Genomic DNA, 116902 nt, shown 5'->3' with positions numbered 1-116902 from the left:
GGGGTGATATAAAGACAATAAATCTCTTATTTAAATTTTTTTGACGTTAAAATAGGATCCAAATCACTCCCATTTTAGGCCCACCACAGCGTGATGTAGGAGTGCAGTTTCCCAGCCCACCAAATTGATTGTCAAACACGTTGACATTAATATTTCTCTGTATAATCATATCAACTAGACAGGACGTGCACAAAAAACTTGGATTAAAAGATCTGTTCAGCTCTCTGCGATTATCAATCGTCATCAATGTGCTCAAGAAAAAGTTACAAGTTTGCAATAAATTACAGCGATTTTAACGTCTTTATTACAGCCGCGAGTCAGTACAATTATAAAACAGGACTGCTTCAGTCCTGGTTTGTGGATGTTAAATGAGATTTGTTTTGTACATTCATTCATTCATTTTCTTGTTGGCTTAGTCCCTTTATTAAAACGGGGTTGCCACAGCGGAATGAACCGCCAATTTATCCAGCAAGTTTTTTACGCAGCGGATGCCCTTCTAGCCGCAACCTATCTCTGGGAAACATCCACACACACACTCATACAGTACAGGCAATTTAGTCTACCCAATTCACCTGTACCACATGTCTTTGGACTGTGGGGAAAACCGGAGCACCCGGAGGAAACCAACGGAAAGGCAGGGAGAACATGCAAACTCCACACAGAAACGCTGGTGAGCCGAGGTTCGAACCAGCGACCATCTTGCTGTGAGGCGACAGCACTACCTACTGCGCCACTGCCTTGTCTGTTTTGTACATTAACATGGATATCTATACAGCATTGTATATTAACATGTATCCTGTCACATTTGCTGTGCAAAAACAGTGCAATGTTAAACGTGCACGCTGTGTGTGTTTGTAAAGACATAGTGTGTGACTCATCATTGCAACTCCACAACAAATATATCAAATAATCATTGGTAAAGTTCTTACTGTAGTATTTTTCAAAAAACGTTACATGAGATCTGCCTTCTTCTTGTCTGTCACTGTGCTGTTTATCTGACACTGCCCAGGCAGAGATTGAGGCACCCTTTTACAGGCATGTGGGAACAGTGGGGGAAAACTAGCGATAAAGGCACAGGCAACAAAAACAGCTACAGTGTATGCAGAGCAGACAATTCCAATATTCTGAAAGGTATAATAAATAATCTGGGGTGTTTTGAGCTAAAACTTTACAGACATATTCTGGAGACAAAAGACTTATCTTAAAAAAGGGGTAAAGTATGTGCCCTTTAAAGTAATTAATGAATTTTAATACCCTAAAATAAAAAAATAAAAAAAAAACAAGTAATATTTTCTTAGAACACAATGTTTGGTAATTTAGGAAAACAATAATTAAGACATTCACACAATTAATCTTTTTAAAAACGTACATTTTTTTTAAACATTACTTAACTTTTAAAGCAAATGGTAACAAGAAGTATTATATTTTATTTGATGCTGACAAAGTCAATTTATATTGAGATTAAAATTTTATAATGTAGATCAAAAAGTATCCATTATAAATCTCCACAATTTGAACATGTACATTTTTTTCTTCGCAAAAGTAGCAGAGAGTATACACAAATTTACATTTGTGTTCAGATTCTAAACATAAAAAATATAGTAGATCCATGCAGTCATTTAGTAAAATGTGAATTACAATGTAAAATAAATTACACACAATAATTTATTCATTCATTTTCTTTCAGCTTAGTCTCTCAGAGGTCGCCACAGCGGAATGAACCGCCAACTATTCCAGCATATGTTTTATGCAGTGGATGCCCTTCCAGGTCCAACACATTACTGGAAAACATCCATACACACTCATTCACCCATTCATACACTACAGCAAATTTAGTTTATTCAGCTCACTTATGCAGTAGCACATGTCTTTGGACTTGTAGGTAAAACCAGAGCACCTGCAGGAAACTCACACCAACACAGGGAGAACATGCAAAGTCCACAATGAAATGCCAATTGGCCCAGCAAGGGCTTGAATCAGCGACCTTATTGTCCTGTTGTGTGGTGACAGTGCTAACCACTAAGTCACTTTGCCACCTACAGCGAAAAAATGTTTCTGTTTAATGGCTTCTCTTTCCCTGTTTTCCAGTAAATTAGTATTCAGTGGTGCGCTTGTAAACCTCACACACATCTGCTAGATAATACTTGAGAGGAATGTAAGCACAGTTCTTAAAATTGACTGCATAATATGATGTATAATACACTGTTTAAATGCATCCACTACCTCTGTGGTGTGAGCAATGTTTGCACAATCCAGAGAAGTGCATATTAAGTTCAATTGACCATTTGTGATGGGTCACTCAATCCTATTTGTAAAAATTTCACACATTTTTCCTCTTTGTTTTCAAGTACAGCACAGAAAACTCAAGCATTGTATGTACAATGCATGGTGGAATAGGAAGAAGCCCAATGTTTACTGTGAAAAATGTTGGTTCCACACCAGTCCTTCATGTTGACCCAACCCAAATCAATAAAGTTAACTTATCTTAGCAACAATTTTTTTAATTTTTAAAAGATGTCTAGACATCTAAACATAGTCGTCTTGGCTAAAACAAGGCTAAATTTGGTCTGTCAGTAAAAATCTCATAGACGTCTAAGAAAAGACCAAAACTAGGCTAGTCATCAAATAAACAGAAATGAATGACTACACATATAAAGTCTGTCTAATTTGAAGACTAGTCTATTTTGGGCTATTGTTATACATCTAGATTTTCACTGACAACTCAAAATTAACCTTGTTTTAGTCAAGACATCTATTTATAGACATCTATTGGATATCTATTAAACATGAAGTTGCTCGGTGGTTATTTTTAACTCTCATATTCTCAACAGAAAAATCAATCCAGAATCTACAAGACTCTCGAAGCACCTGTTTGGAAATGAGAGGCTGTATTGACACCTGCCCGTTTACATGTGATCTGGGCACTCAGTGGGAAGGGCAATGTTTAGATAAAAAGCCCATGTCAGTCTCAGGATGCACTATGAGTGTTTAAGTCTCTGAGATCAGTTCCCCTCTGTGAGGTTGATTACAGAGGGCTATGCTCCCAACAGCTATCCCATAATCTCACAGCATGAACACAGGATTCGCACACATACGCACACACACTCATATGAGAGATACAAATCACAAGCATATGACTATAGTGCATGTGCATTTGAAAGTAAAATTATTAGCCTGTGAATTTTTGACATTGTATTAATTATTTCCCAAGTGCTTTAAAAAAAGATTTTTAACAACACATATTAAAACAGTGATTCTAATAACAAATTTATTTTGTCTTTCCTATGATGACAGTACATAATATTTTACTACAACCCCCAATCAGAAAAAGTTGTGACAGTATGGAAAACGCAAATACATAAAGAAAGTAATGCTTTCCAAATTTACTTTGACTTGTATTTCATTGCAGACAATATGAACACAAAAACTTCATGTTCTCTGGTCAGCTTCATTTTATTTGTAAATATACATCCTTTTCTCTCGATCAGACCTACAACCCATTCCAAAAAAGTTGGTACAGGTAAAATGGGCTAGTAATCAGGTAAATTGGTTAAATAATGATGTGATTTGAAACAGGTGATGTCAGCTGATTGTAATTATGATGTGCTACAAAAGCAGCATCCAAGAAAGGTCTAGTTCTTTAGGAGCAAAGATGGGCTGAGGATCGCCAGTTGCCAACAAATACTTGACAAAATGATTGAAATATTTAAAAACAATGTTCCTCAGAAAAGATAGGAAGACATTTGGATATTTCAGCTTCATATGTAAAGCACAAAAGCGCAAGCCTAAGTTGAACTACTCTGATCTCCGCTTCTTCAGCAGCACTGCATCAAGAATCATTATTCATCTATAAGCGATATCACCACATAGGCTCAGGGCTACTTTGACAAATCTTTGTCAAGTTGCACAAAACGGATGTTACATCCACAAATGCTAGTTAAAACTGTACTGTGCCAATAGGAAGCCCTATGTTAACAGTGTCCAGAAGCGCCATCAACTTCTCTGGGCTCTGAGGCATCTGGGATGGACCATCACACAGTGGAAATGTGTACTGTGGTCAGATTAGTCAGTTTTTCAGTTATTTTTGGGAGAAATGGAGAAAGTGTGCTCCAAACCAAAGAAGAAAAGGATCATCCAGGCTGTTGCCAGCAACAAGTCCAAAATCTAGGGTCTGTCGTAGTATGGGGTTGTGTCAGTGCCCTTGACAAAGGTAACTTACACTTCTGTAATGGCACCATTAATGCTGAAATGTACATTTTGGAGCACAATTTGATGCCTTCTTTTTGGGAAATACCCTAGTATATTTCAACAAGACAATGAAAAACAACATTCTGCACACATTACAAAGTCTTGGCTTTAGAGGAAGAGGATACAGGTACTTGACTGGGCTGCCTGCAGTCCTGAACTGTCTCTAATATAGAATGTGTGGTGCATTTTGAAGTGCAAAATGTGACAACTAAGATTTCAACAGGTTTTCTATAGGCACTACACTCACCGTAACTACCTACACTCACTTTATTAGGTACACCTGTCCAACTGCTCATTAGCGCAATTTCTAATCAGCCAATCACATGGCAGCAACTCAATGAATTTAGGCAAGGAGACATCTTCAAGACGATCTGCAGCAGTTCAAAATGAGCATCAGAATGGGGAAGAAAGGTGATTTAAGCATGGTTGTTGGTGCCAGACGTACTGGTCTGAGTATTTTAGAAACTGCTGATCTATTGAGATTTTCACGCACAACCATCAGGGTTTACAGAGAATGGTTTGAAAAAGAGCAAATATACAGTCAATGCAGTTCTGTGGGCACAAATGTCTTGTTGATACCAGAGGTCAGTGAAGAATGGCCAGAAGATTGGAAAAACATTGCCTGGTCTGATGAGTCTTGATTTCTGCTGCGACATTCATATAGTAGGGTCAGAATTTGGCATCAGCAACATGAAACCATGGATCCATCCTGCCTTGTATCAGCGGTTCATGCTAATGGTGTAATGGTGTGGGGGATATTTTCTTAGCACACTTTGGGCCCATTACTACCAAATGAGCATCGGGTCAACGTCACTTTTATTGCTGACCATGTCCATCCCTTTATGACCAAAGAGTACCCATCTTGTGATGGTTATTTCCAGCAAGATAATGCGCCGAGTCATAAAGCGTGAATCATCTCAGACTGGTTTCGTGAACATGACAATGAGTTCACTGTACTCAAATGGCCTCTGCAGTCAGCAGATCTCAATCCAATAGAGCACCTTTGTTTTTTCTGTTTGTTTGGAATGACCCCCCCCCCCCCCCCCCCCAGCAAAGACCAAGACCCTCTTTTTCCTGTATATTAATTTGCAAAGATTAATAATGAACCTTAAGAATCCTAATGTGCACTAACAAAGTGAATATTGTCAAATTAGTTTTAATGAGGACTTTTTCTCAGAATTTGTAACCTTAACCATGAGCATTAATGAAGGTGTTGCCTGCCTTAGCAAATTAACATTAACCAATTTACAGCACGCAGACTGTGAGTCTCATTATCGCATCATCTTGTGTCTGGTATGTTGAAAAGATTATCGATGGCAAACAGCAGTGTGCGTGGGGGATCCAGGTGGAGAACAAACAGAAACAGGAGGAGGCTAGAGAAGAAGTGTATTTATATCTAATGCTTAAATCAAATGATGGCGGGGTTATTTTTACAACACTGGAAGCCTTTTCTGAATCATCATATTTTTATTTAGGGAATGCAGGCTAAAATTTCTAAGTAATGCTTTTAAAACTGAACGTTGCAACAATGTTTTATTGTTTATTTAGCATATGTAATTAACTAATTGCTAGTAAATTGAACAATTATTACAAAGAAAAAGGCATGTTGTACCTGTAGGTAATAATCAGTTTAACAGCATTCATTGATTGATTTTAATTCGGCTTAGTCTCTGATTTGTCAGGGTTTACCACAGCAGAATGAAGGGCCAACTTATCCAGCATTTGTTTTATACAGTGGATGCCCTTCCAGCTAAAACCCAGTAAAACACCCATACACTCTCGCATTCAAACACCACTATGGCCAATTCAGTTAATTCAATTCACATTATATAGCGCTTGTCTTTGGACTGTAGGGGACACCGGAGCACCCGGAGGAAACCCACTCAAAACTCCACACAGAAATGCCAACTGGCCCAGCCGGGACTTGGACCAGCAATCTTTTTTGCTGTGAGGTGACAGTGCTAACCACTGAGTCATCGTGCCACCCAGTTTCACAAGATTGAAAATATATTTTTCCCAGTGTATCAAATCAGACACAAGCCCATATTATTCAGATGCACCTAACCAGTATACTGAGTACATTAATTTCCTATGTACTCCCCAAGGAAATCTGAAATCCTTTTATGAGCATGTGTGTGTGTGTTCCAAAAGACATATTTTATCTGTCCTGGTTAAATGTCGCAGATCGGATTGTAACATCTTTAATAAATCACATTAGAGGATCCGCATCTGAGAAACAGATACACAAACAGCACTGCAAGAACTCTCTTTCAAATTCAATCAGACCTCGTAGCCTGGAGTACATCTTTCTCACTGATTTGATGGTGCAAAACAAATGAATTACACACATACACATGCACACACACAGTCCACTACATAAATGTGAAATAACACCATATCTGTTATTGTGAGAACACAGACAGAAAAGTACATGCAAAAGCTGTCCGGTGAAATAAGATATTAGAGAGCTCAACAATATATGTCCAGTCAGTCCAACAGTCATGCCCACAAAAAAAAGAGAGCGATAGATAAAAAAAAAAAGTGCACGATAATAAAAAGTCAAACATATTAGGTGTCTGCATCAAACAAATTTTACAAAAGCCATTTTATAGACATGGAATACATATTAAAACATCTAATGTTTCAAGTACATTTGAAAAAATATGGGAATCAATGGGAATCAATAGATCAATCAATCTACCCTTCATTTTGCGCGTTCACGTTAAGAGGGAGGAGTGTCCAAATTCTTTTTAGCTTTAGGGCGTATGGCTAAGGGGAAGAGCTATGTACCCCTTGAAACTGAGATTTTTCAGGACCACACTTGAAATAAAGGAGTAAGAAATTTTCCCAGAATACAACAAACACAACGGCAGCGTAGCTGCACACAGAAGAAGATGCACAAATTAGTATTCTTTGTCATTATGAATATTTACAACGATTAATTAAAAACGGCGATCGTGTTTTCCTGTCAGTCCCACAACATACTTTCACATCTCTGTCAGAAAAGTCTAGTTCTGGGAATGACCTTTATACAGTGTCTGCTATAATGTTAATGTTGTTTTTGTGTCTTTACATACATGAATATGTCCAGGATGTAAATGCACAGTACAGTTAGGATCTTATTGCCACATTAGATTATTATGATAACATGATATATGCATTCAGTGAATTTCCTGAGAATAAATGTTGAATTGGGATTGGGCCATAGTATTAAATATTGTTACATTAAATGACATTTTACAAACAGCCATCATTTGTCTTTTTTTTTTTTTTTTTTGCTTATGAAAACAGAACAGTGCATTCTTTTATTACTATTTTTATTAAAACATGTTTATGTCACAAATTCTTTTTTATTGGTGTTTAACAATACTATACATATAGTATACAATACAACATAGGAACAATGACAGACTTACAGTCTTAGTCTTCTTATTTTTACACAATCCCTTCAAAATAAAATAAATACAATTTATTAATTATAAGCATACTGTATCCTTTGAGAGAAAATATATACTGTAAAAAATATATATATACAAAAAAACACATTTTTAAAAATAAAAATAAATTAATTACTTAAAAAAAATTGAGCAAGTGTACAATAAAAGAGTAAAAAAATAATGAAAAGTTCACGTTAAGGAGTGAATATTTTATCATTCCAGTAATTTACTGTGTATTAGAGCTAATATCAACTGAACAGGGTAAGCCTTTGATATAGTCTAAAACAGGGTTCCAGGTCTTGAAAAAAGATTTGATAGATCCAGGAAGTAAACATCTTAACTTCAAGTTTTATGCAGCTAAAGATTTCTCGGATCCATTTGTCATGTGATTGAGGAAGTGCCTGTTTTAAAAAGAATGCTCGTCTAGCTAAAACAGCAGAAAAAGCAATAACCTGGAGAAAAGCAACAGTCAAGTCAACTCTTTCTAAAATACAAAAAGAGGGGTTAGGGTCTAGATTTAAGTTAATAGCTTCATTAAGTGTGTCAAAAACACTGGGCTGGAAATTTTTCAATTGAGGGCAATTACAGAACATATGGAGATGGTTGATAGGAGATTGCTTACAGCAATGACAGGCATAATTTCTATTCATATATATATATATATATATATATATATATATATATATATATATATATATATATATATATATTTTTTTTTTTTTTTTTTTTTTTTTTTTGGTAATTTGGCATTGGTTAAATGAGCTCTATAGAGCACCTATAAGCCTGTTTCCACTGAGTGGTATGGTAAGGTATGATTTGGTACCTTTTCAAAAGGGTACCTAGCACAACAAAAGGGTACCAAAATCTGGAGCAAGTCACGCAGCCGAACACTATTGGTTTACAGAGATACTCCACTAGAATGTGCACAAGCCAGAAGAATGAAAACAAAGGAAGCATCATTATTAAACACACATAATAATATATACATATAATAATGAGGCATGGTCGACTCAAGCTCATCATCGTCTTAACGAACAGCCACAAAGCCAAGATGAAGAGGTGAAGATTAAAGATATAGGTGAGAGGTTTGCACTGACTGTGAGCTATTTTGCTTGCTGTTTTTGAACCCAAATAAGGATTACATGTATGCTGTGTGTAGTTTTTCTGTAACTGGTAACATGTAAGGCGTAAGGCGCTGTACTGTATGTGCTCATATATACTGCATTTATTTATTTTATATTATTGCAGACGTTACAGTAGGCTATTTTGCATGATCATTGATCTGCAGTTATAATCAAATCATGTTCATAGAAAGGTTAGTAATGAACATTTATACACAACTATTTATGTGTATAGCACCTGTTTTGTGAGAAGTGCTGCTCATTATGATATGTACTGTAAACGACCTGTACAGCTTTACTGTAGACATTTCTTTAGTGAGAATAACCTCAACCGAAACTTTGTCGTACACCATGCCCACAGCCCACCTAAGGTACCGTTCCTATCCTCTTTTGTCAGTGGAAACGCAAGCTTGATAAAGGTGACCCATACCAACCAGTACCGTACTGTACAACTCAGTGAAAACGGGCCATTACATTGCAGTAGGCCATGTAGGCCATATATAGGAGGAATGGGCCATCTTTAAAATATTTTCACAAACAAATTTTTCACATCACGTCATGATGATTTGCAAAAGCAACCTAAGAATTCAAGATATTAATATTGAAATGCATTCCAAATGCGTCTTAACAACGTTAAGCCTTAACAGGTTTTATTAACCGCATTTTTATATCTTTAATGCATAAATGTTCAGGTTTATGTAAAACTATTAAAATGATTCAATGTCTTACACACACAGACACGCACAGTCTGGAAGTAAATGGATCTAAAGAAATGGGTTTCTCTCTAAAGCCAAAAGGATTAACTTAATTAGTCCAGTCAGCAGCGTAACTATACGGCAGAGACATTACTTCTCGAGGTTCTACCACTCTCTGAACCTTAAGACTGAGTGTTTTTGGAAATCTTTCAGTATGAAGCCATTGGGCACTTGGGAGAATTGAAATGTCTGCCAGAAAGCTTTCTATTGAAATCTGATTAATGAGCGGTGCCGTAATGAGAGTGAGAAATACTGAAAAAGAGCTTTAGTCTCACACCTCTCTTCCTCAAAAACATTTTGTTCTCTTTGCCTAGCTTTTCCTCTATTGGTTTTTAATATTCTCCAGTTTCTCATTTTTATCATGCACCTTTTTGTCAAAATCTGAAGTTGTAGTCTAGATTTAGCTTTTAAAATTTGTCCTCTCTTCTCCTTTGCTGACAGCGACAGGACTGAGTGAATGGTGATGACAGCTTTGTGGCGTTATTCAAAAGATTTTGCATAAATCCACAAAAATAATTAAAGGAACAGTGAGAGAGAGAAAGAAAGAGAAGAGAAGAGAGAGAGAGAGAGAGAGAGAGAGATGTGCTTGTCTTTTTTAAACCTTTTCTGTTCTAGAACTATGAGCTGGCATTTCAGCATATCGCTTCTAAGGGTTTTCTGAGGTATTCTGTGAAATCTTAGCTCATGCGATGCTTTGACATTTCTCAACAGGTCATATTAAACCAAAGCAGCATCTACAGAACAGGAGCATCTTAATCTGGCGTTTTGATTTATTTCACTCATACAGAGAACACAATTTACGCATAAGCAAACACATGTGTATAAAATATGGTTGAAGTCAGAATAATTACTCCCACTTTGATTTAATTTTTGTCTTTTCATTTTTCCCAAATGATGTTTAACAGAACAAAGACATTTACTCTGCATGTCTGATAATATTTTTTCTTCTGGAGAAAGTCTTATTTGTTTTCTTTTGGCTGGAATAAAATCAGTATTACATTTTTTATTTACTGTTTAAGGTCAAAATTATTTGCCCCTTTAAGCTCTATATTTTTCAATATTCTACAGAACAAACCATCATTATACAATAACTTGCCTAATTCCCCTAACCTGCCTAGTTAACCTAGTTAAGCCTGTAAATGTCACTTTAAGCTGTATAGAAGTGTCTTGAAAAATATGCAGTAAAATATTATGTAACATCAGCATGGCAAAGATAAAAGAAATCCGTTATTAGAAATGAGCAGTGGTGGAAAGAGTATTGAAAAATCATACATAAGTAAAAGTACCATTACTTGCCTAAAAATGTAGTGCGAGTAGAGTAAAAGTATCTGTTGTAAATATTACTCAATGTAGGAGTAAAAAGTATCCCTTTCAAAAGTTCTTTACAGTAGTAAGTTTTATGCTGTAAAAAGCTGATGATTTACATGTAATTTGTTGATGTGTATAAACGTAACATTCTGTAGTGCAATTAGTTTAGTTTTTGCTCAGCAGGAACACAATGCCATAAGATGTTAATATTAGGTTAGGTTTAGGCTGTGATGTTGACCAAATTTCAGGTCTAGCCAGCATCTAAGGATGATCTTATTTTGATGTCTAATAACGACGTCAAATGATGTTGATATTTGGTTGATTTTAGGTTGTGTTGGAAAGGGACCAAAATCCAACTTCGAGTCAACATTTAAAACCAACATCACATTGACCTCAAATACTGACATTTATTTGTCAGGTACGGCAACCAAAATCCAACATCTGATCGACCTGATATTGGTAACATCCACACAACATCAAGCTGTAACAATATTAGATGTTGATTCTTGGTTAAATTTAGGTTGGATGTTAGACATTGATGTCAGCATGAAATTGTGTTTTGATGTCAACTTGATTTTCATTTCCAAACAAAATGCAACTACCACACAATGTTGGGGTATTTGAGGTACAACGTCAATCTGATGTCATGTTAAAGTCTTGCTAGATCTTTAAGGCCATTTCAGTCATCAAACTGTAAACCTCCTTTATCTTCTCATCAGTGACATGCATCTAAACAGTCTCTGGGTCATTGCATGTAAAGAATTTTGGACATCTGCTTGGACACTTTTAATGCTTCCAAACAGTTTGTCCATGTGTTGAGGTAGTTCATTATGATGCGATTTACCTGCTATGTATGATTTGATTGGGCAGGAATCACAGGACTGCTTTTTTTAATCCCCATAGACAAGAATAATAAAGTAGTGGAGTAAAAGTACTGATACAGCACTGAAAATGTACTTAAGGAAAAGTAAAAGTACACATTTGTAAAACGACTTAGTAAATTACAAATCCTGAGAAAAACTACTCAATTACAGTAATTTGAGTATTTGTAATTAGTTACTTTACACCACTGGAAATGAGTAATTAAAACTATTATGTTCAGAGGTGTGTTAAAAATCTTCTCTCCATTAAACAGAAAATGGGGAAAAATAAACAAGGGGGCTAATAATTCAGGGGGTCTTATAAATCTGACTTTAACTGTATACACCAGCAGAATTTTACTTTTTAACAATTTTTTTTTGCAATCATGCAACTGTTTACATGAAAACTACATAATTGATTTCTCAGGGGCACATTTTTTTTTTCACTTTTAAAAGAGCAATTTTATAATTTTCTTTTTTATCATGCTTTTTTAACTTCAGTCAATCAGTATATGGTTTTAATAGTGCAAATTAACACTTTCTTTTTTATTTTAGTTTTAGCTTACTTTAAGCACAAACAACAACAACAAACATTTTGCTGTACAAACCTAAAAGCAAATTATCAAATATAGACAGCAATGGATAAAACAACATAGAATGCATCCATATAGCACACAGCATCAACAATAAATAATAAGACACCAGATAGGTACAATAGGATTAATTTTATCCCAATTTAAAAGCTCTTTCTAGGAGGTTTAGTATAAACCTAAATTCTGCAAATGTTATAAAAACCTTTCACTTTGGCTAATAATCTCAGCTGGAAAAAACAAGATTTAACTACTGCATTTAGCTGTTTGTCAAATATACGGGCAGAATCCAGGATAAACCTAGATTTCTTACTCATGGTTTAATGCAGTCGGATAAATTGTCCAACACTTAATTCAGCTCTCCCGAGGCAGCTAGAGGTCCAAAAACAATTGCCTCAGTCTTCTTCTTATTGAGTTTTTAAAAAAGTAATGAAGAAAAAAAAAATTACATACAATAACATCTGAAATTGACAAAAACAATTGACTGGTCACCTGTGCAACTTTATGCAAGTCATATTTACAGATAAGTCCATGACCAATTTACACATGAGGTCATGAACACGGTCCATTTTTCCCAGAATTGCAAATATGAATTCATCCCTATTTTATTTTATTAAAAAAGTAAAAAAACAAAAATGCCATTTCGAAGATTTATATAACAGTCAGTATTCTGAACAATGTCCAGTTATTTATTTATTTTTGGAGGTTCAACTCTTTTCATTACTTTTCACAATTCACTTTAAATCCCAACAGCCTGAATAGTTTAGGTTTAAGCACCCTTATCTTGAATTTTTGGTGCATGTTTCTTCAATTTCAACCATCACCTGCCATTCAACATACACACAAACCCACGTCACAGATGTGGATGACTGTCTGAGGTAATATTTGAAGTCTGAAGCCCATTGTTATTGCTTGGTTTTATGTGTGTGTATATGATTTTATTATTCATATCTTTTGGACAGAAATAGCACAGACAATAGACAAGGGTGAAGTTTTTAAGGATGTGCAGAGCATCTGTGTTTATAATTGAAAAGACCACTTCTTAAAGTTTTTTTTTTAAAATGTGTTATGTAAACTATAAATGACATATCTCTACACCTGAAATAGAAATCTATTTTAATTTTAATGTATTTTATATAAAAAGGTGCCATGTGTTCAGATGTTTAAATTCATTTTTGGACAATACAATACAAATTATTTTAACTTCAGAAGAGATCAACATTTGTTGAAATAACCTAGATTATAAATCACAACAAATCAAAGCATAACTCTTCGTGAAAGTATTTTTATTTAAGTGGTAGAGAACTATAAACATAAGAAGAAATGTTATCTTATTATTCTACCCATAGTAAGGGTCAGACAGAATCTGCGGACATAATTTGCTAATTCTGCACAGAATAAAATAAAAATCTGTGGATTTATGCAGAATGGTTTTGGGAGTTTTTATAATAACTAAAATTTAATATATGAAATAAAAAATACTACCTTTTCAACTTTAATTTTAACTTGCAAATCCAATTGGAGTCACATATCTAGTAAACAAAGCAAGTCTCTTATATATCTACTAAAAGACAGAAAATATTACTTTACTGTATTGTAAATAAATCAAGTAAATATTTTCATATTAGTCAATGATATAACTAAAATCAATTTAGAAACTAAACAAATATAAATTTACACATAAGTAAATAAATAGACTCAATGATGGGCTAAACATCTGCAGATTTTTACACACACAGATTCTGTGTGGGTCTACCCATAATTAATAAATCCAGTAAATGCAGAAAAACTGGTCTTATAATTATTTCTATATCACACATTAATAGCCAAACACGTCGTTTGCAGATACATACATCAGTTTGCTAAATTTGATAGAAAATTTAATATGGCATAATAGACGTAGTGTATTTTATACTGTAAAAACCAAACTCAAATAGTAAACCTGTGGCACAATGAGCTATATACACGGTGTTTTTCAGCCAATGATGAACTTCCAGTGAAAGCTTTAAGTATTTTTAATTTCATAAGGCTTCTTTTACAGCATCAATGTTGTAATGTAAATCAAATATAATTAGTTAAATAGACTTAAGCATCCATTTGGTTGTTAAAGCAGAAAAAGAGACGAAACACTGTTTAAACGCAAGCACCGCCGTTAGCAGCAGGCTAGTGCAAAAACTCTATTGGGGAAAAAAAAAAACAGGGTAAAATTAATTTCCATATTTAAAGGCATGACACGGAAAAATTCAATTTTTTGCAGTGCTTCTTGTCCAGTCTGATACCCACTTTATATTTTATCTCAGCCAGGCAGTGATGATTTCTGTTTTTAAAGAAATCAGATCTTTAACGCGGTGATCTGTAAATGCTTTTGTAAGGGATGTCAACTCACAGGGAGCCCTGGTTGGCTGACTGAAATTAAAAGTCTGTGTTCATATACCATAGGTATGTGAAAATACCAATATGAAATTCATTCATTAATTTTCTTGTCGGCTTAGTCCCTTTATTAACCTGGGGTCACCACAGCGAAATGAACCGCCAACTTATCCAGCAAGTTTTTACGCAGCGGATGCCCTTCCAGCCAAAACCCATCCATGGGAAAGTGAAAATACCAAGTTATGTATAAATAAAAAGGTTTTGAATTATGAGGACACAGAGCATGTCCCCATAAACCACCTCAACATTGTATTACCTAGGTCATTCAGATAGCACTACAAATCTGCCCTATAAAACACCATAAAATACTCTGTGCACACACACATACACACAAAGCTGTAATACCGACGTCATACCCATGTTGCTCTACAAATTTGTCCTTGTAAAACAACACAAGACACACACCGAGGCACACAGACAGAAAAACTTTGTAAAATGTCCTTAAAAGAACTACAGGATACATGAAAGTGAAAAGGATGAACTTTTAAGCAGCTTCCCTGAGGGGGAGATAGTTTGAGACCCTTTTGACTTAAAAATCTTTACATAGCACAACACTGACCAGCCCAACTTGAACACACATCTGGTAGGATACTTAAAAAAGTGCTATTTCATTTATAGCTTTTATTGAGTGACCTTAGGAGGAGCAATACAAGACAGAAATAGCGCTTCAGTGCCTGTCGTATGTCCCGTTCATGCTCTGTGGAGCATGGCAAACCGGCAACCAAACAGATGAAATGCTCAAAATTAACCTTAAACAACAACAAAGCATCGGAATCATGAAGTTATATAGGAAAGGGCATAAAGAGCACATGGTTTTCACTTCTGCTCTTTATTTTGTTGTATCAAATAGAAGTCATGTTAACTTAAAGGTCAGAGCATCCGTAGTAATAAGGGTGGCGACCTTTCCTGAAGACGGTCAGATCTCCTGCACCACTGAATGCTCCCAGCACTTTCTCTATCAAATGCCACATTTTTCACTTTTGGCCAGAAAGTTAAACAGTTATTTTACAAATTGCTATGAAGAACTGTTAGACAGTGCTCAGAGTAATTGAGGACACCCCATTTTGAAAATGAATATTTGTATACATTTCTCAGTGAATGTAGGCAATGCATTTTGGTGCATTTAAACAAAACAGATTAATTAAAAATATATCTTTATTAAAATAATATTTTAGTCTTCAAACATATTTAGAAAGTGAAAGATAATACAATTAAATTCAAGCAAAATATTGCAAAACATATAATAATCTTCAATTTTTGTTTTTTTTGTTTTGCTTCTCTTGATTTTCCGTCTTTTTAAAAATTCCATGTAATATTTTTCTATAACATACATTTGGGTGTACTAGTTTTTGGACCATTATCGTAAGTTATTTTGTTAGATAAGCTCCAGATTTGGCTTCAGTACTGACTAATCTATATGCACATATAATATTGTGTAAAGAAATCAGATTTTCTGAATTTAAAAGAGTTTTTTGAGGGATGTACTTATTTATGCTGAGCTCTGTATACAACAGTTATTAAAGCGACTGGAGTCTAATACCTTTTGAATTACAAATTTAACTCATGTCAGTTTTTCCCTGGATTTCACACAAATTTAGAAGGCTGCGATAATGAGTAACAGTGATTTTTTACAGTCAAACAAATGCAATTAGATCACACCATTAGAGTTGCGTTTTAACTGGCCCAACGGAAATCTTTGTTTTTGTTGTCTGACTGCCATTTTAGTTAAACTGCCTTTTAAACATTAATTATGTCTCTGTGGTTTTAGAACAAAAGCAGAACCTTGGCCGACTGGCCAAGTACCACACTAAAAAGCTGAATTATTCTTTTTGTACTTATTCTTTTGTACAAAATAAAAAGTTGTTCCTTAATTAAGACCGACATCTGATTCCACTGCAGAAGTTTATAAGGATTTTTTTTTTTTTTTGCAACAGCAGCAGAGGTGGTAAAATATGTTTGAGGGTGTGTTTTCATTATTCTGTTTGTAGCCTTTTTAATTTTATTTATTTGTTAGTTTTTTTTAAGTGTATACTGTCAGATTCCTTTGAATCAATGTAAATCTGCTATAATAAGTAAAAAAAAAAAGCAAATCATCTCAGACTGGTTTCTTGAACATGACAATGAGTTTACTGTACTCAAATGGCCCCCAAAGTCACCAGATCTCAATCCAATAGAGCACCTTTGGGATTTGGTGAGCGGGAGATTCGCATCGTGGATGTGCAGACGACAAATCTCCAGCAACTGCGTAATGCTATCACGTCAATATGGAGAAAAACCTATGAGGAATATTATTAGTACTTGTTGACTCTATGCCATGAAAGATTAAGGCAGTTCTGAAGACAAAATTGGGTCCAACCCATTACAAGTAAGGTTTACCTAATAAAGTGGCCCGTGACTGTATATCTAGCTGTGTAAAAAGCCAGATAGAATTAGTTAAATTCTATGAGACTGGTTCACTATTCGGGTGCAGAATTGACACAGCTCTATACTAATTATAATTAATAATTAATAAGAAGCATTCAAAACACATTGGATTCATCGATGTAATATATACATCTCATTCTTATTTGTTTAATCTATGTTTAACTAAGAAATATCAATCACATAATGTTATTAGACATTTAGTTTAAAATATATAATACAAATGAATAAAAATTTTATATATGCATTACAATACATCTTATTTGTTATGCCTAAATATTTTTGAGAGTATAGGACTTGAGGATTCTGATTTCAGGTTAGCCAAAATATTCTGAAGGCCATATGTACAATGACATTATATATATAGCATTGTGGCTACTGTACTATTAAAAATGCTCAACTCAATATCTTTTGGCGTAGTTGCTGATTTATCAGGGGTAACCACATCAGAATGACCCACCAATTACTCTGGTTTTATGCACCGGATGCCCTTCCAGCCACAACCCAAAACTGGGAAATGACCATACACTCTCATTTACACACAAAACACACACAACAGCCAATTTAGTACATCCAATTTACCTATACGGCATATCTTGGATTGTGGGGGAAACCAGAGCACCGTTTCCACACAAACACAGACAGAAAACTCAACACGGACACAGGCAACAGTGCTAACCAATGAGCCACCATGCCGCCCAATAGTAAAAATGTTTTACAAAATAGCTGATCCATTTCAACAAATACACTTTTATTTAATATTTTATATATTTAATTATTATTATGAAAACACAGTAATTAAAAGAGAACCGCAACGAAGGCATGATTGCAACTAAAATGTCTGAAGGTTACAGCAGTTAAAATGAGTAGGGATTATAGAGACCCTCAAAGACATCACTAGTCTCTCACAACACATACTTTTAAGATATATAAAATCAGTAGACAGCTATTTTAAATTGTAACCATATTATAAACATTAGTGTTTTTACTTTATTTTTAATCAAACAAATGGTTAGCATAAGAGACTGCTTATAAATAAATGTAACTGAAAATTTTACTGACCACACACACCTTTGACAAAAGTAAATCTTATATTGATACAAATCTTACTGACACAAATAAGCAATCATAAAAGCAACATTTTCAATAGCAGAACGTTTCCCCAGCATGCGACTTTGGTCTGAGTGAACTTCTAAAATAGTGGTAGAAAATTCATTTACCTTAACTACTGAACCATACAGGTCACGGCAGGGAAGAATAACGTTAATAGAGGAGCGGGAGGTAGAGTTATTGAACAACATTTGAATGAAGTGAGGGGGAAAATGAAAGGTGACAGAGTTTTTTTTTTTTTTTGTAATTTTGAATATTTTTTCCGACGGACAGCCAGAGTATCTTCACATTCAAACATAGACTTGCAGGGCTCAAGAGTGCTGAAGCGACACATGAGTTCAGACAACAGCAATTAAAGGGATTCACACAGAAATTTAAACTCGGTCATCATTTACTCGTTTTCCACTCCTTACAAACCTGTAAATATTTGTTTCTTTATTGAACACAAAGGAAGATAATTTGAAAAATGTAGAAAACCAGTAGCCATTAAATTCCATGTGGTATAGTCAATGGTTATCCGTTTCCAGCATTCTTTAAAATATCTTCTTTGGTGTCTTATAAAGGTTGCTAATACTTGAGGGAAAGTAAATACAAAGTGAATTTAAATTTTTGTGTGAACTATTCTTTTAAGGTTCTGGTTAGAAACAATTAGTTAAGTTGCAGTTGGCAAACCCAGCAGACTTAAAGGTATATGTTCACCCCAAAATGAAAATGTCCTCAGTATTTATGCACCCTTAAGTGGTTTCAAATGAGCTTTTTTATATTCTAATAAACACAAAAGATGATATTTTAAAGAAAGCTGAAAACCTGTAAACATTGACCTCTATAGTATTTGTTGTTCCTTTTATGGAAGTCAATGTTACTAACATTTCTTAAAATATCTTCTTTTGTGTTTAACAGAAGAAACTCAAAGGTTTGAAACAAGTAAAGGGTCTTCATTTACTCACCCTTTACTTGCTTCAAACCTTTGAGTTTCTTCTGTTAAACACAAAAGAAGATAAGTCAATGATTACAGGTTTCTAACATTTTCCAAAATATATTCTTTTATGTTTAACAGAAGAAAGAAACTCAAAAAGGCTTGAAACAATTGAGTAAATGATTACAAATTTTTAATTATTGGATTCATTTTTAATGGCCAATTCATTAGGTGCATGTTAAACTTGGTATTAGATAAATTATTTAATTAATTCCAATATATTTAATATTTATATATGCATTCTTTTAAAGAAACCCAAAGTTAATGTTATACATGTATGTGCTTCTTGATACAATCACTTGCTCAACTCTAGCTTTCAATCAGTTGAATGGTTGAAATATGCCAGTAGCTGGAATATTGTGCTGAATATATGATCAATAGGATTTTACCAAACAAACTGTTTAAACAAATGATTAAAGACAATGAGTATGTTTACATGGACACCAATAATCCAACAATACTCTGATTTAGAGTCTACCATGTAAACAGTGATTTTTGATTAATTTAATCCGATTAAGGTCATAATCAAACCAAACAGAAATCAAAATGAAGACATGTGGAGTATGCTGATTTTAGTGCCATTATAAAAGTGCAGTACAGACATGAAAGCACCATAACCTAAACCATTACTGATGTGTAGGACTTTCAACACATTTTGCGACAGGATAGTCTATACACACACGGCTGTTTGACACTATTTCCTGCACCTACTTAGTCAGTGAAGGACCACAAACACCTGCATTGCAAAATGCGAATGTATTTTCCCATAAGGCGTGCGGCATCAAATTCCCAAAATAAATAACACTCTTCCAGCAGTTCATACCCGCATCCAATATGTTGTTTGTTATGGGGGCATGCATGAAATGCTCCTGAATGAAAGCAAAAGTGCCAAACTGCAGTTCAAGTCAACAAATTAAGAATGAAACCCAAAATTACATGAAACTCTGGAGGAAATGTGGATATCGTGGTGAAGCAATGATGTTAATCGAATCATGTGCTATAACATGTAAAATAGAATCATGAAAAGAACATTCACAAAGCAGCTCATGTCAACACCATAATCATATTATTGTCTTATTCAGATTAAGGCAAATAACTCAATTACTGATGTCCATGTAAACGTAGTCATTGTTTCATCATCTGTTTGTATGCCTGTATAAACACTGGCCTCGAAGGAATATTCTTTGAGCAACCAGAGTGGAACCTCTTTTGATTGTTCCTTCGCTGCAAGAACATTAAGGCTCAGAGTACTTTTGATCCTGACACTTGGTTAATACAATTAAGTAATCAGACAATCACATGGAAGCAATGTGCTGATGGTCAAAATGCAGCAGAATCTATCAAAAGTTTATAGAAAATGGTCCGAAAAAGATGGCATACACAAAAGTTTCAGATTTCTATAAAAAAATTGTACTTTCATAAACATTTCACATGCATTACCATTGCAATTAGAATCATTATGTACTTCCAAGACTGATATTATAGGCTGCTGGTGTGACGTGATAAAAGCACAGCATGTACATTCATCAGGCAATTTGACCAACTCTATACATGATAAAAGCATTATGCTTAGCCTGTAAATACAGTACACCATTTTCAGAATCAACTGGAACTATAGGGCAATGGAGGTGTGAAAAGTATGTAACAGCAGGTGCTAAATGCTTTTGGGGGAAAAAAACACAAGTATGTAAATGTGTCACTGCTGTTTCTGATGTGAGAGAATATTAAAAGCAACCTAAGCACCTTAGTAGCCTGTGACCAGCTGTCTCTGAGCTGAAGAAATGCTCACATATGCTATTATATAAATAAACAGAGGTCCACTTACCAACGATTTCAGCACAGCAAATGGAGCACACATTGCAAGATGTGTTTCACACTGAAGGCTTTGTTTTGCTGTGAAAACATTCGCTACATGTTCGTCCTTGACTGTTGCACCACATCTAGTGGACAATCACTAACTTTACAGAAAATGCCAGGCTCAACTGACTTAAAAAAATGAGCTGTTCTTTCAAATATGCAATTTTAATTTTATCCATCAGTGTTCTGCTGCTCTGTGTATGTTTTTAATTTTCTGTATAAACATGACAAATGCATGATTTTTAATCATGAATGCTATAATACTGTAAAGCATTTCTGTAAGTGAACAGAAATGCGAAACTTATCAGTAGGCCCACACGGAATCTGTTCATGCAGAAATCTGCAGATTTTTAGCCCACAATTCTATTACTTGTGTAAATGTGTGTTATTTTATATTTATTCAGTTTTTAAATTAATTTCATTAATATTATTGACTAATATGAAAATGTTAAAATGATTAATTTACAATACTGTTTGTAAAGTAATATTTTCCGTCTTTTGGTAGATATATTATATAAGAGACTTGCTTTGTTGACTGTATAAGTAGATCTAATTGATTTGCTTTGTAAACATTAGATACAAGTTAAAAAGGTAGTATTTTTACTTCATATATGAAGTTTTTGTTATGACACTCCTAAAATCCTTCCACATAAATCCACAGATTTTATTTTATAATTTTTTTTTACAAAATTCTGCACAGAAATAGCAAAAAATGTCAGCAGATATTGTCTGGCCCTACTTATCAGCAACTGATCACCTTTACACTGCTGTTAATACTCTTTTCAACAAGCAGATGTGATCGTACACACAAGGCCGCTGCATACCAAAATGGTGCCCTAAGCTAAATTTTACTGGGGTGCTCCCACCGAGAAACAAAACACACACCCACCCATATATATGTATACACACTGAATGTTATACTTAAACATTAAAATCTTTACACTATGAAATAAGTTTACATTCAAATAAACATGGCGTGTCTTCTGCAAGAACATTCCTAATTTCAAACATTTACAAAAGGTAAGAAATAAAACCCTCTCTGTACCTGTAAAGCTGGTAGATGGAATATTCTCAGTGCAGCATCCTGTGTCTGTATCTGTGCAGCTGCTGGGTTTCTCAGTGATGCCACCTTATCTTCCTTTGTGTCAAATTGCAGCACTGAACCTGAATGACATTGTCTATAAAAAATAAGACATTTCTTTTAAATAGCATATGGCTTATTAGTACAGTAATTTGACTAATTTTATACTATTGAGATTTTTCAGAAATATTAGTCAATTTGGTGACACTGTATTTTGATGGTCCATTTGAGAATTAGTAGACTGTCTGCTTAATATCTGTTGATACTGCTCCTTTAACAGACATTTAACTGACTATAAGAAACTGTGCAAGTACATGTCAACTTACACTAACCCTTACCTCAACCCTAACCCCAACCTAACATCTACCTATAAACTAATAAGAATTTATTGGCATGTAGATGCAATGTAACGTAAATTCAATAAATGGACCATTAAAATGAAGTGTGACCGTCAGTTTAGTTATATAGTAATTTACAAATAGGAAAACAGGACCTGTTAAAACACACCATTCCACAGATGTAAATACAGTGATAAAACGAAATTAGCTTGAAGAGCAGAAATAAAAAGTGTAGAAGATAACTGCACTGAAATATAATCAATAATACATAGTGAAATAAATGTCCAATGCATTTGTATGGTATGCAAACAGTATTGCACAAGTTAATAATCATATAATAATAACAGCTTGGTTTATTATGAATAGTCATAGTTCAAAACAATGCACGGCAGCAAAGCAATTATAGCTCATTACATAGACTGAATGTAAACACTTGTGATGACGTTAAAAGTTTATTAGCCTCAATAATTGACTTGAATAAACAAAAATATACTGTTATCAGGTTAACGCACATACCTTTTAGTGATGTATTGGATGTCTTGTATTTTCCCCCCTCAGCACTAGACAGCTGTTGTTTTCTCCTGGCATAGCAGCCGCAAAAACAAATGGGCCGGGCCACACATATGAAAGCAAATTCACGTTTTTGTTGTTTGTTATATATAAAAATGTTTGTGTTTGCAGTTTGTTATAATTATAATTTTTTTTGAACAACCAATATGGAGCCCTATGCAATCTGTGTACTCTGCGAATAGGGATCGGCAGTGGTGTATAAATTTAAATTTTTTGGGGGAAATGACATTATTTAACTGTAAATAAACTCTATTTTACTGTAAGACAGTTATGCAGTATGATACTGTATAGTTGCACTGTGGAAATTAGTATTTTACAGTAAAGATATACAATACTGTAAATACATAAAGCAAGATAAGTTGTGCTGTAAATACAGTACTTTTGCTGTAATTGATTTACAGTAAGTTACTGGCGAACTGCTGCCAGTAAGTTACAGTAGATTCTACAGGAAATTGTTAGCGGTGTCCAAGATGACAATTCACTTTCTTCGTTTGAAGACAGTTATTAAATTTCTAGTTCCAGTAATGACAATTAACAAATATGTCCAGGAGCCGGATACCAATTTTAAATTTTGCAAACTACCATAAAACACTTAATAGGAATGGTACGAAAATTACAGTCGGTAGAGATCAAACCTTCACCCTGGCATAAATAGGCCAAGAAGGCATTTATGATTGCACAGCGGAGCATCAATTTTTCTCACCGTCTGAACAAATTGGTTGGATTAAAGCAATCAGATACACAAAAGTGTAAATCTTGAGTGCGCATTCCTCTCACAGTCTCGCTACTTTGTCTCAAACCTATTTAAAGCGGATCTCCTGATGAGGCCAAGCAATTAGACTCATCCCTACAGGCTCTCCAATCTTCTGCCTCTCCTCAGCTCATGACAGAAAATAGAGCTGCACTCTGCCTGTTTATCATTTCAAATGATGTGGTAATTTTCTGCCCTAAATTATAGGTGCGGCGGATGATTATTCCGGCATTGTTTAGCAAGCCTGGATGCCTTGGATCAGGCTGATGCTTACATGCCTCCCTGCCGATTTCTGAACGCAGAGAAATAGGACTAAAAAAAAAAAAAAAAAAAAAAACAGAGGCTAGACTTTATGTGTCAGTGCGTCAATTAAGTGACTCAATCATATGACAGTGACAATGACTCAGATCATGGCAAAAATATTTAAAAAAAATAGTGACACATAGAATCACAGTCTGTCTCAAATGTTCAACTATACAGTGCCTGTAGTAATTCATCATACCCCTATGAAATTTTCACTTTATTTGTCATACAAATTCCCATGCCAAATAACATTTTTCTAATCTGTACCTTTAAACAACTTTATCCCGAAGGTCTTTTGAAAGCAGCGACCGGTGTAATAGGAGTAAAACAATAGATTTAAACAGGGTTTTCTGTAGGCACTATAAGCTCACCTTATCTACCTCCACTCACTTTATTAGGTACACCTGACCAACTGCTCGTTAAAGCAAATTTCTAATTAATGAGTCACATTGCAGCAACTCAATGCATTTAGGCATGTGGACATGGTCAAGATGATCTGTTGCAGCTCAAACTGAACATCAGAATGAGCAAGAAGGGTAATTAAAGTGACTCTGAACGTGGCATGGTTGTTGGTGCCAAAATGGGCTGGTCTGAGTATTTCAGAAACTGTTGATCTACTGGGATTTTCACACAAAACCATGCCTAGGGTTAACAGAGAATGGTGCGAAAAAGAGAAAATATCCAGTGAGCGGCAGTTCTGTGGCCACAAATACCTTGTTGATGCCAGAGGTCAGAGGAGAATGGCCAGACTGGTTCGAGCTAATAGGAAGGCAACAGTAACTCAAATAACCACTCACTACAACAGAGGTATGCAGAAGAGCATCTCTAATAGAACAATATGTCCAACCTTGAGGCAGATGGGCTACAGCAGCAAACCACACCGGGTGCCACTCCCATCAGCAAAGAACAGGAAACTGAGGCTACAATTCACACAGGCTCACCAAAATTGGACAATAGAAGAATAAAAAAAACATTACCTGGTCTGAGAAGTCTCGATTTCTGCTGCAACATTCGGATGATAGGGTCAGAATGTGGCATCAACAACATGAAAGAATGGATCCATCCTGCCTGGTATCAACGGTTCAGACTGGTAGTGGTGATGTAATAGTGTAGGAGATATATTCTTGACACACTTTTGGACACATTACTGTCAGTTGAGCATTGTCAACGTTGCAGCCAATCCGAGTATTGTTGCGGACCATGTCCATCTCTTTATGACCACAGTGCACCTATCTTCTGATGGCTACTTCGAAGAGAATAACACGCCATGTCATAAAGCAAGAATCATCTCAGACTGGTTTCTGACATAACATGACAATGAGTTCACTGTACTCAAATGGCCTCCACAGTCAGCAGATCACAACCCAATAGAGCTCCTTTGGGATGTGGTGGAACGGGAGATTCGCATCATGAATGTGCAGCATATCTAAAGCAACTGCGTGATGCTATCATGTCAATATGGACCAAAATCTCTGCTTAATACGGAAAATTAAGGCAGTTCTGAATGCAAAAGGGGACCCAACTCGGTACTAGTAAGGTGTACCTAATAAAGTGACCAGTAAGTGTATACTGTACATACACATTCAAATAGAAAAACTACTTAAATTCTCAGTTTCTCTAGATTTACAATTGATAGTTGTATGACATATTTTATTAAAACCTAAATTTTGTTTGTAAAAAATTAGTTTGTAAACTATAGATCACATTCAGTTCAAAAGGAAAATGACAATATTGTCATTTAGAGCAGTGATTCTCGACCACATTCCTGGAGGACACCAGCACTGAATGTTTTTGATGTCTCTTTTGTCTGTCACACCTATTATAGATCTTTCAGTCTCTGCTAACGAGTCGATGATCTGAATCAGGTGTGTTTGGTTAAGATGAGATGACATGGAAAATTTGCAGAGCTGGTGGTCCTCCAGCAACGTGGTTGAAAAACACTGATTTAGAAGACGTTATGGTTAATAAAAGTGCCATGTTTTCAGCTTTTTATATTTATATAAAAGTTTATATATTACATGTCAGTTCATATTCATTTTTAAACAACACAAGATCATTGTGCTCAATATGAAATCAATAATTGACAATTATTCTGACCAACTGTCACTTTCTGAAAATAAAATAAATAACCAAAATTACAACAATTTTATTTAAAAATTGGGAGAAATATAGTCACATCTCTATAAAATAAAACAAACATTAACATTTTACTCAAACCAACACCTATTAGAACACCTACCTAGAAATGGACCTTTTAAGTGCAAACAAAATACAACAATTTTTTAGACCTCATTCCTAATTTTTGCAATGACAAATCAGAAGTAAACAAGTGGCGGAAGCAGGACCGCACATGGATCTTACAGTATGTTTTATTTCTTCCTAATTCCTCGCACAGTAGGTTTTCGCTCCTCCATTTTGTCTTCCCCACATGCTCCCACACACCATCAAACCCGTGATTCATCATCGCAAGCATCCACCCTGTTCACATCCTGCCATTCAGTGCCAACAAAGAGATAGACCTGTTTCAAGTCCCTCACCCTTCCCCTTTTTCCTTTTATGCCATCTTAGATAAGGGCACCGGGCTGCGTGCTGCGATCGGCAAATTCAATTACCCGTCTGTTACATAAGCATTTGTTCAGTAATTCAAACGAATAGTCCTTTGGGTGTCATTAGGCATCTGGCGCACAGTTTTACTGACGTGGTAATGGAGAGTCTTTATCATGTGAGTGGCACATATTAATGGTTGGTGACAAGGTGATAAACAGAAACAAAAGAACGTTGACAAGTGGAAAAAACAACAACACACAACCCCATAAACTTTAACTTTGTGCTATATTTTTGTGTGTGAACAGTTTTATATCTTGAAAAGCAGAAAGTGGTTAGAAAGAAACAACAGTTTTGAATTCATATGCATAAAGGATTAAAGTAAACAGATAACCGTAGTTTAAATATACAGAAAAGACATCAGAGATGTGCGGTAGTGATTTCTGAACGTCTATTCTAAATCTAGCAGCACAAATGGGTTCAGTCTTCCATATATGAGCTTATGAAAACTGTCTATCATCGCTGTTAAAAGCAGCACTAGTGTTCTAGGATAATATATTATGTGCCATATATGATAAAAAAAAAAAGTACAAAAAAAAAAAAGAATTTAGCTAATAAAAAAATAGACAATAGTGTATGAAAAGTGCATTGATTAAAAGACAAACCCTAAAGATTATAAACACTGGTTTGATTAAAAATATATAAAATATATAATGAAACAAAAAATTCCTTCTGGCTCATTTGGCCATTCTTGTACGAAGACGTTTCTTGATAAGGTTTCCACTCTCTTTGTCCTCTGGATTTCGGCCAATAATCTACAAGGAAGTCAAATGTCAGCATGTCATTTCAGACTGAAATTCAGTGTACATTTTATAGTATTTTAAAGCACAATTTTGTTCAAATTTAGTCTGTGGTCAGTAGGAAAAAAATATAGCTTTATGATTAAGATGACAAATAAATAATTTTATTCTAAGCTTTTTATTTATCAAAGAAAACCTAATAGTCACAATTTCTACCATAATACTAAGCAGCACAACTTTTTTTTTTTTAATTTTGATAATAAAATTAGCATATGAGAATGATTTTTGCAGGATCATGTGAAACTGAAGACTGATTAATGATGCAAAAATTCAAATTCATCACAAAAAATACTGAAATGAATACATTTCAGAATAATTAAAAAATCTTTATAATAATAATAATAATAATTAGGGCTGCACAATATATCGTTTCAGCATCAATATCGCAATGTGATGAATTGCAATAGTGGCATCGTAGCATAGGCAATGTTGAGTTTGTATTATAATTCATCATTTGCACATGTTTTTGATGCATGTGATTGTGTAATGATTTTAAAAACATTCAGAAATTGCACTATTTGTGACCTTAACTACGATCATTTTTATAATTCAGTTGCAGTACTTGAATACTATTAGACTCAGAAAATAATAAAACACTTACAATTGTATCTTTTTCTTGATTGTGTTTATAGATTGTTATGAATGAAAATACTCACAATACATGCATATAGAGAAATGCATTGTGAGTAGCACAGACAACAATGAAAATTGTGTAGATTTATTTTATTTGAATTTATTTAAACAATTTTATAGCCTGTTTATTAGATTTTATGGAGATGAACTCCCACTGCAGAATCATCAATCATTATAAATTCCTTCCAAATCAAGATATGAAGTCATATGGTTAAATTGTATTCATATCGCAATATATAATTGCCCGAAAAAAAAAATTCACATTGCTAGATTTTTCCAATATAGTGCAACCCTAATAATAATAATAAATTCTTAAAGACCCCAAACTTATAGTTAGAGTTTACCACTGCTTGCCATTACCCGATGAGCCGGTATGTCCATTGGTGAGGAGATATCGGGTCTGTCATATTTCCGTTTATCACGTTTGGATTTTAGTTTTAGAGAAGGAGTCGACCCACCATCAGGGGATTTTCCACTCATCAATCCCATGATCCTCTTCGCTGTGACAGAAAGAATGTGATTGACAAATATGATGCCTGAGTATGATGAAGTCTTGAGAGAGAGTGAGTAATAATGGTGTAATATGTGTCATCCTGACCTTTACTCCCAAGAAAGGTGGGAGAGCTCTGAAGAAAATCTCCAATCTTCTGGAGCGTTTTGTCTTTTTTCCCTCTTTGGTTTGACTCCTGGGAATTTGGGGACTGAGAGGACGGAGAACAGAGTTCATCACTTGCTGTAATCACTCAGCACAGCTATGATCGGGATTAACAGCTCTCCCAATCACAGTCTCATGTGATGCAATGATGGTGAGGCAATTTCTCTTGATGAAATGCATTGATTAACCAGATTGAAAATGCATTGAAATGTATGCTCAAAAACCAGAATCAGAAAGTTTTTGCTGCTTTATTATTTTAATTTGGCCAATAAATGTTCCAGACTTGCATTCAAATTTGCATTTTTTTTTTTTTACCAAGAGTGTAAATGAAGCATTAACAGAGGCCAGAGATGGAGCACCCAAGGAAAACACAAGATATTCTCTATTTATATGAACAAATATTGACCTTCATTTCGCATTCCCCGATAACACAATGTTCTCAACCATAAAGACAGAGATAAACCTTTTGTGTTTTGAACAATTTTCATTAAAGCTCATTTTTAAGTGATAACCTGAATATTATTCCCACAAAGTCAAAAAAGTGAGCAGATTGAGCATCATACTTCATTGTGTTTTTGCTTTCTATGTAAAAATTACACCCATCTACCTATCTTAAATCACTACCTGCCCAAGCCAAAAATAATACAAAATTGGAAATTATAAACCGTGATGGGTATAAAACACTCTTCCCACAATAAAAATTAGTCTCATAATAATGATGCTAAAACTTATAGTAAAATCAGTGAAAGCAATGAGTAAATGTGCTACAGAAGCATGCTTAAGATACAGATTGATGCATGTATGAGCTGATTTACAAACTCATGACATTCACTTTCACTCTAAAAAGCATTTGAAATAACTTTTTTTGTGACCAAGCGCATATCCCAGAATAATGAAATCATGTAATAAAGACTAGGTCAGTAAGCATTGAATAATAAATGCACATATAACAGATAAATATACATAAAACAGATAATCCATATATTACAGCTATCCTTTTGTCATCATATTTTTCTTAATTTATTTGTCTGTCTTTTTAAATGTTTCTGTTTTGCTTTCTAGCATTCTTTTTTTGTGTAAAAAAAAACAAAAAAAAAAAACAAGGAAAAATAATAGCTTCCACTAAAGATACCGGATTTTTGTCTCTTAGTGGATACATGTGAATTATTTTCATTGATATCATTATCACAATAACTAGAACATTTTGTTATAGTGCATATATATGTGTATATAACTCCTCTCTAATTGTCAACAGTTATGATCAGTGCCTCACCATTTATATATACACAATTTCTTCCATTTTAAAACATTATATCTGACACCTTTTCAAGCAAGAATCTCAAATTCATTGGTCATTAGATTGAATACTTTACACACTTTAGTACTTCACACATACACTACCTGACAAAAGTCTTGTCGCCTATCCAAGTTTTAGGAACAACAAATAATAATTTGACTTCCAGTTGATATGAAAGGCAAAGGCCTCTAGATTATGCTTGTTTTACTAAAATAAATTATGATCATGCCTTGATTTTTTTAATTATTTAATTAGGACAGTAAGGTCTGACTTTGCTTTGACAAAAGTCTTGTCACTTAACAGAAATAATGTACAGTATAGAATATAAAGTCATGGGACAGTGGAAAAATAATTCATACCATGTATGACTCCCATAAGCTTGGAGTGCATTGGACTGTATTGCCTGCAGCTAGCTCTTTGCAACTCTCACATGGTCGCCCACTGAAGCTAAGCAGGGCTGCGCTCCAGGATAGGAGACCACATGGAAAAGCTAGGTTGTTGCCGGAAGTGGTGTTAGTGAGGCCAGAAGGGGGCACCCAACCTGCGGTCTGTGTGGGTCCTAATGTCTCAGTATAGTGATGGGGACTCTATACTGCTCAGTGAGCGCAGTCTTTCAGATGAGACGTTAAACCGAGGTCCTGGCTCTCTGTGGTCGTTAAAAATCCCAGGATTGTCCATCATGGCCTCCTAACCCTTCCCATATCATAATTGGTTTCATCACTCTGTCTCCTCTCCAACAATTAGCTGGTGTGTGGTCTGGCGCAAAATGGCTACCGTCGCATCATCCAGGTGGATGCTGCACACTGGTGGTGGATGATGAGATTCCCCCCTACGTGAAAAGTGCTTTGAGTGCCCAGAAAAGCGCTATATAAATGTAAGGAATTGTTATTATTATTATTCATACATAAATGCAATGACTCAAATAACATATGAATAAAGTCATCTGGAATGGCAAAGAAAGCGTTCTTGCAGGACTTCCAGAGTTCAACAAGATAATTTGCAATTATCTTCAATGCCTCCTCCATCTTACACCAGACATGCTCAATAATGCTCATATTTGGTAACTGGGTTGGCTAATCCTGGACCACCTTGACCTTCTTTACTATTAGGAACTTTGATGTGGAGGCTGAAGTATGAGGAGTGCTATCCTGCTGAAGAATTTGCTCTCTCCTGTGGTTTGTAATGTAATGGGCAGCACAAATGTCTTGATACCTCAGGTTGGATGTTGAGATCCACTCAGTAGATCTCTCACACACCCTCATACTGAATGTAACTCCAAACTATGGTTTTTCCTTCACCAAACTTGACTGATTTCTATGACAATCTTGGATCACCTTGGTTCCAATAGGTTTTCAGCCGTACTTGTGATGATTAAGATGCAGTTCAACAGAAGATTCATCTGAAAAATCTACCTTCTGCCACTTTTCCAAATGATCAACTAGAAGTCAAGTTATTATTTGTTGCTTTCACAACTGAGATCGATTACAAGACTTTAGTCAGGTAGTGTAGTGCTTCAATATGAATGTGGTCACTCACCTCTTCCCGATGAGGTGTTAGGTGAGGAGTCAATCTGCACCTTGTATTTCTGATGTTTTCACCTTCCACCGCATCCTAAGGAATAGCAAAGCACAAGAGTAAACAAGTGAATTGGTTTCCTTTAGACCTATTTTGCATGTTTTATGTCTGCGAAGCGTGAGCCAAAGCAACACCTATAACAGCAGGCTTTTGTTGTGCTTTCACACTTTTCAGCAATGTTTCTGGTGTGTAACCCAACTATGACTCAAAACAAGTCATTTGTAGCTAACAGGATGATATCTTTCTTGTAATGAAGCCTATTGTTTCATTTTATAAAACAGGTATTGGATATAGGCCATTAAAAAGAATGACAAATTTCACTAGTGTAAAATCTAATTTTCAAATGAATAAGCAAATAAGAATAGTTAGAATTAAGTATGAATGATGATGTGACACTAAAGACACTTGAAATTGTAATATTTTGACTGAACTTTTGAAAGTTAGCGTGGTCGTAAATATGAATATTGAAACATGTTTATGCTCAAATCACTGCAGGTGAAAGGTTCCTACAGTGCTCACCATAAATGAGCACACCCCGTTTTGAAAATTAGTATTTTTATCCATTTTTCAGTGATTTTAGGCTGTGTATTTAGGTGCATTTAAACAAAACAGATTTATTAAACAGATCTATTTATCAAGATAATATTGTAGTCACCAACCTTATTTAGAAATTAAAAGATAATACAATTAAATTCAAGCAAAATGTTGCAAAAAAAATTACAATCTACAAAATTACATGTTTTTTTATTTATTTTTACTTTTTTAAATTTTTCCTCTTATTAAAAAATGTTTTAATATTTTAATAACAAATTTTGGTGTACTAGTTTTTGGATCACTAATCACTAATGTATATGCAAAAATATAATATTGTATAGCTTCCCATTAGAAGTAGGTATTTAAAAGATAGATTTGTGTGTGTGGGGGGGGGGGGGGGGGGGGGTTGGGGGGGGGTAGGGGGTGCTTGTAAATGCTGAGCACTGTAAAATAACCTAAACAAAACATTTTTGTTCTTAACATGGGCACGAAAGGTAATATGTCCAGCTCACACTTCGCAGACAGTAAAACAGGCCTTCGTTGAATTTAATGCTTGGCTGTGATTGGTCAGATAAGATGTGATGATTGTTATGATGATCAATGGTGGGGTGGTTTAAAAACAAACTACCCAGTTCTAGTGGTTGATGAATCCTCTACTTGTGGTCAGATCAACAGGCAATCAAACATCACCTGCATTTACATTTATATGATCCCTAATTATTTGGTCAAGTCAAGGTTTTAGAACCGCCAAAATTATCTGCTCTTCTGTAAGGTAACATTATTTCTGCTCTATTGTAAGGTATATTTTAGGACAAAAGTTTTTTAGGAGATTATCTCCAGCAGAAAAGATAATCAAATATGCTGTTACCATTTAAAAAATGGTAATTCAACTCATGTTCTGTGAAGCAGTTCTGGAGAATGCAGTTCCAGCAGTCTTTTACTTAGACACAGATGCATTGTTTTGATGTGTCAACTGGGAACAGGTGTTTTTATGCTTAATAAGCATGGGAAAAAAATCTGCAAATAATTAAATATACAGGCTATCATGCAATTTTAAACCATGTCAAAGATGAATCGGATTTTACGCTGGGGGCATATAAACACTACATTGAGAATGATTTCAGTCTGACTGAAACAATAAATATCCACGTAAACATACCTTTATACTAAATGCATGTGGAAAACATACATGGTGACTCCCTAATTTAAACCTTTATAATCCTTATTGACTTAACACAAATTGGTTTCAGGTCGGCTAAAGAGAGTGGCGGGGAAATTTGTGACACTCAAAAGAGCACAAACCCCTGGGGATTAGTTGACAGATGTAGTGCCAAGAGTGTGCAGTGCATTAAAGCATCTTTAACAAGACAACACAGCATCTGCCCTATCCCTCTCAGTCTCTTTCACACACACACAAACAACTAATACATGAAAAAATAATTAAATCTGCAGAATAAATGAATGATTTAGTCTGAAAGCATTTTTAGTCGCTCTTCAGTGACTCATCAGTTTCAGCCGCTTTTTTTTCCCTCTCCGACCTGTCTCCGTTTTCCCTCCACCACCCCCTTTCTGTCGTTATCTTTCCCTCTAGACAACAAGATCGCATCTGTGACATTGCGTGTGACAGCCAATGCCATGCTCGTAACACCCGGCAGTCTAAACGGGGTGGACAGGGGCGGATCTCTGTCTGTCACACCTGTCACCTGCTGTTTCCAGCATCGGGAGGTGAGCTACTTTTGCCCCTCTCTGACTTGCAGGCTCGCATTAAAAGCAGACTAATTCTTTGACTCCAAGGAACCTGCCAAGTCGTTCACCGTTCAATCGCATCCGAGGGAGATGTGTGCGAAATCAAGACTGACGGCTTGTTCTGAAGTCAGGTGCTGGTGTTTTCATGCCATGAAATGGGAAGGTGTAATTACAACAATTCAGAAGTGTTGAGGGTGAACTTGTCACACAATGATTTCAGTTAATTGCATGTGAAAAGTCATTTTGTTAGTGAGTGATGAATTATGGGTCTTTTTTAAGTTTTATAGAGCATCATCCTCCAAAGCCTTTGCCTTTTATGCATCACGTAGAAACGAATGCTCTACTGCTGAGGGCACAGATGGTAGTATCACTATAATGGATCTTTAAAAACTATACAGCAAAACCCCCTCTATTTCAACACCCACCTTAATAGAAAGGTTGTTATTTCTTTGATGCATAAAAGGCTTAATGGGATAATAACTCCTAAGCTGCATTTCCACCATCAGGAACTCTAATCAAATGGTCTGGATAAAAATGTCACATAAATTTACTGCTAATACATCTACCGGTAGCTGCAAAGGGTTATGTTTCTGCACTTTTACACGTTATGTGCACTTTGTTCAAAGAAGTCTGGATTGGTTATGCGAGTTTAGATGCTAAAAATACTAAAAAAAAAAAAGGCTCCTACTGCATCAGCTTCAGAAAAAAAAAAAAAATCAGTGACAGGGTATATGCAGGAATCCTAAAAGTAATTTAAATACCTTTTTAAAACTTTTTAAAAGACCTTCTCAGAATATTTTAAGACCTCATCGCCTCTTCAAGTTCTACAAACCTTTCACTTAATAAACAATTGTTAATAAACAGTTGTAATTAAATAAATCAATTGAGCGCAACCATGCAACAGAACTCAGATAAGCTCGGAAGAAACAGAGCTTGAAAGAATAAATTATGCTGTTGTTTTTAGCGACAGGCTTCAGCCACTGTTTAAACTCGTCTCTCCAACTAGAAGAATGCAAACTTACATTTTCCTATTTTTCCACCTGTTTCGCTCTATGGTTTCGCTACATGTGGAGAGCATCACATCACCTTCCCGCATTAGTGACTTCATCCGAATGGAAGAGCTTGGCTGGACGTGGCCCCGCCTGAACCCAACATGTGGATCAAGCATGCGGTTGTTAATATTAGGAGGACAATAAATATATTTATGCTTTTTTGAAGTTAAACATTTTGGACACCACTTGAACTAAATTTAAGAACTTGTAAAAACGGACCTTCATTTTCTCATAATCAACTTTTAATACTTTTTAAGAACCCGTGAACACCCCGAGTAAAGAATTGTATTAACAAGAATTCTGTGCATCATGTATGGAACCGAAAAGTGTTTACGTAAATGTGTTTTAGAGTGTCTCTATGCTGTTTGCATAGTGCAAGAAAATCAGAGGCATGTTTTTAATCATTTGTGTAGCCAAATCGTCCTAATAAGCAAATAAGAACAAGTCTATAAGAAACTTAAATCCAAACGTATCATAATAGAATTAAATTAGCCACATACCAAAATCTTGCCTTCTTTATTAACTCTATAAACTGGATCTCTCAGACCCAAAGGCGACTAATAAGCATAGCTTAAAATAAGTGGGCCTGGGAATGTTTGAAGAGCATGCCTCCTGAAGCAGCCTTTCAAACACTTAAAGCAAAATAAAACTAGGTTAAATGATGGTTTAGTTATTTAAATATAATAACAATAATAATTTTCTAACCATAATGTGATGCTGGTCATTGTAATACTACTTTGGTGAAAGATAGCAGATTCAAAGTGTACCAAAATATTGCTGTGGTCATCTGTGTCAATTATTATGATTTTAGGACTGAGACATGTTCCATACATAAACAGAATGATAAAAACTTGGATTCATTCCCAGTTGTAAGAGTGTCTGTGGCCCACGTCATCATGAAAAAAGCCATTTGCAAACTTCACTATAAGAATATTCAACTAGAACAGGCCCATCAGTAAATGCCTGGATTGTAGAACTCAATCTGTTCCATCTATTCAGCACAGAGTCGCACCTGAATGCAAAGCTACATCCACTTTTAATGGAGAAATGGAGGCTAAAGCTTAACCTCTTCTGCATTTTTATTTATCCAAGTGGCAATGATTTTTAAAACTTTATTTCATTTTGGCCTTTACTTTTATTTAGTTAATGTTCATTTAAGAGGTTACACCTCTTTTACTGTCTAAATTCACTACTGTTCAAACAATCTTAAATTCAGCAACTAAGCATTGTGGAGAATAAGGAACATCTTTCAAAATCATTCTTACTGATCTTTGAACTGGATTTTATTCACAATATTTAACTAAAGGCTAACATCACATCTGGCATATGTGATGTCTGATGAAAAATTCTACACAGAAAGACTGGGAAAGTGCATTAAAGGTAACTACAATTTCTAGAAAGTTCTGTCCTTGCATTAGATTACATTATCACGGCTCTGAAAACATGTCTAAAAACAAACTGATTTCAAAGAGAAGGTCCAAATACGTATTGATTATTATGCTTAAAGAAAATGTTTTCAGCTAGAATCCCAACAGAATTGACCTTATTATTCTGCAATGCGGAAGTAAACTAAGTTTTGCGATTCAGTTACCTATAGGAGAAATGACTTGGAATAATAAATGTCGTCAAATTGTAGTCCACAGCCAACCTTGAAAACAAGGTCAAATTATATGCTCTACAAACAAATTTGTTCATGATACATAAAAATAATAATAATATTTAAAAAAATATCAGTTTGCAACATTATGCAGCATAAAAAGCCATTTTAATGTCTAAAAATCAATTCAATCAGAAGTCTCGAGCCAAAAAGACTCCAATGGCTGCGTCTGCTCGTACATGAATAGTAAGGTCAATATGAGCTTGGAGTGACATGAGGTTAAGATCCTGTATTGTGACTATTATGGATGTGCACACTGTAATATCAATGCTGAAACGATATATTGTGCAGCCCTATTTCCTAAGTTTTAATAGAATTCCTCCATCACAGAATTGCCCACATTGATTTGCTGTAGAGAAACAAATACAGAGAGGCCAAAAAAGATAATTAGATAATGTTTATACTTCCAATCTTCAGCTATGTAAGTTAACCCCAGGAAATTAACATGACCCTGAGTGTCTGGGCTGTAAATGTCTGGTTCCAGACTATTAGGAGTCCTGAAGGTGGAAGGGCTGCTGTTTTAGCATTCATCCGGAAAATGTACCTGTGGATTGGGCTCAGAGAAAGCTTTCTTTTTCACAGCGCTGCTCCTGGCTCCTTTCCTCTTCAAGCGAACAGAAATGGCATTAAAAATAGTTTTGTGCCATTCAATTACAAAACTCGAACAATTAGCAGTTTCAGAGCCTTGTGAAAGCGTGACTCTGTTGCCAGGGACAACCGGCGAGAGAAAGAGCACACAATTCTTTGACAATAAGAGAGCACTTATTCTGAGTGGAAAGCATTCTTTCAGTGAGCAGCATAACATCTTCACTGCGGTGTTTTGAGAGAACGGCATGACCTACACAGGCTAGAGACTCTTAAGTGCACAGCCACCCTTATAAAGTGTGATTTAATAAAACGTTTAACAATTTTGTTTAGTCAGCATTTATGTCTGATTTGTATTTGTGTGATCGTAATCCCTTTGTCTGAACAATTTAATTAAATTACCATGAGCAGGTTTCTAAAACAAACTATAAACCTACTGTGTATTCTATAGTTATTGTTACTGATTCCAAAACAAGCGTTTATGAGGTTAGATCGAGGCACGCTCAACCACAAGCACAGAAATATATTTTTACACACAGAACTAATTGCCTAATAGGACTTTCATTTCGCTGGCTGTGCACAATGAACACTGATCGTTAAGTGTAAGTGAGGAAAATTAGAACCTTGTTAATGACTAATTAGGACAATTTATAGAGCTGCTAGCTGTGCATAGTCAGCAGCAGATGGACCGCTGATTTTATGATGAATATCAATAATAATATTAATATATATATATATATATATATATATATATATATATATATAGAGAGAGAGAGAGAGAGAGAGAGAGAGAGATGGGTGTGTATATTTAAATCAGCTTAAAGGAGTGATTTTGAGAATTCAGATAACAAATATAATTGTCACATTTATACTCCTTAGTGTTGCTCTTGAAAGAAAATTAGTCTGCTTGACCCCACTCACAATGTTGCGTTGATGGTCATTTCCCAAAAGAGCTGAATTATGATAGAGAAGACATGCTCTGCAAAAACTGCTTTTCTTACTCAGATTTTTTGTATTGTTTCTAGTCCAAATTTCTAAAAATTCTTAAAATCAAGACGTTTTTTTTAGACGAGCAAAACATTTTGTCATGTTTTAGGAAATAATATGCCAAAATAAAGTGAGTTTTTTCTTAAAACAAGCAAAATAATGTGCTAATGGGGTAAGAAAAATAATCTTATGTCAAAAGAAAAAACAAGATTACTTTTCTTACCCCACTGGCACATTATTTTGCTTGTTTTAAGGAAAAACTCACTTAATAGAAGCATATTACTTCTGAAAACAAGACAAAAAATCTAAGTAAGTAAAGCAGTTTTTACAGTGTGTCAACAATTTGTAGTCACTGTATTGTTTAAGATGACCAAATGGTACAAACTTTAGAATGGGGATGGATGTGGACACAGAGAACCATCTCATACAACAGAATGTAGAAACGGCATTACAGAGAACATCCGTGTCAACAGCCAAGAAGCAACTTCATTACCAACTAGAGGCTGTAAATTAAAACTATATAAAATGTTTGAGTTTAAGAATGTTCAGGGTTCATTCTGATTCCGCTGAACCCAGGGTACTACTGTGCACTTTGAGACTGCTATGCTTAATAAACAGCTTCATTAAGATCTTCTACGTCCTCATCACCTTTTCTTCTTTTGTTTTTTTTAAGGAGAAACTTAAAAACATGCTCACACAAGTAATGGCAAATTAACTCTCTTGCGGAATACAGATATTTTAAAATATAATCCATTATTAATGAAGCTCCTGATTTTGACAGCTTATCTTTGTGCATGACACAATTAACAAATTGACATGCATTCACAAATCTATGTTTACACCAATGTGCCCTGATAAAATACTGTACGTGCATTCAAAATTAATATGAAACAAAGCCTATAAATCTCTCAAAATGTATCTATATAGTTTATGTACTGAGTTAAATATCTCAAGACCTCTGGTTGTCAGATGATTTTTAGAATGAATGTTGACAGATGAATGCAATAATCTGTAAATGATGAGCATAACAGGTGTCTACTTCAGAGAACAAAGTGTTTGATTAAATACAGTGGGAGAAAGTATTCAACACGTCACCATTTTTCTCAGAAAACATATTTTTAAAGGTGCTGTTGACTTGAATTTTTCACCAGATGTTGACTAGAATCAAAGAAATCTAAATATGAAAAGAACACAAATCTAATTAGTTTACAAATCAAGTTATACGTAATAAAATGAAATGACACATGAAAAAAATTTTGAACACATGAATAAAGGAAGATGTAAAAAGGAAGTGAAGAACCAGACAGCAGCTAAAATCTCTTAGTAGATCTTCAGCAACCATCTGCCCTTCATTGTGGTAAATTATTATTAGCTGCTTTAGTCCAACATCTACATTTACTGGGATTATGAAGATGAAACCAGTGTGGGCATTTCAGCAAGACAAAATACAAAATGAAACTGAAATGGTTTCAGAGAAAAACCATTAAAATCAAGCTGTAGAATAGCCCAGCCAATCACATTACTCAAATCCAAATAGAAAATACAAAATTAGTACAATATTTATTTCCTCCACTGTATTTATGTTACTTTTCTTAAAAAATTTAAATAAATTAAATAAAAATAAAGCTGGCATGCTAATGGTAATATAAACACATTGTTTTGCACAAAGACAATTGCCTAAATCAGGATTCATTAAATAATACAAATAGTTTAGTTTTTCACCAAACATGTCACATGTATTGATGCGCCAAGCTGTACTCCCAAGCCAAATCTTAGTGATTAGTATTGGGGCCAAAAAAGCATTTTTTACTCATCAGATCTCTAAAAATTAGGATCTAATATTCAGGATCTTTATTGTCGTTTTTAAAAAATTTAATGCTGGTCACTTCTCGCTCTCTTTCACTTGAACAAAAACTTCACTTTTTGTTGTATGAAAAAAAGGACAAAAAGCATATAGAGTAGTGACTTAATTTTTTAGGTCAAATATCAGTTTTATCTGCTATATAAACGGTTTAATAATATTCTACGCAATTTCAAATAGTTCTTGAGGCCAAGAAATAGCAAAGATTAGACATAATGCTAAAGTACAAGATAACTGAAGCCCATTCCAGTCACAGCACTCAATTCTGATTTGTGTGAACCCCGCTCTAAACCCCCTTCATGCGATTAATTTCTCACCTTGTCCATCTCGCCGCTCTTCCTCTTGCGTGTGGGTCTGGAGATTTTAACAGTGACAGCAGATTCTTCACCCTGACGCTTGAGAGCGAAGCGATCGGGCTGTAGAGGACTGAAGGAAATCTCCAGCTCAGGCCTTGGAAACCTAGACCGTCTGCCTGTTTCCGTGGAGATCTCTGATGAATCTAGCACCAGTGGACCGCTACCGGATGAGTTCTGCCATATGAACATTAATATCAACTTCAGTATTATTATCAATGGACTGAGAAATATGTGCATTTATTTAGAAGATGCTTTTAATAATAAAAAAACAAACAATCTCAGAGAGCTGCTGCAACTGTGAAGTACAACTGATTAGTGACCATTCATTTATTTAACAATGACAAATAAGATTCTCATAACTAAAATGTAAACAGAATAAAATAGCAAGACCAGCTTAACAGTTGGAATGACTGTTAAATGGCCAAAAATTAGCCTGAATTATATATCACTTGAAAAAATGTGCCGTTTTTAAGGTTCCAGACGTTAACATTTCCGACTTGGATATCTCTGGTACTGTTTCTTCCTATTTCTCTCACAGACTATTTTAAATTTCAATAATAGACTTTCGATTACCCACTGTCTCCCTGAAGCAAGGTGTCCCCCAGAGATCTATTCCCAGAACATTATTATTCATAATTTACATGTCTCTTGGTCAGACTTTACAACGCCATGGTCTAAATGATCAATATTACGCTAATCATGACATCCATTTATACTGTCTGTATCTGTACACCTGCTCTCCCTGCCCAAATTAACAAAATATTTGCTTGTGTGAGCAAAATAAAAGATTGGATTAATTTTAAAAATATCTGAAACTCAGCATGGACAAAACTGAGATCACTTGTACTAGTACTCACCAAGTGCTGTTAAAAATATGGGAGTACTTGATTTTTCTGTCATTACATCAGTGTTAAGTTACTGAAACTATTATCCATGCATTTGTTACATCACATTTTGTTTACTGTAATGCCCTCTTGGTTTACCAACCAGCTCTATCTCCTAATTATAACATTTAACTTTACTATTGTTTTCTTGTTGACTGTTCACTGGAAAGAGTTCTTGAGCATTGAAAAGAGACTATATAATAAAACTTTATCTTAATAGTATTATTATTAACACTATTTAATGGTTTATGTAAAACAATAAAAGAAATAAGCTACTTTTACAGCATTATGTTGTGGTTCAATAGTTGCTTAAGGAAATTTAGTACTAAAAACTGTTGTATTTCATAAAAGAAAATCAAATATTGTCTTACACTTTGGGCCATTTGTGCATTTTTGCTAAATAGAGTATTTTTTCCATAGAAAACAAGACATCTTATATATTCAATTTATTTGATTAGTAGTGTTTACATATATTTATGTATATACAAATATATATCAAGCATTTTAATTAAATTTATTCAAGTCAAAGCTAACATTAATTTATAATGAACAGCAGACAACTGTATATTAATCAAAATTAATTTAATTAAGTGTAATTGTTAGTTTGTAATATCATGAGTGATGATACTTTTTCCATGTGGTGTTTATTGTTACCAACATGGACTGTTTAAATTTAGGGCTTAGTTTATACCTGCTATAGATGTGTTTTTGCACGGAGAAAACAATAGAAAACACTAAATAATACAGTTATAAATTAGGTCTGGAAATAGTCAAAAGTAGATAAAATCAAAACATTTCAGATGTAGTTATAAATACATTAGACTGGAATGCCTTGGTGGTAAAAAAAAAAAGCCAATTTGAAGAAATGGATTAAAACACCAGGCTCTACTTATGATCCAGTTGGCCAAATTGCAACTAAATATCTGTTTAAACTTAGTCTAAAAGAGATGAATGTGTCAATTTGTATCAATTAGTGTCACAATGTACTCGTGTTTTACCTGACTGATGACAGATCCTCTGGTTCGGCTTTTGTGCTTGATTGTACTGCTGTTCAGAGGCTTCATATCAGAAAACTCCACTTCCATCGTCTAGCACAGCAATTAAGACACAGCCAATCATTCAATGTTCCTTACTCTACATCTAATTACCAGCTCAATTTAATTACACAGCTATGCCTAACAGAGACATATCACCACAAGCTGGCACAAATGCATATTGAGATAAATACAAATCAGACAGTGTGGAGATATATTAATGCACTAGTGCAAGTATTGCAAAGTTCTAACGCGCACTTTATATTCTATAAACAAGAATTATTCAATAGAAACCATATAAAAGCTCCTTTCTTAAACCTCTAGTTTATGAAAACCCAGGATTCAGCTTACCTTATCTGAGATGAGTTATATAAAATAGAAATAATGGTTTAAAGGACAAGGCCGGTCTTTTAAACAGAAAATTTAGAGTAAAGCCACTTCAAATTACATTTATGCTCTGTCGATAGTGATTATATTTGTGATGAACAGACTCTAATGACACATCAAAGGGAATAGATGAATTGGCAGTAATAAGACACATGTATGTCTGACCTGTGTAGTAGAGTTTCTGCGAATGCTGCTGTTTGTGGCACTGAGGCTGAGCTGCTCCTTCAGTTTCTGGATCTCAGCCTCTTTTACAGCCAGCTCTGCCTGCAGTGCCTCGGTCCTGCTGTCCTCACTGACCTCCTGACAGAGAGACAGAATGTTAAAATACTTTATAGAAGGGAAAACTTATTCAAGAATGAATTACAGAACAATTGGGCAAACAACGAGGTAGCTGTTAGTTTGACTTTGCATATTTCATGCATATTTTCAATAACAAAATTGTTGTTGTCATTAAAGGTATAGTCCACCCTAAAACTGAAATTTGCTCACCATTTACACTCCAAAAAAACAGTTTATTGTTTGTTCAAACTTCTTAAAATGAGCTGAAATAACACTGTTCTGGGGCATCAAGGTGGCGCAGTGGGTAACAAAATCATCTCATAGCAAGAAGGTCACTGGTTCAAGCCTCAGCTGGGTCAGTTGGCGTTTCTGTGTGGACTTTGCATGTTCTCCCCGTGATCGTGTGGGTTTCCTCCGGGTGCTCCGGTTTCCCAGACAGTCATGTGCTATAAGTGAATTGGGTAAGCTAAATTGTCAGTAGTGTAAATGAGTGTATGGATGTTTCCCAGTGATGGGCTGCTGCTGGAAGGGCTTCCGCTATGTAAAACATATGGTGGAAAATTTGGCTGTTCATTCTGCTGTGGTAACCCCTGATTAATAAAGGGACTAAGCCGAAAAGAAAATGAATGAATTAATGAACACTATTCAGGAGTTTTAATTGGGGGGACAACTTAATTTTTTATCTTCAATTAATTTAAATTTTTAAAAAAACTCAAATTCCTTTATGTTGTCCCAACACGAATGACCAATAGCCAAAAGCTTCAACAGTCAAACATTTATGAACTCAAACATTAACGAAGAAGAGTAAATGATGAAAGAAACTCAAATGTTTAAGAACTATTACTATTTTTGGGGCAACTATACCGAATAAAATGTAATCTTGAGACATACAGATAACTTGAGTGTTAAATAGGTTACTTATGCCACCGTTTTATTGCAATGTTTTTTTCAGTGGCCTCATTGAGCTTTAGTCATGCTAAAAATAACCTGTCATTTTTATTAGATTTGCTTGGCATCAAAAGAGTTGTATGGCTTTTTGATGTTCTGATAATTTGAATGATATTAAACTGTAGCAGTAAACAAATGTGAACTAGTTCGTAGCAGGAGTGTGGAATATCCATTGAAATCAAAACTAGTGTATTGACAATGCTAGCATAATTTAGTAATAGGTGACTTAAACAAACAAACAAACACAAATCTTGCGAGTTCAAAACATTCACTATGTTATGAAGCCTATTGGAATGAATGTATAATTATAACTACATTTCAAATATTATAATTTAAGTTATTAAATCCAAATATAAAGGCAAAAAAGAAATTAGATGACATCACTCTGAGATAGTTAATACTGAGAGAGCGACATTTTAGAAAGAATGTTACTTTTATTTCTGTTTTGAAAACAAAAATAGTTCAAAAAATGCTGTAGGATTACAATGTTTTCTCTAGAGTATTGAGTAAAACAATAATTCACTTATAAAGACTCACTCACTAATTTGGTTTCTAATTGATTTCCAGCATATCAGAATTAACCATGCTTTTATGTCGAGTCATTTTACCTAATTGACTAGTTGGATGGACAAGTTAATAGCAGACATAAAATACAGGTTGTAAAAAGGTTATTTTAATTGTAATGCACATGACATTAAAAACATTTCATGAAATTGTGTATATGATAAAATTCACGAATGATTTATTCCTTGAATAAAGCTGAAGTTTTACAACTCATTAGTATTCAACACAACAAGATCCTCAAACAAATATGCTGACTTAATAATCAACAAACATTTCCTATCATAATTAATCTAATTAGAAAATGGTTGTCCTTTTTCATAACTCTTCAACAAATAGAATCAATCAAAATAACAAAATTTATTAGACACAAGCTGCCACTTTAAAATCAAATACCTTTTTGGTAAGGCTTGACGATATAACCTAAAATCAAAACCACTACTGAGAACTTAACTACTGAGTGATTACTTTATTTTTAATTGAATTACTTATTTTACTTTAATATGCATTAACTTACCCAAATACTAAATTTGAGTTAGTATTTATATGCAGCGTGTCAATTTTCTGATGTATGAGAGACCCGCGTGCACTTTTTATTGCATATACAGATGAAGTCAGAATTATTATTCCCCCTTTTTATATTTTTTTCCCAATTTTTTATTATTTCCCAAATTATGTTTAGCAGAGCAAGAACATTTTCACAGTATTCCAGATAATATTTTTTTTTCTGGAGAAAGTCTTATTTGTTTTATTTCGGCAAGGATAAAAGCAGTTTTAATTTTTTTAAAATTCATTTTAAGGTCAAAATTATTATCCCCTTTAAGCTATATTTTTTTTAGATAGTCTACAAAACAAACCATCGTTATACAATAACTTGCCTCATTATTCTGACCTGCCTAGTTAACCTAATTAACCTAGTTAAGCCTTTAAATATCACTTTATAGAAGTGTCCTAAAAAATATCTAGTTGAATATTATTTACTGTCATCATGGCAAAGATAAAATAAATCAGTTATTAGAAATGAGTTATTAAAACTATTATGTTTATAATATTTTGGAAAAAACCTCTCTCCATTAAACAGAAAAATGGGAAAAAGAATTAAAAAGGGAGCTATAAAAAAAATCTATAAAAAAAAATCTAAATGTGTCGCGTCAGATTGCCGAACATATGAACAATACACTGTCTGTAAAACTCTCAATCGCTCAGGTTATCCACATAGCGTAGTATGTTTTAAAGGAAAAGTATTAACAGGATTACAAAAAAACTAAATAAACAATGTGGGGGAATTACTTTGGTTATAGCAGGGTTTCCGAACCCAGTCCCTGAAAGCAAACCAACAGTATATATTTTCCACTTCTTCCTAATAAAATACACTAGAATCAACTCAAAAGAACATTAGATAAGACTCCAAAATCTGAAATGAATGGGTCATATAAGGGAGACACCCAGAATATGCACTGTTTGCGTGGCTCCAGGAAAAGGGTTGGGAAACACTAGGTTATGATTTTCGGTTGTGTTTTTTTTTTTTTTTTACTAATCCCCCAGCTCCAATTTTTGGTGAAATGAAATATTAATTTAGCAAAGAAAAATCTTACTGACTGCAGATTTATAAAAAGATAGAAAAAGCAGGAACTTATGAGAGCTGCAAGGGACTCTTCACTGACCTCTGGTGTTTGGGCAGTGTTACTGGACTGCAGCATCTTGATCTGTTGGTCTTTTTCTCCATTGGACATGATGAGTTTCTTCAGCTGAACCTCCAGAGCAGAGACAAGCGTGTCTCTCTCCTTTCTCCACCTTTCCATCTCTTCCTCACGGGCATTAAGACGTGCAGCCAGAGACTCCTAATAGACAAACATTAACAGACAATCATTATCTTTAGAACACATCTGCCTGACATTGACTTTAAAAGCACACTCTTCTCTTTACCATTTCAGCCTGTTGCCGAACATGCCGTTCTCGATCATCAGCAAATCGTCTCATGTCCTGATTCCGCCTCTCCTCAGCTTCTTTAGCCTGACCAATCAGAATCAACTTCTCCTCCATCCACTTCTTGCGTTCTGCCTGCTGCTTCTCATTGGCAAGCTAAAAGCCACGAAGAACCAGAAAAAGACCATGAGCAAACTTCTTTTCTTACACTAAATGAAATCGAGAATGCATTTGGACCATGGACCTGTAAGCTCTCGTGGGCCTGAGTGATCTGCTGTCTGGCCTGTAAAACGTCTTTAGAGATTGGTCTGGAATCACTCCTGTCCCTCTCTTCAGGCAGCATTTCTCTCAAACTGGCCAGCTCTATAAATAAACAGTAAAGTCCAAAAGATTAACAACATAACCATGAGTCTGTTTTAGATTTTAGTTTTTGGATTTTATGGTGTTCAAGGACAACAAAACATCCTGTACGTTTCAGAAAATTTTTGTTAGTCCTAAAACAGCCTATACTGAAATCAAGCTGAAAAATGACAGGCTGTGTAATAGTGTGACTAAATCCACCTCTGCATATTTAGTATTTGTAATTTAAATCAGTTGTTCAATGAAACAATACTAGGACACACCAAATCTTTTCAGAACCATTGCTTTGTCCTGAAAAACAGGGATATATATATATATATATATATATATATATATATATATATATAAAACATAAAAATAATATATTAATATAACAAGAGTATCAAAACTGGAAAACTTTAATAGCCACTATGAGAAGAAAAACAATAGATAATTTAACTCAGATAAATTAGCATATAACCATAACAATAGGGTTGAAACAGTGTCGTTTTCTGTACAATTTATAGACAAAGCACATTTAATAAATGAAAAAATTAAGCTAAAAATAAGTAAAATTCCCTGAAATTCCATGACTTGGACAAAAAAAAATAAATCCCTGACTATCAATGTCTGTAATAGACCTTGTAAAATTCCATGATATTCCAAAAATTCCAAGACCTGTTACAGCCCTGTAACTTGGTCAGAGTAGATTCTGCTCACCACAGAGCATCATTTAAGCCCAAACATGATTGCAATACTCTCCATTTATCCTGTACCTTGAGTGAGCTCATCAATCCGAGCGTTTCTGTTGTCCAACTCAAGGTCCAGCTGTGTCTGTGTTTCCTCCTGTTCTGTCAGAGCCAAGCGCATGTCTTCAATAACACGCTCACGCTCTTGCAGATCTAGAGGCCATTAATACATACATTAATAGATGTGTTGCTGCTTGTTGTCACACACGAAACCAATGATGCAGAAGAGATACCTTTACATGCTTTCTGATAGAGCAGCAGATTCTCATCTGACTTTGAACCAGAGGATCGTTCCTGTTTAAGAAAAGCGAACACATTCAAGTCCCATAACAAATTTAATTAATGTTTCGCTACCTGTAGGTTCATTCATTCGTTTTCCCTCAGTTTAATCCCTTCATTCATTAGGGGTCACCACAACATATGCTGGATACGCCAACTTATCCAGCATATGTTTTACACAGCGGATGCCCTTCCATTCATATTGGGAAATCTATCTGTAGGTTTAGGTAATCAATTGCTGGACATGCTTACAGCTTTTAACTGGTTGATGGTGCGATCTCTGTTGGCGATCTCATTCTGGAGCTGCACTTTCGTTTTTTCTAGATCGCTGAGCTTCAGTCGTAGAGATTTCTCAGCTTCACGCATGGACGAAATCTAAATCAGAGCACAAAAAGAGTTTTAGGACAGGTCAACAGCGGATTGATTCAATGCAAGTTCTGACATGTTTCAGCTCGGACAGTAAAGATGTTCAAAACAGTGGGAGTTCTCACCTCTTTCTGGACCTGCTGTATTTGTTTCTTTGAGTCACAAAGTTTTTCCCGAAGATCAGATGAATCATCTTCCCTTCTGCGCAGATCAACAGTCAGACTGCTCATCTTACACTCGCTAGTTTTAATCTCCTCTTTTAACCTAAGAGATGAAAAACAAAACACAGGAACACAGAATGAATAACAATGAATCAAATCAAGCCAAGCATATCAATGTGTTTAATTGGAAAACGACACTTTTTAAATCATTAAGCGCTTGCTCAATTAAGAAATGGGTTCGTCTTTTACTTATTCAGTTACAAATAAAACTTTTTACTAATTCTATTATATTTTAACTACTGGCTGATTAACATAGATTTTTTTAAATTATTTGATGTAAAGGCAACTTGCAAGGTAGGTATTAGGGCTGCACAATAGGTCATTTCAGCATGTATATCGTAATGTTTACATGTGCAACAGTCAAATCGCTACATCTTTAATATTGAGTGTGAATTATAGTTGACCATGAGCTACAGAAAACATTTGGTTTGTAGAGTCACTGCTAGGTTTATATACTATAATAGGGTGAAAGTTTATCATTCGCATGTGTTTTAAGGCCTGTGGCTTAGCATTTCAAGATAGTTTAACACATTTTGGCACAAAAAATGACGATGCTTAGAGGAGTAACAATGATTAATTGTATTTATTTACTTACCTTTAATTTTTGTCTTATTTATAATTGCAAACACCCTACATTTTAAAGCAAAAACAAGATTGTTTTATTCACCTCCTTTTATTTACCTGTGAAAAGATTTTTTTAATGGAAAACAAGTTTAAAAACACTACAGGAATACAAGTATCATCAGAGAATGTATGTTCTAAAGAAACTGAACTCACAGTTTTTCACAAAAAACATACTGAGAACTTTTTATACTACCTAGTACCTATATTGAGAGTACATTAAGCTTTTACTTTTTATGCTGGTTCTCCTCACTTTCCATTAGAGGAGAAAAAAAAATTATATATATATATATATATATATATATATATATATATATATATATATATATATATATATATATATATATATATATACACACACATATATATATACATATATATATATATACACACACACACACATATATATATACATATATATATATATATATATATATATATATATACTACTGCCTTAATTAATTGGCCCTGGTGGGATTATTTAAGTTGTTAAACCTAACAAATCTCATTGGTGGATAATTTAGTTTGTTTTAATTAAAAACTCCTACATTTTTCAGATTTTTGTTCTAAAGGCAAAATAAAATAATATTTCTACTTGATCTAGGAATTTAAAAGATTTCGACTAGAAACATAAAAAGAGCAAAGTAAGAAATCATTGTTCGCATTACGATTATTTAATTTCTGAACCTGAATACTAGACTCCCAAGAAAACTGACAAATAGTGCTATTCAAACCATCTTGTGAAACTGTAATCATATGACAATATTTATCGCTGAAAAATAACATATCGCAATTTTTCCATTATCATGCAGATTTGGTAGTAGTAGTAGGTTTTTCTTTTTAAATCGTTACTATAGTTCTCCACAAACAATGTCAATTCTGTATACTTTTAGAATCATTGTTATATTATATTACCACCCTTGCCAATAGATAAAATCTATGCAGGTAAACCACTAGCTAGGGTTAAAAACAGACCTTTATAGAAAAGGAACCAACCACACTTTTTAATGATAATTATACATGTAAACTGCCTTTTTGTCTAAATTGGGTAAAAGAAAAACACAAAAAGCTATCAAACTACTAAAATAAATCACTGTCTTTTTGTGTGCAAGGATCATTAATCGAAAAGAAGCAGAAATCGTGGGCAATAACTTTGAAAATCAATCAATGGACTGCATTTCAGGGTATAAGCAACACAATTTCTCATGCTGTTAGATGTTATCCTGATCACTTAGTGTTTGGACAGACTGTCAGTACTTTAAGGAAAGCTAATTCCTAACACCATGTAGTTCCAAAAACAAGCTCTGTTAAAAGGGGTATATATAAAAATATGGTATTTGAACTAGCCCCTATGATCAGATTACTGTGATGGCTGAGAAATATATATATATTTTTTACTCAAAAAACATTATTTTTTATTATAAGGGTTAAAACAGATGTGCCATTTACTATCTTATTAAAACAATGGTACTTATCTGCAAGAATAATATTCAATTTATTAATGTACAATACAAAAGAAATGTAAAAAGTATAAAGAAAAAAAAATGTAAGAACAGGGTTTTTGCATGTTTCACAAAGTAAACTTATGACATTTTTAAGACCATTATGAATAAAATTTTAGACTTATACTGGGCTAAATGCTAAAGATTATTTGAAATAACCCAGTTAGAAAAGATCTTCACTTGCCCTATCAAAAAATAATAAAAATGTAATGCATTTAATAAAAATAGTTTAAATAATAGTTTTGTTTGAATATGTTTTATTCATTATCAAAATATCCATTAACAAACACTTTAACTCTAACCAAGATTAGAACAAAACATAGCAGTCGATTTCTTCAGTCTACAATTACAATAATAATTTAATAATGATAAAAAATAATAGATCAGGTCAGTATAACAGCAGTAAATTCTTGGAGAACATTTACGCAAATGTAACTTCAAGGAAAATAATTTAATGCTGTTTTTAAATAAAAAGTTACGTTTTTTTTTTCCTCGAGATTATGATTGATGGTGATTATATGGATGTTAATGAACAGATTGGGTAGCTATACGTAAGCAAAGAAAAATTAAGATCTGTTAAAAAGATTTACAATCTACAACAAAACTATTCAGTACATTTAAGACTTTTTAAGGCCTAAAATATACTTTTGAGATTTAAGACATTTTAAGACCCCAAGAAATAAAATAAATATTTAAATAAAATAATCAAAATTTTAAATAAATAAAAATTGCAAGCATACAATTCTTCAATCACTTTGGATCAATTGCAAAATGCATCTGTGCTTAATTAAAAGTATTAATTTCTTTCAACTTTTGAATGATAGCATATTTAAAACATATCCCACATTAAGTAATATAAAAAGTAACAATTCAACCCAAAATAAAAATGTTTTTAAATGTTCTAAACTTCAGACAATCCAAGACGCAAATCAACAGCAATCAGCACCTCAAGAGTTACAGAGCATATGCAGTGCTCAGCATAAAGTACACCCCTCACAAATCTCTCTTTTAAATTCATATTTTTAACAGGAAGCTATACAATATTATATTTCTGCATATACAATAGATTAGTGAACACTGAAGCAAAATCTGGAGCTTATCTAACAAAATATCTTACAATAATGGTACAAAAACGAGTACACCCAAATTTATATGTTTAGAAAAATATTAAATAAAATGTAAAAAAAAGAGATTTTTTTTTTTATTATCTTTCAATTTCTAAATATGTCTGGTGACAAAAATATTATTGTAATAAATATCTGTTTAATAAAACAGTAAATGCACCAAAGTAAATTGCCTATATTCACTTAAAAATGGATAAATATATTCACTTTTCAAAATGGGGTGTACTCAATTATTCCAAGCACTGTAATTCAGCCAAACCGAAATACTCTATAAAATTTACAATACAAAACAAAATAAATACTCTATACTCACGATACTTAGTCTTTGAAACGTACCAATCAACGCAAAAGATTGAACATTATTTAATCATATCACCAGCCACAGGTATCCTATTTGCTGAGCATGTATGTTTGTGTGACTTTCAGTGTCTGCTGCCATTGACATTTTATGAATCAATTTGAGCTTAAAATCTTCTTTAATTTTGTGCAAAAGAAAAAAAAAACCTAGAATTGCCTCTGTGTGAATAAGTAAACAGCCAATTATAATGCAACTTGTGTTTTAGAAAATTGTGCTAATGTTTACAAGGCAGACAACTGACCTGCTGATCTCTTCTTGTCTCTTCTGTAGCTCTGCATCTTTCTGAGCGATGGCCTCCTCTGCCACAGCCAGGATCTCTCTCCTCCTCTCCACCTCCTTCCTGCGCGCCTCCTGCACCGCCTGCATCTCCTCCTCCTCCAGACGCTCCTGTGTTTGCTTCAGACTCTTCTGTAGTGCTGAAAGCTGAGTTTCCTTTAAAGTTAGAGCATTCTCTCTCAGTGCAATTTCAGCCTCCTTTCCAGACAGCATGAGGTGTGTTTGGTTATCTCTCTCTTTACTTTTAAATCCAAGAGTGTTAGGGTTTGTCAGCCCCACCTCCTTATCTTCAAGCCCCTCCTTCTCCTTCTGAAGGCATGTAATCTTCTCCTTAAGTTCAGCTTTGACCTTACATAAGCTCTTGACCTCAGCTTGCAGTTCAGAGTTGAGTTTTTTGAGATTTTCATAGTCAGATGTGTGTTCTGCTTTCTGTCTCATTAGCGCAATTTCCTTTTCAAGAGTCAAGATGTGTTTGTTCTTTTCTCTCAGTTCAAGATCTCGCTTAGCCATTAGTGATTTAGCAGCAAACGCACCTGTAGTGTTGCTACATCTGGATGCAACTGCTACGTTCAGATTGCTAAAATCCACAGCCGTTGCCATCTGTTTGCTTTCCAATGTTGTCTGACACACGTCTTCTTTCAGAATATGTTCCTGTGACACTCTTTCATCCAGATTTGACTTTTGATCCTGAATGCACACTTGTAATCTGTGGCATTCCTGCTCAAGGTCTGTGATCTGCTTGTCTTTTTGTTTGGCTTCAGCAAGGCAACACTCCAGCTGACCTTTGACCTCAAGAAGGGCGGAGTCTTCCCGCCCATCATCTGCTTCATCTTCAGGCATTTTCAAGTCCTCCGGGGGGCCTACAAAGAATTGAGAAAACTTTATAAGGTATGTATATATTTATATTGGTTTTGATGTGTCTGTGGCATGCAATTTTACTGTGTATGTTCTCAAAATAGATCATTTAACAAATTCATATTGACATTCAGATTAGCTTAGTACAACCAAGCATATTTACTACTATTGGTCTGGCAACAAAGCCAGTAATTAATTTCATCTAGAGTGCACTACTTGCACATCGGGCAGTAAAATAAATGTTCAATCTGAAGATAAAAGAGAATTGGAAGCACTCAGTCTGAAAGCTTCCTGTTTATTCTCAGGAAGCACCTCATGTGTGTCTGGGACACTTTGATACCATGAGAAACATTCCTCTCTTTTTGAGAGGAAATAGAAGCATCCTTGACACTGCATGTTCTTATATGACCTACAGTGCTTTTAAGTTTGTGCAATGTTCTCCATGTGCAAAATAAAAATACTTTATTCAGTCGAGCTCATAAAAACAGTACACTTCACAGAAGTATTTCAGAATACAGGGCTTAATATGCATTGGGGTAACTTTACAAAACACGTTTATTATGATTATTTCTTTACACTCGAAAGCCTTCTTCGAGTTCTGAGGTATTGACGTCCTTTGGCCCGATTCTCTCGGCCAGCAGCTCTGGTTGTGACAAACGATGGGAGGGCTTTTTCGGGATGAGGAGCGGAGTCTGTACCTTTCTTGAGCGGGGGCTGTCCTTCAAGCCCCTCCCCTTCCTGACGTCGCTTTCTGGTTTCATTCCGGGAGCTGAGGGGCTCTTTAATGGTGCAACAGCACTGGATGACCTTCTTTTGGACAGAGTCCATTTGAGCTCTCTGGAAATTTGTAATAAAAATAAATAACTAAAATGTTTAATAATTAGGATGATAAATTTACACTGTCTTTTTTAGGCTTATTTTAGTCCAAATCAATATATATTGTGTTTTGTAGAAAAACTAGAATATATAATTTTTTTTCATTACAGTGGTTCTTGGTATCAAAAAGCTGTCAAACTCCATATAAAACACTAAACAATGATAGTTTTTGACATAATCCTTGAACTTTCACAGAAAAAATAGACTAGTGTTCAAAAGTATTAATGATATTATTTGCAATTAAGCTTAATGTGTTTTCACAACTGATATTACTAATAGAATAAAAAAAATGATCCCCCACCACTAAATCAGAACATTATATTAAATATTTCTGTAGAATCATATAAGACTGACTTAATGACTGATGAAATATTTAGCATTGCCATCAATGGAATAAACTACATAATGTTCTTTTACATAAGAATAATTGGTAACACTTTATTTTGATGGTCCATTTGAGTATTAGTAGACTGTCTACTTAATATCTGTAGATACCGCTCCTTCAACAGACATTTAACTGACTATAAAAGACTTTGCAAGTATATATCAACTCAACAGTCTGCACAACAGTACTTATAACCTAATGAGAATTAGTTGGCATGTAGATGCAATGCAATTAAATTCAACAAACAGACTCAAATTAAATTGTGACTGAATAATTTAGCTAAATATTCAAATTTACGAAGTTTTAAAATGCAGTAATATTCTACAATATTACGGTTTAACTATATGCAAACCAAATAAATGCAGACTTTCAAACTTAAGTGAAACAGAAGCATGCATCTATTAATGCCGAACATTAAAAAGTCTATACATTCACTCACATCCTCAGCCTTTCTTTCTACATGCTGGTCCAAAGTAGCCTGGAGTTTGGCAATCATCTCATCCTTCTGTCTGCACATGTCACTCAGATTAAATTCTCTTTCCCTGTGGCTCTCCAGAGTCTAAAATCAGCACAACAAGCCACAACATCACTACTAAATGCACAATTTCAAAGGAAAACCTGGGATTGCTTGTGTAAAACAGTGATGCATAAACTGGCAGTCTTGTCCTCATTTTGCATGTTAAAGTGGCAGAAGCCGTTTATGGTGGTGTTGTTTACCTTCCTCACCTCCTCCAGTTCATCTGACAGCCGGCTCTGGGTTTCAAGCTCTGTGAGGGAGTATGGGGTTTGATGTTAGATCTAGTGATTAGGAAGCCTGGTAGGTTGGTAAGTGAACTAATCAAGCGTATGTGGTTACAGTTTTACTGTAAAAGCATGCAAATTTAATAATAGGGGGCTCTCAGAACTTCTGGTTAAAGATTATGCATAAAAGTCTGGACCAACAAAAATACATTTGTGAGCTTTTGAGGGTGTAAAAAAATAAACATTGCCAATATGAATAAATTCCCCCAACATTTTATGATTTTAGCCATTCTAAAGCTTTAATTTGTGCAGGGGCCAATAAAGACTTTTTAAAAGCCTGCATTAATAATAATTTTGCAGGTTTTATGTTTTGAGAGGAAAATAGCTTTTTGATAACTGGAAGATACCAAAACCATGGGGACCCTATATTGTAGGGGTACAACAATACAGACTTCTCATCATTCGGTTTGGTTTTCTGGTACACTTTCAGAACAGTTCAGTACATAAAATGTACTGTAAAAAAAAATTAAAAAATAAAAAATAAAAAAAAGTCAAAAAAAATAAATTAATAAAATAAAAAATTCTGTACAAAATGAATACAATGTAAAAGATAATAGTAAAACAAACCTAACACAGAAGTTTTCAGTTTCATAAACTCACTCACTGGCCACTTTATTAGGTACACCTGTCCAACTGCTCGTTGACGAAAATTTCTTATGAGCCAATCACATACCAGCAACTCAATGCATTTAGGCATGTAGACATGGTCAAGACATGCATCAGAATGGGGAAGAAAGGTGATTTAAGTGACTTTATACATGGTGTTGTTGGTGTCAGACGGGCTGGTCTGAGTATTTTAGAAACTGCTGATCTACTGGGATTTTCATGCACAACCATCTCTAATGTTAAAAGAGAATGGTCCAAAAAAAAGAGAAAATATCCAGTGAGCGGCAGTTCTGTGGGCACAAATGCTTTGCTGATACCAGAGGTCAGAGGAGAAGGGCCAGGCTGGTTCGAGCTGATAGGAAGGCAACAGTGACTCAAATAACCACTTGTTACATCCGAGGTATGCAGAAAAGCATCTCAACATTTCCAACCTTGAGGCAGATGGGCTACAGCAGCAATAGACCACATTGGGTGCCACTTCTGTCAGAAAGGAATAGGAAACTGAGGCTATGATTGGCACAGGGTCACCAAAATTGGACAATAAAAGATTGGAAAAACGTTGCCTGGTCTGATGAGTCTCGATTTCTGCTGCGACATTCGGATGGCAGCATCAACAACAAAAGAATGGATCCATCCTGCCTTTTATCAACTGTTCAGGATGGTTGTGGTGGTGCAATGGTGTGGGGGATATTTTCTTAGCACACTTTGGACCAATTAGTACCAACTGAGCATCAAGTCAACGCCACAGCCTACCCAAGTATTGTTGCTGACCATATCCATCCCTTTATGACCACAGTGTGCCATCTTCTGATGGCTGTTTCCAGCAGCATAACGTGCTATGTCATAAAGCACGAATTATCTGACTGGTTTCTTAAACATGACAATGAGTTCACTGTACTCAAATGGCCTCTACAGTCATTAGATTTCAATGCAATAGGGCACCTTTGGAATATGGAGGAACAGGAGATTCACATCATGGATGTGCAGCTGACAAATCTGCAGCAACTGCATTATGCTATAATGTCAATATGGAGCAAAAACCCTGATGAATATTTTTAGTACCTTGTTGAATCCACAAAGGACTAAAGCAGGCCTGAAGGCAAATGGGGGTCAAATCTAGTACTAATAAGGTGTACCCAATAAAGTGGCCGGTGAGTGTAAATGAAATATAACACTGCATATTGTATATGTTCTTCACTATATATATATATATATATATATATATATATATATATATATATATATATATATATATATTTGATATTATACCAAGTATTGCAGCATCCCTATTAAATGGTAACACACAAGGGGAAGGGGATGCACCACAAATTTGTGAAAGTGTGAAGGTGCATATTTTTATAGACCTGCTCATCTTCAAAAGATTCTCACCCTTTGTTTTGAGCAACAGCTGATTCTGAGATATGCTGAGCTGTTCTGAAAGTTCTGTGACCTTTTTCTCAAGGTCATGCAATGTCGCTGAGACTCTGGGATCAGAGGTCACCAAGCAGGACTGGGCAGCCTGGGCATCATTTCTGATTCCTGCCAGGTCACCACTCATAGAGTCAAACAGGCTGTCTAGAGAGACACGTTTCTCCTCCTATACATGCAAACAAACACAAAAATCACCTTCATATCTGGGCTTAATAATAACAAACAAATTAAATTAAACACAGAAAGAGAGACAACTCTTAATTTCCATCATCAAAACTACAAACTATTAATCAAACTGATAAAAACCTCTGATTTGGCCACAGTTGAATTCATACGGTCATCCTCCATAGCCGTTTTTTCCACAAGGTTTTTGAGAATCTCCAGTCTCCGTTCACACCGTTCCTCTACCAGCTCCCGCTCTCTGGACATACGTTCACTAAAATAAAAAGAGGCATGAAAATAAAATGAAACTGTTAAGTTAATCATAACATGGACTGTCATTTTTTATAATTACACATAATTAAGCAAGGGAGCTTGTAATCTCTGACCTGTAATCTTCCTGCATCTGGGAAATCAGTTCTGAGAATTCTTTTGTCACTTCATCTCTAACACGTGCTTCTAGGGTTAAGAGTTCGGCTTGCACTGCTGTCAACTGCTGCTGAGTATTCACTATTAACCGCTGCTGGCCCTTTACATGGCAAACACAATAAACAGCCATACTGAAGGAGAAACCTCACTGTCATACAATCAAATAATGCAGCAACACTATAAAACATCAGATAAAAACAAATATGAAATGATAGCTGATTAAGGTTAAAACTAAAAATACCACAGATGTGATTTAAATGGATAGTTCAAGCTCAAATGTTCTCATTTTATTACCCTTGACTTGTTCCAAACCTGTTTGAGTTTTTGTCTTTTGTAGAACACAAAGAAATATTATTTTGAAAAAAGCTGGAAACCCGTAACCTTTGACATTCACAGTAAAAAAAAATTAAATAAAAAATACTATGAAAGTTAAAGATCACCAGTTACCTCATTACATCATTTTTGTACAAAAGTACAAAAACAGTTTTGAAACAAGTTAAAAGTGAGATGTCAGAATCTTTATTTTTTTGGCGAAACTATTCATTAAAATTGTAAGATGCCAAATATTACCTCATAAAGCTTTTTATTGATTTGCACAGTCTCTGTACATTCATCTTCAGAATTTAGTATGGTGTCCTCGATTTCGCTCTGGTCTTCATACTCGTCCTCTGTGTCAGAATCTTCCTGGACATCCTCAAGACTTGGGTCCCATCGTACCAATGAGCTGCGTCTCATTTCCCGGCAATCAGCATTGTTGATTATGAAGGACACCTCTCTTGCACTCCTTTTCACTCCCACTGGGATGTTCTTAGTGGTAAGGACCACCACCTAAAAAACATGCTTAAATTTAACCCAAATAAAGCTACAAGAAACTACTCAGGAAAAATATAAACAAATAATTATTTACTACAAGTGTAGAATGCACTGCCTTTAAAAAAAATGGTTGACTCATAAATAAGTTACTCACCCCCCAAACCTTCCTTTCTTCTGCTGAACACAAATGAAAACTTGAAAAAGGTTTTAAAACATGATTGGTGACCACTAAGCTCCACAGTATTTTCCCTTAGTTTGCAAATCAGGGGTTTCCAACACATGATGGGTACCCCAAGCTTTTATTAAAACTTTGTTTTATGCAGAAGAAATTGATCTGGAGGTAAAATGAACTACCCCTTTAGAATTATTTGAATTTAAAAAGTTATCAATTGCTCATCCTTACATCATTCCAAAACTATAACACATTAATTTAACTTTGAAACACAAAGATTTTTTTTTTATGAAACCAGAAATATTTCTGTCCTCCATTCCACCAAATATGGAGATCATAAATGTATCCTTAAAACTTATTGATATGTAGGCCTGTTACAATCATTATATGAAGAGTTCAGATGCAAAAACCTTTAAGCGTCATCTGAAATATCCATAAAAGAATAAACATTTTTCTCAGCCTCCTTTGTGTTATCGCTTTGAGATATTTTACTTTAAAGACCAGAAAAAAAGACTTAATGTTTGCCATAAAATAATATTACTGAACCTACACATAGGAGCCTGATAAAAATGCTAATTTTAGAGGAAAATTTCATATGGCATTTAGAGTATTTTGTATCTAAACTCTTCATATTGACATATTGAGATTCTTCTATGCATACAGAATTATTTTACTGGCATTCAAACATATATAAACTGCACATCAAATATGGTCATTTAAAGATGCCATAACCATCTTTCCATAACGTCATGTTAGAAGATTTTTTTTTCATCTTACAATCTTTTTATTTAAACATTTTTTTTCAAATTATTTAAAGCTTTTATTTTTACAATTGATGTCTCAAAATCTCATTTTTCATTTTACATAAAAAAACGATAAATTATTAAAATGAGGTTACATTAATTGACATGTCAGTAATGAGATCACCTCCTTTCTGGAATGCATAATACAGCATTTTTAGTGTTTTACATGGATCTGTGTAAATAATTTTGATTGAGTTTGTAAAATTTGATTTGTTTGTAAAAAATAAATAAATAAATAAATAAATAAATGCAAATGAAAATAAATTCTGTTTTTATTAAATAGATCTCAGGTGCCCTAAAGCCACAGATGGAAAGTCACACGGCTGAATAACTGATGACAGAAATTAAACGAGAGAGATCAAAACCTAATAGGGTGTCACAAACCTTCTGAGCCACAGCAGAGAACTTGAGCACATTCAGCGTCTCATCATACATGGAGGAGCACTGATTAATGTTTACAATCATACAGGCTGAGCCCCGGCCTGTGAAGTAGCCCTGCAGATAGTGAGTGAGTTTACTCTCTCTGAACGGAACATGCTGTCTGAAAGGACACACATAAAAAAGAATGATTAAAAGACAGAGGAGGAAAAAAAAAGAAAAAAAAAGAAAATTTGTATACCTAGCCTGTTGGTTATTCCTTAGTGCATTAATGCACTTTCCAAGACTGAGCAGAGAAGTATTGATGTTGCCAGCCTCTTTTAGCCGTTCACCTTTATTTTGAGTCTTAGCACAACGCTCTGATCCAGCCAGATCACACAGTGCCAGCCTGGAAGGAAAATATTTACACTTTTACAAACCATTAGGCACAACCCAAACACCATGCAGAGATAGACACTCACTCGCTGACTGACTCCACTCTAGGTATTCCCACATCCTCCACCTTCAGTATTCGAACAGAGAAAATACTGTGGCTAAGAAAAGAAATCAAACAAAGTAGATATGGACATGAAATCAGGTGCAAATGGGCCCACTATGCAAAAATGGATGAACAACAGGAAGTTGCAGAACTTTTATGTTGCCCTTCAATACTATAGTGTACCTTCTGCTGGAGAGCAGGTTGAGTTTAGTGCTAGAGATGCTCTGATTTCTTTTGCCCAGTTTCATCACTTTCAGGGCTTCCTCCGCACTGCTCACCTGGACCCATTTCAGATCTGAAGATTTAAAAAAGCACAGTTATGAGCAATGACACAGTCTGCTTCAGATACACACCCCATATCAGGCTTCAATAAGTATTCAATAATAAACAATAAGTCGTAACACATGAGAATTCTGTTAAACCTATGCAGGTTATTTTTTTTTTGCTGCTCTAGCACCAGCACCTGGTCAGTTTGAGCTATTACACAGTATTTCCTTTAAAAAAAAAACGTCACTTCATTACTTACACAATTTTAAATTAAATGCTTTTTTAAATTAATTAATTAATGAAGGACTATTGGAGCATAATTACATCCCTGCAAGGTCACCATTTTAATTCCTAGGTAATCCATGAAGCGATGCATAAAGATAAATGTAAGTAAAGATGCTTTAATTGCATTTGCATTCTAGCCTTAAAGGGATAGTTCACCCAAAAATGATTTACTCATCCTCCACTCATTCAAAACCTTTTTGGGTTTCTTTCTTCTGTTGAATACAAAAGATAGAAGAAAGAATGGTGAAGCAGCCATTGAGTTCTGTAGTATTGTTTGTTTCTACCATAGATGTCAAGAGCAGCTGATTACCAACATTCTTCAAAATATGCTGAATTGTGGTAAAGCCACCTTAGTGTGAGTAAATGGTGAGGAAATGTAATTTGAGTGAACAATGCCTTTAAAAGCCACATTAATTGTTTGCATTCAAACACTATTAGATATTAGAGGTCATGTTTTACTTTGATGCACCATCTGTTCCATCTTAATTTGTTGACAGGATAAGAGGAAGGTCCTGTATTCCTTTACCTTTAATGAATGAGTTTCCTTTGACATCCTGACAAAGGCGAAGGTTGGTTTTCCGTGAAGCATTGCTTGCATGCTGTTCTAGCAAGTCATGGATGTTCTCATTGTAGATCTCACAGAACGAGACCCAAATAGAAAACCTAGTGTGCATGTCCATCTCCACATCCAAAACCGCAGAGTTTACGTCAGAGAGCATGGAACCATCTAACAGATAACACATCAGCCAGATAAACAGTATAATCAGACTCCCAAGCACAACTTTGATGTTTAGAAATAATAAAACTAATTATTTTGTTTACCTTCAATATCAGACTTTGAGCAATGGCCAGAAATATTCCTCTGAGCATCAGACTAAAAAAAAGGATCAATAAGTCAGACCAAACATCCCTGTTAAAAATCAAGTGTTGTCTGTGATTTTACATTTAGTGTCTGTCTGCATGTACCAGGTCTTGCTTACACTTGGTATATGCCCAGTAAATGTATATTTGCTATTAAGGTGCATTTTTTTTTTTTTTACAATTAGACAATTCCAAATACAATGCAAAGTTGTTAAATGAGGTCTAGCCAGTCCACTCCTAAAGGTAGTAAAATCTAGGCCTGTCACAATAGCAATTTTTGTTTTACAATATATTGCACCAAAACATAATGCAAAACAATATTATTATTATTTTAAGACCATTTTTCGCCACTCATTATATAATGCCAGAATGACTATATAAAATCATCACAAATGCAAGTACACTCTGCCAAAAACAAAAAATATTTTATTCTTAAGAATATTTTCTTTAATTAGTCATTTCATAGTCCTAAATTATTAATAAATGTTAAAAAGTGCAAGGCAAAAAGCAACAGTGCCTACAATAGCTGGTACCAGATCAATTTTCAGTTGTTAGGCACCCACATGAAAATATACTAGAGAAAATTATAGTAAAAACTAAGGAGATAGAGATGTTACACAATCAGCTAAATTGTAGCTAGATTTTAATTTTTTTTATTTTGTATAGGTCATATATATTACATCACCAAAAATGATTGAGGTCATGTCCATGTGTTGTGCCGATATATATGTTGAAGTCGATATATTGATTATTGTGAGACGCCTAGTCAAATCCATTTTCAGTGCTTAACTGTGTGTTGAATGAGTGTAAATGCTATCAAAACAAAAGCCACCTCCTCTATGCCCACCGACCCAGCCCATAAACATTACAAAATGTGTTGTTGAATCCTAGCCATACTTGGAGTTTTCAGTCTAGCATAGAAAGTTTGCTTTGATTGTGAAAAGTAAAAAACACAGGCAAAATATTGCCTGATCAGTGCTGAATGTAACACAAACCCACAGCACTAGGTGTGGTTTACAGCTTTGAGAGCAGAAACAAAAGGTGTTGCTCTCTGTATAGTTTTATATTCAGATGTAAATTACAATCTCATTTGAGAACGTTAGATTAAAAAGCCAAAAAAGGCCCAAAGATAAACGTTAGGGTGAAGTTGTTTTTATATTCATACATTCAGACTTTCTCCTCAATAATGTCATTTCAGAGAAGTATTCTTTCAAAACGTAAATAGAGAAATCATATTAGCAGTCAAGGACTATCTACTAAAGTACAACATTGTTCACAGTAAAAAAAAAAAGATGCTACTGTTGTTTAAGTGATATTTACATGCGATTTCAGACCGAATATTTAAAGTAGTCTAGTAAACAATATAGGGAGCATGTCAAGGCTAAAAAAATGAATGAATGTGCGAATATAAAACCCACCCATAGACTTTCCAAAGCATAGGAAATCAGAAAAGAAACAGACTAAAAACAGTACGTTAACAGGAATGTGTCTTCCTCATCTATTTATGATCCAATCAACCATGCATCAATGGATCTTAATACTAAGGGTAATCATGGGCTCAGAGTTCAATCGATCATGGATTATGTTAGGCATACTTGACAAGAAAGTATGAAAACATAAACAGTTAGAGCCAACCAATCCATACAACCTCAATAGCCGTATCACTTTTAGTATTATGTTCACATCAGTATGCAAGTCCATCCAATCACAGGTGCATTCAGGTATTATTTGTGGGTGTGCACACAAGTTTAGAAACCAGTAGTCACATAACCAAAACAAACCAAACTAGTCAAACAACTCCAAGCGAGAGTGAAAGCCCCCTCAAACACATTACAGCTTCACTGCACCTCTTTGAAAAGCTTGAGCAGGTTGCGTTTGCTGGCTGCTTCCTCATTTTGTTGCTCTTTTGTAAGTCTGATGAAATCTCGGCACCTCTGGGGTTTCAGGCACATCTGGGTAAAGATGCGACCCTCCAGACTACTGAAGATCATGTTGAGGGAACGAGGCAAGATGCCCGGATTAGTGTCTGGACCTAATAAACACAAAATCAGGATATAATGCTTGAATTTGCTTTCTTTTGGCTTGAAAATTTTAATCTGAAATTCACCCTATCTAATTGTATATTCCCACTGTAAACAACTCATCTATGCATGGTTTTAAATGTCAAGTATGATGTCATAACCCGATCTTCCAGTATACCAACATATGCCAGATGTCAATAATTTCAAGCTTGCATTACAAGGCTTCTAAATAAACAACCAATGTTTGACAATTTTTTATATTTGATCCACAAGGAATGGTCTGTTGCTACTGTACTTCTGTTTCATCGTAGCTTTAAGCATCTGTAGCTGAATCAACACAAACACTATTTTAAATGGAAAACATACCTATGTATGTTTATTACTTGTTAAATGGATAAAAAAAGTAAATTCTTTGGTTGTCCAGACAATCATAGCACCATATCAGTTACAACAAAAATATAAATACAAAATATACCAACCTAAAAAAGTAAAGGTCTTCCCAGCATTGGTGACACCATATGTAAAGACCAGAGAATTTTGCCCTTCTAGAACATTTCTGACAAGTCCGTTTACTGTGCCATCAAATATATCCTTCTGTGTAGTGTCTGGACCATAGACCTAAAAATACCACAATATTTAAGGCATGATATTTGTTCACAAACAGAAATATAAAAAGATTCATTAGGGTTGTCAATTTAACAAAGATATTGGCTTGTTTCAGCGATTATTATTTAGGAGGACTGTGTTGATGCGTCTGCTTGCCTGAGAGAACTGGAAACGCTGAGCTGTAACTGGCACTGATTTATCACTGAGCCTGGCAGACAGAGATGTTTGCGGTGGTTTGAGAAGGACAGTGTCTGGACGCTGAATGGTCACACAGTCCTTCAAAAACAGAGAGGAGAAACAGATACATTTGAAATATTAACAACAGTTTTTCAGGAAAAATGTCTCCCCAAGCTTACAAAAACATTTCTTCTCAAAAAGAGTGGGCACTGGAAAGTTGTGCAATACATTGCAAAAATAAATAAATATGAATATATTTTTAACCTGTGATTCTCCATTCTCAATCTCAACTGCTGAAAATGGTCTTATCCTAAGATACACCTTCAGATGTTCCTTCAAGTCTGACGAGTCCTTCAAAAGAAACATTACAGCTCAAACATTTCATCAAAAATAACAAAAGCATACATAGTGGGTACTCAAAAACATAATAATTGAATAAACACTCACTTATTAATACTTATATAATACAAGAATGACTTCAAAACAACATTATAAGTATTTCATTGTAAGAATAAATTTATGAAATTTAATTCTTAAGAAGAAATTCCAAATGTGCGAATATAAAACCAAATTCACCTCAATTTGCCATCTTACCTGCAAATCTGAACAATCAAACTCTGTGGACAAATTTCTCCTTAGATCTTCTACAACTAATATAGCAGGTCTTGCTGGATCATCCTTTAGCCCTGACTCCATCATCTTGATCTGAAACAACCCATAAACAAATAAGATGTCATGAAACTGTATGGGGAGAAAAAAAGCCTTAAATGACAGAAAACAACCTGTGACCAGCCTTTAATGATTCAGATTATTAACATTACCATAACTTACTTCCATATAAAACACCGCACATATGTTTAGATTTTCCCGAATGTAATCTCTTACGTATAATACCACAGCTGACTAACATTTCACAACTATGAAATATACTTTACATGCGAAACAACGCAAAAATGGGACATTTAGACCCTCCCAAATGTACAATCGCAGGCGTTCATTGACTAAAACCACATATACAAACAAAATAGCAAAGCATGCTAACTGAAACAAGTTCATTTGGTTGACTTACAGAGCTGTCAACTGAGAAAGTGCGTATTTGACTGTTTTGACTTCGCCGTAATGTTTTATTTGCGCTGCCTCATCTCCAAACTGTCGCGGGTACTTATTTTCAAATTCTACCAATCGGAAACGCGAGAGGAACGGCAAAGGCTGCTGGGAGCGCGGGCTAGTGCGCGTCATAGTGGACCATACATGCGCAGGAAAGCATAATGCGCATTAATAGCGCCGTTTTTAAAAAAACATTTTTATTCATGTTCAACTCACAAAAAGAGATAACAAACACGATATTAACTACTTTCAGCCAAAGTACAAGGGAAAGCAAGCAAATAAGTAGGCAAATTAAGACATAAAAGTCTTAAAACTATTCACGAAAGAGTGAATTAATAAATTAAACTAGAGTTTTCACAAACTGTGAATGAAAATAAAAACATTAAACATGAAAAAATACACATCACAAATGTTTATAAGATTTTTATGTACAATTAATAATATAATATTTATTTTTAAAGATGTTGTAATGGTTGATCTAAATCAGAGACAATGACCAAAGTAGGACCCATGGGCCAAAGTTGGCCCAGCATTGTAACCTTTTTGATTTGTCCCACCATACCATCTAGAAGAGAGTGAAAATGATGGAGAGGGTTGTGCTTTATTGCTGAGCTACAAAAAAAAAAAAAAAAAAAGAGAAAAAAAGCCAAATTAAATGCTTCAATTAATCATTGTAAATAAATCAGATTTTTGAAAATGTAAATAGCCTTCTGCATTCTGTTATAATTTTTTTTTTACTGTAATAAGTTAATTATAAAATGTAATTTAAAAACATTATTTTGTATTAGCTAATATAAAGCAATGTTTTCTAGCTACCTTTAGATTTTATTAAATAAATTAGGAAATTAACCATGACAATTATGTTTACATACAGTCCATAGCCTCAGTCAAGTTTGGTTTTTGGCCCTTTATAACAAAAGGTTGGGGCACCCTTGACCTAAATAAAAAAAGAATGATCTTGGTAGAATGAATTGGGCTTTAGTTTGTGTATTTAGATGTATAGATGCAAAACTAAAGTTACTGTACATATAAAGTCTATTTTTAACATATACAAGAACTATATAATAAAGTAAAATAAAGCATTACTGATGAACATGCATTAATATAAAATACAAATTGGTACACCAAGAAGCACACAGTGATGCATCCTAAAACATTTTATTGAAATAAAAGACAGTTTAATTTCTTTTAGTGTTTAAAAAAATACAAAACACATTATTCAATGTACATTTCATAATGGATGTCCATTTACCCTGTACTAAAGTCTTTCACAAATCCTGTCCAAAATTACAAATCATTTACAATAATGATATCCATCACAATAAACATTCTCAGACCCGCATTCACATTCTGTTCCATTTCTGCACACTTATATAGTTCAGTCTCAAATCTGTCTAGACATCTTCCTGTAAAATCAAACAGTCATGGACATTTTTCAAATGCAGTCACAAGAATTTAAATTAATATTAAATAAAAATAAATACACTTAAAAGCACACAAACATGTTGATGTCTTGTGCCACTCCCTGAAGATTTGTTCCTCTCAAAATCAAGCGAGAAAACAATATTTACAGTATTTAAATAACCTCATCAATATTTCAGACGCTCCATCGCCAGCAATTAGCGTCATAATTATGTAAATTGCAAAGTACTTTTCAATTTTTATTGTTCATCAAGCAAGAAAGAAAGAAAGAAAAAAGGAAAGAACATCTGAAACCCTTCAGTGTATCAAATGCTGAAAAGTTGTTCATCTGACTTTGGAGCTTCACATTCATTAAGGTTATTTAGTATGTTTTTTACACCTTTTTGCCAAGACAGCAGAGTCTCCATTGGCGTCTTTCCATCCTGTAAATGACAAAGTATATTCATTAAATACACATATTGCATACAATAGTTTATGATACGTATACATATAATAATCTTCACATATTTCAAATGATAATTATACTACTAAAATCTCCAAACAAAGCATTAGACAATTATCTCATTGCTCTCTTATTACCGGCCTTGCATTATATTATATTATATTATATTATATTATATTATATTATATTATATTATATTATATTATATTATATTATATTATATTAATTCATTCATTCACTTTCTGTTTGGCTTAGTCCCTTTATTTCCATCTCTGGGAAACATCCATACACACTCATAGACTACAGACAATTTAACCTTCCCAATTCACCTGTACCGTATGTCTTTGGACTGTGGGGGAAACCGGAGCACCCGGAAGAAACCCACACAAACACAGGAAGAACATACAAACTCCACACAGAAATGCCAACTGCCCTAGCCGAGGCTCGAACCAGCGACCTTCTTGCTGTGAGATTACAGCACTACCTACTTCGACACCACTTCGCGCTATATTATCATTCATTCATTTTCTTGTCGGCTTGGTCCCTTTATTAATCCGGGGTCGCCACAGCAGAATGAACCGCCAACTTATCCAGCAAGTTTTTACGCAGCGGATGCCCTTCCAGCCACAACCCATCTCTGGGAAACATCCTTACACACTCATTTACAGACACACTGAGCGCCCACTGGCTCGAACCAGTGACCCAGCGACCTTCTTGCTGTGAGACGACAGCACTACCTACTGCGCCACTGCTTCGCCCCGGCCCTATATTATATTATATTATATTATATTATATTATATTATATTATATTATATTATATTATATTATATTATATTATATTATATTATATTATATTATTCTCGAGAAAGTCAGTTTTAAACACAATCCTGTAATGTAATGCCTCAAGCTGCCTCCAGAGGGCACCATGTCAACTTCAACGTAATGCAGTAAACAGTATGCACCCTGATTAAACTTACATTGTTTTTGGCATTTAGACTAGCCCCGTACATCATCAGCAGTCTAATCATTTTAAATCTGTTTATTCTCACTGCATCGTGCATTGGTGTGTCTCCGTCCTAAACAAACACAAAATAGTGGCATTAGATAAGAAACCAATATGTGTTACATTACATTAATGCAAAATGTGTCTCTTTTCCTCAAGAGCTTTGCAGCATTCTTTGAGAAAGGAGTTGCAAAAATAATTCTTACCCTGTCTTTAGCATTTACATCAGCTCCACAGTGAATGAGATGCTCAGCACATTCATAATGTCCCGTCCGAACTGCAACATGGAGTGGAGTGCTGGATAGCTGGTAACAAAAATCGCAAAAGTCAGTCAAAGGTCCCCAGAAGTGCTTGGAAAGGTGCATCTTTATTCGATGTTTGACATAATCTCAACTGAAACATGAAGAGAGGGTGGGACATAGAGTACCTCCTCCCCTTTAAAAAGACAGCCAATAGTACATCTACTGAAAAGCAAAACAGAAGCTTCTTGAAGGGGTGGGGCATTTCAGATACTAGAGAGCCTTTGATTGGCCAAAATTTGATAAGAAACTGAAGTATAAGGTGACGTGGAAAAAAAATTGTGACAAATTGCAAGCTTTGTATGTTTATTTCAGTTTAAATATTGTAAATGTGAATTGTGTCACTGTTTTGGAGCACACTAGCTTATAGATATCTTTAAAACTAACAATAATCTTACTAACATCTAAGAAAATCATTTTTATTTCATGGGACATTTAGAATGCAAAGCTTTAGCTTGACACAGACACACTGAAAACTTTAAAAACAAAGAGGATAATTAAAAATGTATCATTGTTTGCTGAAAAAACTATTCCGTGAAAGATTTGTGAAAGTCATTATCGGTGTCCTTTGACCATCTGGTGTCTCATCTGCTTTCAGGAGCTTCATATCTACCTTGTCTCTGGAGTTGAATTTGGCTCCTTTATTGAGAAGCAGCTCCAGGGCAGGCAGGCTTCCACCTCTGCAGGCCCAGTGCACAGCTGTGGCATCCAGCTACGAATATGTGATAAACATATTGAATCTCAGAATTATGGAATAAAAAGAGAGTCATGATGATGTTCTTGTAGCTCTGATGTTACAGTCACATCAGCCATCTGTGCTACCTTATCTTTCTGATCCATGGATGCTCCACTCTCCAGGAGCTTCTGCATGATCTCTGTGTGACCTTGTGCACTGGCTTTATGCAGAGCTGAGCGCTTAAACTGAGAGAGAGAGAGAGAGAGAGAGAGGTTTACAGGGGATTGGTATACTTCAATTATTCATTTTCCTTTATTGTCCCTTTATTTATCAAGGGTCACTACAACAGAATGAACCACCAACTTACCCAACAAATGTTTTATGCAGCTGATACCCTTCTAGCCACAACCCGTTACTGGAAAACACTCATACACTCTTGCATTCACATACATACATACACTACGGCTAACTTAGCTTATTTAATTCACCTATAGCAAGGCGACATGGTGGTTCAGAAGACTGAGATAACTGAGAAACTTGTTGTGAATATGAAGATGTCTGCATATTTTTTGCCAGTCTGTCAGATAAAACTGCTTAAAACACTTTAATATTTAAAGAAAGTAGTTAAAGTTTGCATAACCAATGATCGATCTTATCCACCCGAAACCCACCCAAATAAATATGTAGCTTTTTTTACCTGACGCATGTATTAATGGCAGCACCTGCAGATAAAACTGATAAATGATGTGCTTCGATTGTCCACTGTCACCCACATGACGGATCACGTCATGAAGATCAGAGAAGTGAAGGAAATGTGTCTGTGTGTGTGTAAGTGTTTCTGTGTGTGTTTGTGTTTAGGGTAGTAGGGTCCTAAAAAGTCTTAAGCTTCGAAAACAAACTTTTAGGCCTTAAAAACTCTTAAATTCACTGAAAAATTGTCTTGTAGGTCTTAAATCAATTTAAATGGGTGCTAATTTTCCAATGTCCATGTAAAGCTATACCCAATCAGGCCAACACCCTTACAGTCAGCATCAATACATACAACAAAACTCTATTTAACAGTATGGTTCCTCACAATAACGTTTGTAAGTTCTCCCATATGTGGTGAGGACACTGACCTGGACATATCATTGTACATTTAGCTTATTAAAGTTTTAAAAGCTTGTCAAAGAAAAGTATGTGTGGTTTGCTTGTTTGACACATTATTTAAGTAATTTGATTTTTTTAAAGCGGCAAGTAAAAAAATTACAGTTCAGCCCTGCATAAGCCTGAAATTTCATTCATAATGGTCATAAAAGGTCTTAAAATGTCTTACATTTGACCTGCTGAAATCTGCAGAAACACTCACATGATCACAGACATTGGGGTCTCCACCATCCACTAAATATTTCTCCACTACAGGCAGTTTATTTTCTGTGACAGCTTTGAGAAACAACCCCTGGTCCACTGTTTCAGGCTGAAAAACAATATCACCCAATGATTACATCTCAATTCTGTATATTTCTGGGGTTTAATATGATTTATAATCCATTTGGAAGGGAACACCTCACCAAGATATCAGGCTCTGGCTCTTTCTTTAACATCTGAATCTTCCTTTCCTTTCTCCTCTTTCTCAGTTCCAAAATATTGAAGAGGTCTTCCACAGTTTCTAGTTTTAGATGTCCGGACCGGTCAACCTGAAAAAAAAACAAGACATGATGCTATATCATGTGAAAAATATCAAGCCATCATCATTTTATTAGTTTCTTGCATTCTTACATTAAGTTTTGGCTTCAGTTCACTTGGTTTGGTGTCATTCTGGGTGGTGTCATTCAGGTCCTGTTGTGTGTGAATGCCATCCTGCTTCTCCTGGATGATGCTGGTCTCATATTCTCCAGCAGCGAACACCTCTGCACAAGCACTTTCTCCCACCCTTCCCTCGCCTCTCTTCCCGGTGACCTGTGATTGGACGTGACACCCATTAGTCTTGGATTTCACATGTGTATGAAAGGAAATCAATGAAGCACAAGCAACTGTGTATCAGCCGTGACCACACTTGAGGTTTGAAGGCTTGAGCAGCTTTCAGAGAAGGAACAAGTGTGGTTTAAAGCAGATGTAGTTTAATTTAGTGATTGTGTGGGTGGGGTGAAGAGATTGTTCAGCTGTTTGCAGAAACTAAAAAAACTAATCACACATGTTTCAGTGTCATTTCTGTTGTTTAAAATAGAAGGAAAGGCCGGGGTTATTCTAGAAATGCTGGATCCTTCCTAATCGCTAACAGTTTTTTTTTTATATATTATCACAGAGCTCACTCCTACTTATTTTTGCCATCTTTGTTTGTTTTTTTTCATGTATTTCTCTCTCTTATATTTCTCACCTTTCTCTACATCTCTAAAAATGATAGTTAACACCAAATAGTTTTCAGTATTCACTCACTCTCTTGTTCCAAACCTGTGTGAGTTTTTTTTTACAGTTAATTTTATTAGTTTTATGTTTTTCAATAATTATTAAACAACACAACAATAAAAAAACAAGAAATATGCATAATAATAAAAAAATAATGACAACAATAATAATTTAAACAAAGAAAAATAGATAAAATATAAGTTATTATTGAAAAAAACAATTAGGGCATATAAACAGTTTCAATGAAAATACAAAGAGGCAGTCAATAGGGGTAGTGAGAATATTAAGGACTACACTGCTGCTTAGAATCTGCATTATAATGGTCCAGGTGATCAAGAAATGGTTGCCATATATTGTAAAACTTGTCAAGATTATCAATAACTCAATAACAGACTCTTTCCATGTGCAATATTTGAGTGAGATAAGTTAACCATGTCTTAAATTGAGGAATAGAATCTGATTTCCACAGTGTGAGTTTCTTTTTTCTCCTGAACAAAAGAAGATACTCTGAAAAATGTTGCTAACTTTCCATTGTATTGTGGAAGTCAATGGCCAACAGTAATCCAACATTTAGCTTTATATTTCTCTTTAGGTGATATCTATAGTAGTTTTTGGTAAAACTTCTGTAAAATGTCATCTTTTTTTGGACTGTACTTGTTAAGCAATTTAGTTAACATAACTAAGTAATGACCCTAATAGTTTAAAAAAAAAAAGTGCAACATGGAACAAAATTATTTAGAAACTAAATGTGACGAAACTCTCTTTAATATATGTATTAAATTATAATGAAGTAAAACATATATTTTGCTTTGTTTAATATGTAAAGGCAGGCCAGGGAGGGTTCAGGTGGTTCGAAAGACCTATCCCCAACTGACAAATGTGCAGAATTTGCCATTGGTCCAGAATTTTTGCCCCTAATTTATCATTTATACTATTTTGACTGTTATGCCATCATAAATTGTGTGAATAACCCATCGAAGGTATTAAGACCACACAGAATATGACGTAAGTGAAGTCATGTTTCAATCGTTTTTCATTCAAATGGACAAATTCTGACTGTTGAAAGTTGAATGTGCTGTTTTGATGACCATCCAAAGCTAATCCAGCTAAAAATAGTGTTTAAAATGTCACTAAATTGAGTGTTTAGTCTCATAATTAATAAAAAACTAGGTGGATAAATGCAAAAAAAGCCCACTTTAAAAAAGAAAAAGAAAAAAAGAACCAGCCCTTTTACCAGGCTGGCTACGGGCCTGAAAGATTTAGGTTAGCTTTGTGTTAATACAAGTATTTGTTTATAAAAACAACATAATTTTGTCTAATGTCCCCAGACTAAAAAAATATTTATTTAATTTGCTAAATTGTATTAAGGTAAATGTGTGCAAACAATTTATAATGGCTGAATTCAAACAAACTAATTAAAATGTATTAATGTTCAACTTAATTTGTTTGTTTAAATTCAAACCATATAAATAGTTTGCAACCACTTCCATAAAATAGTAAATCCAATGAATTTCTCTGTAAAAATGTCAGTAGCCCACTACAGTAGTTTTTGCATCTGTGCATTGTTCTCAAAAACGAACTCCATAACTCTTGAAGAAAGTTCATATTCATAACATGTCAACATTCAGATGAAAGACTCCCAGAAAAGCGCTGCAAGCATCAGCACAAAACTTACCAGCTCTTCAACACGCAGCAGCCCCATGTCTATGATCAGGAGTTTGTCTTCAGCTCTCGGTCTGTGTGTGTTTTGCTATAAGGTTGTCAGTGGTGAGAGATGCAGTCCTCTTTTTTCTCTGTAGTTAATTAGAGTAGTTAGAGTCCCCAAGTGATCGGTGTTGCCTGCTCAGCTGCCTGATGATGTGTGCATCTCCTCTCCATCACCTCCTGTATATATAGCCAGTTCCAGTCTTTGGCGCGTATTAAAATCAGATCATATTCCTTTACTTTCTCTCTTCCAATCTGACCGCCCACAAATTCCAACAGCGCGAGACACCTTGATTCATCTTTCCTGAGCCTCCGCTTGTTCCCGCGCGCGATGACTGCACGAGGCTGGAACGCGCGGCTTCTGTTCCGGTCTGGACGCCGCGGCTCGCCTCGCGCTCGCTGACCAGCAGCAGCAGCAGACACGCGGGTGGGCAACAGGTGCTCGACTGCATGACTACATGAGCTATTCTGCGCGTGAGAAAAGCGATAAAGAAGCGTGAGTGGCCATTTAGCCAATTATAGTACGGAGGGCTAGGAATTTGTCGGGGAAAGTGTGCTTTAGCATGCTAAATAATACATTGAAAATATCATGTCCCATGAAGAACCATTAACATCATTTAACATTTTAGATTAATGTGTTCTTCACATTATGGAAAAAAACTTGTTAATTTAAGAACTTTTCATTCATTCATTCATTAATTCATTCATTTTTCTTTGTCTTAGTCCCTGTATTCATCAGGGGTTGGGTCACCACAGTGAAATGAACCGCCAACTTATCCAGCATATGTTTTACAAAGCGAAGGCCCTTCCAGCTGCAGCCCAGTACTGGGAAACACATACACTACGGTCAAGTTAGTTTATTCAATTCACCTATAGCGCAAGTCTTTGGACTGTGGAGTAGCACCTGGAGGAAACCCACGTGAACACGGGGAGAACATGCAAACTCAACACAGAAATACAGTCAGGACTCGAACCAGTGACCTTCTTGCTGTAAAAATACAGTGCTAACCAGTGAGTTACCGTGTCGCCCAATAACTTTTTATTAAAATAATTGTTAGGAAGCTAAAATGTTTAGTCATCACTTTGTAAACTCATTTTATATAAATTCCTGCACCTTTAGAGTGCAAAATCTTAAAAACAAAGTTTTTAAAAAGGTGGGTTTGCAGTGCTGCAAAAAGAAGAACCACTTTTGATTCTCAAAAAATGTTCAATTGAAGTTTTTCTTGTTTTTTCCAACATTTTTAAAACCAAATTTTTCCTCCACTGTATTTGAGAAAGGTTCTTTAGATGTTAAGAACCATCAATATCAATACATAAACTTTATTTATAAAACAACATTTAATATCCACTAGATTTTGAATAAAATATTTCTTCTCATTCATCTAAACATTGATGCTATAAAGATAAGATATTTAGCTTACTGCTATTCTGAAATCTTATATATGGAATTTTAATTAATTTATTTTATTTTTTGCATACAATACATAGAATATAATATTTGGTGTCACGCATTCATTCATACTTTTGTTTTCTTTTTGCATATGTTTTACGCAGCTTTTAATTAAAAAAAACTTACTTTTAAAACTAAAAATTTATTAAATTACATATCATTAGAAAAAAAACTGGAATCTGTTACAGTTTTAAATTAAAAACTATATTGTCATTTATTAGGCAAATAACAAACTGGACAGCACATTCAACTTTCCTTAGCCAGAATCTGAGCTTCATGATTTGAGCTTCATGATTTGTCCAGCCTCTCTTGTAAAAAAAAGACATTGGATTGAAAATTCATGGATACAACAGTAGACAAATTTATTATTAAATTAATTTTAATATGGTCCGCTTTTGGTGCATCACACCTTTTTATTGCTCTTTTTTTTCAAGAATAAGCTTAAAGATTTTAAATAAAAGTTACTTGTAAAATATTTTCTCTATTTAAAAACAATACAATAGTGAAAGATGTCTCCACTTACATCTGATTTATGCTTTCTTGCACAACTGGATGTTGGACTCATGAAAATGAACAGTTTGCACTGGCCAAAACTAATAAACTGAAGTCACACTGATGTGACAGTCAACAGATGATTCGGCTTGATTCTAAAACCTTTTCAATAGGTTATTTCCACAATCTATGATGGTGTAGCAGTCAAAATAGAACAAATGAGCTCAAGTAAGGGACAAATTCTGGACCTTTGTCATTGAGGGGTGAGACCTTTGAACCACCCAACCTCCTATGGCTACGGGCCTGATAATGCAATTCTACATCTTAATAAAACAGGTTTTTTTTACAGTGTACACTTGTAGTGCAACCAATATATTTGCTAGCACAGTCATCACAGTCATCATCTGTTACTCTCTATTTTCAGGTCTGTTTTAGTCTTCTCTTCACCAAATGCCTTCTAGCATATGCATCTTGTGAAGAAATCAAGAGTTGTTAACACTCACTATATTTAATGGCCATTTTAATTCAAGCCTCTATTGTAACATATGTTCAGAAATAACACGTCAGTCTGTCAAGTTGCACAAGTCCAGCATGAGCATGACAGGTATGAAATGAATGAACATGCTTTCACATGACAATGCCGTCTGATGACAGTCTGCAAGGCTTTTAATAGCCTCACAGTAATGACAGAGTGACAGGTCTGAGACACATACTCACCTCTTATGGACAGAGAGCGATATGTACAGATAAATGTGAGCTGATGTCATCTGTCAACGGCTGTTTTTGCAGGTGTATGTGTGGTTCCGCAAGGCGTTCCTGTCCTTCAGACTTGAGTTGAACAAGTGTCGGATTGCATAGAGGAGTGATCACTCATACGAGTTTGTGATACGTCTGAGGTTTACTGTAGAGATTGAAGTGCTCAACCAGTCTATCTGTTGCACATCTAAATCAATCACAAGTTGATTGGCCTTATAAGGAGACACTTAAGCCACGGTGTAGATCTATATCTGAGAGTTGCCAAAGGTCATGAGACTCAAGATGAAGAAGCGTGATTAATGACAACAGATTTTAGAAAATTTTTTCAGTGTTTTTCTCAAGGACAAAAAATATACATTTTCTTGATATTTTTATTTACAATATTCTTACTTCAAATGAATATATTACTTGATCTATTTAAAATAACATGCTATATAGCGACTCAGCCCCTAGTAGTGGAAGACAATAGATGGATGGCTATATGTGTTTTTTGGGTCGGTATTGTGCTAAATAATGCTTGTTTTGATACTAAACTGATTCCACTGGTGACTAAATGTCATTTGACACAAAATATGAACAAAAAACCTCTTCTCCAAACATATTTTGAGATTTTTTAATCCAAACAATTATTGCACACTAAATGGTTGGATTACCAAAACATTGAAAAATGGGTACATTTTTACAACACTGTATTTTTATTTAAAAATGATACTGATATCTCTGTGTGAACTACAAAAACGTGTGTTCTGTGAAAAAAATGACATCATGTGTTAGTGTATTAAATGTTGGCTAGTAAATAAACATGGGCAAGTACTTGACAAAAAAAACAAACAAAAAAACATGACAGTGAAATTGCATGTCGTTTGGCATTTTTTTGGAATCAAGGTCAACAGTCAGAAAGATTTGAAATGACCTGAGGTTGAGTAAAACATGACAAAATTTCATGTTTGGGGTGAACAGTCTCTCTAAAATACATTAGGATAGTATTTTTTTTCTTAACAACTGATATTATACAAATTTTTTACCTTATATGGTCAAGGAAGGCATTTTGTCGCCTCAAGAAACATCAGGTAACCCTGTAGCATATACATAGACAAATAAAATAAATGAAAAAATATTTAAAAATCTTAGTTTCATTGAAATCCAAAGTTTACATTGTAATAAGAAATAATGTTTTTCTGTTTTAAATATTTCCTTAATTATTATAACAGAGCAAGGAAATTTTTACAGTTTGTCTGATAATATTTTTTCTTCTGGAGAAAGCCTTATTTGTTTTATTTCGACTAGAATAAAAGCATTGTTTATTTTTTATTAACCATTTAAGGTCAAAATGATTAGCACATTTAAGCTATATTTTTTTTCTACAGAACAAACCATTGTTATGTAACTTGCCTAATTACCCTAACCTGCCTAGTTAACCTAATTAAACTAGTTAAGCCTTTATATGTCACTTTAAGCTGTATAGTCTTGAAAACTATCCAGTAAAATAATGTTTACTGTAATCATGGCAACGATAAAATAAATCAGTTATTAGTGATGAGTTATTAAAACTATGATGTTTAGAAATGTGTTGAAAAAATATTCTCTTCGTTAATTCAGGGAGTCCATGTATGTTTTATTTAGGCTGAAATAAAAGCAGTTTTTAATTGAAAAAAAAATTGAAAAATGTCACTGCTTTTATTCTAGCCAAAATTAAACAAATAAGACTTTCTCCAGAAGCAAAAATAATATAGGAAATACTGTACAATATATATATAAAATGAACATTGGATTGCTTTATGTAGTGAGCAAGCACAAAAGCAACACATCAGCTTAAGATCATTTACAGTAGCTCTCTGCAGGGTGTGGGGCACAGTAGCCCCTGAAATATGACACTTATGCCTATTAATAGTGATATAAATCCAGTGATGGTGTTATTTTTATAGAACACCTTATAAACTGCTATAACAACTCATACTTTAGTTAAATTTAGCTGTCACAAAATTTGTCCCACAAACAGGGGCGGACTTAGTGATTTGGGTGCCCTAGGCAATTCCAGTTATTTTTTTCATGTTAAAAATATATATTTTGAGTTTAACTTTTATCTTCTTAAAGTAAAATTAAATAAAATTAGTTCATAAATAAAAAGAAGTTTACAAACTAACTACAGTTTGTAGGAATGGATTTTAACCACAGCGGTTCGAACTGTAGTTCTGCCGAGCGACTAAAAAGTTATGATGGTAAAAAACTATACATTTCTAGTCAAACCGTTCTTCTGCAATCTCATACCAAAAACAGAAATAAGGGCAGTAATAATAGCTATAAATGTGGGAGAGCGTTGATTTTATGTGATTGTATTGTATTGCAATAAGGAACAATTAAGTGTTGATGTTAAATCAAAAGTAATTCATAAATACTTGAAAATGAGATGATTTAATGACAACAATTCTCTATGGTTACAACTGAATTAATTACAAAATAACTGTATAAAATTATAAAATATGAAATGATAAAACATATTATATAAATTGTACCCGCAGCTTTAATGTAAAATTAAAGTTACCAGAGGTAGAAGGAGAGACACAGGGGGAGAAAGAGAGAGAGAGAGAGACAAAGAGAGTAGGCTGAGAAGTTAGCCTGATTGCAGTAGAGGCAGAGAAGATAGACTTCATGGGAGGACAGGAGCAGAGCAGGAGAGAAACAGACCAGGAAAAGACAGGCCAGGAAAAAAGACAGAGCAGAGTTTTCCACCTATTTTGTATCTTTCTTGACCATGTGACTAAAGCCCAAATAATGAGACATTTAAACTGACCAATCAACATGTGACCACATCATAAACCCCCCAAAGTCCACATACCAGGCTCTGATCCTATCAGTATCTGCCTTTGGAGTCAGTATGGACCTTCTTGAGTCAAAAAGACATGTTGTCATATAAACAAATGCATATGATAATTTAGCTCTCACAAGTTAATTAGTTATAGTTGTGATTAGATTTTAATATTTGCATGTGCAGTATGGAAGGAACATTCTATTATTCATAGGAGACCCCAGTTATGAAAATAAGTAATAACATTAAAATCTTGTTGGTTATAGACAGATTTTAAAACCAATAGACAATGTATAAAGAGCTATTTGATTAATATATTCTTGGCATTGATCGGGACCCCCTAATTCCCTGGGGCCCTAATTGACTGTTTACCTCTCTTATTGGTTAAGTCTGCCCCTGCCCATAAATACTTGAAGTTTATATTCTATGTTTATTTATTTAAAAAGAAAAAATAAATGCTATCTGAGAGAAGTTACTTCCAATTCAGTGAGAAGTAAACAGTAATACATCACAGCATCTTTTACCTCTGATATTCCAAATCAGATTGCATGAATTATCAACTCCACTTCTTGTTCTGAATCTCTCTTGAAATCATAGCTGTCAGTCATCTGTCATCAACCTCAAGTTTTCATTCCAGATTGCACACATGGGTGTAATTGTCTTTATATTGACATGCGTGAGGTTTAGTTAAATGTAGCCATTGTGGGTGTCTTTAATAAGGGTTATTTACAGGGTGTTACCAAGTGTACTTGTGTCAGTATCATTGAAGGCCTGTGGGGATTGGGAGTTGTAACCCACTAACCTTGGCAAAAGGCTTCTCTGGCAAGTGCCTGGGCATGCACAATCAACAGCTGTTCTAGTTACTATTAAAGTAGTGATGGTTTTTAATTATAATATACACAGGAAATACTGTCCAATGATTTATACAAACAACCCAGTATTCCCTGACCACACAAAAACATGCTTGATACAATGAAGAAACATGCATGTATAAATTAAATAAACAACATCAGAAACCAGTTTTCTGTTCTGCTGAGATAAATCAAATCCCAGCACAAATAGAATCAAATGTATTCCCAAAAGCCAGGCCCAAACTGAATGGGGGGCCCAGGCTAAAGCGGAGATGGTTATAGGGTTAGTAGAACAGCAGCAAATCAAGCCTACAAATGTGGAATCATGTTCTCACAATGGCAGAGGCTTGGAATGCTACATGGATTCGGAAGTGCTGTGAAGTTTTGGGGATTTAAGAAGCTCCAGTTATGCGAGTTATATGTCCTCAGCTGTGGCCATATGGCTCATGTGTTGTTTTAAGAGGAATTATCTTCCCCCCCTATGATGGATCACGTGTCCACAACTCACATATATTTTCTCTTCATCCGATCATTCCTAAAATATGTGGAGAACGTCTCTGACATGATGTCATGTTTCACTGATAACAACATGTCTTGAATGCTTCCAGATTTGGATATATTTGTGTGTATACTTTAAGGTTGAATGAAATAAATAAATCAGGGGAAAAATCAAGATCACACACTTCTTTACTGTAAAACTCAACAGTCAACTTTATCAAATGAAATAAGTGCAGTTAACTTAAAATTTACTGAAAGTTAATTCTGCTCATTCGGAAAGACTTTTGAACTCACTGTTGAAGGTAATGAGTTAATGAAATACGTTATTCAACTTAAATAAAGTAAGTTCACAGTACTCCTATAGATTAGTTTTTTAATTCAAATGGTTTGTAGCAATCGGTTTTCTCAAACGGTTTGAGTTGCCTTCACTTATTGGGCTTTACAGTACTCAGTTGGTTTGAGTTCTCTTCATTTATTGGGTTTTACTGTGCTCAAATTGCTTCATTTACTCAAATGGATTAAATTTGTTTTATTGCAGTCGGTTTCCTCAAATGGTTTGAGTTACCTTAACTTTTTGGGTTTTACAGTGTTGAATTCACTGTTCTATTAGAATTTTCTGTTGTTACAACTCAGTTTATTATTTTCATTCATACATTCATTTCCTTGTCGGCTTAGTCCCTTTACTAGTCCGAGGTTGCCACAGCGGAATGACCCTGTGACCTTCTTCCTGTGAGGTGACAGCACTACCTATTTTATATACCCTAAATACATTTTTGTTTAAATACAATAAGATGTTTTTTTGTCAAATGCTTATCTCAAACAGCTTTGTTTGCATGTGGAAAAAAACATACAGTATTAATATTGAAGACAAATATGAAGAGGGCACTTCATCACACAAATATTATATAACATCATTGTAACACACATGAAACATAATGCAACAAACGTTGTTTATCAATATTCATTAGCAGTAACATAAAAAGCTAATGTACTCAACAAATGACAAAGAAAAGAACCATAAAATGGAGAAAAACATATGTGTGTCATGCACGGAATTCTGGGAATTTATGGTTCTCCCCTAAATAACTCCAATATATATGTCTGAGGACTGCAAGAGAGAGGGCATAACATGAAAGGGGTGTAATTTGCAATAAAGGCATAACTAGAAGTTATTAAGATCCCATTGACCCATGCGAGATGTCCACAATGAGCAGAAATAATGCTTTCCGGAGAACATTTTCTGCAAATATTTTCAATCGATTCCTTCATATTTATCCACAACCTATTAATTTGATTTATTATTGAATTAATTTACAACAACACGCTGACTTCACCTGTTTCATGACAGTTAGTGGTAACTTCCATGACAGTTTTGTCAATTTGGGCTGTATGTGCACAGTGTGAAGATGTTAATAACTGTGATGGTTGGGTCTAGGGTTAAGGTGTAAATGTTAATAACTGTAATGGGTACATTGCCATCTTGCCGATAACATAGTTTCAACGTGTTTTAATAGCTTCAAGTTACACCTCTACTACGAGTTACGCCCTCTTCATGTTATGCCCCCTCACTTTCAGTCCGCAGACAGTAAGGGAAAATTACTGTTTCCCATTCATTCATTCATTTCCTTTTCGGCTTAGTCGAAAGACCTTTATTAATCAGGGGTCGCCACAGCAGAATGAACTACCAACTTATCCAGCATATGTTTTACGCAGCGGATGCCCTTCCTATCTTCTCAACCCATCACTGAGAAAAAAGCATACACTCTCATTTGCACACAATTACTAGTCACTACAGCCAATTGTATGGGGTTCCATTTGTGCCAAAATCCCCTTGCCTGCTTTGAGCTTTGTACTTCCCATTTGTCTTCATCTACTTTCATTGCCCACATGTTCAGGAAGATCAGCATTGTTGACGTACATGTTGTCTGTTGATGTCGTCTTAATCTGTTATCCTGACATTTTTTTCCTGTTTTGTACTGTCATATTCTATGAGGTATTCTGTCATCTGATCTGTTGTCTTTATTGTTGACTATTCATCTTTGGAATCATGGCCATTATATTGACCATGTATATTGGGTTTTGTGATAACAAACTTCATCATTACTGAGGGCAATAAAGTTATTTTCCCATGTCTTCTACATTTTGATATTAACATACTAAAATGCTGAGGTTATTCTTCAGTGCAATACTTTTTCATAGTTGACCATACAAGAACATTATAGTGATCTTTAAGCCAGAAAAATACTTAGCAGAATTACTGATCATAAAATGTGTCAGAGGGCAATTCATTTACTATGATACATATCAGGGCTGGGTTTGAGTTTTGCAACTTCTATAAATCTAGAACACACATATTTTCTAATATATATGGATATTTAAATATTTAGGCCAGACAAACATTTATTTTATGTGAGCTTGCAGAGGTAAACGTATCTTTCTGTACAAAATATGAGAGTTTATTTTAGACCAGTTTAAGCTTAATTAAGTACAAATACAGGTTCAACAAAATCACACAACTGATTACAAATCTTGGAGCACATAATAGATCTGTCTGTACAATGTTGTTAGTTATTGTTAAAAATATGCTCAATTGGAGAATATTAAAGAGACAGTTCAGCCCAAAAAATACATTTACTCACAGTTTACTTTAGCCGAATGTTATCACTCGATTGAATGGGAGTTATCAGTGGATTTTAGCTGATAGATAAGGGCCAGTAGGGGCCTTCTGCGCTTACTGGTAGGTTCAGAAGGCTGTTATCATCCATCCACATGGTTAATCAGCTATAGATCACATACGGATGCAGCCGGAAGTTAATAAGAATTATGTATATTATTTATTAAATTTCCCATTAATTGTTTTTCATTATTTCCCAGAGATGGGTTGCGGCTGGAAGGGCATCCACTGCATAAACATATGCTGGATAAGTTGGTGGTTCATTCCGCTGTGGCGACCCCAGATCAATAAAAAGGGTATGTATTTTATTAATGTCTACCCCTACCCCAACCCTAAACCCAACCATCACAGTAATGTAAAAACAGATCTGGATCAGGAGTCTTCTCTATTATATAGCTGAATAACCATGAGAATTATTTACATTATTTATTAAATTTCCCATTAATTGTATATTATTAACGTCTACCCCTACCCTAAACCCAACAGTCACAGTAATGTAGAAACAAATCTGAAGTCTTCTCTTTTAGTTTATCTGATTAACCACAAGAATTATTTATATTCCCATCAATTGTATTCCGTCACAGTAATGTTAAAAACAGATCTCAATCTAGAGTCTTCTCTATAAAATAGCTGATTAACCATGTGGATGGATGATAACAGCCTTGATAACAGCCTTTTGAGGTTACCAGTAGGCACAGAAGGCCCCTACCGGCCCATATCTATCAACTCATAACCACTGATTTACACCCATTCAATCAAGTGATAACATTCAAAGCGGGTGCTCTCTCAAGCAATTCCATACCTTTAGGACTTTCTATTCTGTTTAAAACAAAACAACATATTTTGTATAATGTTGGAAACCGGTAACCATTAACATCCATAGTAGGAAAAAATACTTTAAGTCAATGGTAACAGTTATCAAAATATATTAATTTGTTAGAAAGAAACGCAAGCAGGTGATATCTTAAGGCTTATCTCTTAAAAAAAGTTTTTACCTATGAAACTGAACTGTTGTGCTCTGTAGTAGCCTGTTAGTGTGTGTTATAGCACTGCATTCAAATATAACATTCAAATGCGTAATTACATTATGTACAAGACATTAATGGTTGTGGTTATTTAACAACATTTAAAATGCTTGGTCTGAATAGTCAAATGTTAAAGAAAAAATACCTGTTTAAAGCTTTGTAGAATCAGTTGGTTTCCTAACAGAGACCCAATTTTGAGGGAAAACCCAATTTTACTCAACGCATGCTACGATGTATGCTAATTTCTGATTTAGCACCCCTTGCCACAGAGCTGAGAGTGCAGCGTGTACTTGTGCTGGTTAATGAGTTGCACCCCCCCTCCCCACTTTCCCTCCATTGACACATTTAATGACTTTTAAGAAGGTTAATGGTTCTAGGATTTAACTAAATAGGTCAAACTGAAATCTAGTTAACACTCGAGGTGAATTTAGTCAGGATATATACCGTAGGTCTATTTATCTGTGATAATCAAGGCATTATGCTTGGATCTGCATATGGTTTGTGAAACACCACATTGCTTTTTTGTGTGTTTGTAAACTCTAAAACAGCCATGAACACAAGAGGGACTAGGGACTAGATGTCTGAAAATGTAGACACACTCTGGTATAAACATTTGGTTTTGAGATTTAAGATTTTATTTTTATGACCTTTCCTACAGCTGCTGAAGTGATATAAATTACATGGACAGAACACACACACACACACACACACACACATACACACACACGCATACACACACACACACGCACACACACACACACACACACACACACACACACACACACACACACACACACACACACACACACACACACACACATCGGCTGTGTATTGTGTTTCCCTCCTTTGTGCTGAATTTGATCACTCTTTCACATACAGTCATAATGTGATGATCACCTGCTCTCGGGTTCTTCTCACAGCTGTTCACTTTTAGCTGAAATGACTCTTTTTAATTCTGTGTTATGACTTGTGAATATGTTGTCTGGTGTTATACAACAGAATTTCTTAGCTACCGCTTTCACTGTCTTATGTTCTTCTCTTTTACTCATCTGTTTCCTGTCATCACAGTCAGTGGGAGGTGAAGAGTTCATTGTTCCTTTCTTTTAGTCAAAGCAACAGAACTTTATCTGTTATCTGCTTGTGTGAGAGGATGAGAGAGAGAGGGAGAGAAAAAAAGGGACAGAGCAAGACAGAGGATGGAGCAAAAAACTTTAAAGAATGTTAAAGAACAGAATATCTTAATAATCACTCGCCGGCCATTGTATTAAGTACACGTTAGTACCAGGTTGGGCCCTCATTTGCCATCAGAACTGCCTTAATCCTTCATGGCATAGAATTAGCAAGGTACTGGAAATATTCCTGAGATTTTGGTCCATATTGACATGTCAGCATCATGCAGATCCATGATGCGAATCTCCCGTTCCACCACATCCCAAATGTGCTCTATTGGATTGAAATCTGGTGACTGTGGAGGCCAATTGAGTACAGTAAACTCATTATGTTCAATAATTCAATCTGAGCTTTCTGAAATACTCAGACCAGTTTGTCTGGCACCAACAACCATGCCACGTTTAAAATCCCTTAAATCACCTTTCTTTCCCATTCTGATGCTGGTCTACATGCTTAAATGCATTGAGTTGCTGACATGTGATTTTGCCTGATTAGAAATTTGCATCAACGAGCAGTTGGACAGATATACCTAATAAAGTGACCGGTGAGTGTATATAAAATGGTCTGTGCAATGTTAATGATCCAGTTATTGTCCTTTTTAGATTTCTGGAATAGATTTTAATTCCTACCTAAATAGCATGACAGAAATGATGCATTTGCATTATCAAAACTTGGTGACGGGTTTCACTTTTTATGGTCTTTAAGTTAATAAATGATTAAACAGTAATTTCATTTTGTTCGTAAAATGTTATTTTTATTAGTTTTTTTGCTTTCCTTTGGCCGGACTATGGATTTTAGTTTTATTTAAATTCAATTCATGTTTATTTATATAGCGCTTTTACAAAGCAGATTGTATTAAAGGCGCTTTATAATCTAGTAATGTTTGTTGGTATACAATCAAAAACATAAATCATGTCAATTATATTGTGAACAATACTTTTGATTTTTGAGATTAAAGCTATGTTAATATGTTACTAAGAAGCTGTATATAATTTGCCTTCATATCTCCATCATACACTGTAAATAAACTGCAAGGTCACACACAATTCATTCATGTTGTTCCGACACAAATTAAGTTATCTTAACACTTTTAACAAATTCATGTGGATTGAACATAAAAAATTAAGTTGTCCCAATGAAATCCCAAGAATTGTGTTGTTTTTCAGCTAATTTTAAATAAGTAGTTTGGACAAGCAAAAACATATATATTTTTGAGTGTATCCAGTAAATTATTTTGAAGGAATAATTCACTCAATTAAGGAAAATTACCTCATAATGTTTTCATTAAAATATCAAAAAAAAAAAAAAACAACATTAATTCAGCTGTAGCGACCACTAATAAATAAAGGGACTAAGCTGAATAGAAAATGAATTAAATGAATGAATGAATGAATATCAAAAAAAAAAAAAAACACACTATAAGATTCTCATATATTTTGTAGACCTGTGTACTTGTATTATTAAAATTTGTCAAGGAATATTCAAATCCATAGAAATAAGCAATATTGTAATATAGAAGGTGTCCTGTGTCTGCATGCTAGTTGCCTAAATTAAAAAAAGCATGTTTACAGATTTTAAATAGTTTCTAAAGTGATCCATAAATATTGTTCGACTGACTGATTGATTGATCCTTTACACATTCCTCCTCATGACAGTTTAGGCTTTGACAAGAAAACAAGCAGCTCCTTGTCAGCCCAGCTGTCAGGCTGACTCTACTCAAGCTTTACACTGGTTAGTGAGACCCATTTCTGCTGCTAAGAGCAGCGTTTCAGTGAATGCTTTGAAGTTAGTCTTGAAAATGTTATTTGCACGTGAATAACTCCCGCTTTCTGAGTTGTACACATTAAACGCCTTTGAAATGACAGGTGATCACTTCTCTTGTTATTTTCCGACATCGCCCTGTTTTCATGTTTTGTTTCCTTTGTTTTTCTATAAATAGTGTTATTGAACGGCAAGTGAAATTGCTCGGATTTGAAGGACAGCCAAAGGTGTACAAATTTTATAGGTTGTCAGACATTCAAACACTTCCGCTGTGTATGCATAAAAAGAATGAAAGGAATATTGCATATTGTCCTGGAACTGTCTGTGGATGCGCACTCATTATTTTAGTATGTGTTTATGGACTGTACAGAATAAAGACATGAAAAATCTCAGTGCATGAGGGAGCTGATGTGTCTTTTTGAGGAGGTGGATGTGGGGTCAAAGGTCACTGCTCTGATGTTCAGTTGCTGTCAATATACTGTGTACACTAGTGGCAAATGCTTACATTATTCAAAGCTTCAACACAGATGTGTATCTCATTAAGAAATACACATGTTTCGCCATTCCCCCATCAGAGCATGTGCTCTCACCCACACATACTGTACAAAGATTCACCCACACACTTAGGAGGGAAGAGTTCAAGAGCTCTTTGGTACAAGTATAAGGTACGATATTCTATAATATAAAAATGGCTAGTAAAGGTTTCCAGCATCTTAAACTGGATTAGAGTGCATCAGCAGAAACTGAGATGATAGTGGTCACACTGCAGGGAGGCTGTCTCAACATCAGTCTGTAAAAATTGATTAAGTCCATGACATAAAACATAAATAAATCAGTTTGATCACCTAACAAAATGATTATTTTTTATGTTCCTCTTGATTTTTCCTATTTATTAAAATTGTATTTACTATTTTCCCCAACATAATCATTTGAATCTATAAATTTTTGAAGTTTTTAAAAAGGATTTTGTTAGATTAATTTTAGTTTAGGTTTTGTACTTATCTCTTTTGGTCTGATCTAACTTATATGCACAAATATACTATTGTAAAGCATTCTTTAAAAAATTAATGTTAAATACAATTTTCGAGGGGTGAACTCATTTTTGCTGAGCGCTGTATACATTGTTTGCCACTGAAGATTTTTGTTCTTCAAAACAGCTTTGTGAGCTTTATTATAGTGTCTTTCTATCAGTATTTGTTGTTACAGCCTTGTGCTTTTTTTCCTTGCCATAAAATAATCAGGTTTTGTAGGCAACAACAACAAAAATAAAATCAAATGGAAGACATGAATAAAACAAAATAAAGTAATAATAAATGTGACCCTGACCCTAATCCAAACTATGCCTATTCCCTTTCAGCCTCACCTAGGGGGTTAATAGTAGCGTGTCAGCCTTTACATTACTTAAAACTGAATGTAATGCTTTCTCAATCCCATCCATTTCTGCCCCACAGACTTTTAGATTTTCTCTTAATAATAATAACAATGCTAAAGGTCCATTCAAAAAAAAAAAAAAAAAAAAAAAAAAAAAAAAAAAATATATATATATATATATATATATATATATATATATATATATATATATATATATATATATATATATATATATATATATATATATATATATATAAATAAAATTATTGAAATATAATTATTAATTGTTTGATCAAATGGCTATATTCACTAAAATAAACCAATAAAGAACTAGAAAGATAATTTAAACGAGTTATTGCAAAAAGAAAATTACAAACAGCAAAATTTGTAGTATTTATTCATGTTTCTCTTGATTTTTCCTATTTATTAAATGTGTTTACTATTTTTTTCCCAACATATTTATTTGAATGTATTGTATTGAATATAAAATAAGGTTTTTGTTACTGACTGATCTAATAAGTTAAATAAATTTGTGAGGGGTGTACTAATTTATTCAAAACTGTTTTGTGGTTTACAATAATAACAAATTGTGAGCTTTATTATGGTGTCTTGCTATTAGTATGTTGTTAGAGTCTAATGTGTTTTCCTTGCCAAAAAAACGATCAGGTTTTGTAGGCAACAATAATAAAAAACTAAATAAAATTAAATAAGTAAATAAATAACAGCAAATAAACAAACAAGTAATAAATGTGATCCTGATCTCAACTATTCATATTCCCTATCAGCCTCACCTGAATTTCACCTGAATTTAATAGGGGGTTTATGTTAAAAGTAGCCTGTCAGCCTTTACAATATATGAAACTCAATACTGTTTCATTCCCATCTCGTTCTGTCCCACAGACTTTTAGAGTTTCTTTTAATAATAATAACAATGTTGTAAAGTGTCTCGATCCACGGCTCCGCGTAAACAAGCGCGTGAGTCCCCCGCCCCTCCTCTGCGCGAGCGAGCGAGCGAGCGCTCCTGTGTGCGCGTGCTGCTGCTGCTGCCAGTTCCGTGTCGGCCGCGAGTTTACCAGCCACGCACTGCCTGCACGCGCTCCATCCACCGCCGGGCTGCAGCGATGTGACTCTCTCCGGTTCTCACTACCCCCTTCCACGGTCTCCATTACCGAACCGGCGCAGTGAGGCGAGGGGATTCGTAACGGTGAGTCTATATTCAATGGCCACGGAGCGAGGGAATCTGCGCTGCGTTTATCGGTTTGGGGGCACCGAATGTGTGTAAAGTTTGGGGAGGGGAGAAACCGTGTCATGTGGTACGACAGAGGCTGCGACTCCGTCAGGCTGATATGCTGGAGCGGAGAGATGCGTAATTACGGAATGTAAAAACGGCGTCGCGAGACGAGCTCAACTTGCCATGTGTTATAATTTCCATGGGGATGACGTCACGCAGTCCTTGACGCCCGTGCGCGCGGCTCGCTCTGATGAGATAACGGGACTGTGACACAACTGCGCGTCTCGGGTGCACACTAAAAGCTAAACAGGAACAGGTCATTGCTTTATAGCGCGTTTACAAAATGAGGGTCGCAGTCTGTTTATGTTAGTTATTAATCACGTATCAGCCCGTGAGTTGCTGTTTTGCTCTTATACAAGTATGTATTACATAAAAGCCAGAGAGCGAGTGGTACGTCATCGCAAAAATGATTGACCGATGATGTTGTTCCTCTGAAAACACAATTCAACAGTGCATGCGAATGTTTAAATGTGTGAAAAGTCTGACCCTCAGAGAACCAAGTTCCTACGTAGATGATGTTCTCATGTCGTTGTTGAAAGTGCGTTTGGAAAGCCATTGGTAATAAAAATCATTAGTTTTTAAGGCATATGTGGCATTGCAGAAATGCTGGACTTTCACAGCTGAGTACTACAGGCAGCTTCACTACTGTACAGATTCCATATAATACTACATTATTGGGGTTTGTTGTCACAAAGGCAAGGCAAGTTTTTTTATACAGCACATTCCATACACAATGGCTACTCAAAGTGCTTTAAAATAAACAGGAATAAAAGAGACATGTAAGAAGTGTAAGAAAATAAAAAGAAATAATGAAAATAGATTAAAATGTGTTAAAACAGGTTAAAAATAATAAAAAGTGTATTCAGTGACATACATCCTGAGATAATTATACATGATGCTGACCATGTGTCAGGTACAAAAAAAATTATTTGTTGCAGGCTGTTTTTTTCACTTAAAGGAGAAAAGAGATTACTAAATGTGTTCAAAAGATGTGCATATATTACATTTATAAGTGTAATTAGTTTTTTCTCAGTCAAAAAAATTGCTTTCATTCAATGGTTCTATGCACAGAGTTTTAAACTTCCGGTATAAAAACTTAATGTGACTATTTTTAAATTTCACAAGGTTTTGCAGCATCAATGTTTTGATTTAATTACAATACATTCAGTTAAATTGACTTCAGCATTCATTTAGTTGTTCAAACATAAAATGAGATGGAAAGCCATTGTAACCACTTGCACCGTTAGAAGCAACAGGCTAGCGCAGAAATTCCAGTGAAAATACTGGGTTAAAATAATAGTCATATTTTAAAGACATGGCAGGAGGAAATGGGATATAATGCAGTGCTTCTTGTCCAGTCTGAGACCCACTTCATATCATATATCTAACAGGCACTGAAGATCGCAGATTTTAAAAGAAATCAGATCTTAAATGTGCCAATTTTGTAATGCAAAGACAGGTCACCCGAAGCCCTCGAGCTGCCTGGCTGAAAATGAAAAGTCTGTGTCCATGTAGCCCATTCAAAGTGTTAGAGGACTAATTCAGCTTATTTATCAAAATAAACAGATACCATTAAATTGCATTAAACTTGAGCTTCATTTGATGCAGCATTTAAATATTTTAAATGTGATTAATATAATGCAAACAAACAAAATATTGACCCACAGAAAAATAGCTTAATATTCTTCTTTTTAATACTCAACCGTACTGAAATTAGGCTCATGTTCTGTATAGTCTCAAAAAAGAGCCTCAATATGATGGCTGTATCTGGTGGTTTTACCGTGGCCACACAACCTTCACATCATCAAGCCAACAAAAACTTAAAAGAGCTCATGAAATGACACACCCTTCACTTTTTCCCTGTCTGTCTTGACAGGGACTTTCCTACAAGTTTTGAGCCTGAAAGAAGTCCTGAACTCTGATACAGTTGCTTAACAAAGCTCAGCTCCCAAGTCTGGTTTGAGTTGGACTGGTTTCAAAACACAGTGTGTGGTGTAATAGTGGAAGCACAGCACAAAACTGAACAGTCATACTAAAAGTTGGAAATATGTGTTATTACAATAAACCCTTGTATGCTTGTTTTGTTTTCAACCAGAGTCACTCTCTCAACAATAATGTCTTCAAATCGAAGTTATAACTGCCTCAAAAAGGAGGCGATAATGAAATCGCTGGGGCACAGGCAGCGCAGTGAGTCCAGCTTGTGATCTCCTGACCTCTGTGGACCCTTGAGTCGAGATGGCGACCCACCGAAAGCATCTGGTCCGAGATTTCAACAGATACATCACTTGCTCCATTTGCCGTGGGTACTTGATCAAGCCCACAGCTGTCACAGAATGCCTGCACACCTGTGAGTCATACTCGTCTCACCAGCTCTCTTTTCTCAGAATATTTTGGTACTTTATTTCCCCAAAGTGTTGTTTCTTTCTTTGGTGTTGAGATGCTTATCATCAGAATGAAGCATTTGTTTCATTTGCTGAGCTTATTTCTTTAAAAAAATTAGATAAAACATCTACAACATTTTCAGGCTGCAATTATCATGTATTGGACAGATGGTAGATGTCTTTTGGTAGATGTCTATTGGTAGATGTCTTTTAGACCTGCTCATACATGTCTGAGCATCATCATGTCTTTAGTTCTGTCGTTAAAACATATTTGTGTAACATTTAACATGACTGACATCCAAATTCTTGGTCAGGCCCTCTTATAATGTCTTGTAATGTTTACCAGATATTTAGCAGAATGTAACAGGTCAAAAGATTGACTTAAAATTGCTATTTGGGTGTCTATCTAAGGCTGGAGGGTGATTAAAAGTTCACAGCAACCTTTTCAAAATTGGTAGTGTTAGGGAGTAACTCAATACAACCAGCATTGTTATTGATATTACAAAAAAAAAAAAAAATTATATATATATATATATATATATATATATATATATATATATATATATATATATATATATATATATATATAATTTGTTGGTTGATTTAAATAAACTTTAAAGGAATCATTCACCCAAAACTGAAGATTCTCTCATTATTTACTCACCCATTACTTGTTCCGAATCTGTTTCTTTCTTCTGTTGAACACAAGGCAAGGCAAAATTATTTATATAGCACATTTCATACACAATGGTAATTCAAAAGTGCTTTACATAAACAGGAACAAAAGAGACAAGTAGAAGAAAAATAAAAACAAATAATAAAAATGATTTAAAAAGATAAAAACAGATTAAACTATGTCAAAAACAGGTTATAAAAGAATGAAAAGATTAGAAAGACATATTAGTTTGATCTGTCTGACGTAGCACAGTGCTCATTCAGTAAAGGCACAGCTAAACAGATGTGTTTTTAGTCTTGATATGAATGTGTCTAACGTTGGAGCACATCTGATCATTTCTGGAAGCTGATTCCAGCAGCGGGAGCGCAGTAGCTGATAGCTGATTCACCCCGCTTTGACAGAACTCTTGAAGTTTCTAGTTTATATGATCCTAAAGGTCTGAGTGATCTGTTAGATTTGTATTCAGTGAGCATATCTGTAATGTATTGAGGTGCTAGGCCATTAAGTGATTTTTAGACAAGTAGTAATACTTTAAAATCTATTCTGAATGTAACTGGGAGCCAGTGTAGAGGACCTGAGCACAGGTATGATGTGCTTTGATTTTTTGATTCTGGTCAGAATCTTGGCCTCAGTGTTCAGTCTTTTTGGGAAGGCCAGTGAGGAGTCCATTACAATAATCCACCCTGCTGCTGATAAAAGCATGAACATAGTCCTCACTGGAAACAAAGCATCTAATACTTGCACTGTTTTTGAGATAATATAGGATGCTGATTTACTTACTGACATAACTACTGAAACTCAGATCTGACTCCATAATCGCACCAAGATTTGACCTCTTGACAAAGGAAGAGATATTAAAGAAAGCTAAAACCATGTTACCATTGACTTCAATAGTATTTGTTTTCCTATTATAGAAGTCAATGGTTACTAATTTTCAGCTTTTCTCAAAATATATTGTTTTGTGTTTAAAATAATAAATAAGAGAAACTCAAATGGGTTTGAAACCACTTGTGAGAGAGCAAATAGTGAGTAAATAAAAATTATTGTGGAAACTATCTCTTAACGATTAAATAAAAAAAATTAAATGAGAAAGGTTGTGTTGTTAACTAGTTCTAAATTTTATATAAATTAAGTTGAAAACCTTCTAAAACTCAAATAAAAATTAAAAGAGACAAAACTAAAATTACAAGCACTTTAACTGACTAAAACTAAAATAAAAACTAAAATAAATGTAAAAATGAATACAATACTTGACAAATAAAGTAACATTTGAAAAACTACTTTTAAATATTTTTGTATCAATGTACACAATATAGAAATGTGCACAAAATGTATTTATGTATAATAAATTTCATATATTTTTTTTAGTTTTGTGGATTTTTTTTATTACAAATTGTGTATTGATGACATCTAATACAAGTTGATCTGTTATGCTTATAACATTTGTATTTGAGCATTGGCAGGCAATTTATCCAAAGTTGCCTGCATTGCAACATTTTATCAGTTTCCTGGGAAACTTTGTGTGTTTGATTAATACATTTTCTGACCCTGGTGTTCTATCACCAAACTATTTGAGCCATCATGTTGTTGGTTATATAATGGGCTGAATGTATGCACATTGTTTTTATTATCTTATCTTTAGTTAGCAGTTTGATAGCTTGAATAATTTGATTTGACCATCACTTTCTCTTGTTCCTCTTCTGTTCTTCCTCTTGTTCTTATTCCACTTTCCTGCAGTTTGTAAGAGCTGTATCGTTCAGCATTTTGAGGAGAGTAATGAGTGTCCTGAATGTGGGATACAAGTCCACGAAACAAATCCTTTAGAGATGCTGAGGTACCCAAACACTTATTTCTTACATACACAAATTTAGTACAAGCACGAGTTCTTTGTGTTATATGTATAATCTTGGCCTCTGCTTTTGCAGGCTAGATAAGACCCTAGAGGAGATCATCTTTAAACTGGTGCCTGGACTAAGAGAAAGTGAGTGCATGCATACTCCATCCATAAGGCGCGTCAGAAATTCTCTGTGCAGGTCATGTGCTTGTGTTTTGGTTTGTATACCTTTAAACAGCTTCTTAAATGTACTTTCTTTGCATGCCTGTGTTTATTTACTAGAGGAGGAACATCAGGAAAGTGAATTTTGGAGAAAACACAAGATCAAATCAAATGGAGAAGGTAATTCATTATTTTCAACCTTAGAACCATGTACACAGTGTACATTGGAGATCAATATTGGAGAGGAATTCATGTACACTTGTTTTTTTTTTCAGAAATACTGTAATCTCCATTTATGTTCAAAATTGGAAGGAGTTTTAGTTTTGGCAAATCAATGTTAGTTATAACAGTGTTTTACAAATTAACCAAGGGGCTTTAACCATTTATTTGGGTTGATAACCCAGTGATTAAAATTGGAGAACAGTAATAATTGTAGCATTACAACTTTCTACTATAAACTTTCTGCAGCCAAAAATAAGGCCCATCAACTCCAAAACAATTTGCTTGAAAAAATACTTTATATATATATATATATATATATATATATATATATATATATATATATATATATATATATATATATATATATATATATATATATATATATATATATATATGTACTGTCAATCGATTAAAAAAAATTAACTAATTAATCGCACCTTTTTAAAAAAAAATTATTGCGATTAATCGCATTTAAAATACTGAAACTTGTAATTTTGGCTATTTAAATGTCAAATAAATGTAAACGCAAGACAAAAACTATTTAAATTCATAATATAATTGTTTATTAGAATTAAAATTCAAAATATAATTGTTTAATAGAATTTTTGTTTAACTTGTAACACAGATTTCTTCATGTAAACAACACACCCACAATAAACCATCAAGATCCTGGCTTGACAGCCATATTACAGAAATTAAAACACAGGCATGTTAATGACATTTAAACTTCAAAACAATCAATGCCAATAAAGAAAACATTGATTTCCATGTTGGATTCTAAGTGGACTGCAAAAAAAAATGCCAAAATACAGGAATTGCAGATATGGAAAATGAAAAATATAATAATAAACTATAGAATACAAACAGTTGCACTCATTGTAAAGTTTTATTGCTGTGAGTTGAGAACATTAGTTATAGAGTAGAAACAAGTTTGCTTAATCCTCCTTTACATTTATCCAGTTGCTAAGACTAGGAGTATCCCGCAAGTGCACAGAGACTCCTAAATGCCCGCAAATGAATGATAATTTCTCGCAAACCGGTCGTTAAATACATTGCACACCCCTCTCGCCCTTACTCAGATACGTCGCTCACTCCACTCCTGACACAGACACACACAAACACACACACATCGCGCTGCAGACGTTTTGGCCCCAAAGGCCTTCCATACTGGAGCGACTCCCCTCAGATTCAACACGCATGATCACGTTCATCAAATTTGCTTAAACTAAGCGTCCTAAAGTATTACTGTATTTCAGGAGGATTCTGACACAACAACGCGAAGCATACCCTTTCATTGCGTTTAATGAGGAAACAAGCTAAACTTGGAGGGCTCATGCTGAAAGGCAGAGTAATGCCCTGTCTTTGACAGCTCGCGACTTCACCAGAGACGTTCTGAGTACATTCACATAGACACCAATACTCCGATTTTAATATGATTAAGATTATACTCTTATTAAAAGTCTACCATGTAGCCTTAAAAGGAACCTTACCTTAAAGGAACACAGAGTCACGAAATGTGGAGGATTTTCTTTCTAGGATTTTTTTTAACGCATTAATTATTTAAAATGAATTGCATGCGTTAACGCGTTAATTTTGACAGCGCTAACATATATATATATATATATATATATATTTTTTTTTCAAATAATGCATTTGGTCATCATTTAACAACAAAAACACGGTTTGTATCATGTAAGGATGGCTGAAAAACAAAGTGAAACAGGAACAAACAAATGCTTACAGATAATCCCAAGCGTAAAGGCGGCAAACAAAGTAACAAAGCAAAGGGTCAAAAACGGCAAAGCAAGGAAAAATGCATCGTAATGATCACTAAACGGTTTAACAAGACAAACCAAACAACATGTCTGTATACGTGCTGAGTTTATAGTCCTTGAAATTAGTCCATAATGATTATCTGACTGTGTGTAATCAGTGAGAATTAGGTACAGGTGTGTGTGAATTGCATGCTGGGAGTTGTAGTTTGTTAACAAAGCATGTGTGTAGTTCTCCAATTCTCCGCAGCTGCTAGATCACTTGTGATCGTAACAGTTAATGTACTGTAGCAACATTGTTGGCCACTGATTAATTTTTTAACAATAACCCATTTTTCCATAAACAGTTTATAGCGTGGGAATGACAGCTAATTAGAGCCATTTATACATTATGCATTACAAAAAACTAAACTGTAAATAACTAAACTAAACAAAAAATAATTTAACAACAAAATACAAGCAATAACTGTACATTTGATGTTATTATTTTTTTATTACAGAAGATATTTGTAAAACAACAGGTATTTCACTGTATAATAAAAAAACTGGAAAATTCTGTAATAAACACAGACAATTACCTGTAAAATAACGTTTATTTTTTACAGTGTTGTCTTTTATAGGAAATCACTAACCTCCCTCTGACTTCACTAGTCTCTTACAGACATCGCTAGTCTCTAACCCACATCTCTAGACTATCACAGACATCACTAGTGTCTCATAGACATCCCTAGTCTCTAATAGGACATCACTAGTCTCTTACAGCACATCACTACTCTCACACTGTTCTCCCATGTGATCTTGATCAGCTCTTTTTTTTATAATTTATCTTCCACAGTTGAGTACTGTACTGTTTTTTTTTTTGTAAAAACTTTTTCATTTGTTTTCTATCAGGGTTTAGATTATGACTCTGGGCTAAACATTTAATTATTTTCATGTTTTTAGCTTCAAGGAACTGCTTTACTTGTTTAGCTGTGACACATCCTTCTCTTCTTTCCACTGACTTCTTTACACACGTTGGATTCAGTTTTTCCAAAGTTTGACAACAAGCATAATGCTTTCCACCATACCCCCCCCACCCCCCAATTACACCTGCTTTCCTCATTAAAGTGAACTTGGGACCAGTTCAGACCAGTGAGAAAATACGACATTGAATTTATTTGATGAGTATTATTTAACAAAAGTATCATTTAGCAAATCTGTCTGTAGCTTGAATTGGAGGCTTTTAGATCCAGCTATGACTGCCGAGGACAGAGGCAGGGGCAGATAGGGCCAACCTGGTGGTGGCGGGGAGAATGTTGGATGAATGTCTGTGTCAGTATCTGCAACCAAATAAATGAAATGAATGGACAGCTTATATATTCCCTGTGTCTTGTGGCTATTGGTTGAAACTTATTGTTATGAGTGACATGACATAGGTATTCCTTGTCTTCTGGCTATTGGTTAGAAGAACTAATTGTGATGAGTGACATGACATTAGGTCTTCCTTGTAGAACTAGCACTAAAAGCTGCATTTCTCTGTTGACACAATATGCTCCTCAGCAGAGTTTAGTCTAGCCTGCTATTGAACTGGTGATTATCAACTCCATCTGTAGCGTTGAACTAGCTACAGCCATTGAGATCCTCCACATTATTCTCTCCTCTCCTTCATTTGTCTTTTGTGGACGACCAACTTTTCTGGGTCTCCTTTTGCCTTCATCTAGATAACCTGCTGTCCGAGGGTTTCAATCACCTGTGATTCAAATCAGTGAAAACTAGAATGTTTGGCTGGCAGATAAATAGTTTTGTCAGATATTTAAGGAAAATCACCACCAGGTGAAAAATTAACACCAGTTTTTTATGCTTAACTTTTATCTTTTTTTGGAAGTGGCACATCAAAACAGGTAAAGCAGTCATGATCTAGAAAACCTCTAGAAAAACTAACTTCAGTAGGATTAAGCAGTGATCTAGGGGATTGTAGGTTGTTCTCTAATTCAGATTTTCACTGTAGGCAGATTATATCAATACACCTGATGGCTAAAGGTCAGATTTTCTTTGTCTTTCTTCTAGATGGTCCTAGAGCTAAGAAATCTCGACTGAGTGGTGAAGATGATGATGGGAATGGTGGCGACTACCACAGGAGTGATCCTCAGATTGCTATTTGTCTGGACTGTCTAAGAAACAATGGCCAGTCAGGAGAAAGCATAGTTAAGGTGCACCGTTTAGTTCAATGTGTATGTTAGACTGTATGCTTGTGTGCATGTTTGTAATCTGCGCTTTTTGTATGTCTGCAACAGGGTTTAATGAAGAAATTCATCCGCTGCTCCACCCGTGTTACAGTGGGAACCATTAAGAAGTTCCTCTGTGTAAAGTTGAAGCTGCCAAGCTCTTATGAGGTAAGATACTGTTTTTATTATAGTCTCACTAGGCTGTCAACAAGGGCAAACTGCATTTGTGTGTGTGTATTGAGTTAATAGTTTTCTTGCACAATATGATACAGATATTAATAAATGAGCCCTTGACGGGTTTACAATAAGTTGTAAAACATAATACTCAATGAAAATAATTTCAGAGCCTCTCCTGTTCTTTAAAACATTTAAAGTTAAATCTCTGTCTTTGTTTCTTACAGCTTGATGTTTTGTGTAACGGTGAGATTATGGGTAAAGATCACACCCTGGAGTTCATCTACCGAACTCGCTGGAGACTTCAAGGGGACAGTGTGAGTATATGCATCCGATTCAAATGTTATAACTCGATTGAATGGGCGTTACCAGTGGTTATCAGCTGACAAATATGGGCCAGTAGGAACTTTTGCACCTACTGGTAAGCTCAGAAGGCTGTTATTAACCATCCACATGGTTAATCAGGTATAGATCACATACGGCTCCGGCAAGAATTATTCATATTAATTATATAATAAGAATTATTTATATTATCTATTAAATTTCCCATTAATTGTATTTTATGAACGTCTACCCCAACCCTAACCCTAAACCCAAACATCACAGTAAGGTAAAAACAGATCTAGAGTCTTCTCTATTAGTATAGCTGATTAACTATGTGGATGGATGATAACAGCCTTCTGAGCCTTCCAGTAGGCACAGAAGGCCCCTACTGGCCCATATCTATCAGCTGATAACAACTGATAATTCCCATTCAATTGAGTAATAACATTCGAAGTGGGTGTTATATGAGTGTGGCTTAAATTGTGGCAACGTTGTTGGAAGTGAATTTCCTCAAAATGATATTAAGACCAGCTTAGCATCCCCAGGAGAAAAGTGGCTTTTCTTCTTAAATGTTGTTAATACTTTCGGTAACACTTTACAATAAGGGTTCATTAGTTAATGCATTTACTAACATGAATTAATCATGAACAACACATGTACAGCATTTATTAATCATAATTGATCATTTACTAATGCATTATTAACATTTAAGTCCATGCTTGTTAACATTAGTTAATGCACCATGAGTTAACATGAACTAACAATGAACTACTGTATTTTCATTAACTAACATTTACTAACATGAACAAATACAGCAGTAAATGTATTGTTTATTGTTTGTTCATGTTAGTAAATGCATTAATTAACATTAACTAATGAACCTTATTGTAAAGTGTGACCATACTTTCTTTTGATTAAAGAGCCCATATTATACATGAAATAGGGTCATATCCTGGTTGTAAGGGTCTCCAACAACAGTCTAATATGCATGCAAGGTCAAAAAACACTTTCATGGTCTTATAATCTGCATTTATTTTTAGCTAATTATCCCAGCGACTCCTGTATGAATCGTCCAGTGATTCATTTGTTCCCAAACCCCTCCTTAGCGCGGAGCTAATCTGCGCTGATTGGACCGATGACAGTCTGTCGCGATTGGTCGACTGCCTTCAGTCAGAGAGGGAAATGGCCAATAGCTAATCAGCAATTTAAAAAGTAATCACAGTTCATACACGCTCGATAGTGTAGACGTGGATTTTAGCTGCCACACTATGGCGAGTGGATAGTGCCACGGATAACCGAACGAAGGAGACAGTCGTGTACTCGCCATACCACACACACACACAAAAACACACACACACCTCCGGATGACAACGCTCCCGCTTCCGCCCGCACCCGCCAGGTTTTAGCCTGAGAACCCGCTCCGTTTTCTGCCCGCCGCGCCCGGTCCCGCTAGAGCGGAGAACACAACCAAAAATCACCCAGTATACAGTCCAGACAGCCAAGCTGTCCAAAGCTCGTTTGTTCGTTCGCTCTCTCTCTCTCTCTCTCTCTCTCTCGCTCTCTCTCTCTCTCATACGCGCGCGTGCGCACTAACACACACACAAGCACCACGCAGACTCTCTCTTTCTAATTCGCATAGCAATATCCGTGATATTGCTAGACAGCCCGCTCCCGTCCCAAATTAAACCCGTTACCGACCGCTCCCGCGATTTATTCGGAAATTTATTCCCGCGGCTGTCCCCGCGCCAGATTTCTGCGGCGCGGGAATAAATTTCTGAATAAATCGCGGGAGCAGAACTCTAGCACGGAGCTCCATAAACAAACAGCACGCGTCGCGTTTTTAACGTGACTTTGCACGCGATAAGATAATATATCCAGTTAACCTGATACAGTACACGCGGTTACAAGTAACAAATCACAACTAAATACATTTGCAAGCTAGAGTAAACGAGGCAACAACTTTAACCGCACGTACTTACACTTGAGAAATGGAAGAAACCCATCCTGACGTCCATCAGTTACTCTTTACTGATCCTTCCTTTAACAAACTCAGATGAAGTATTGTAAGTATAGCATGTAGCTTCCAGAAGTTTCCAACTGCTTGGTTATAATGCTGATGTTTCATCTTTGGGTAGAGACTCAATATAATGTCCATCTGCAGTGTTACTTTAATCGACCGGCATGTTTGTGTGCGTGTGTTTGTGGGTGTGCGTGTGTTTGTGGGTGTGCGTGTGTGTCTGGGTTTCTGCGTCAGAGGGCGGGGCCTCAGGTTTGAAATCTCCCGGGTTTGCGCGTGCACGTGAATAACTTGGTTTCGTTCGTACGTCATGGCGAAACACCTAATGAGTCGGTATCAAGGCGACTCGTTCGAAGCACTATGAGTCGACTCTTTTATAGATGAATCAACCGTTTTAAACACTGTATTCTTACAGATTTAAGCCTTAGCTGGATACTTCACTTCACTTAGAGCTGTGTTACACACTACATGGAGGGGAATTTTCAAAAACCCATAATATGGGCTCTTTAATTTGACAGTCTGCTTCAGAGCCCAGAATAAAAATATATGATTATTTAATATAAAATCAATAGAATGCTTATTTTATTTGAAAACAATATCTGTGACTGTGTATTTGCATCCTTTAGATGTGCAAAAGTGTCACAAAATTGGTGGTTATATGTGGGATATAATTTAGGGTTGTCAGTAAATGTGCATTAAAATGCAGATTACAGTCACATTCAGAAAATCTGATACTATCACTTGAAGCAAGTCCTCTTCAGACATCTCTTTTATTTAAATACACAGAATACAAAACAACTGCTACTTTTTCATTTTGCTTTATAAATACTAGTTAACCTCCAGGTTTACTTCCAGGTAAACTTAGAGTGCAGTTAAACAGAAAGTATAACAAATCTTTTTTTTACAATCCTATTTGCTGAAATAATAAAAGACAAAATTTACGAGGGTGTTAACAACACTTTTAGAAAAGGAAAAAAATTGGGCGAGACTGATGACGGCAGCCAGAGGAGAGAATAACATTAAATTTATTCTCAGCCCCATAGACACTGTATTAGAAACACCTTGCGTAAGCGGTTGTTCGTTTTTTGTAATTTGACGCAAAGATGATATAATACATTCATAAATGCATATAAATGTTCATACGATTTAAAAATAAATCTATATATCAAAAACTTTTAATAAGATTATGATGACCGTTAAACGCAATATAACAGTTTTGTGAAAAGGGTCCATTGTAATTAATAAAACAATAATAGCATCAGTAGTTTTTTTTACAGTAAAAACAAAACTGCTTATATTTCTGTGACCCTTAGATATAATTATTTTCTAAATCCATGTGATCTTAAATAGTTTTCTTTAGATACTTTTGCAAGCATTGTGTTTATTATACCAAACTAAATATGTTTGTTTGTTTGATTTAACTTACCTTTTAAAAAGACTTTCGTTGCTTGTTCAAACTACCTAATTAAAATGAACCGAAGCAACACAATTGTTAAGTTTTTTGTAGGACAACTTGTTTTATGGTCAATCCACCTAAATTTGTAAAAACGTGCAAGTTAACTTAATTGACTAATGATAGGACAACATTAAAGAATTGTGTTGAACCCAGCATTTTTTTACAGTGTTTACACTTTAAAAAGTGATTAGTTACTTAAAGCAAGTAAATCAACTGCTTTAAAAGCAACAAGTGGACTTTACTTAAAAATAATATAAGTAAACCCATTCTAACTAAGTTGACTTAACTTAAATTTATACAAGTTTAATACAATTAACTAATCGCTTTTATACAGTGTATATCGACCATTACATTTTAGTAAGGTGTTCACACATATTTTGTGTTTGCATTAAACAGGTTACAAACCTCTGGTCAGGAGACTCCCACATTTTACAGATCATTTATTAAAAAGTTAGTTTGACCCTGAATTGGCGTGTATGTGTGTGTGTTCATGAGAAGTGTGAGTGCGAACAGCTGTTGCTGAGTTGGTGGTGTTTGTAGGGGGCAAAAAACCCACTCTCACAGCTACTGACAGATCTATGAGTCATATTTCTCCAGTTACACACACACATAGACCAGAGGTTGACACAAAATCAGAGGACAAATCCATGCCCTGAGGTTGCGTCCTTGCTTTTCACACCACAAGAAATTTGGAGAGAGAACTATGAAAATGATACGCATGCATATTTGAAGCTTAAGTCATTCTCTACTTTGGTTTCTACCCCAGGCTTATCCCATGGTTCTCGAGTACCGTCCAAGGATCGACTTTGGCTAAACCACACTTACAGCTTACAGCAGAAATCTCATGCAGACTGATGTCAAGAGATGAACTAAATGCAGAAAAACTGAATGATTGTGCCTCCGTTGAAAGACAACAACACAATGCCCGGTGACTGACAGGACTGCTCTGTTCCTTCTGTGCACTCAGCCTTTAATTCTCCGTTCCTCCCTCCTTCATGCTCCCGTCTGACAGTCGTGGCTCCGCCCACTGGCTCTGGATCAAGTTTGACGATTATATTCCTCCAAAGCTTTCTCTGCATGTTCTCTCTATGACGATGCCTTAGCATAGAGCGGCCCGTTGGGATTATCTGATAGCAATCTAGCACAGACGGTAAGCTAAAACTCATAGCAAAGATGCTTCCCGGCCAGGTGAGAGGAGAAGAGGGGAAACTGAGACTTTTTTTTAGGTAGATTTTAGATTAGAGCCGTTTTAATCCAAGAGTTTGCACTATAGAGGCAAATCCAAATGTCTCGCTGTATTGTGGCTGTTCTGTTTTACCTTTGCACTCTCTCATTTCTTTTTAGTTACTTTGCTCTCCTGCTCTCACCACCCACATGGTCCTTCACAAATTCAGTGACTCTTTTACATGTCATCATTCGCGCACCCTTTATTTCGCACACACACATGTGCTCTCTCTTTCTCAGCCTCTTTCCATCTTCCCTCACACTCTCTCATTTTTCTCCAATGGTGTTTTTGGCTCTGGTCTGAAGTATTGATGGATCTCATTCAGTTGGAATTGAATGAGAGCGCTGTAGATGTCCCAAAATAACAGCACTGAAAGGCACTCTGGGTAAGCGTTTTCTCTCTTTTTTTTTGCCTCACACTGAGCTAAAGCCAAATCTTACATTCATCCAGACCAGATCTTTATCTTAATAGAAATGATATAACAATATCTGATGCCAGATATTCCTAATGCAGTAATTCACTGAGAAAGCTCATCTTTAAAGACAGCTGAATGGGAATGAGTGAAGAGTGCCAGCTGCATCTCTCTAAGAGCAGCTTTGGCTCACAGTCTGGCAGTTGTAAACATTCTGTTGTTTCCCGTTTAATCTGAAAAATATTTAAATGCGATATCAGACAGGCCTCAATAGGCGTGTGAATTTTAATAGCAAAACCCAGAATGTCAGTAACGCCACATTTATTGTTTATTTTGTATGTAATGCAGCAAAATAAGACTATATTGACACAACATTGTGCAACTGAAACAGAATGTGCAAAAAAATATTTCTCACAATAATATAAAGAAAATATAATAAATGATCGGCCACTTTATTGTTACTCTGCAAGATTTTCTGTGCAAGGTAAAAATCTTTGTGTGTGTGTTCAGCTGAAGAAATTTAAAAAACCCAGTTTAGAACTTGAGTGTGAGTAAATGGTTGGGAAAGTTTGATTTTGGGAGAAAAATCCCTTTGAGATGCATTTAAAAATATATGTTTACATAACAAGACAACAAGATTAATGATCCAGAAAGCAGCAGCTTTCATTATTGCTCTGAAAGCTACATAACTACAAAGAATGCTGTGGATTTGCATTAAAATCACAATTAGTGAGAGAACATTGTGTTTCTTAGATCTTTTTTTCACCTTAAAACATCAAAGTTTAAATCTTGTCTAGGTAGTGCACTTTAATAATGCATTATGTAATGTTTAAAAAGTACATCAGCAGATGAAGAGTTTGTGGCCTTCTGTGAAAGTAATGCAGTTGAATTCGTTTTTGACTTCCTCTGGAAACATTAACACCTGTATTTAGTGTTGTCCACTAGTTGGCGTATTGACAAAAACATGTTAAAACCAGTGGTAACCTGTGAGCTGTCCTTTACACTTTGAAACACATTTGACACTGTTACTTATCACAATGAAAATTCACCGATATGACCACACGTTAACATTTATCATTTTTAAAAGCATTTAAAGTCCCATGGAAAAAAATGCAAGTGTGCAGGGCATTATTATATAATGGCATTAATATATGTGGTTACTTCCACAAAGTGGAAGAAAAGTCCAAATCTGATTTTTTACTATAAGCTCTGCATATCAAGAAGTTACTGAGGAGAAAGTCTGAAACTCATCATCATGTTGTTTAAAATAGTTTTTGGACATTAGTATAGTATAGTATAGTATAGTATAGTATAGTATAGTATAGTATAGTATAGTATAGTAAAGGCAATAGGTTTACTATCTAAGTTTATTTACATAAAAATGTTAATTTTTTCTTAATGGTGTATTAGCCTATGACATGAATATTACTTTAAAGTTAATACTTACAGTTAATACATGGACACCAAATTGAGACATTGCCAAACCAATTTTATGCATATTCCCAGAATCCAGAATGCATTTTCAGACTTCAAATTTCAAATCTGCAGCATTATATTGCTCAAAAATGAAATGTGTTAGTGGCTGCACCGTGGCGCAGTGGGTAGCACGTTTGGGTCAGTTGGTGTTTCCGTATGGAGTCGATGTTCTTCCCGTTTTCTGGGTTTTCCTCCAGTTTCCTCCACAAGTGCAAAGACATGTGGTACAGGTGAATTGGGTAAGCTAAATTGTCCGTAGTGTATGTATGTGAACGAGTGTGTGTTTTCCCAGTGATGGGCTGCAGCTGGAAGGGCATCTGCTGCATACTGTAAAACATATGCTGGATAAGTTGGCGGTTCATTCCGCTGTGGCGACCCCAGATTAGTAAAGGGACTAAGCTGAAAAGAAAATGAATGAATGATGAATGAATGTAATGTGATGGTGATATTCAGTGTTGAACAGGATTACATGACTCATTATGTGAACCTTTGTTTTGGATCATCTCAGGGGTTGACAACTGGTGAAATGAGGGTTTGTTCAGTGTTCTCTACTCTATTTTCAGAATAAAGGATTTATAACAATGGGCTTTAGAAATTAGAAGGTCGCTTTAGTCATTGCAATCAATCGAAGATAAATATAGATTAAGAATAAGACCGACTTTCTTGGCAACACCATTATCATTTACCCATGTATATCGACAATGGAAATATATTTGTCCAAATGTTTCTTATGGCGAGCTTATCATATTATTATTCATATTATACAAATACGACCCTTTGTACTGACCCTTCAAAATCATCTGCACTCTCTGTCTGTTCAGTGGAATTTTTGACGTTCTTGTTTAGGACAAAGGCCACTGGCTGCTCTCCAAAATCCAACTTCCTCCCCACTAAGAAAACATGCAAATCCAATATGAAGTGTCTTTTGAGCTCTGATTATAAATACAATGTATTTTTGTATGTTGAAGCACTTATGTATATTTGAACCTATAATCAGATGATTTTATGTCGATGCTTGTCTTTTTCCTAATAGATGATGCTGCTTGGTGTAATTTATTTCTTTTTTTATACGTCCCGCCGCCTGCTATATGTTTTCCCCTTGTAAATGTTCGCACTGTACATGAAATGCTTCCTATTGCGGGCCATGACCTATTGTTATTTAAATAATAAACATTAAAATCTAAAAAAAAAAAAAGTTTTCCTCCCTCATTTCTTGAACTATACGCTACCTGACAAAGGTCTTGTTGATCTCAGTTGTAATAGCAACAATTAATAACTTGACTTCTAGTTGATCTTTTGGAAAAGTGGCAGAAGGTGGACTTTTCCAATGAATCATCTGTTGAACTGCATCCCAATCATCACAAACACTGCAGAAGACCTATTGGAACATGCATGGACCCAAGATTGTCACAGAAATCAGTCAAGTTTGGTGAAGGAAGATCATGGTTTGTGGTTACATTCAGTACGAGGGTGTGCGAGAGATCTGCAGAGTGGATGGCAACATCAACAGCCTGGTATCAAGATATTTGTGCTGCCCATTACATTACAAACCACAGGAGAGGGCAAATTTCTTCAAAAGGACAGCACTCCCTCTCATACTTCAGTTCACATTGAAGTTCCTGAAAGCAAACAAGGTCAAGGTGCTTAAGGATTGGCCAGCCCAGTCACCAAAATTAACATCATTGAGCATGTCAAGGAAAAGATGAAGAAGGAGGCATTGAAGATGAATCCAAAGAATCTTGATGAACTCTAGAAGTCCTGCAGGTATGCTTTCTATGTAATTCCAGATAACTTTATTCATAAGTTATTTGAGTCATTGCAGAGCTGATTATTTTACTTCATAACAACCTCAAAGTATTATCGTCCGAAGTCAGGTATTACTTTTGTTTTATCTGAATATGTTTATTTAACTCTAAAAGTACTGGTAGCCTTTACAGTTTATGAATCACCAATTTTATTTAATGATCTACTTGGCGGCATGGTGGCTCAGTGGTTAGCACCGTCACCTCACAGCAAGAAGGTCTCTGGTTCAAGTCCCAGCTGGGCCAGTTGGCATTTCTGTGTGTAGTTTGCATGTTTTCCCCATGTTCATGTGTGTTTCCTCTGATTGCTCCGGTTTCCCCCACAATCCAAAGAAGAGCGGTACAGGTGAATTGAATAAATGAATTTGCCTTAGTGTATGTGTGTGAATGCAAGAGTATATTTCCCTGTGTTATGTTATGGTTTAAAGGGTATCCGTTGCGTAAAACATATGCCAGAATAGTTGGCAGTTCATTCCACTGTGGCGTCCCTGATAAATAGGGAAGGAAATGTTCTACTAAAGAAAAGTAATCATCTTGGATGCCCTCTAGAGTACATTAACATCAACTTAAAATGTTTGGTTGACCTGTCCCTTTAAGAAGTGTTTGCATTATATATTCGCATTAACGCATCCTTATGCTGTGAGTGCAGCAGACTCAACTTAAGAGAGGATTAAACGTTGAAGTTGTCAAAAGGCATTCTTCAATAACACAATTTCAAGTATGCAATGATATAAGTGTGTGAGAGTTTAAATCCGACCATGAAAAACAAAGGCAGGAATGTGGCTTCTTTTAGACTGTTTCTATGCACAGCTCCCTGCTCTCTTTCTTTCTCACTCCCTTTTTTCTCCTCCTCTAATACACAGGGAAGTGGAATGTGACATGCATTCCTCTGTTAGTCTGTGCATCACTCGTTCAGCTGTCTGTTTGCCCTGCTGTTCATCTTACAAAAGACAAGGTCAGAAATACTGGGGCAAAGGCAACACTTGTTACTTAACCACAAATATGCCAATCCACACCAACACTTACTTTATTGTAGGTGAATTATATGATATGCAACATTTATTTATTGAATATATTCAACTGTGAGATTCGTTTGATGTTTACAGTGCATTTTAGGTGTTTGTAGACTTTAGAAATTGTGAAATGAATCAGTTATCTAAAATATTGCATAGAGTATGTGAAAAATGCATTGCTGTTAATGTCAACATTAGACAAAAAACGTGCTTAAAACACTCACGCTCATCACACACATGTAAATAAACAAAGATGGCTTGCCGCTGTCTCTATTTTTTGTCTTCTCTTTCATCGTGGCCTGTCACAACAACTCTATTTTCAGTGTGGATGAGTTGGAGAATTCACAGCTCATTTGTTAAACTGAGAAAGTGAGACTGGATCCCAGCGCCTCCTGCTACCACTCCAATATTAAACCATTACTGACTAAGAGAGAAGCACATTATAAACACATGCACGAACACTGGATGTTTCCTTTACAGAAGTACGCCTGATTGCTGAGTTGACAGAAATAACAAATTCATACAAAAAAATGTATTGATTTCACAGGTTAAAGGGATAGTTCACCACAAAGCTGAACATTTTCTTGAACACAAAAGATATTTCGTAAAATGCTGAAAACCTGTAACCCTTGACTTCCATAGTATTTGTTTTTCTTACTATTTGTAAGTAAATAGTGAGTAAATTTTTTTATTTTTGGGTGAACTATCCCTTTTACACATTTCTGTTTTTTTTTTAACCCTCGCCTCTGACTCATACCACTGGCTTATGTGAGTAATGGGTAGGGCCAGACGGAATCTGCGGACGTTTTTTGCTATTTCTGAGGAGAATTTTGGTAAAAGTCTGCGGATTTCTGCGGAATTATTTTGGGAGTATCATAACTAAAACCTTAATATATGAAATAAAAAAATTATATCTTTTTAACTTTTATTTAATGTTTAAAATGCAAATCAAATTAGATTAAATAAAGCAAGGTTTGTCACATAATATATCTAGTAAAAGACAGAAAATATTACTGTACAAACTGAATTGTACATAAATCAGAACATTTTCACATTTGTCAATAATATTACTGAAATTAATTTTAAAACTAATTTAACAGATTTACACACATTTGCTCAAGTAAATAAACAGAATTATTGATGAGCTAAAAAGCTGCGTAAATCTGTGGAAAATCTGCGGAATTCTGCACGCACAGATTCTGGGTTAATGGGGCTCCTTCAAGGTCTCTGATTGGCAAAGGGGGTTGTGTTGCTGTCCCAATTTTTGGTGTTTGTGAACAGTTCTAAGCTGGTGGAGCATTTTCTCTTTATTTTCAAAATAAGACGAGGAAGTTCAAGATCTATAGTAGCTACTACACAACTGTTGTGACTTTTTATTTTTTTGGGAAATAACTATTGCAATTAAATATATTTATAATGATTTATTTATTTTTGGCTAACAATTTCACATTTCTGAATATTGCAATTCTTAATTTATATTATTGCAATTTTTAAATAGCTACATATAACATTGTTTTATCAGGGTAAATTTAAGACGTTCAATTTACATCTTACAATGCAGCAAAGCGACAAGTGACCATTAATTTCATCTGAGAGTCAGCGACTTACAGGCGATCCCCATCTACGCCTGTGACATAAAAATATATACATATTGAATTCACTGAAAAATTCTGTGAAATATTATTTGATATAAATAAATTAACATCTTGCTAAAATTGGGATACATAGTTGCATACAAATTGCTCCTTTTGGCAGTATGATGATGAAACTCTTCCTCACTTATTTTGGTCATGCAACTAGGATGCCTTATTTACACAAGCAGTGACTTTGTAGATGTGAGTCACTCTGGGTGGCAATTGAAGTCGCTAGTGGGCTCCACACACCACCACTAGATGTTACTTCCTACTAAAAAGTGCATTACATCACAGAATTCAGATGCAAAATACACATTATCATTGTATTATATACACAGTGCATCACACAGAGGTAGGGAAAGAGGGAAATCTGTAATTATAAGCTATAGTCACATTCCTAAATAAATGGAGTATTACAACTCATTCTCTTGCATGGTGAACCCTGAACTCAAGGAACTCAAGGAAACTATTCCTTGTGAAAATTAATGCCATTATCATGTGAATGTAATGCAGACATTTTAAGCCCTTAATTTCTGCAAAAATGACTTAATGTATTATTTAAAACCTCAGGATTCAAACTCACCATTATCATGATCACCAGCAATCATAACTCCATAGATCGCTGGAATACATACACAATCTCTTATTGGCTACAAATCAGCCATTGTTGAACTACAACTTCATACATGCACTCCGCTCACACACAGATACTCCTCATTCTGACTGATTACACAAGCACCACCAGAGGATTGTCAAGGACTGATTACACACACTATTTAACCAGCACATACACTCCAGTCGTGAGTCGTTTACATAAGTGACATTACAACGCGGTTTCCTTGTCTTGTTTCGACACTCGCCTAGTGTCTTTTTATCCCTGTCTGCCACCTGCCATCCGACCTTTTGTCTATTATTTCAACCCCAATTCTGGATTGTCTTTATACATCTGTTTGCACCTGTGTTGACCATTGCTTGCCTGACTGCCTTAATAAACCTGCATGTGGATCTGAACTTAGTTGAAAGTCACTCCCCGTGTTACAACTGATCGGCTGGATAGGGGGTCTGAATTGAAAGATGGAAACTTAGAATTATTACTCTTTTTTTCACAATACTGAGTCGTAATCTCACAGTTCTCAATTTTAAATATTGAAATTAATTCATGATTTATGACTTACGATTTATGACAGTGACGGCAAGAAAGTCACTGGTTCGAATGCTGGTTGGTTCAGTTGCCGTTTCTCTGTAGAGTTTGCATGTTCTCCCTATGTTGGTGTGGGTTTCCTCCGGGTGCTCCAGTTTCCCCCACAGTTCAAAGACATGCGCAATAGGTGAATTGATTCAATTGAATTGGCCGTAATGTATGAGTGGGTGTGAATGCAAGAGTGTATGGGTGTTTCCCAGTGCTGGGTTGTGACTGGAAAGGCATCTGCTTCATAAAACACATGTTGGATAAGTTGGCGGTTCATTCCACTGTGGCAACCCCTAAATAATAACGGGAATAAGTCAAAAAGAAAATGAATGAATGACTAGAATTTGTTACACAGAAGTCTAACGATATAAACTTTTTACTCAGAAAAAATAAAATCACAATTAAGCGAAATAATGGCTAATTGTTGGATAAAAAGTAGCAATGACCTTGTTTATCATGTGATGGAAACCAGGTTCAACAAGGAAAAACAGCTTTAATGAAGTACACAAAGGCTCCCCTTAGTTCCATATATCTAAGTGCTTTGTTTTACATTCACCATTAACTTTATCACTGCAACAAAACAGCATCTAAAATTGACTGTTTAGAAAGCAGATAACGAAAGGCCAGGGAGACACAAACTGCTGCTTGATCTGTTCTGCACGTATTGCTGCTTTGTTGCATCACTCGGTTGCTGTGCATTGGCCTGTTAGTATCCATAGGCTAATTGCATCATTCATGAGAGTCACAGTTAAAGTCCCTGCTGAACGGTGTCCAATGACTCACTGACACAACACTTCTCTTATAGACTTATCACTAGCCAGATACTGAAGCTCATGGCTGGGTTTATTCTGGTAGTGTATTCTGGTAGCTCTGTGTTCATTTGGGCCTTGTTAACATGGATGATCTAATTGTATCCTCGCATAACCAAGAGGCTGCCGTCAGTCATCATCGTTCTCTGCCTCTCTCACCTTTTCTGAAGCCATAATGTCAACGGCCTCATGACCTTCCATATTTAGAACCCAAGAACAGGCCACATGGCACCAATATGAACATATATGTGAGTGACATCACCGCAGTTTCTTTTTTGGGAATGACATCACTGCACTGAGCTGAGTTGCTTCTCGCTGATGACATCACCACTGGGCAATAGGTCAAGACTGGAACATATTTGTATGACAAAGCAACTTTTAAATGTATTTTTTATGTTCACTTGTTTGTCTCTCTCTCTCTCTCTCTCTCTCTCTCTCTCTCTCTCTCTCTCTATATATATATATATATATATATATATATATATATATATATATATATATATATATATTTAAAACAATAAATTTATATGTTTTTTTACTTTTGAGCAAAGAATCTTGAAGATATGTTTAATTGTCATTTAACAATTATGATTTTCAAACATATTCGAATAGAAATGGTTAAGTATAATTAATAATCTGTTCATTTGTAACGTTTGCTTTGTCATTTATTTCGTTTCAATATGGTGTCTAATAGGGTGTTCTTTGCCTCAGAAGTGACCTCTAGTGTTATTTAAAGATATAATTTGTGTTAATCTTTTTGCACTGTTTGAATTTACGAGCCTTTTGTTCTGTTCAGGATGAAAACATCCACTGAATTAAACTGCTGTAAAAATGCATCAAATAAATACTTTTTCAATTATTTTTGCGTAAATCTGTTTTGATCAGTCCTGATCAAAACTACTTAATTGTTTAGAAAATTATAGGATTTTACCTCTTTAATTGCCAAATTCCTAAATGACGTCACTGGAGTTGGAACACACAACACACAACAACCCAATTCGCCCTACATTTATGACTGACGGTAAATCACAAGTTTTTCCTCTTCCCAACGGGGAAAACCACCCGCAATCAAAAATGCCTGATTATTTGATGTCATAATTGTGTAATAAAAAAGTGGTAATAATGGAGGTCAATGGGGCAAAAACAGCCACCAACAATAAAAAGAAAGAAAAAAAATGAATAAAAAACAATGCATCAAAGGCAATGTTGTTCACATGTCCAAGTCAGTGGTAAAAGGTTAAAAAGAAAAACCTGTCCACAATTACTTTTTATACTGAAAATACATCATTTTGTGTGTTTTTTTCACCAAATCAGTGACATTATTTATGAATTTGGCAATTGAAGAGTTAAAATCATGTAATTTTCTAAGAAATGTAGGAGTTTTGATCTGGACTGAGGTTGATTAACAGATTTGACAGATGCAAAAAAAAGATTTGAAAAATATTTATCTGATGCATTTTTACAGCAGTTTAATTCAGTGGATGTTTTCATCCTGAAAATAACAAAAGGCTCATCAATTTGAACAGTGCACATGGGTTAAAACAAACTCTGGATGCTTTCATCTCAAACATAACAAAAGGGTATTTGCCAAGAGTGCATCGTTGGTTTTTTTTAAACAAAATTTGAAGCCTTTTCTCAAAAAAGTAATTTTTTGATTCTTTGATTCTTTTAATTCTTTGCCAAAATAAGATTTGTCACCAAAAATCATTCTGCCAGCTGAAACACAGAAAAGGTTATGGCCATATTATTATAATACTCAAAATCACCTCATATTGGATGAAAACATTCCCAACAGTACATAGGGGTTTAAGAGCTCCAGTTCTGGATTTTTTTACAAAGTGTAAAATAAGCCTTTTGTGTCTCCAGAAGGTGTCTGAAGTTTTAGGACAAAATTATCATATCATTTAATAGCCTGTTGATAAGGTACATTTTTTTTTGGGTCAGAGATATTTGTAGTTGTTTTTGCAAATGTGCCTTTAAATGAATATCAGCTGGATCTCCCTGCCCACTCATAAAACATTTCTCTTTAGAGCATGATAACGAGGGCCGGGTTTTAGGATAAACACAGCAAAAATACAGAAAGCAAACAGTCACAAAAACCACAGTAAGATGAATGAGCCTCACACACAATGTTCGCTGCACCTGCACACACTTGTATTTACACTGTGCAGCTTTTGCTCATCTATTTGTGGCAATTGACAGGATGGCCACCAAACAGGTAAATATGTACTCCTTTATTGTTGTGTTGATTGCTGTGGTGAATAATGTGCACTTGAGCCTTTTTTATTTTATAACAGGAACAATAGCATACAAAATGAGGAATTCAGTACTAACACTTTTTTACATCAAATGAACAAATCAATCGAGAATAAAAACAAAAAATACGTCAAATTAGGGATATATAAATCACAAGAAATTTGCATAAGAAAATTATTCCAAAACCACATACATCCCTATTGCTTTTTTGTTTTCAATGTCTTTTAGGGATTTATAATAACATTATGATATAATGCAAGATCAATTGTAAACAAATAAATGTTGATCATTGGACCATTTTTGCTTGTATACATGGAAGTATAAAAGCAAAATATGAAATATAATCAAGAAATTAAAAACTAATTTTGTGCCAAAGTTTTATTATTTATATTGTATTTAAAAAAATATCTTTACAAGAAAACTGAATTTTTAATTTTTGTAAGTTTAAATATAAGATATTAAACATCAAACCAAAACATTTTTGTATATGTGTTGTATATGTGTATATTAACTACTTGTTTCACTGGATAAATTGAATGAATTAGTTTATACTTCTGTTCTTTAACTTTAGTGCTGAGACAGTATTTACTATGAAACTTCCAAACTTTTTTCTATTCAACCTCTTTGAAAAAGGAATCCCAAAAAGATACTTTTAACTTTTTGTATAAGTTATAAAATCCCACACGTAACCCTGCCCCCAATCCTCACTAGCTCAATTGGGTGCATTGGGTCTGAGATTGCATGTCTGCGTCTTAGTGGGCACATGCGGAATTACATAGCATCAAGATGCTATAAAAAACACAGTGTACCACTTACTGCTTCCTGAAGTGCAGTTGAATCTCATAGAGTTGAAACAGGCATTTTATCCCGTTACTTTGCAAATCCTGTCATGTAGATATAGGCATTAATACTGAGACCTGATAATATGCATGTGTTGATCTTTATTGGCGGACAGCAAAAACCGCACTGCTGTGTCATATTGAGGTGGGCCTCAAAATCACTGTGATTTTGGAACCTATTTTAACTGTAGGAAATTTACAAAAAGAGACTTGTTGTGTATGACTGTGGACGCCCATTTGTGTCCAAACAGCTTCCAAAATTAGATACGGCATGATAGGTGCCCTTTAAATGTTAAATGATATTGTGCGGATCATCTTTACTCATATAACAGCTGAGCAGTGTTTCCAGAAAGACGCTGTAATGTCATTTTGGCATGTCTCACCTGCACTGATCATATAAGAGCATTTAACCTAGTCGTAGTTTTTTATTTAATTATTTTATTCAATCACAAGAATATGGAGAACACAAGAACCTTTTACACTTCACCACATAATGGCTTACTGGAGTTGCACAGTACACAGATGTATCAGCGATTAAAATTGATCTAAAAATGGATGTGTGGCGCTCTCTGCTGTTTGAAATGGGTGTTGTTCATAATTTGTCATTCAGATGCTCTTCCCAGTGGCCACCTCTGAGGCAAGAGTGTGTCGAGAAAATATCCTTCACACCATTACACCAATAGCATGAACTGTAGAATTAAGGCAGAATAGATCGCTGTTTTCATGCTGTCACAGTAGGTATTAAGAATCATCAGTCAAGGAAATCTTTTTGTAATTTTCTGTTGCCTAATTTTGTTGAGCCTGTGTAAATTATAGAGACATTTGCTCTTAGCTTACAGGGGTGACACTATGTGTGGTCTATATTGCTCATCTGCATCAAAGATTGCATTCGGAGATGCACTAATGGAATGTTTCTCAACCACGTTCCTAGAGAACCACCAACACTGCATGTTTTGGATGTCTCCTTTGTCTGTCACACCCATTACATGTCTTTCAGTCTCTGCTAATGAGCTGATGATCTGAATCAGGTTTGTTTGGTTATGGAGACATGGAAAATATGCATTGGTGGTCCTAGGAACATGGTTGA

At 35.0% G+C, this 116902-nt stretch overlaps 3 protein-coding genes across 7 annotated transcripts; 1 reads left to right on the top strand and 2 right to left on the bottom strand.

Annotated features, from left to right (window-relative positions):
* Positions 1-26969: 26969 nt before the first annotated feature.
* On the bottom strand, positions 26970-65935 carry kif20ba (kinesin family member 20Ba). 4 transcript variants are annotated; one of them, XM_003200345.7, is made up of 35 exons: positions 65825-65935; positions 65350-65460; positions 65020-65106; positions 64735-64854; positions 64452-64590; positions 63799-63983; positions 61913-61964; positions 61617-61817; positions 60722-60833; positions 60522-60593; positions 60302-60448; positions 60067-60223; positions 58465-58722; positions 57855-57994; positions 57613-57742; positions 57265-57472; positions 55186-55235; positions 54908-55027; positions 53906-54044; positions 52318-53212; positions 48376-48514; positions 48137-48259; positions 47839-47899; positions 47633-47758; positions 46762-46880; positions 46518-46673; positions 46256-46432; positions 42969-43103; positions 42381-42470; positions 40460-40672; positions 37254-37313; positions 31682-31756; positions 28792-28894; positions 28554-28693; positions 26970-27515 (listed from the first exon to the last, which is right to left on the bottom strand). In XM_003200345.7, the coding sequence occupies exons 2-35, from the start codon at positions 65452-65454 to the stop codon at positions 27438-27440; spliced, it is 5112 nt and encodes a 1703-aa protein (XP_003200393.3). In that variant the 5' UTR covers positions 65455-65460; positions 65825-65935; the 3' UTR covers positions 26970-27437. The 4 variants fall into 4 exon arrangements, with proteins under 4 accessions (XP_003200393.3, XP_073784610.1, XP_005158585.2 ...); XM_073928509.1 differs by having other exon boundaries at positions 55195-55235; XM_005158528.6 differs by lacking the exon at positions 37254-37313.
* A 1069-nt stretch (positions 65936-67004) lies between these two features.
* Positions 67005-74166, bottom strand: ankrd1a (ankyrin repeat domain 1a (cardiac muscle)). The gene is made up of 9 exons (XM_021473148.3): positions 73765-74166; positions 71463-71642; positions 71255-71380; positions 71053-71160; positions 69851-69949; positions 69642-69740; positions 68936-69034; positions 68704-68802; positions 67005-67706 (listed from the first exon to the last, which is right to left on the bottom strand). The coding sequence occupies exons 1-9, from the start codon at positions 73789-73791 to the stop codon at positions 67590-67592; spliced, it is 954 nt and encodes a 317-aa protein (XP_021328823.2). The 5' UTR covers positions 73792-74166; the 3' UTR covers positions 67005-67589.
* Positions 74167-89695: 15529 nt separating this feature from the next.
* On the top strand, positions 89696-105532 carry pcgf5a (polycomb group ring finger 5a). Of its 2 annotated transcripts, none has more exons than XM_073927353.1 (9): positions 89696-89896; positions 91866-92285; positions 94733-94829; positions 94921-94976; positions 95112-95171; positions 99032-99174; positions 99259-99357; positions 99591-99680; positions 103927-105532. In XM_073927353.1, exons 2-9 carry the CDS (start codon positions 92174-92176, stop codon positions 103972-103974), a joined length of 705 nt encoding a protein of 234 aa, XP_073783454.1. In that variant the 5' UTR covers positions 89696-89896; positions 91866-92173; the 3' UTR covers positions 103975-105532.
* Positions 105533-116902: the final 11370 nt, after the last annotated feature.

This window comes from Danio rerio, chromosome 17 (assembly GCF_049306965.1).
Source record: "Danio rerio strain Tuebingen ecotype United States chromosome 17, GRCz12tu, whole genome shotgun sequence".
Taxonomy (NCBI): Eukaryota; Metazoa; Chordata; class Actinopteri; order Cypriniformes; family Danionidae; genus Danio; species Danio rerio.
Note: the sequence above shows the minus strand (reverse complement) of the source record. Positions and strands in the feature narration are given on the sequence as shown.

What these genes read in the sequence shown, in the direction of transcription:
- kif20ba (XM_003200345.7), bottom strand. Translation starts at nt 65,454, where the DNA reads ATGATGGAGTCAGGGCTAAAGGATGATCCAGCAAGACCTGCTATATTA. An exon ending in ACAGCCCCCGCTCAAGAAAG is followed by an intron (nt 53,213 to 53,905) that starts GTACAGACTCCG and finishes AATTCTTTGTAG; the next exon opens with GCCCCCCGGAGGACTTGAAA. An exon ending in TACAGCAGGTCCAGAAAGAG is followed by an intron (nt 48,260 to 48,375) that starts GTGAGAACTCCC and finishes GCTCTGATTTAG; the next exon opens with ATTTCGTCCATGCGTGAAGC.
- ankrd1a (XM_021473148.3), bottom strand. Translation starts at nt 73,791, where the DNA reads ATGGGGCTGCTGCGTGTTGAAGAGCTG. An exon ending in ACCCCAATGTCTGTGATCAT is followed by an intron (nt 69,950 to 71,052) that starts GTGAGTGTTTCT and finishes TCTCTCTCTCAG; the next exon opens with TTTAAGCGCTCAGCTCTGCA. An exon ending in CCATGGATCAGAAAGATAAG is followed by an intron (nt 69,741 to 69,850) that starts GTAGCACAGATG and finishes ACATATTCGTAG; the next exon opens with CTGGATGCCACAGCTGTGCA.
- pcgf5a (XM_073927353.1), top strand. Translation starts at nt 92,174, where the DNA reads ATGGCGACCCACCGAAAGCATCTGGTCCGAGATTTCAACAGATACATC. An exon ending in CACAGAATGCCTGCACACCT is followed by an intron (nt 92,286 to 94,732) that starts GTGAGTCATACT and finishes ACTTTCCTGCAG; the next exon opens with TTTGTAAGAGCTGTATCGTT. An exon ending in CAGGAGAAAGCATAGTTAAG is followed by an intron (nt 99,175 to 99,258) that starts GTGCACCGTTTA and finishes TGTCTGCAACAG; the next exon opens with GGTTTAATGAAGAAATTCAT.